Genomic DNA, 121,896 nt, shown 5'->3' with positions numbered 1-121,896 from the left:
AGTAGTCTTTATAGTTGTTCAGTTTTTATAAGCCTACACACACACACACACACACACACACACTCAGTCTCTCTCTGTCTCTGTCTCTCTCACACACATGTTCCAAAATTAATTCCTATGTTATTACTATATTAATGTTATTTTTCATGAATTCTTTAAAACATTTAATGTTAATGTTCTATTGTGTTGATATTAAAGATAATTTGATTGTTGTTTCACTTTGCAGTTCGAGCGGCCCATTTTAGCTGATCAGGTGGCCCATTTTACCTGAACACTGCACATCTCAAAAATGGGGGACAGCTGATGTTTCAACAGCTGTAGAGTCTTAACAATAATATTTTATTACATAAATTCAACACAAAAATATTAAAAAGAGTCATTATTAATCATAGGAACACAATCAAATGTCATACATACATTGTTTTTTCTTAGTTTCCCAAGTGATTAACCAAAAAGTGGACCAATTTAGCTGATATCACCTATTTAACAGTCATTCCATATATTTGAGGTTCATTCAATATATTCGGACTTTCACTCCATTTATTTGGGCTTTCATTCCATATATTCAGACATTCATTCCATGTATTCAAGGTTAATTCCATATATTCAGACAGTCATTCCAATATGTGACCGGATGGATGATTTCCCCTCCCCCACTATATGGCACTGTGCCAGACTCCCCAACACTTTAATTGAGAGGTGGCGCTGTGCATCCCTAGAAATACAGGTAGCTGGCTGCCCCCCTCTTCCTTTCACTTCCTCCTTGAGCCAACATCCAGGTTGGTGTGGCGGAGAAAATTGTTTGGCGTGGCCAAAAGTGTGGCGCACGAGCCTCCCCACGCCTGAGCGCACCAGTGTCATTGTCGGGCAGCGGAGCGGAGCATTGTTTGGCGTGGCCAAGATATCGCATCTTGGAGCGTCGGCATCCCCAATTAAAGGTATGGACCGGTGGCATTTTCCCTGCATTTGTGCAGCTGAGAGTGTGATAGTTACACCTGTTCACTCCTTTGATTGTGCCCTGGCGTGGCTGCAGGTCAGGGGAGTGAATGACTCCATGCGGGCTTTTGTTGGGCGCAGCTTGGTTTCCATGAGGTAGGCTGCTCGTGTCCTGTCCGGTAATTTTTGCTCGCTGCACTGAGTTGCAGGCAAATTGTAACATTTCTCTCTGTTCTGCTGTACAACGTTGAGCAGTGAGGTTTTGCTGCTCTTACCTGCTGTCTGCAAGGCTTCACCTGTGTTCTCTGGTATGTATTATATGATGTAATAGGCTACTAATCATAATTGGCTGTAAACGTGAAGTATTTTTTGTCCTGTGAGCCTTTATTTTTAGGCTGCGCTCCGGTGTGCGGCCCATCTCCGGCTGCCACTCTTTGGGACAGACTGCTGTTTTGGCTCTCTCTCTCTTTTCCTGCAGATACTCTTTCTTCAGAGTAATGTTTGGCTTTCTTTTTGGCTCGCCTGTTTAACACAGACACTGTTTATTGTACAAATATTGTTTCATTTCTTTTCTTTTTTTTCTGAGGTGGATTAGTTCTGTGGCTGCAGTTCATTTGGTTAGTTTTTATTTTGTCTCAGTTATCTACAATTACAGTTTTTCTCAGTTGCTTTAGTGCATTTCTCTGATCAGAATTTAAATTCTCATAACTGTTAGTTCAACCTCCACAACATTTAGTCATTTGTGCACATCATAATAGCAGTTTCTCATTCCTTCCAACAAATTGCAAATGCTTTTCAATCAATCAATCAATTTTATTTATAAAGCCCAATATCACAAATCACAATTTGCCTCACAGGGCTTTACAGCATACGACATCCCTCTGTCCTTATGACCCTCGCAGCGGATAAGGAAAAACTCCCCCCTTTTGGACATGCATCAATTGCTTTTATACAATTCTCTGCTGTTTTATAACATTACTGTAAGCACTACGTCACATTACAGTACATCTGCAAAGACACATCAGACGGAATTGCATAATAGAAAACAGCAATTTTTGAGATTGGTTAAGTGAGCACAGCATTAATATCCCCTTCGGCCAATAAGAGTTCATAACAGTTTTTGCAGTCTGCTCTATTGCTTATGTAAAAATAATCTTATTATTGTCAGGAAACAGCTGCACAGTAGAATAATTTAAATTGAGTGCATCTCAAAGGGGATGTTGGAGTATCCAAAAGCATAGCTTAATCCGCAGTCCTTTATTACTGCTTTATTCCTTCTTAATAATTCTCAGAAAGGTGAAGGGGTGGGCATACAGTCCAGTAGAGAGGATGTGTGTGACTTATGTAGGTAATTATCAAACTGTTTTGTATGTAGGTTAGTGAATGTGATTCCTTTGATGGTCTCAGTCCGCTTAGTGAGCAGGGACCCAGCTGAAACCCTGATCTCACTCCAGTGATGCACTATCTGCTGAGCCTCCTCTCTTCTCTTAGTAATGTCTGACTGCATGTGCTTGACTCTTAAGTGCATGCACATAAGCTGTGCTCCAATACAAGACATCCTTCCATGAAAAATACATCATCATCAATGATTAATACAACAAAAGTTTATGTTTCCCCTGACAAGGACTACCAGTGGATGATGACACTTGGCTGTCAGGAGAAAAAGGGTATGTAGCTTGACAGTGTTGTATACCTTGAAAACTTAATAGGGAAGTGACTGGGGTAGATGGGCATTGCATGTTATTCTGCAACGCTGTCAAAGTCAAAGTCGAAGTATCTTTATTGTCCCTATCAGGGAAATTGGTTTGCAGCCAGGAAAATACAGAAAACATACAACATACAAAACACTGATGGACAACATCACATAACATGACATAATGGGCAGATTCTAGAAGGCTTAAAAATAAGAATAAATGAAAATTAATAGCAATATAATCAGCATCAAAGTGCAATGTGCTAATGCAAAATGCAGATTTCAGCAGCCTGAACAATCTGTGCAAATAGACATATAATCACATAAACAATGTACAGACTATCTGCTATTCAACAATTGAATGGCTGAAGGGACGAAGGAAACCTTAAATCTCTTTGTCCTAAGAACAGGCACCTTCCACCAACGGCATGAAGGCAACACTACAAATTCAGAAAGAAGGGGGTGATTTACACACTCGAAAAAGCCTTCCTGACCACTTGCCTAATAAACAGGTCAGTAAGCTGGGCTTGCCTCCTCCCTGAAACCTCACTGGCCACTTTGATCAGGCTACCAACCCTGTTTTTATTTGCCACAGTCAGGTTTCCATACCAAGCAACAATGCAGAACAAAAAAACAGATTCAATAAAACTTCTATAAAAGAGGGTCAGGAAATATAGCTGTTGCTGGACTTTTTTTTGTTGTGGGGGGAACATGGGAATCAAAGGACAGATTATTATCCACAACTACTCCCAGGTATTTCCAGCTGTCCACCAGCTCAATATTTGCACCTTTAATGCTGGTTAGTACTGTCGTCCCTGGAATTACACCCATACTCCCCAAATCTGCACCTTATGAGTAACTGAATGTCATTGTATAACATTTTTAACTGTCCATTAGAATGACACACTCAGTGCTTTTGGTACAGAAAATACTTGGTTAGGATCAGGGAATAATTATGGTTTGGGTTTAAATGATTGGTGAAAGTTAGAGAAACATCCTAGATGAAAGGAAAATTCAAAATAAGATCTCTTCTTTGTCCAGCCTTTTTCTAAGAAACAAAACTGAGCTCAATATAATATCAATAACAGATTTTGATCATTTTCTTATGCTTCTTAAATTCACTGGTAATGCTTAACAATAAGGCACACAAAAAAAGGATAGTTACTATGGAACTAATGAGGAACAAATGAGGAACCATTACTCTGTATGGGCTTGCTACATAGCATACCGACTGTGGTCAGTTCTTGAGTAACTCTCAATCAAATGTCAATACATCAGCTAATCATTAGTTAATTAATAATTGATTAGGAATGATTAAGGGAAATGACGAGGAACAAATGAGAAACTAATTACTAGTTAATGGTAATTTCTTAAGTAACTCCAAATTAAATATCATACAGCTTTTAATAATTTGTTATTAATTTGTTAATTGATAATGGTGAGAGAACTAATGAGGAACCAATGAGTTACTACTAGTTTAATGGTCAGTCCTTGGTAACAACCAATCAAATGTGTGCCTTGCCCTGCTGCTTTCACCACCAGGCCCTGCTGCATCCACCATGGCTGGTCGCAGTAGACGTGCAAACAGAGCAACTCTGAATGATGATCCTGAGTATGTGACAATGGACACGCTGAAGGAATTACTAGACCAGCAGAAGAGCTTTTATGAAGATCTGTTGAAGAGGCAGGAGACTGCATTTCGCAGTTTCACTCAAATAGTCCTGGATTGAACAAACAAAAGAGTGGGACTCAGTGTTGGGTGAGTTGCAAGAACTCAAAGTGAGTCTGAACTACTCTCAGAATGATGATGATGATCTAAAGAATCGTCTCAAGGCCCAACAGAGAGAGTGTAAGACCACATCCAATGAAGTTGATGAACTGAAATCAGGACAAACTGCAAATAGATATCATGAGCAGATTAATTACCTCGAGAATCAATGTAGAAGGAATAATCTTGTGATTGATGGACTTGGACTGGACACAGCTGATGAAACCTGGCCTGAAACTGAGTCTAAAGTGCAAGAACTGTTCACCACTAAACTCAAGTTGGTTGACCCTGTGGAAATTGAAAGAGCTCACAGGAATGGAAAGTTCAGAGGTGACGGTGAAAGGCCAAGATCAGTGGTGATCAAGCTGTTGCGTTTTAAAGACAAACAGCTCATTATGGCTAAGGCAAGAGCAAACCTGAAGAACACCTCAATTAACATCAATGAGGACTTTTCTGAATGAGTGAGAAAGAGAAGAGCTGAACTGCTACCTGCATTGAAGGAGGCAAGAGCAAAAGGTGATTATGCCATAATCAACTATGACAGACTAATCGTGAGACCAAGAAGCAGTGATGGAGTGGAAAGAAGACTCAATTAAGGATTTTTAAGTGTGTGGGATCTCAGGGTTGATATTTACTATGTGAAGGCATGGTGATGAACTTACCAAAAAAGGGGTTAAGAATAGCTCATATTAATATTAGGAGTTTAAAAAATAAAGTCCATGAAATTTCTAGTTTGGTTAATAGTGAAAATATCAATGTACTTGCTGTCTCAGACATGCATTTAGACCAATCAATAACAGACACGGGGGTAGCCATACCAGACTATAATATTTTTAGAAATGATAGGAATATTTTTGTGGGAGGTGTAGCAATATACATACAAAGCCATATTCCCACTAAGGTTAGATCAGACCTGATTGTTCCTAGTATTGAGGCTTTTTGGCTGGAGGTTCATCTTACATGACTTTACATGTAGACAAAGACGTAGGAAAAGAAAAAACGTAATTCCTTGGATCAATATAAATATCCTAAATTTAATGAAAAAACGAGATATGGCTTTAAAGATTGCTCTTAAATCCAAATTAAGCACTGACAGATGTACTTTTACCATGCTTCGTAATAAGGTAGTCAAAGAGCTTAGGACATCAAAGGCAAACTTTTTTTGAACATAATAGAAAAAGCAGGAGGTAATACAAAAAATGTTTGGAACCAACTAAGAAAACTAATGGGGCAAAATTTTAATAATACTAAATCAATTGAAATGTATGCTAATGGAACACTCTTGAGCAACCCAGCTGAAGTAGCAGTTGCTCTCAATCACCATTTCATTGATTCAGTAGATGACATGATCAAGTACTTGTCCCCTGAGCACATTATTTCCAGCCAAGTCAGACATACTGAACCAGCTTTCAACCTAGAAACTATTACAGAGTCAGATGTCATGAGAGTGTTTCGATCTCTTAGGTCCTCCAGAGCCAAAGATGTCTTTGGTATGAACACAGTTATGCTCAAAGAGCTCTCTGCATCTCTAGCATGTCCTATTACACAAATTGTAAACCTTTCAATTGACCAGGAAATATTCCCAGATGTGTGGAAACTAGCTGCAGTGTCTCCCATATTTAAAGGTGGCGATCAACAATCCATCTGCAACTATAGACCTATAAGTGGTTTCCAAAGTGGCTGAAAAACTTGTTGCTGAACAAATTATAAATCATTTAAATACCAGTTCCTACCCATTGCCTCCAAATCAATTCGGCTTTGTACTAATCATTCCACTGAAACAGTTAATTGTTATTTCATTGAAAAAATTAAGTCAATGCTAGATAAAGGTGGAGTGGTTGGTGCCGTCTTTCTAGATTTGAAGAAGGCCTTTGATACCATCAATCATGGCGTACTTCTTGGTAAACTCTCTAACTTTTCCTTAGGCACCACCAACTGGATACAGTCATATTTAACAAATAGGTATCAATTTGTTCGAATAAAGAAGCATCAGTCAGATGCTATTTCCTTGGCTGCAGGTGTTCCCCAGAGATCCATTTTGGGTCCACTGTTACTTTCATTATATGTGAATGATTTGCCAACTGTTTGCCCTAATTCTAACACCATAATGTATGCAGACGACACAGTAATTTTTATGCATGGTAGCAGCGCAGCCCAAGTCGCTGATCAATTAACCAAATCAATGCAACACATCACAGTATGGTTAAAGCAAAACTACCTTCAGCTGAATGTCTCTGAAACAGTGTGTATGTTTTTTAGTAAAACTAAATCTCACTGTGCAGAGCCTGATGTGGTTGTACAAGGGGAGAGACTACGTGTTGTTTCAGATTTTAAATACCTTGGTGTGTTCATAGATAATAAGCTCACTTTTAAAGAACATATCAAAAAGGTTACCAATTGCATTAAATTCAACTTGGCAAATTTTAGACAAGTCCGCAGTTGCATATCAACAAAGGCTGCACTAATGTACATGCACGCAATGATCTTCTCCGGCATAACATATTGTCTCACAACCTGGTCTCAAGCTAGCAACACTACTCTCAAACCACTACTTTCTCTATATAAAAAAACTCTCAAAGTGCTGGACAGGAAATCCAACAACTATCATCACTGCCATATTTTATTGAAATACAAGTTGCTACACTGGGAAAACCTGATTAAGTATTCACACTCCTGTCTTATGTACAAAATCATACATGGACTTGCTCCACCTGTATTGAGCCAGTTTATAAAAATGGCATCAACATCCACACGGAGTGCAGCTAGAGGAGTCTGTGTTGTCCCGTTTAGAAAAAGTGCTTTTAGCCAGTCTGCATTTTCAATCAGGGCTGCTCGTGAGTGGAACTTCATCCCAACTCACATTAGAAATTTATCAAATTATGCTTCTTTTAAACGTTTTTTAAAAAAGTGGTTGATTAGTGGTCAAAGCTGTCAACATTAAATTTTAGTGCTTAAATTTTCTCCATGTTTGCTGCTCTGCCTGCCGCTGCTTTTTGATGCCATCTGTCATGTCATGTTGTTTGTCAGTTTACTAATTGTCTTGCATCATTGTTGCTTTTTGAGCATGGCTTTTTAATGTGTTTATTCTCTATGTCCTGCTTGCTTGTGAGGTTGCTTTTTGTGCATGGCTTTTTATAATGTGTTTATTCTCTATGTCCTGCTTGCTTGTGAGGTTGCTTTTTGTGCATGGCTTTTTATAATGTGCTTATTGTCCTTGTCCTGCTTGCTTGTGGCCTGTTAGTTTGTTATTGTGTTATGTGTAATCAATTGTTGATGTTGGTGCTGCTACTCAGTGTTGTTTTTTGTTAGTTGCAACTGTCCGCTGTTTGAGCTGAGTCTCTGTTAGCATGCATGTGTATGTATGAATTTTTGCATTGTTCTCTGTATTTTAATCTTTATTCAGATTTAGTCTTCTTATTCTTTAATGTATTATTTGTATGCTTATAACTAAATCTTTTATATTCTTTTAGGGTGACTATTCAACATCAGTCCAGGGACAGCAGATGTAAAATAGCCTTTTGGCTAATTCTGGCATGTTTACATTTAAAAAAAAAAAAAAAAAAAAAAAAAAGTTTTATTAATGTGCATTGTCCCTGATCACTAAACCTTAAAATAAATAAAATAAATTAAAAAAATTTAGTTGGTTGTGTCTATAGACCCCTGAGTGCAAATGTACAATATATAGACGAATTGTGCTCTGTGCTAATGAAGGTATACTAGTAAAGAAATGTATGTTCTGGGGGACTTCAATGTAGATTGGCTGTCAGATTCATGCCCACTGAGGAAGAAGTTAAACGACACTGCGCTTATCTGTAAGTTAACTCAAATGGTGAACAAAGCAACAAGAGTTTATTGTAATTATGCTGGGCAAACATCTGCAACTTGTATTGACCATATATGTATGAACAACAGTGAAATGTGCTCTAAAGCAGTGTCCCTTCTTGCGGGGTTTAGTGATCATAATATAGTGGCCATTGTAAGAAAAACTAAAACTCCCAAAGCTGGGCCTAAAGTACTCTATAAGAGGTCATACAAAATGTTTTGTCAAAAAGATTTTTGCTAGAGATATTGGGAATATTGATTGGAACCAACTGCTGGCTGTGAATGAGGCTGAAAAAGCCCTCAAGTTATTTACTGAGTTAATTATACTGTGGCCAATCAACATGTACCATTACAAAAATTCACATTAAGATCTGATAAAGCATCATGGATTGATGATGAACTTAGGGAGAGTATGCGTAAAAGAGACAAGCTGAAAAAAGGGGCAATTGACTTTAGGGGTACTGAAAAGTGGCAAAAGTACTGTGAAATAAGGAATAGGGTCACACAGCTAAATAGAAAAAAAAGCATATTATCAAAATAAAATTTAGGAGAGAAAGGCTGATGATAACAAACTTTGGAAAACATTAAGTGAAATAATGGGTAGAGTCAAGAACAGGGCCCAATCCCAATTCCTATCTTAACCCTCAATCTTAATCCTCAGTCTCAAAAATCCGCGCTCCCGCGAAGTGCTAGTGCTGTCCCAATTCTCAGACTGTTGAGTTGAAGGTCAAGAATAAGGGCTGTATGGCCCTCACTTTTAAGATTTTCCAGGACCACCCTTGGCAGTAGGTGCTATCCCAGAATCCTTTGCGTATCATCCGCCGAGCTCAGCCGAACCCAGCCGAGTACAGACGATTCAGTCAATGCAAGATGGCGGCGACAAGCATGAGGAAGCGGAGTTATCAATGTGAGTATTTTCCTCGTTAATAGTTGTTTTAAAATTATGATAACCATTGCATTATCTTAGTTTAACGTCATTTTATGGACTATAGACCTCTTTGTAGCGTAACACACATATTTTTGGTCGCGGGCGACGGCTTGCTTGCCCCACCGCACATAACACCGGTTCTCTGATAACCGAGTATGCTGTCATTCAGTTACAAAAGTCTTTTCTCAGTGATAATGTAGTTGTTAAGTTGTTTTAATATACGTGAAATGTTTGCATTGACATTTTTGTAAGATGACCGGACGGTGTCACCTCCTGTAGCCGTACAGTCTGACTGCAGCTGGTAACGTTACAGCTGCAGGTTAACGTTAGTGATCGTATTATGTGGTGACTTTCCGCTGAATAAGTTATGTCGGTTGTTGTGGTACAGGTTTTTTGGTTGAATATCAACTTATAACCCAAAGAGTGAAACGTTAACTTGGATGAAAGTCACCAGATAACACTTGTGTGACTGTGTAAACAGCCTCACCAGTTCTGCTGGATGTTGACTACAGTATTCATTGTGATAATACTTGCAATACTGCATGAAACTAAACTAATAACTTAACGAATATCTGACAGGTAGCCCAAAAAAGTAAAAAATAAAAGAAAGTAATGTTGTTATCTCTGTTCCATTTCAGGGCCACCAGACAAAACACAAGCCCTGATCATTTCAGGGCCACCAATGAAGACAAGTTTACAAAAAGCAAGCAGGCTCCAAAAAAAACTATGGGAGTGAGTAATTTGTAACTTGTGAACTGTTCATATTCATAACATAATTCTCAGTCACAATGGCAACTGTTCCCCTAATGATCAAGTATTCTGTTTCAATATGAAATCAGCACAGCTGCAGATGGCATTGTCGAAGATTGTTGTTTGGTAACTGTACATTTGTTTTGCTGCCCCTATACTGTCACTTTTTGGAAAGATTTTGTCGAGTATATTCGTTGCAACATTTATGTTCTATTTTCACTACTGTACAAAGATGTGCTGTTTGGATTTTATGATGTCAGCATTTCAAAACAAAAACAACAATTCTATATCATTAATCTATCTATTATCTTAGTGAAATTCCATATTCATAAGAGAAAATTTTGTAACAGAAAACCCTTGTTCAAAATTTTTATCAATGAAATGCAGCAATACTTAGAAACCATTCAGTACTCCACAAACTCCAAAGCTATAAAGACTCTGAAAATATGTAAACAATTTAATTGTTTGAGCTGCTGAACTTTTTTATTCATTTATTTGTTTATTTTATTTCTTTTTCTTTTCTCTTAACCCTGGCATATTTGTTCTGTTCATGTCTGTCACTGCTTGTTTTGTACAAGAATTGAAATAAAGTGTTGGAAAAAAAAAACTCATCACGTCTTTTTATCGACGGCTCCTGATGACCTATATTTCTTCTTCTTTGAACTGACAGACTGGACGGAGTTTTGGCATATTGCTGCCCCTGACAGTCTTAAGACGTATTTGCCTTTGAGGGGTGTCCCATTTTAAAGTCACAAGATAGCCCTTAACACTTGGGGCTCTAGTTTTGCAGACCGGGCGCAGCGGGGGCGCAGCGCACCTGTGCTTAGCCAACTGGTTGTGGCCAGGTGGATTTTGTAAGTTTGGCACACCGTGCGCCCTGGCGCAGCTAATCCTCTTTCCCACCTCCGTCCCTCCTACCAGCGCAAGTCGGAAAGAGGGAGGAGAGAAGGTGTGGAGTGGGTTTTACACACATCACACCAATCAAATGAGTCCCTCTCCTCGCCCTTAAATGCGCCACACGAAGGTTTTAATGAGAGTTTACTCAATTCGCCATGGCAGAAGAGAGCAGCAGCGTCAGACGGCCAAACTTCTCCCAGGAGGAAACTTATGTTTTGGTCCGGGAGGTCTGCTCGCAGTGTCCGAATATACGGAACTGTGAGCAGACCTCCACGGGCTGATGATCCAAAGGTAGCCTGGGAGGAGGTCACCACAATTGTAAATCAACGTTGTGTTTCTCTCGTGCGCGCGTGCTCTCTCTTTCTCTCTCACAGTCTCACTCTGTTTCTTTTCTTTTGACTTTTCTAAGATGACAGATGCTGAATATATACTCCCTATCTGATGCTGTGGCTATTTGTGGTTGGCTGAGAGGGATGTGAACTCATTTCACAGTTGATATAGAGATACATTAATGTGCTGATTGCAGATAGTTGCATTGAATAGTGGTTTTGTGGGTATTTATTGCATTGTTAATGTGCCTGATATTCTGGATACCTGCCTGTGAGGTTTTGGTGACGTGTGCGCACTGTCCGCCGGTCAGCCAAACTTCGGCTTACACCTGCTGCACTCCCCCTGCGCTGACAGTAGACCTGGTTTCAGATGGCGAGCTTTTAGCACATCTTCGACGAAGCCTTTTGGCACGAAACTGTCACTGCGCCAAGCTGGATCTGTCGACACCTCCCCCTGCTGCGCTGCCACACCCATCTCAGCATACCTCGGCCTGCCAAACCACCAAACTGAGCGCGCCTCGGGTTACGCTGCTCGAAACTAGCTCTGCGCGTGGTTCGCCACCCTGCGCCACCTGCGCTGCGCCGGGAAACTAGAGCCCTTAGTTTTGAAGGCTAGTGAGATTGAGGGTTGAGCTTGAGAATTAAGATTGAGGGTTAAGATAGGAATTGGGATTGGGCCTAACACTCCTTCCTTCATTGAAGTAAATGGAATGTTCCTAACTAAAGCAAAGGACATTGCAAACCATTTTAGTAATCATTTTGCTGACAAGGTTGATAAGCTAAGGAATGAAATGGGCTCCCCTAGTGGTGGTTCCATGTCATCACAAATAATAGCTAACTCTATCATGAAAACCAAATCATGTGTTTTTGAGTTTCAACCTATGGGAGCTGAAGAGGTAGTAAAACTACTTGGAGACCTAAACATTGATAAGCCAGCTGGTATGGGTAATCTGGATGGGCAGTTACTTAAAATGGCAAAGTTTCTCAACTGTCAATAGCAGACCCATCAGCATTCTTCCTGTGTTGAGCAAACTAATGGATAAAGTTGTTCTTGAACAGATATTGCACTATTTTTCATTTAATGATTTAAATTCTTATTCTCGGCATGCGTATAAAGCAAATCACTCTATATGTACAGCCTTGACAGATATGACAGACAAATGGTTGTAATAAGATGATGTTTGGAGCTGTTTTACTTGATTTTAGTGCAGCGTTCGACATTGTAGAACATCAGTTATTATTAAATAAGCTAACTTTATATGGGTTCAGTACAAAAGCAATAAATTGGGTGAATAGTTATGTATCCAATAGAATGCAGTATGTATTTTTTAGTGGTAGTTTTTCTTCTCCTAAATATTTACAGTGTGGAGTGCCTTGGGCCATTACTCTACTCTATATTTACTAATGACTTGCCTTTTATTTTGAATAAAACTGTAGTGCTACTCTATTCACGGATGATACTACTATGTATTTTGCATCAACTAGCATAAATGAATTAAGGAATACACTTCAGTCTGAAATACAACTGGTAGAAGACTGGATTTCTGAAAACAGGCTTGTTTTGAATGTAAAAAAAACTAAGAGTATTCTGTTCAAAGCCAGACATGCCACTAACAGTGATAACCAGCTTTGCCTATCACTCAAAGGCTCAGACACTGAACAGGTTAAAGAAGCAATTTTGCTTGGGGCCACGCTCGATGGGCAGCTAACATGGAAGAAACACACTGATAATATTGTCAAGAAAATGGGCAATGGAATATCATGTATTAGAAGATGTTCCCCTTTTCTTAGCCCTGCCACTAGAGCTCTGGTGCAACAGACATTAGTTTTATCTCACCTTGATTACTGCTCACCAGTCTGGTCGGGTGCAGCCAAAAAAAAAAAAAAAATGTGAAAAACAAATTTACCACTGCACTTCTTTACATATTTTTTCATGTCTCAAAGCCTACTGTCAGGATTTTTAACAGTACATTAAATGCCATGCACAGTAGGTCAGCATTCATTGTGTGGCCTAGTAAAGAGCAGATCCAAATGAGTTTACCCATGTGTTTCAATAATAGTAGCTACAGAAAATGTACCTCCATAATAGATTGCTTTGAAATGTTCATTGAGAAAACTAAAAGCCTGAGAGCCCAAGCACAAACTTACTCACAGTATAAGCACCATAATACTGTTAAGTATCTGATATCTGTAACTCCACAGGGAGTCATCTCATTCGTGCCTAGAGGGTGGGGGGTTGAACAAGTGACAAGCATTTCACAGAAAACTGTGGCTACCTGGAAAATCTCTTACCTGGCGATGTGGTCCTAGCAGATCGAGGGTTCACCATAAGGGATGCTGTGGGTTTGTATAGTGCTCATGTGAAAATACCTGCCTTCACTAAAGGAAAACAGCAGCTGCACCCAACTGAACTTGAGGCTACTAGGGGACTAGCAGCTATAAGGATCCATGTTGAACGGGTCATCGGATGGTGTACTTGTTCCTCACAAGCCCGATGACCCGTTCAACATGGATCCTTATAGCTGTAAGGATCCATGTTGAACGGGCCATCGGGCTCGTGAGGAACAAGTACACCATCTTACAAAGCACCATCACCATCTCTCTCTGTCAGACTGCATGCAAGATGGTTACAGTTTGCTGTGCGCTGTGCAACATCTGCCCATCTGTTGTCCCCGCAGATTAATATTTCAGTAACATTGTGTACCCAGTAACACTGACAGTGTAAGACCCAATGTAAATATGTAATGTAGAATTTCTTTGCAATAAAAACAGGAGTCAATGAAATACGAAATATATCGTTCTTATTTTAATTCATTTTTTTTTAAAATTCATTTTATATAATCACAACAATCCAGGAACAAAAATTTACTATAGCTAATTCCAATGTGTAGATTCACGCTGTACATTTGGCTGCATTTCTTATTCAAATTATTAACAGGACGGTATGCATGTAGAAAACATGGGTGTCAAAATCAGAACTAGAAAAGCACTCAGACAGTGCAGACCTCTGCCAAGTAGGTGATATTCCCTCCCCCTCTGCATCAGATTTTGCAGCCTGCATCACAATTAGGTTATTTGCATCACTATCATTAGGTTATATATGCCTTCACCATGGAGACACTGTGGTGTATTTATTTTGTTTTTATTTTGTACCAACACAGAATATATTATGTTTTTTGTATTTTTCACTTTCTTTTTTTCCAACACAGAACATTAATTTCAACTTTAGAGTTACAACAATATTTAGCAAGTAGAACAAGACGTGCTTTCCGGCCACCAGATGGCTCTATTTTCACCGTCTTTAGAAATTGGAATTGCTGCTGAGACTGTCAGAAGATAGACTTTATTTATTATTTTATCCACTTTGCTTCAACCGATCACCACCAAAAGTTTATCATCTGTTCCCTTGAAAGCGACCAAACATAAATTAAAGTCAGCAATTTTCAGCATGACAACAGAAATTAAGGGTCTGATGACCAAACTGAAAATACCGTGACTGGTGCAAGGTCCTAGTGACCTGGGCCTATATGTAGAACATAATAAAAGGTCAAACAAACGTAAATAAAAGGTCGTAAGACCGGAAAAAAATTAAGGTCATAAGCCCAACTTAAATAAAATGATGACAGTAAAATTCAATTCAATTCAATTCAATTCAATTTTATTTATAAAGCCCAATATCACAAATCACAATTTGCCTCACAGGGCTTTACAGCATACGACATCCCTCTGTCCTTAAGACCCTCACAGCGGATAAGGAAAAACTCCCCCCAAAAAAACCCCTTTAACGGGGAAAAAAAACGCTAGAAACCTCAGGAAGAGCAGCTGAGGAGGGATCCCTCTTCCAGGACGGACAGACGTGCAATAGATGTCGTACAGAACAGATCAGCATAATAAATTAACAGTAATCCATGTGACAAAATAAGGTCGGCGACCAAATAGAAATTTAAGTCAGCATTGACAAACAGAAATTATGGTCTGATGACCGAACAGAAAATACTGTGTATGAGCATGAGGTCCTGTAGACCTTGGGTGCACAGCCTGGGGTCCTAAGGACCATGTGTAGAACAAAACAAAAGGTCAGTGAAGACCAACTGAAATAAAAGGTCATAGACCGAACAGAACCTAAGGTCATAAGATCAACTTAAATAAAATGGTGAAAGTAAAATAGATGATCTGAAAACGTGATAATTATTAAACAGTGCGAGGGTTGAGAAAACGGCCCAGAGCACCGCCAGGACGGAGCTGCCATTGCGAGGACCTCTTCAATCAGTGGCGTAGAAGAGAGCAAGCAGAGTGATCGAGACCCAGCCGTCATGACCACGATGTGCCTGCATCCAGTCCCACACCACTAAGGACGGCTTCATCAGCAGGTCATGGATTGTCAAATTCTTGAGTTTATTGCTTGATGCTGACCAAAATATTCTGACCTTATCTTTTTATTACTGTATTTAATTATTATTATTTATGCCTTCTTAAATATATCAATGGTAATGCATGCATTTACTATGTTCCTGTTTGCGTACGATTTGGTCATTAACGGGGGCTGACTGATTTGAAGTATGTATGAGTTATGTAGTGTTTCCTTTTTTTTGTGCAATAATGTTAGAATTTCTTTTATCATTGTTTACATGAATGCCTATTTCTTAATGTGCATGTTAATCAACCATTGTGGAGGGAGCCCAAGATGTGCCAATGGCTGCTTCTGTATTACTGTGCATACAATAAATGACAATGCAGCAGGCAGACGAAGGCAGGGTGACTCTGCAATAGAGCTCGCAAGACTTATTTTTGGGTAATATTGTAATAAATGTGGGTTTTCCCAATTTAGCAGGAAATACTGCTATGTCAGACCTTCAAATAAGCACAGTTGCAGAGAGGTAATATACAAAATAATCTTTATTAATTCATCACAATGTGAAACACACTTCCTAAAAAGTGAGGAAAGCTACAGGTAACTAGGGGGCAACCAGTCCCCCCAGGACAACAAAAGGTCCAATTAATTTAGGCGACTTCCGCACACAGACCAGTCAGGTATGCTTTCACCCTTTAAGAGTCCAGAAGTCAGGGTCCGGGGATACACCCAGCTCCTTTTCCCATTTTAAAATTGGTAAATGTATAGAACTGGTCTCTGACAGTAATTTATAAGTCTTAGAAAGGTTCTTTTTATTTCTCGGATAAAGCTTTGTAATATGTTTGGCAATTTCTGGTGGCTGCAAAGTATCCTGAGGCGCTGGAATTCTCTTCTTGATTGTTTTTATCAATTGTAAATATTGTAGAAAATTTCCATTTCTTATTTCAAAAGTTTGAAATAAGTTTGTGCATGTCCTAAGTATATTGTCTTGGAAAAGGTGGTGGAGATGAATTACCCCCTTCATCTCCCATGTGCTAAAATGGAGAGGTCTTTTATTAATTTCAAAATCCAGATTGGAGAGAGCAAGCAAGGTTCTATTTGAGAGTTTGTGATTTCTAGTGTTTTCCACCAGACAGACAAGGTGGAAGCAATCATTGGGTTCTTATAACAGTTATGACATCTGAGTGTAGTGGTGATAAACGGGAGGTCAGAGAGTTTTATGTTGTTGCAGTCCGCCTGTTCTAGTTCGAGCCAAGAGTTGTAATCTTCGTTAGGATATAACCATTTGGATAGCTATTGTAGCTGGTTAGCTAAATAGTAATGTGTAAAGTTAGGAACGTCCAATCTCCCTTCCAATTTGTTTTTCTGAAGGGTGCTTAGGCTAATTTTTGCTGTTTTGTTCTTTGAGTAGAATTTTATAATTGCAGAATCTAATGACAGGAACCATTCTGATGTGGGTTTGAATGGAATCATGGGAAAAAAAATAGTTAATTTGGGGTAGAATTTTCATTTTAACTGTGGCTATTCATCCCAGGAGGGAGATGGGAAGATTATTCCAGCGCTTCAGGTCACCACATTTCTTATCTAGCAGCAGGCTAAAGTTCAGGTGGACCAGGTCTGATAGTTTGAGTGAAATATTTATGCCAAGATATCTTATGTTGCACACAGGGAAAGAAAATTTTTGGTCTGCAGGATTCCAAGAGTTCTCCATTATTGGCAGTATTGTTAATTTGGACCAGTTGATGGAGTAGTCAGAAAGTCTAGAAAAAATTGTTATAAGATTAAATACTTCTTGTAAAGACGATTTCGGTTCTTGTAGATAAAGTAAAATGTTGTCGGCATATAGATTAATTTTGTGCTCTGAATTGGCGGAATGGATACCTATGATCTTGCTGTTCTGACGGACTGCCATAGCCAATGGTTTGATGAATATTGCAAACAGTAGAGGTAAGAGTGGGCACCCTTGTCTTGTTCCTCTCTGCAAAGTGAAACTTTGAGACGTGATCCCGTTGGTGGTGACTGTGGCCTTAGGGGAATTATATAAGGTTGATACCCACTGGATAAATGACTCTCCAAAGCCAAATCCACTCAGAGTGGCAAAGAGGAAGGACCAGTTGACCTTGTCGAAGGCTTTTTCTTCATCAAGTGACAAAATAATTGCTTTTGTTTTGCTGTGTTGTACTTTACTCATCAGATTAAGAACTCTTCTGACATTATTACTAGAGTGTCTGCCATTGATCATTGATCATTATGAATTATTGATGTGATTATCTTCTCCAGCCTAGAAGCGAGTGCCTTTGAGATGATTTTGATACCACTATTGATTAGTGATAGAGGACGGTAGCTAGAAGGAAGTGTGGGGTCTTTGTCTGGCTTTAGTAATAATTTGATTGCTGCTGTATTCATGTGAGGTCTTATACCTCCGTTCTTTTTGATCTCTGTCACTGTCCTGAAGAAAAGTGGTGCTAATATTGTCCAGAAATGTTTTATAAATTCGGCAGGAAAGCTGTCTGATCCTGGAGCCTTACCTGTTGACATTTTTTCTAATGCGCTCTCTAGGTCATTAATAGTCAGGGGAGCATCTAAGATGTTTCTGTGTTCAGTGGACAATTGAGGTAAATTTAGGTTATCGAGAAAAGCCTGAATATCTTCTGGGTTTGGATTGTTTACTGTTGAATATAAGTTATGGTAGAAAGTATAGAAAATCTGATTAATCTCCTGAGAAGATTGTGTGTAATTACCGGACGGCCCCTGGGTTGTTGGTATCAGAGATTTTTCTTTATTGCGTTGGAGCTGATTAGCCAAAAATTTTCCTGATTTTTTACTGTATTCAAAGTTATTATATCTTAGCTGCTGTATGATAAATTCAGTTTTCTTTGACAGAATATTGTCCATTTGCGATTTTGCACACTGTAATTGTCTCCATACTTGATCACTTGGATTGTTTGCATATTTCTGTGTTAGTTGTTTAAATTTTTCCTCAATGTTTTTTTCTGCTTGCAATTCCTGTTTCTTCTTGTAGGAGGAGTATGATATAATTTTTCCTCTGATTACTGCCTTCCCAGCTTCCCATATTAAAGATGGAGATAAATTTGGAGAGTCATTATCTTCAAGAAAGTTTGCCCACTCCCGTCTCATCATTTTGTGAAAGTCTGGGTCTTTAAGTAAAGAGATATTAAAGCGCCATGTTGGGGACCGTTTATGGATGGTTTTTATTTGCAGATTGAGTGATATTGGTGCATGGTCGCTGATAATAATTGGGTGTATTTCTGTGGTAATTTTTTGTGAGATGGAGTTATTTAAGAAAAAAAGTCAATTCTTGAAAATTAGTAATGCACCGGAGAGAAGAAAGTATATTCCCTCTTCGATGGGTATTTGAGTCTCCAGCCATCACCAAGCCCAAAATCATCCATAAATTCCTGTATTACCTATTGTGACTGCTTTGTGTGTACTGAGTTACTAGATCGGTCTAATGATGAATTTAGGACTGTGTTAAAGTCTCCTCCAATTATAGTTGTCGAGCTGTCTGATAGGTTAGATAGTAGAGAGAAGACTGTGTGAAAGAGGGCTGGATCATCATTATTGGGAGCATACAGATTAACGATTGTATATAATTTGTTAAAGATTGTTGCCTGAATAATGATGTAGCAGCATTCTGGCTCTGTTACCGTGCTGTTTAAAGTAAATGGTAGTCTCTTGTGGACCATGATAGAGTCACCTCTTTGTCTGCTGTTATAGCAGGATGAAAAAAATTGACTAAAATTTGGATCTTTAAGAGATTTTTCTTCTGACTTTAGTAAGTGGGTTTCTTGTAGGAGAAAAATATCTGTTTTCAATTTTGTGACAAAGTCCATCACTTTAATTTTTTTTTGCCTGTGAGCGAATGCCGTGTACATTCCAGGATACCAAGTTTAACTGTGACATTAACAAAGTGGGGGTTCTATCATACTGTATGTGGATATGGAGAATAATCTGTGTGTGTTTCTATGTGAGTTTCTATCTGCATGGATTTTGCATGAGTAGATGTAATTGTTAAGTGTATGTATTACAGTCGACCGATGTGTCATGGTGAAGCACCGCAGAGTTATGGAGCAGAGCATTAGAATATATACAAGCATGTTAAACAACCAGAAGCACCTGAGCCTTGTAGTATTCACAAACCTGAAAAACAAAAGGGGTTACATGGGGTGTATGTGTGTGTGAGGTGAGGGAGGGGGATTGAGTGAGAGGGAAAGGGGGAGGGAGAGGGGGAGGGAGGGAGACATGGAGGAGGGAAAAAAGAGAGAGGAGAAGAAAGGGGAGAATTCTGGGTGGAGTATGTGAAGTGTACATTCACAACTTTTTTTCTTTTTTCCTTTTCACTAGTTCAGTGTTGTGTTCATTATATATACATATATATCCATATATCCCCATGTACATACATATACATCTACATATACACATACATACATATATACCAGGGCCACACAATTAATTGCATTGCAATCGCAGGAATGCTTAATTATTTGTTGCAGGAGAAATGTGTCAAAATACCATTTTGAATTAAATATTAGATTAAATATTGTCATGCTGCAGAGATGTTGTGGGTTATATATTATATTCTGCAGACTTAAGAAGATGTCTCTGTTTTGCACAGATCCCCACAATAGTCACACCTTAGTCATTTTGATATGTTTTTCAAAGATAATGAAAATAATGATGTAAAAGTTGCCATTTGCCTTAATATTGCAGATCATATCACTATTGCAATATCAAACAAAGTAATCGCAATTAAATTTTTTTTTTTTCAAAATAGTGCAGCCCCAACATATATACATGCATACACACATCTTTTTTTTTTTTTTTTGTTTAATAATACAATTAAGCCATGATTCTACTTTGATTTGTGGTTTTAGTGGCACTTATCTCATTTAGAAGAGCCATGGGGTGGTGGTAGAGTGCCGGAACAGCTGCCCATTTATGTATAATTTATCGACCACAAGAGAGGTCCTTTTTCCCCTCTGCCTGTGCTCTTTTAGGATGGGATATAACACTTTCCGCCTCTCATTGATTTCCCTGGGGAATTGATCGTTCATACCAAACGAAGTGCCTTTCAGCTCTTGTCCTTTACTCTTGACAAGCATTTTCTGCTGATAATGTTCGAATTTGGCGATGATCGGACAAGGACGCTGACCTCCTCGTGGTCCGAGCCTGTGGACGCGGTGAAAGGTGATGTTGTTGACAGTCTCCGTTGGGATCTTGAGGGCCGTCACCATGAACTTTTTTACCTGGTTTTCTGGGTTGTCTGGTGTACTTTCCGGGATGCCAGAAATGATTAAATTGTCTCTCATGCTTCTGGACTGCACGTCGAGGACAGTTTCCTTCAGGAGTTTATTTTCCTTTTTGAGATCTATGTCTGAAGTGACCGTCGATAAGGTGGAGCGGAGTTCCGCGTTGTTTTTCTGCAGGTCGCTAATCTGCTGGTAAGTGAACTCCAAGCTTACCTTCAGGTCTTTAATCTCCTGGTGGAGCATACCGAGCACTTCTAGCTTCCTGTTGATGGATTCCAAGACGCTAAATTCGGAGGATAATAAGTGTTGTGTATCGGTAGCAGAGTTGGTCTTCTTCCTCTTATTGGGGTTGTCGGCAGGACCCTCCATGACGCACTCGTAGTAGTAGTGATCTATAAACTCTTCTAGGTCCTCCACTCTGGCTGATGGTGCAGGTTGGAGTTGTCACCCGTTAGAAAGTTATATTTGTTTTGTTCGAGATATATTCGGGAGGCTAGTTTGTTGATATCTCATCTAGCAGCTAGGCGCCGCCATGTTGAATCTCAAAATCTCACAGTGGTCTCGCGGTCTCACGCTGCCATCCTCCCTCCCTTAAGTATACTTAACTTGCCTGCTCGGCGAGACCCTCCCCCGGGGTCTGAGCTTGTGTCGCCGTCCAACTCCCTGGGGAAACAGCTTCATTGGACGGCGTGAACAGGATTCGGCCACAGCCAGTCAGTGTCACAGCAGGCAGCAACAGTGTACAAGGAGCGATAGCGGCTCCAGCACTCTAAACCCGGGATCTATCTAACTACAGGAGGCAGCAGACCAGTAACGAGGTGCTCCCACACGAATTGCAGCATGTCAGTGTCTTTTGTTTTCTCCTCTTCTCTCGTGCTCACCAATCAGTCACACCTGAATCAAATCAGTCACACCTGAATCAGTTCGAGTCATTAGGGAGTCCCGGCTGCTGACGTCACTAGCCAGTGCATCCACAGCTCATTCTCACCACACTTTCCCCCCTCTTGGAAAAAAGGGACTCGTCCTCGAGTCTCTACGGTGACATGTGATAGTCTCGAGACCAAACTGGTGGTCTCCGTTGGCGTCCTGGTCGTCCCTGCCCAACCAATGACGCTCCTGGAAGTTGATCTTCCTGTTGCCCTAGACAGGATACAATCGTATCTGAGGGAGGGGCCGATTCAGAAGTCAATGGGTCTCCCGATGGGGGCCGCTGTGTTCCTCTGGCATCCTCCAACGCAAGGTTCCGGTCTGTCTGACGAGTTGGTGGTGTCCTCACTTCTGCGGGGGCATCCTGGCTGGGATGACTATGGTGGATCCAACTGGTATCAAACTGAAACCCAGGGTGCTGACGTCGAGTGGGTTGAGTTGAATGGTTCCTCTGCTCACGTCCTCTGGGTGCCACAGCTGGATTTGATGGCACTGCCATAGAAGAAGTGAAAGGTTTGAGTTGATTAAAATGAACAATACTCTCCTGGCCCCCTTCTACTGGCACTAGCCTATAAAGCACATCTGTCACCCTGTCCATCACTTTAAAGGGACCTTTATACCGCCTCTGTAGTTTTGGACACACCCCACATTTCTTAGCTTTATTCTGAACCCAGACTAGTTCCCCCTCAGAATAATATTGGAAGTTAGCTCTGAAATCATAGGACCTTTTCTGTTGTTCTGAGACCTTGGCCTGGTGCCTTTTGACTGCCTCTACCACAGTGGATAATGTGTCCCTCAGCCTAGATACATACTCATCCACTGAGGTAAATGACTCCTGGTTATCCACTTTTAACATAATGTCTACAAGCAAGACAATTTCATGCCCAAACAACACTCTATATGGGGTGAAAGAGGTACTAGCATGGACACTGCTACGGTAGGCCAACATGACATAAGGTAAAAGCATATCCCAGTTCAACTGATTATCCTCCACAAAGAGAGACAGCATAGACAAAAGGGTACGATTAAAGCGCTCTATCAGCCCATCCGACTGTGGATGATAAGCTGATGTTCGGGATTTATGAATATGCAGAAGCCTACATAGTTCTTTGAACAAAGTTGCGACTTTGGACCGAGTGGATACTGCGTGGTGCTCCAAATTGACACACCCATTCTTCCGTCAGAATTTTAGCAATATTATATGCTTCCTGATTGGGCAGTGGAAAAGCCTCTGTCCACTTTGAAAAATAGTCACCCACAACCAGAATGTACTTGTTTTTTCCCGGGGTCTCCGGTAGAGGGCCCAGAATATCCAGTGCCACCCTTCCTAGCGCCGGAACAGCTAACCCCCCTGGCTACCTGTCTTCACCGCCGGCAGTTCTAAATCGCTGTGAACGGCACCCACCCTCCCGACAGAGTGCCGAGCCGCAGTAACGAGGTGCTCCCACACGAATTGCAGCATGTCAGTGTCTTTTGTTTTCTCCTCTTCTCTCGTGCTCACCAATCAGTCACACCTGAATCAAATCAGTCACACCTGAATCAAATCAGTCACACCTGAATCAGTTCGAGTCATTAGGGAGTCCCGTCGTCACTGACGTCACTAGCCAGTGTGTCCACAGCTCATTCTCACCACAATATAAAGTCAAGCATATGTGACAGGGTCAGTGTTGATGGGGGTTTTTATGCATGTTTTAATAATACTTTTCTGCATGTTTTAGTCTATTTATTTATTTATTGTGTTTAAGTTGTTGTGCTAGTTTTAATCAAGTTTTACGGGATTGTTTTTATTGTGTAGTGAATATTTTTGCATGCAGTGTTGTCTTTTCCCATCGTCCCTGAAAGCAACAGACACTGACCAAACCGCAAGCAGCAATCAGCGAATGAGCAACAGGTGCGGTGCGCAGAATGGTGAAAAGGGAGGAAAGAGGAAGCGGAGGGCAGAGAGCAGCGCAGAACGACCACGCGGAGCCAGGAAAAGACTACGTCGACCCGACGGAACACACAGCCGAGACGACAAAGACACCGGGGCCTGAAGCGCAGCAGCCTGTACCCGTTTGGCGAGAATACTCCAGCCTGGGTCGGTAGTGTGGCTACCGCCCAGGAAATCCGTGAGTATTTTTTTTTACCTTGTGTGTGGCGGGTACTGGAGGGCCGGCTGCGGGGCCAGGCAGGGGGTGTAATTTTGGGGCTGTTGTGTGTCCCACGGTACTGGCTCTGGTTTATTTACCTCCCCAGGGCGACCGGAGCAGCAGCGGAGGTGCTGCAGGGAGAGGACGGTCGGGAGCTGCAACAGTTCAGGGAGGAATGGGCTGCTGAGGACTCTGCGGCCGCTGGCGTCACCCGTGGCAAGTGACTCCACTGGAAGGGGCAACGATAAAGGACTGGCAGGGGGGTACTACAAAGGACTGGATGGACTTTTTTTAGACATCAGCTGTGCTCTTTTACCATCATGGTTTTATTGTAATAAATCCGTTAACATCTACCTTTGGTGTTGTTTTTTAACTCTGCTCACCCCTGATTGTAAGAACCTGTAGGCCTTTTAGAGTCCTAGGGCTCTGTAATTTCCTAGGTGGCGTTTTTTTAAATCCTTTTAACAGTTTTAATTGCCTTTTTAATTTTTTATTTTTGATGTCTTATTGGTAACTTAAAGGGTCAAACAGTAGATTCTATTTGACTCCTGGCCACGCAACACATAGAGAACTAACGAAGAAATTCCCCCTCCGATGCCGCGTGAGATACACAGGCCCTGGTGCAAGGGGATTAAGCGAGAAAAACAGGAAGATATGAAATAAAAGGAAAATGTCTTTTTTTTAAAAAAAAAATTGTTTATTGTTGTTGATGTTGTTGTTCATTTATTTATTTATTCATTCTTTTGAATTTACTTTTTTTTGAGCCTTGAAACGGCTCTCTTGCCATAAGGGGTCCAGATGCACCAGGGCTGTTGAGAGGCTGGAAGCAGAATGAAGCACTGGTTCGCAGTGGAGGCTGGCTGCATGTCGAGGCCTGTGGTGTGTGAAGGCCGGCTGTGTGTGCAGGTGTGCAGTGATGAGGACGCTGACAAGGCAGAGGCAGAGGCATATCCACAGACTGAAGCAAGGTGTGTGTGGAAAGTTTGGAATCGCACATCCACTTGTTACCATCAACAAGAGATAAAAAAAAAAAAAAAAGGTAAGGTGAGCGATTGCCAACATGAGGATTCTGACTAAAATGGTGGCTGGCAGCAGCAGATGAGAGAGCAGATTAAAATTTTGCAGTGGCATCCTGATTGGCAGAGAGAGATTGTGGCAAAGTTTGATTGGATACCTAGTAGAGTCAGCTGATTAGAGGAAGCAATGGGAGTGGGATAGAGAGAGTTGTGAATGGATGAGCACAAAGAAAGTCTTCCTGATTGAACTTACACTAAGCTTCATTAGAAAGAGACTGGCATTCACCCTTTGAGTTTTAGCTTCAGGTGGAAGCCAACAGACTGTAGCAGCTAACTACAAACTGAAATCAAGCACAGTGTCCTCCATAATTTCAGAGGTCTATAAAGCTTTGTGGAAAGCATTGCAGCCAGAGTTCCTTCTTTGCCCTTCGGTCACCGCATGGGAAGCTATTGCAGCTGATTTTTGCCAACTGTGGAACTTTCCAAACTGTGTCAGCTGCATAGATGGCTAACATATGAACATCAAGGCACTGCCGCATGCCAGGAGCGACTACTTTAATTACAAGGGTGCACACTCCATTATCCTGTTGGCTACCAGCGACGCCTGATATAGCTTTACCAAGGTAGGTGTTGGAGGATACGGACGAGAAAGTGATGATGGCATCTTGAGGGAGAGCAGATTTGGTTCTAAAAACTGAACCTGCCCCCACCAGCCAATCTTCCTGGAACAGGAAGCTTGTGAAAGCTGGTGTAACCCGGGTGCAAAATGCAGCCTGTTGCCTCATGATAAGTAGGTCATACTGTCACGTGACTTCTTGCCACCAATCAGTGCAGCATTTAGGCCTAGTCGGTGACAGGAAATAGCCTCCATGCTGTCAAGCCACGGTTGTGACAGAAGTTCGCTGCAGGTGGGTTTGGAGTTGCTAACTGTTTCTTCATTGATATATCGCTTTATACTTTGTGTGACAATCCTTAACTTCTAGGAGCCGCCTACTGCTTTACCGCTGTGTTTCCGTCGCAAGTGTGCCAGAGGTTGTCACTTAAAAGCAAACTGGTATGTGTTAAATTAAAGAATGACAGGTGGACTCAAAAATGCAGACAACCGCAGAGCTCAGTTCAAAAAGGTTTATTTGCTCCACCAATAGAATAATACTAATAGTCCAGAGTGGGTTTCGAACCCAGGTCTTCTGCATGCAAGGCAACAACACTGCTGTTGGACTATGCAACACTGCTGTTGGACTATGAGGACAGGTAGTACTCACTGGCAGGTACCACACATAACAAGGACCAGGGAGAGGATGAAGCTGGACTGAGGCAGGGTTGGGGAAAATCCAGGATTGGGTGTCAGAGGAGAGGAGCAAAGCAGGCTGAGGAGGATGCAGCTTGAGGCTGGACTGCAGTGGGCAAAGGCAGCAGCAGGCGAGGCAGGTCAGCAGCTGAAGTTCTGGAGATGTAAACTGGAAACCAAGGAGATCAGAGTCAGGAGCAAGGTAAACGGCCACGGGAACTGCCCATTGGTTCGACAGCCCATTGGTTCGACATCCCATTGTTCCGACCATATTAAACTCATTGTTCCGAAGTCCGTTCCGAAATCATCATGATGCCCTGTGGTTAAGGTCTGGTTAGGTTTAGGCACAAAAAACACTTGGTTAGGGTCAGGAAAAGATCATGGTGTGGGAATTGAAAGGGGCACAACCATGTTTTACGCCAATTAATATCGACTAATTGTGAATTCCAGAAGAACTTTCCTCTGGGGGAGATCTTATTATAGCTATGAAGTGCATTCCTAACATGCTTATTGGTAAATTTTCTATCGAGTATATCAATCCCTCTAATCGTGAGAGAAGGTGTCTGAACCTCAATCTTTTGATAAGTTAAGTAAGTGACACTTCATTAACCCAAGCATGAGGAATGGCCTTTACAACAGAAGCAAATTCTTTGAATTTGACTGGTGTTAAAACTGGTGACCCAGGAGAGAATGGACTCAAACGCACGACTCAAGAGGCAGTTCAGGTAAGTAAAAAGTCTTTACTGGACAAGATAGGTTGAGGTACACACAGGGAGATCAGTAGAGGCAAAAGTATCCAAAAAGGGACAAGGCAGAGGCAGAGTCAAAAAACAGGCTAAGTCCAAAAAACCAACAAAGAGGCACAGGGAATCAAAAAGCTGGAACGTCGACACACAAAGAGCTAAGGCGAACTGGCACAGGGAGAAAACAAGGCACACACTAAATACTGTGGTGAGGGGAAGGATAACAAGGCACAGGTGAGACTAATCAGAGCGGGACAGACAATCAGACACAGGCGAAGCCATCAAAAGGGAGGGAAAACACACAGGGGCAGGAAGTGAAGTCATCTGAAATGAGAAGAGATGTGAGTTTCAAAGTAAAACAGGAAACAACATAACTGAATAAAAACAACCTAAGAAACCTGAGCTGTGACGGTACCCCCCCTCTAGGGACGGCACCAGACGTCCCAGGCAGGCCAGGATGGCGACAATAGAAGTCCTGAATGAGCTCAGGGTCCATAATGTTGCTGGCAGAAACCCACGATCTCTCTTCAGGCCCATAGCCCTCCCAGTCAACCAGGTATTGGTGCCCACGGCCACGGCGACGAACTGCCAGAAGGTGCTTGATGGTGTACACAGGCCCACCGTCAATGAACTGGGGGGGTGGTGGGGGTCTGGAGGCAGGGACCAAAGAGCTCTCCTTCGCAGGTTTAAGGCGGGCCACATGGAACGTAGGGTGGATCCTCATGGACCTGGGAAGCTGAATACGCACTGTCACAGGATTAACCACCTTGGAAACAGGAAAGGGACCCACAAACCTAGGAGCCAGCTTACGTGATTCCACATGCAATGGCAGGTCCTGAGTAGACAACCACACCCTTTGTCCAGGCCGATAGGAAGGAGCAGGAGCCCGTCGACGATCTGCCATCCTCTTGCAACGTGCCGAACTCCTCAGAAGCATCTAGCGAGCACCATTCCACACTCGGCGACAACGGCGGATGAGGGCTTGGGCTGAAGGAACACTGACCTCTGTCTCTACCTCAGGGAACAATGGAGGTTGGTACCCGTATGCGCACTGGAAAGGAGAGAGACCAGAGGCAGAGCAAGGCAACGTGTTGTGAGCATACTCAACCCAGATAAGGTGCTTGCTCCAAGAGGCTGGGTTCTGGGAGACAAGACAGCGTAATCCTGTTTCCAGCTCCTGGTTGAGCCTTTCAGTCTGGCCGTTGGACTGAGGATGATAGCCGGAGGAGAGACTGACAGTGGCCCCAAGCAAGGAGCAAAAAGCCTTCCAAAATCGAGACACAAACTGGGGACCTCGGTCAGACACCACATCCCTGGGAAAACCATGAAGGCGGAACACATGGAACATCATCACCTCCACTGTTTCCTTGGCAGAGGGTAACTTGGGCAGAGGAATAAAGTGAGCCATCTTGGACAATCTGTCAACAACTGTGAGGATGGTGGTGTTACCTTCTGAGAGAGGTAGACCCGTAACAAAATCCAGGGAGATGTCAGACCAGGGACGGTGAGGCACTGGCAGTGGATGTAGGAGACCAGGAGGGGGGCGTCGTGAGATCTTGTTTCTGGCACACACTGGACAGGCTGCCACATATTCCCCCACCTCTTTCTCCATGGACAGCCACCAGAAATGTTGCTTAATGATGAAGACAGTCCGCTGGACTCCAGGATGGCAAGAAATGCGGGAGGTGTGAGCCCAGTGGATGACCTGGGAGCGGAGAGAGACAGGCACAAACAACCGGTTCGGGGGGCACCCATCCGGCACTTCAACAAGAGAAATGGCCTCCCTGATCCTCCTCTCAACCCCCCATGTAACAGCCCCAACCACACAGGAAGGAGGCAGGATATGGGAAGGAGACTTGGAAACAGAGTCAGGGTCAAACAGACGAGACAGGGCATCAGGCTTAACATTTTTAGATCCAGGCCGATAGGACAGAGTAAACTTGAAACGATTAAAGAAAAGGGCCCACCTGGTTTGTCTGGCATTGAGCCGCTTGGCAGTCCTGATGTACTCCAAGTTCTTATGATCAGTCCACACCATGGGAGCTCCGCCCCCTCTAGCCAGTGACGCCACTTCTCCAATGCCACTTTGACAGCCAGCAGTTCTCTGTCCCCTACATCATAGTTCCTCCCTGCTAAGGTGAGTTTCCTTGACAGGAAAGCACAGGGATGGAGCTTGTTATCCTTTGGCGAGTGCTGAGAGAGGACCGCCCCGATGCCCACATCAGAAGCATCCACTTCCACCACAAACTGCCGATGTGGGTCAGGTAGAGTGAGGACTGGTGCAGACGTGAAGCTCTCCTTTAGCTTTTGGAAGGCCAAATCTGCCTGGGGAGACCACTGAAACTTGACATGAGGGGAGGTTAAATCATGCAGAGGAGCAGCCACAGTGCTAAAGTTCCTGATGAAACATCTATAAAAGTTAGCAAACCCCAGAAAGCGCTGTACTAGCTTACAGCTAGTTGGTGTGGGCCACTCAGCCACAGCACTGACCTTAATGGGGTCCATCTGAATGTTGTTAGCAGAGACAACAAAACCAAGGAAGGAGACTGTGGGAACATGAAACTCACATTTCTCTGCTTTGACGAAGAGTTGTTGATCGAGAAGATGCTGCAGGACCTGGCGAACATGCTGGATGTGGGTCTGCTCTTCCGGGGAGAAGATGAGAATGTCATCCAAGTAGACAAAAACAAACTGGTTGAGCATGTCCCGAAGGACATCATTCACTAGGGCTTGGAAGACAGCTGGAGCATTAGTGAGACCAAATGGCATAACAAGGTACTCGTAATGACCACTGGGAGTGTTGAATGCTGTTTTCCACTCGTCCCCCTCCCTTATCCTCACCAGGTGATAAGCATTTCTAAGATCCAATTTGGTGAAGATCTTAGCATCTTTCAACAGTTCAAAGGCAGAGGAAATGAGAGGGAGTGGGTACCTGTTCTTAATGGTGATGTCATTCAAACCTCTGTAGTCAATACAGGGACAAAGAGTTGTCTTTTTTCTCCACAAAGAAAAAACCTGCCCCTGCTGGAGAAGAAGATGGTCGGATGATCCCAGCAGCAAGGGAGGAGTCGATGTACTTCTGCATGGCCTCCCTCTCAGGGACAGAGAGAGAGAGTACAACCGACCTTTCGGAGGTGATGTACCAGGGAGAAGGTCAATGCAGCAGTCATAGGGCCGGTGTGGAGGCAGGGAGGTGGCACGAGCCTTGTTGAAGACTTCCTTGAGGTCGAGGTAACAGGAGGGGACGCAGGACAGGTCTGAAAACTCTGAATCAGATGTAGGAGTAGGAGACGACTCAGGAACCTCTGGAGACCCAAAACCCTCAGGGGATGGTGGAACTGGAGAATCCGAAAACTCAGGAGGAGAGACAGATGAGCAGCAGGTTAGTAAGCATCCCTTATCCCAGCCCAATACCTCACCAGTGGACCAGTTCATGTGTGGATTGTGTTCAATAAGCCAGGGTAGACCCAGGATGAGAGGATGTAGAGGAGAGTCAAAGACGTGGAAACAAAGGAACTCAGAATGATTACCAGCAATGATGAGCTGAACTGGTTGCGTGCGATGAGTGACTCTGCACAACAGGCGGCCATCCAGAGCACTGGCTTCCAAGGGCTTGGGGAGGGAACTTTCTTGAGTCCGAGAGTCTTGGCTAATCTCCAGTCCATAAAACTCTCATCCGCCCCAGAATCCACCAGCACAGGATGAGGGAGCGACAGAGAAGGGGTGATGAACTGGGCCTGAGTGAGAGGTCAGGAGGAAAATTTAGAGGAAGTTGTTTGGCTCACCAGCGCCCTCTTTTTCACTGGCGAGCCTTGTCTTTTAATGGACATGAAAACAGGAAATGACCCAGCTGAGAGCAGTAGATGCAGCGACCCTCCCGCAGACGGCACTCTCGTTCCTCTGGAGTGAGTCTGGTTCTTCCGACCTGCATGGGCTCCTCCAGTGCAGCAGGGGGGGCTGAAGAGTTGGCTGGAGTAGCCCCAGGAGGAGATCGCCATTGAGGTGACTGAAATCGGTGCCTGGAATTGGGCCTGACAGCTCCCGACCTCGTCCTCCTTGTTTCTTCTAAAATGTCTTTTGCTGTCAATTCAGTATCTTAGGTTCGGCTGGCAGATACTCAGAAAAACACTGGAGATAGGCAGAATCTGGTGCAATCGAGTTTATTGTGTTCACAGGCAACAACACAGACAAACTCACGAGTCAGCCTCCGGAGGACGACTGAAAAACTGCTCTCAGTGCTCTGGCTTATATGCTGGTGGAGGTCAAGGAAATCTCCACCCATTTCTGTAGCCCTTCCCATTTCGACACGTTTTTACTGGTAGCAGACTTTTGCCTTTATTCCTGCTCAAACTGGAATCTGCCACCAGTATTTCCGGGGCCGCCCTCACTCTATTTTTTAAAAACCCATGTGATCTGTGGGGACTCACATGCTATAGTCCCTCGTGCTCTTATTTTTAGAAAAACATGTGATCCCTGGTGACTCACATGCTACAGCTCCTCGTGACACAATCATTTGAATGTATGTGTGACCTTTATATAAACTCCTAAGTGCATTAAGCAGTACAATCAAGTGAGTGTGCTATCTTCTTCACACAGCACGTGGTAACTTGTATGAGTGTCACTATAAGTTCACAACATCATGTGAGTGTAGGTTAATGCATTATATCATTACACAGCGCGATAGGTTATGTGTGTCAATAAGAGTGTGAACTCTTAGTGACATCTCAGCTGTGAACTGTTATATTGCATATTACACATGAATGCAGGATTAGTTTTTTGCAAACATCTACACACTAACATAGTTATATAGCTATTTGTATCTCATCCAACTTATATGGTCTAATATCTGATGAGGGTTTTGACTTTTACACTACATTCCCCCCTTTGGGGCTCCATAGTCCCACACGACACCTTTTAAATCACAGAAGAAGGGGTGAAAATATATATATCCCCCCTTTGGGACTATATAGTCCCATAACATTAGCTTAAGATTTGTTAGCACCACACATAATGTCATTTTCCAGTGATTATATCCGTAAATCAGTAGTAGATATCACACATATATCACACATAAGTCACAGAGAGTGAGCGCTAGCTTGATAATGTCATCTTTGTGGCATAAGGGTGTAGAATGACATTCATATACAGTGATTGTGACTACAGTCAGTGCTAACATGTGCTACAAAGGATACCTGATAGTTTTCACATATGGTGGTTACAGTTTGGCAAGATTTATAGCTACTGTGGTTGTTAACATTGTCCCTTTACAGTCCCTCGAACCCGTAGGCTGGCATTCGCAAACGACAGTAGTTTGCCAGCTGACTCTTTAGTGCGTCGACCTCTTCTTGTGTGGCCTCATAAGCATTAAGCTGCTGCTGTAAGGCATCCCTGGCCTGAGTCAGTTCGCAGACTTGGCCACGCAGCTCCAGCACCTGCTGCTCGAGTCGATGCAATTGCGCCCTGTGCATCTTCTTGTTCTCTCCCTTCCTGATTGCGTAGGTACCATGACGGACTCTGCGAAGCCTCTTTCGCAGGTTGAGGGGAAGACTGCGCACCAGCCGGCGATAAGCCAACGCGGGAACAAGATGAAGCTGGTTACGCAGCTCGGCTGTTAGTCTCAGATGTTGGGCTGTCACTGGTGCTCCATCTGGCAGACATCGGAGGCTGATTTCTACTGCGTCTGGATCCACATTGTACTCCCTCTCTAGGAGGGTGCGGGTTGTCGGTGTTAGCTCGTGCACACTCAGGTGACCCGTATTTCGAGGTGGTGGGCTTGCCCGACGTGGCTTAACAGGTGGTGGGGTAGTTGGTGAATAGCTATATGAATAATCAGCACTGTCCTCTGTTGTGGCGGATGAGGCAGGGGAGCATGCTGCCAACAAGTCCTTATGATCATCGGGTTGAGGGGGTCCATCTTGGGGTGGTGCTTGTGAGGTGGAGGTTGCCTGGGGCTGTACTGGGTCCGGTGACTGGTACGGGGGGGGGGGGGGTAACGCAGGCCTGGAGTGGCAATAGTCCAATCTGGAGTAAGAACAGGCCAATCTACTCCTTGCCCTGGACCCATCTGGGTTAGACCTCCCTGACTGGAGGTATTGGCAATTGGGTTGAGTGATTCTGGGCAGGTTCCCGTATAGCTGGGGCCTGCAACTGGTTCTGGGTTAGGGCGGGACAGTAGAATTCAAATAAACACAAGAAGTTTGTGCTCTAATAAAAAAAAAATAAAAAAAGGGATCAGCACTCAGTGAATAATCCTCCTAAGCCCTACGATAAGCTATTATGGCAAGGTTTAACTATACAGACCCGTGAGCAGTGATAACTAACATGTCTTTGGGGTCATCGGGTGGGAACCTCCTTTCACCGGTGTTTCGTCTAGTTAGTCCCACGACACCTCCAGGAGGCTAGACAGTGATCTCTGGCGTCCCAGAGACACTCCCCTAATGCCAGGTCTCACTGCTCCCCACACTAACTGAACAACCTCCTTTACCTTACCTATACTACCACAGAGGAGGTAGACCCAGGTAGACCCAGGGAAGGAAGCCTTGTTAGGCTATCACACTCCCCCGCCGGGTTAGGCTGTACAGTCTACCTCCCCAGGACGAGCCCTCACAACAATGACACCTCCAGGAGGCTGGACAGTGATCTCAGCCCAAACAGCACTGCCACCTTCAACCAAGCCCAGGCTCCGTTTATGTGAGCTCCAGGCAGAAGCAATGCTGATACTACCTTTACTAGCACATTCACCATACTCTATTTCACATGCTACATAGCATAACTACAATGTAAGCTAAAGTTAAAGGAGATAAATGAACTCACAGGATCAGCAAACACACTCACTTTGCAGCATGGTCTCAAACAAAATGGATTCAAATAGGCCACTCCCACACTTAAATAACCTTCCTCTTCCTGGATTTCCTTCTTACTTACACATGGCTTTCTCAGCCCAAACAGCACTGCCATCTTCAACCAAACCCAGGCTCCATACATGCGAGCTCCAGGCAGAAGCAATGCTGATACTAGCTTTCCTGTCACATTCACCATACTCTATTTCACACACTACATAGCATAACTACAATATAAGCTAAAGTTAAAGGAGCTAACTGGACTTACAGGATCAGCAAGCACACTCACCTTGCCGCATGGCCTCAAACAAAATGGATTCCAATAGGCCACTCCCATACTTCCTCTTCCTGGATTTCTCCTGACAGGAAGTGGATCTCTCCACCTGATCTCAAGGAGTTATGTGCCCTGCTTAGTAGTTCCCCCTGCTGGCCCCCAGCTGACATTATTTCTTCTGTAATAGATAAACTGGCTGCATTTAATTGCTTCATCTGACATTTCCCTCACTGTCTTCCTCAAATTCAGTCCCCGCACTCCGAGTTCCCCCAGGAGTGAGACAGTTGATCTTGCTATGAATCCCCTACACCCCACTTCCACTGGACAAATCCTAGTCTTCCATCCTCGCTGCTCAGCTTCTGCTCCTAAGTCTGCATATCTAAGCTTTTTTCTTTCATAGGCTTCTTCCACTGAGTCTGAGTCAAGGAACTGTCAGCTCAATGAAATAAACTATCTGTTGACTCACTGACCACAACACTAAGTCAGGCCTCTGCCTGGTACAGACTATTTCCTGAGGAACAACAAGCTTTCCCCCTAAATCTACTTGCATTTCCCAATCACAAGCACCTTCTAGGCGGCCACACCCTTGCCTCCTCACTAACTTATCCCTTCTGTATTTCTCTCCCTCACGGACAAACTGAATTACTAAGCCCCTATCCTTAACACCTTCTGAATTCACCTGTCTTCGTTTCCCTTCGATGCCTGCAGCTAAACATTTCAACACCTGATTATGTCGCCATGTATATCGGCCTTGTGACAAGCTAACTTTACAGGCTGACAAAATATGCTTTAAAGTTGCGGTACGTGAACACAATGGGCATGATGGGTCCTCATTTACCCACAGTTTTAGGTTCTGGGGGGTTGGTAACACATCGTATGTAGCCCCTACCAGGAATCTAATACGATTCTCCTCCATACTCCACAGGTCCCTCCAACTAAGCTTCCTCTTCTCTACACTTTCCCAATTCAACCACTGTCCCTGTTTAGCCTGGGCCACTACCTTTGCACCCCTTACTATCTCTTCCTGTCTGCGTATCTGTTCTACAACCAGCTTTCTTATAGCGGATAGCGGATCAGGTTGGTCGATGGAGGGTGGTTCAGTGTCTGGATCGCTGGCTGTGGGGTGTGGAGTTGATTGTAGAGCTCATCCAGTGGCAACTCTGGGGGATGGGCTGGCGGTGGAAGGCCGGTCCCGGGGTAGGTTTGAGGGTGAGGGGGTCTCATCGCACGTGGTCCCTGCTGCTGGTACCAGAACACAGACTGGTCTCCCTGGTTCTGCTGGTCTGGATGTGGTGTTCTCCAAGGCCCAGCCATGTTCTGCTTTATCTTAGAGGACATTTTAGTGCATTCTTCCTATAATAGTTTTTACTCTTCCCTAGTTACTCTTAGGTTTACGCTACACATAAGCCATGCAAGAAGGATTAGTATGTTAGTGATTATGAAGCTTAAGTATTTGTGAGCAATAGTATTGGTCTGGTGACAGCAAAGGTACCAGGGTCTTATGCAATTTCGTCATACACTTCCTCTGCTGACTTAGTTCTCTGACCATATTGAGCAGTTCCCAATGCTCTGTCTTGTAGCATCATCTCATACTGGTTTCTACATTTTCCGCCTGAGCCCTGCTCTTGTTTTTTAATAAGCTGTCCTTGGGAACCAGTCATGTCTTCATAAGATTCAGCGCCAGTGGACCGCGGCCCTTGGTCTATTACGACAAATTGTCCTGTAACACTTGTCATTGTTCGCTTGATTACAATCCGCACCAGGGGAAGAACACAGCAGGCTATCATGAGAAGGGCCAACACAACAATTCCCAATAACATTCCCATCATTTTTAATATTTTCTCAGGGGATAATGTTGATAACCAGTCCCACATTGAGGGGATCCTGGTGTTCCAGTTTGAGTGTTGTACATGCTGATCTCGTAGGGTGCGCATGCCTTCCAAAGCTTTGGTCAAATTGCCACCCTCCCCCGTGTGCATTTGAATGACAGTACAACAATGTTCCCCTATTATGTTACAGACGCCTTGATCATGGGCTAGCAGGGTCTCAATGACAAGTCTGTTCTGTACCGTCATTAGGGATGTGGCATGTAATTGCTCGTTCACTCCTTCAAGGGCCCTTATGGTCCAATTCACAAATCTTTGTTGGTTATGCCACAAATAGTTTAACCAACGGCTATTGCGGGCTATATATTGAGCGTTCACTACAGTTCCCCAAATTGGCCATGAGCCCAATACCCTGCCTGTCTCTATCCATTCATCTGCTATAGCCTGTTGGTCCCTAGGGACTCCTTGTGGTATCTGGTCCCATGTAATGTATACACTAGCATCCTCCTCCCAGGAACGTCCCTGAGGTTCAGATGACCTACGGCGTCTCGCTGGGGTGCTGTTAGTTAAACTGAGTATCGTAATTGGTCCTGTTAACATTGCTGGGGCGCAGAGTCCCGTCCAATTGGCTGGCAGCACTGCTTTTACCTGAAGGTCATTTTCACATATCCAAAATACAGTACAGGCCAAAAGTTTGGACACACCTTCTCATTCAATGCGTTTTCTTTATTTTCATGACTATTTACATTGTAGATTCTCACTGAAGGCATCAGAACTATGAATGAACACATGTGGAGTTATGTACTTAACAAAAAAAGGTGAAATAACTGAAAACATGTTTTATATTCTAGTTTCTTCAAAATAGCCACCCTTTGCTCTGATTACTGCTTTGCACACTCTTGACATTCTCTCGATGAGCTTCAAGAGGTAGTCACCTGAAATGGTTTTCCAACAGTCTTGAAGGAGTTCCCAGAGGTGTTTAGCACTTGTTGGCCCCTTTGCCTTCACTCTGCGGTCCAGCTCACCCCAAACCATCTCGATTGGGTTCAGGTCCGGTGACTGTGGAGGCCAGGTCATCTGCCGCAGCACTCCATCACTCTCCTTCTTGGTCAAATAGCCCTTACACAGCCTGGAGGTGTGTTTGGGGTCATTGTCCTGTTGAAAAATAAATGATGGTCCAACTAAACGCAAACCGGATGGGATGGCATGTCGCTGCAGGATGCTGTGGTAGCCATGCTGGTTCAGTGTGCCTTCAATTTTGAATAAATCTCCAACAGTGTCACCAGCAAAACACCCCCACACCATCACACCTCCTCCTCCATGCTTCACAGTGGGAAGCAGGCATGTGGAATCCATCCGTTCACCTTTTCTGCGTCTCACAAAGACACGGCGGTTGGAACCAAAGATCTCAAATTTGGACTCATCAGACCAAAGCACAGATTTCCACTGGTCTAATGTCCATTCCTTGTGTTTCTTGGCCCAAACAAATCTCTTCTGCTTGTTGCCTCTCCTCAGCAGTGGTTTCCTAGCAGCTATTTGACCATGAAGGCCTGATTGGCGCAGTCTTCTCTTAACAGTTGTTCTAGAGATGGGTCTGCTGCTAGAACTCTGTGTGGCATTCATCTGGTCTCTGATCTGAGCTGCTGTTAACTTGCGATTTCTGAGGCTGGTGACTCGGATGAACTTATCCTCAGAAGCAGAGGTGACTCTTGGTCTTCCTTTCCTGGGTCAGTCCTCATGTGTGCCAGTTTCGTTGTAGCGCTTGATGGTTTTTGCGACTCCACTTGGGGACACATTTAAAGTTTTTGCAATTTTCCAGACTGACTGACCTTCATTTCTTAAAGTAATGATGGCCACTCGTTTTTCTTTAGTTAGCTGATTGGTTCTTGCCATAATATGAATTTTAACAGTTGTCCAATAGGGCTGTCGGCTGTGTATTAACCTGACTTCTGCACAACACAACTGATGGTCCCAACCCCATTGATAAAGCAAGAAATTTCACTAATTAACCCTGATAAGGCACACCTGTGAAGTGGAAACCATTTCAGGTGACTACCTCTTGAAGCTCATGGAGAGAATGCCAAGAGTGTGCAAAGCAGTAATCAGAGCAAAGGGTGGCTATTTTGAAGAAACTAGAATATAAAACATGTTTTCAGTTATTTCACCTTTTTTTGTTAAGTACATAACTCCACATGTGTTCATTCATAGTTTTGATGCCTTCAGTGAGAATCTACAATGTAAATAGTCATGAAAATAAAGAAAACGCATTGAATGAGAAGGTGTGTCCAAACTTTTGGCCTGTACTGTATGTCCGCTAACGGAGTGGTACCATTGGTCAAGTTTAGTACCCAAATCCAGGTGGTATCATTATAATTTTGGCCTAGAACTATAGAATCATCACCCCCGTTGACCACCTGGTGGCATTGGATTTTGGCTTCCTGGGTTGTATTACATACCTTCTGTGCCTCTGAGAGCTGCAGTGTACCTGCTGACGAGGACACATTTCCTCTGATCTTTTCATACCTACATTGAATCAGCCTCTCCGCCTCCCGGGACGTGTTAGTGTGGGTGGCATTGCTCAGCCAATGTTCTATCTTGTTTCCTCGTGCTACGCAAAATGGGAATATGAGGTCTGGTGTCAAATGTACTACTGGAGGTACCTGGAATTCTTGTTGGAACTGATCAGAGGCATTTTTAAGATTTTCTGGACAGATTGCCGTTTTGTTGGTCCATCTCTCTCTACCCGCTGCCATCCACATGACACATGCAGCAAAACACTTATCCTGCTTCCAGCAATTATCTATGTCAGGGAGAGGCCTCACTCTAGGTAGGCCCCTCCTTCTGTGGCATGCTACACACGTAATATTGGTTACCTGTTTAGCAGAGTATTCCAGCCATTGATAGAAGGCATTGGACTTCCAAGTGGAGGTTCTTACTAATTCCACCCGTTGCACTGGCACATCTCTTGGCTTCCTTGGGGATCTGGGGCCTAATTGAAGCCATTGTCGTGCCACTTTTAGGGATATAGTGAACACTACTTCCATATTAGTACAACCTCTCATACTACACCAAACTCTTGCTGTCACCATTCCATCCACGCTACAGCGCAATCCTGTGGATCGTCCATGCAGTCTAAGGTCTCCTGGGCCCTCCACCAATACATCATCGTAAGCATGTGATTTATAGTAGGTTAGTCGTATTGTTTCCCTGTAAGGTAGCTTTCCCTGTTTTGCAGCCAAAGCTCCTAGCGCCAGCAAGCACTCGCCTTTCTCTTTCTGGTCTCCTTTACCCTGTGCTGCTCCCTCACTCTGGTGTACTCTCGTTGCGATGAGCAATAGGGTTAGTATTATTACAGCTACTGTGCCTACTTTAGCTCCTCGTTGCATGCTAACTGAACCCTTAAGTCTGCCGGGGGGCTGGTCCCTCTCCGGGGTCTGAGTCTCTTGTGTCTGTGTCTCTTGAGTTTGAGTCTGAGTCTGAGCTTGAGCTTGAACTTGAGTCTGAGTCTGAGCTTGAGTTTGACCTCTCTGGGTCTCTAGCTTCACCTGTTTCTGGGCTAAGGCTTTCCTCTCTTTCTTCTCCTTCTGTCTCTGCTCCCACTCCCTCCGATCCTTCTGTCTCTGTTGCCACCTCTCTCTCTGCACTTGTCCCCTCATGATTTGTCCTATCACTAGCAGGTGATGACTCATGAGACTGAGGTTGGCTGTCAGTCCCGGGGGATGAGGAGCCTCCCTCTGAAGAGCTCTCTGCTCCTGTTGATACCCTCTCTGGTAAGGACCCACTGCTCTCACTCTGGGCTGAACCGCTGCTGTCACTCTGGGCTCTCTGTGCCCTGCGCCTCTGTGCCACGCGCGTAGACCTTCTTGTCCCCTGTTCCTGTGGGGAGGCGTCGCCATCCCCTTCTGGTTGGTCCCTTATTGCCCTTGGGGCGGCTTCGCCGTCCCCTTGTGGCTCTGGAGTTACTGCTCTCTGTCTGGCTCTAGGTCGGGGAACAGGTGGTCTCTCTGGGGTGTTAGCTCTGCAGCAGTGGTTAAGATGGAACCAAACGTCCTTACCTTCGACTTTCAAGGCAGTTGGTGTGGCTAATATGACCTTGTATGGACCTTCCCTTCGCGGTTGGTCCCACTTTCTTTTGAACACCTTGACGTACACCTGTTCTCCTGGCCGTATTCTCTGGAGGTCTGCAGGGATGTTGATCCCTCTGTCCTCTGTGGCTCCTTTCACCTGCTGGAACACAGCCCTGTGGATACGAGTTAGACTTCGTAAGTATTCAAACATTTCACCTTGCAACTGTTCCAGGGACGGTCCCTCATGGGGACCTCTTAAGTATGGTAGCGGCATGGGCCGGCCCGTAAGCATTTCATGCGGTGTTAGATGCGTGACTCGGCTGGCCTGTGAGCGCATAGACATTAGTGCAAGTGGTAAAGCATCCACCCAGTTAAGCTTATTTCTGCTGTCTGCCACTATCTTGGCTATTTTTGTTGCCATGATGCCATTTGCCCTTTCTACCGCTCCCTGCGATTGGGGATGGTAAACGCAGCCAAATTTTTGTTTGATTCCCAATTGCTTTAGTGTCTCTTGTATGACAATGGACACAAAGTGGCTGCCGTTGTCTGATGATATGGTGTCTGGCATTCCAAATCTCGGGAAAACTTCCTGACACAAAAATTTTGCGACTGTTTTGTGATCTGATTTTGCAGTGGCTTTTGCCTCCACCCACCTACTATATCTACATATGACCACTAAAACGTATCTCAGTCCCCTTACTCTTGACTGTGGTCCCATGTCTATATAGTCCATCATGAGGTGTCTGAATGGTCCGTCTGGAGGTGGTATATGTGCCAATGGGGCCGAAAAAACTTTCCTGATGTTGTATTCTGCGCAAACGTCACATTCATTTAGTACTCTGTCCACCGTGGCTGCCATGAATGGCGACCACCATACTGCTTGCAGTTTCCTTAGGCTCTCCCCCCTTGCGCAATGGTCACTACCATGCGCCCAAATTATTGCATGTCTTAGTAGTAAAGTTGGTAGTACAAAGCGGCCATGGGCATCCAGCCAAACTCCATGCAATGGACCCCGTATTGGGCCCGTTTGCGTATTCTTAATAGCTCCCCTTTTTACCCATAAGCATTTCTCAGCCTCTTCTACTCTATCTTGAGCAGCTATAAGGGAGGGCAAGGATGTGAGAGGTTCGCAATCTTGTATGGTTAATATGGGCGCCATTACTGCCCCTATTGCTGCTTGTTTGGCTGCCTCATCTGCAAGATTATTGCGTGTAGCTATCAGTGTGTTGGTCTTTTGGTGGGCTGGACATTTAATGACAGCTAGGGCTGTGGGAAGCGACATGGCTTCTAACAGATCGAGGATGGCAGCTCCATGAGTTACAGGGGTGCCATCAGCTCTGCGAAATCCCCTTTGTTTCCAAATGTTCGCGTAAACATGGCACACGCCATAGGCATACGCAGAGTCCGTGTAGATGTTTAGCGATTTTCCTGCAGCTAATTTACATGCTTCTGTCAACGCTTTTATCTCTGCGAGTTGGGCTGAGCAGGGCTGAGCAAGCTTACGTGCCTGTAGTGTGGCGAAGGTTTGGTCGTCATTTTTGAGCTGAATAATCCCGTAGCCTGCATGGCTACCAGTGGCGTCACGAAAACATGAGCCATCCATGAACAATGTGAGGTCGGCTGGAATTGGCTGATTATGCAGGTCCTCTCTAGCCCGCATAAACTTGTCTGTATCGTGAATGCAGTCATGTGGAGTACCTTCTGTTGGCAAAATCAGTTTAGTGGTGGGGTTAATGACGGTGCAGCGCTGAATATTGAGTTCAGGGGCTGACAGGATTACCTCATAGCCCGTGCGTCTGGCTTGTGTCAAGACGAATCGTGGACTAGTCAGTAGTGCATGAATTTGGTGGGAAGTATACAGCGTCACAGGATGTCCCATGGTCAGCGATTAAGCTTTCTGGAAGGCAAAGACAGCGGCTGCCAGCCCCTGATAGCAGGGTGGCAGGCCAGCCTCGATGTTGTCCAGTTTAGTACTATAATATGCCAATGGCTGTTTACCTGTGGGTGTGTCTTGCATCAGGACGGCACAGGCAAAGCCTGATTTTTCTGCAACATAGAGATGAAAAGGTTTAGCATAGTTTGGCGTCCCTAAAGCGGGAGCGGACTGCATGTCTATTTTCAGGGCTTGGAACGCACCTTCCGCTTCCTCTGTCCATGTTAACTGTGCTGTGTTATTTGTTTGTCCTGCTGCTCTTATCAGAGCCCTGAGGGGAGCAGTTTTTATAGCATAGTCACAGATCCAAGGTCTGCTGTAGCCTGTCATGCCCAGAAAAGATAACATCTGGCCCACCGTTTGCGGTTGAGGGGCCTTAATCACTGCCTCTAACTGGGATGGTGCAATACACCTTTTGTCCCCACGGAGTCTTCTCCCTAAGTACTCTACTGACTGTTGGCAGAACTGTAGTTTGGTTTTACTGACTTTGTGTCCGCCTTTTGCTAAGGCCGTGAGCACTGCAATAGAGTCTTTTTCACATTGTTCTTTTGTAGAACTGCAAATGAGCAGATCATCTACATATTGCAATACTGTGCTTTGCACGTTCAAACTGGCGAGGTCTTGTGTCAACACACGATTAAAGATGGATGGGGAATCCAAATACCCTTGAGCCAACCTGGTATAGGTATATTGTTGATTCTCATACGTAAAGGCGAACAAATACTGAGAATCTGGATGTAGTGGTACGCTGAAGAAAGCTGAACACAAATCAATGACTGTGTACCACTGGCTATCTGGTGGGATGTTGGAAAGCAACGTGTGTGGGTCTGGCACAAGTGGTACTTCTCCGTCTACTACCGCGTTAACAGCTCGCAGATCATGGACTAAACGGTAGTCTGGTGAATTTGGTTTCTTGATGGGAAAAATGGGTGTGTTACAGGGACTTCTAGTTTTTACCAAAACTCCTGCTTCAATCAAGCCTTGGATTGTTGGTCTGATACCGTCAACTGCATGCTGTTTGAGAAGGTACTGTTGCTGATATGGTAAGTTAACGTGTGGTTTTAGCTTAATGTGAACTGGTTGCGCTGATTTTATCAACCCTACATCAGTGCTGTCCATAACTGAGATGGAACTTTGCTTAACATCTCCTCATGTTCTGCGGTGACTGCCATTTGTGTGGGTGTGCCTCCATCTACTACCACTTTATCTGCTAAAACCTCATCACCTACTTTGACTGAGATCCTGATGAACTGCTTATCTTTAGATATGTGAATGTACCTGTTGTTTGTGGGCACCCACTCTTGCACCTGCAGGGCACGCCTGACCATAGGACCGAGATGATGAGACTCATAATCTTTGGCCACTAAAAGCGTGATGTGCGGCGTAGACTTTGGTACTTGAAACCATCCAGATAATTCTTCCGGTAGGCGGACAGCCGCTGCCACGCCCTCCGGTCCCAAAAACATGTCTTCACTGGTGATGAGATATGGTTTTTTATTGATCCCTGCATCCCAACACTCCTGGTCATCTACATGAGTCTGATCTCTGTCATACATGAGCGTGCAATGCAGCGGCAAAGTGGGGGTATGTGTGGTGTCATAGTGCATGCGAATCCACCTCTCCTACTCAGTCCATTTCTGTTTAAGGTGTGAGTCTTCTGGTGTCAGCTGAAGCCAGTAGGCCAGGGCTTGTTGTTTGTCTATGGTACCTTGGGGTAGTTGTGACATCATGCTTTGTGGGGGTTCATCTGGGAAGTCCAGGTACAGTCCATCTTGGGTACACATGATTTTTGCTTTAAATGGGCATAGAATGTCTCTTCCTAGCAAGTTTACTGGGGTATGGGCTGAGTATAGCAAAGGTGCACATATGACTTTGCCTGCAATGAGCATTGGAACGGGCTCCGTTAGCGGTATGATCTGTGATTTCCCAGAGAAGCCTATGGTCTTTATGGATGACTTAGAGAGGGGGAACCCGGAGCCTTCTTTTCCAATGCATGAGTATGTGGCTCCTGTGTCAACCATAAACGGATATTCACGGTCATGGATGACAACAGGTACAATGGGTTCCTCATGTGACTGTAGCGATATAGCTGGTAACATTAGTTCCTCCTCAGGCTCCTCTGGGCACCCCTGCCAGGGTTGTGGCTGTTCCATGCTGGGCCAGTTCTGTGCTGGACCTTCCCATGGGTTGCTAGGACATTGGGCCCGTATATGGCCTGGTTGACCACACCCCCAGCATTGATTGTCAGGAGGAGCTGGGTTAGCTGCTGGATAGCCTGCTCCTACGTTTGGTGGGCCTGGTGGCTGGTTGGGTGCATCCTGGAAGACATGGTGGTTCCCTGGTATGTAATTTCTGCCTCCTTTCCATCCTCCCCTGAAGTTTGTAGACTGAGCATTTCCTCCAGGTCCCCCACGGCCCCGCCCTCTGGGGGTTCGCTGATTGCCACCTCCTCTTGGTATTTGCTGGTAGTAATAATGGTGATGTGTGGCGTTGGTAGGGGTGTCTTTCCCTGTTGCGTTGGGGTCAGTGGGGGGTGGCTGCAGAGGTGCTTGGGGCTGGATGGTTGGAGGAGCTGCTTGGGTCGCTGCCACCACGGGAGCTTGGATTTTAGATTTCTCTTTTTCCTTTCTGACCAGCTTGCTCAGTTCTCCCAGCTGCAGCTGGGTCAATTTGTTGACTAGTTGTTTGTCTTCTTCATCCTTTTTCTTTCTGTCTTTTCTGTAGAGCTCAACATGCTGGACGATGTGTTCTGAGAACAGTGGCCAGTCCATTTTCATTAGTCCCACCACATCTTCCAAACGTTGCTGTACACTCTCTGGCATGGCCTTCTTAACCATCATTTTGAATAGGCTTTGAGTGGTTTTATTGGCATTCCATGCTTCTCCTGTTTCTTCTTTCCATTTCTTTTGGAAGGTGTGTAGGAACTTAGAGGGACATTTGTCCTCTCCCAGCGTTTCCCCTTCCAACTTGGATGGGTCTCTCTTTGCCGGGTAGTGTTTTCTCAATTGGCGCCACACCTTGGAGCGGTAATGCCCAAAGTCCACATCGTCGCTGTAATTGTTTCCAATTGCCGCTCCCACATTGGCTTCTGTGAATATTTCCTGGGTGGTTTGCTTCCCAGCCACATAGGTGAGCAAAGCTTTAACATCTCCCAAGGCTAGCTGTATTCCAGCTGTTGTTTCTTCTAGAGCCATTATCCATTTATCTGCGCCATCGGTGAGTGCCGGTAGGCGCTCAGCCAGGCCTATCATGTCCATGAAAGGCCAGGGCTCGTACTGCCTTTGTCCATTAGGTTGTGTTATAAGGGGACACATGGTGGTTCTGTTACCTTCCTCATCATACAGATATATGAGATCCTCAGTCTCTCCGAGGACTTTTCCTCCTCTCAGTCTCATGCCTCCTTGACTTTGAGCTCTGTTGTCTGTTGGTGGTCGTCTGTTGGTGTTCCGCACCACTTTGGGCTGTGTTTTGTTCGATTTCATTGTACCTTGGAGAGTCAAGGTGATGTGCTCTGTGGTGGGGCTAGCTTGAGGCTCCTCTGGCTCCTGCTGGAGACCCTCTTCTTTTAACTGCTGTTCTTGTATTGTCTCCAATAGTTGACTCATTTGCTGCAATCTGCCTTCTGTTCTCCGGCTGATCCCTTCCAGCTCTTTGAGCAGCTCCTGTCCTCAGGTGTTGATCAGTGACGCACCTCTGGGAGTGTGTTCTTGGAGATGGTGATCACTTTCATTGTGTGGCTCTCTTTCCGTCGGTGGGTCTGGATATGGTGGTGGGCTAATGGTAGCTGGCCTCTGGCGATCTTCTTCCTCGCGCATCTGGCAGTTCTTTACCTCCCATTCCAACATCTGTTGCCAGTGCTCGTACCCAAAGGTACTCATAGGCCTGGGTTTCAATTCCTCAATCTTTCCTTTTTTCTTACGCAATTCTATTGTAGGGGAGCCAGATCTCTCTGTGGGGAGGCTCGAACAACTTTTATGGTGAGCTTTGCTCCCGTTTTTCACCTGCTTCTGTCTCCCTCTGTCTTTGCGCCCCGCAGTTGGTACTTGCCCTTTAGTGGAGTGAGAACCTTCATCACTGGCGCTGTCTGTCGTCTCTCTAGCAGTAGTTTCGGTGCAGTCACTGCTCCTTCTACTACGATGTTTGTATATCATTGGAGGCTGTCCAGTTTCACTCTCAGTGAACTCTCCATCCTCCTCGTCACTTGTTGACCCATCAGTGCTCTCCGTTTCTGAGGACAGTTCTGTTTCCAGTTTTAACTTTTTCCTCGGCCCCTGTAGTCCTCTCCTATTGGGTTTCTTGTCATCATTTTTTGTCAGGGTCACTGTGAATCTCCCTTCTAATTGGCCCTCCATTTCCGTAACTTTGGAGCCTCTTAGTGCGTACTGTCCCATTGCTGGCTGTGTTTGCTCCTGTGGGTATGGGGTGGTGGCGGTATGGGTGGGGGTGGTGCTGTGGGCGTTACTTCTTCCTGTATCTGGTGTTCTTTGTCTCTTTCCTCCAGCTGCACCATTATTCTTGTTCCAGTTTGTCTGAACCATCCTAGCACTTCTCTTTCTTTGGCTCTCTTGTTTTTTAGTTTGTAGCTTGCCTTGGTGTCTCGAGCTTCAATATGTCTTAATTCTGATTCTACTTCATCACAGCATGCCAAATTGAAGGTACCATCCATAGGCCAGCGATTCTTCCCGGAGGTTCTTTTGTGCCATTTGGCCACACAGCGCTGAATGCGCTTGGCTCGACTTGGGTGTTGTTTTATTACCATTTCTATCGGGGTCAGAACCCCTTCTTTCATTTTTCCTTGGTTGGCTCCCATGAAGCCTTGTTTTACTGCACTAGCTTTTGGGATTTCTGGCTGTTCGTCTGTTTCTGTTGTGCGTATTAACACCACTATCTTCCCTACTGTTATGGCAGTTTTGTATTTCTTTTCTCTATAAGGGTTGTACTCTAAGTCACAGGACCCGTCTTCTTGGGGTTTCCGTTTACTTAGACACCCAAATTTACCTGTTTCCCACTCAACTTTTCTGGGCACGATGACAATTTGCAGCCGCGGGTTGTTTATTTCCCCTCCTGCTGGGCTTTAAAATTTAGTGATTTGCCAGAGTTTTTGTTGGATTTCTTGTTCGTCTTGCCAATGCTCAGCCCCTTCACTATCTATGTAGCTTCGTTCTAACCAAAAGTGTGTGTGCACCCCGCTATATTCTGCAGGGCCCTCTGTTAGACAGTGTTCTTCTCCCCAGATTTCGTCCTCAATGATTTCCCCTTCTTCCATCTATTTTAGGTGCAGCTGTGAATTATGTTTGCCCTCACCTTTTGACTATTAGTAGTAACTCTATGTGTTTGCCCTATTAATTTCCCTTTAACACAATATTGCAACCGTGCAGCCTGTTTAGTTGGTTTATTCGACAACTTAATTAGATCTCTGTTGCCAACACTTTTCTACATCCACAATTTTACAATTTCCTCTATAGCTTACTATATTTACAACACTATGTTGATGACATGCACAACGACGTCAAGGATTATGTTTATACTATTTTACAGATTACAGTTTTTACACTTAGATCGATCAGTTAATTTTTTCTTTTTCTTTTTCCTTTTCCTTAGCTACCTGCCCATTCTACCTGTTTTCTGAGGTAGTTCCCCTGCCCTCTTGGCTAAGAGGTCTCCCCTAAACAGCGGTATCCACAGGAGCTTTTTAACTTCACTTTTTTTAGCTTTCTGCCCGTTCAGTCCCATTTTGTCTACGGTGACCTCCCCTCCTTCTTGGCTGGGAGGTCACTTTCCTCAAAACAGCGGTATCCACAGAAGCTTTTTAGGCCTTTATTCACTTATTCTTTACAGCAAACCGCCCATGCAGTCCTGATGTCTCCCCTAGACACACCCTCCTTTTATAGGCTTAAAGGTGTACTAGGCAAGCCAACAGTGGTATCCGCGGATTTGCTTAGCATTCCGCCCGCGCAAACCTGCCGGCTGGCTTCAACACACCTGCCCCTACAGGCTAAAGGGAGTGTTGGCAAGTTTCGGCAGTGGTAACCACGTATATGCTTTTGAGTATCTCTGACTCTTTTCTTCTCTTATTGTGCACTTTTGTCTCTTTAAATACTTTAAATACTCTTACTACCTTATTGCCTGTACCTCATTAGTTATTATTCATCCAACACACACATTCACTCTTTCCGCTCCACGATCACACCTTATTGCAGCAGAGTTACCCGTCTCCAGTGATGTTAGTTGCTTTTTTCGTGATATCTCTTTAATCAGTACATTATATAACTAGGTTCTTTAGGAGAGGAATTTGTCAAATACCTTTGACCTGGGCGGCTCCCAGCACTGCATCCCAGACACACCCGGTTTTAAACAGAAAAAGGCTCTGCTTACCTTATTTGGTGGCGCCACCTGTGTGTCTGACGTACAGCCCAGTGCTCCCGATCTCTGGCTTCGACCTTCCTTGCCTCCTGGCTGGCTGCGCCACTTGAGGTGACTGAAATCGGTGCCTGGAATTGGGCCTGACAGCTCCCGACCTCGTCCTCCTTGTTTCTTCTAAAATGTCTTTTGCTGTCAATTCAGTATCTTAGGTTCGGCTGGCAGATACTCAGAAAAACACTGGAGATAGGCAGAATCTGGTGCAATCGAGTTTATTGTGTTCACAGGCAACAACACAGACAAACTCACGAGTCAGCCTCCGGAGGACGACTGAAAAACTGCTCTCAGCGCTCTGGCTTATATGCTGGGGGAGGTCGAGGAGATCTCCACCCATTTCTGTAGCCCTTCCCATTTCGACCCATTTTTACTGGTAGCAGACTTTTGCCTTTATTCCTGCTCAAGCTGGAATCTGCCACCAGTATTTCCGGGGCCGCCCTCACTCTATTTTTTAAAAACCCATGTGATCTGTGGGGACTCACATGCTATAGTCCCTCGTGCTCTTATTTTTAGAAAAACATGTGATCCCTGGTGACTCACATGCTACAACTCCTCGTGACACAATCATTTGAATGTATGTGTGACCTTTATATAAACTCCTAAGTGCATTAAGCAGTACAATCAAGTGAGTGTGCTATCTTCTTCACACAGCACATGGTAACTTGTATGAGTGTCACTATAAGTTCACAACATCATGTGAGTGTAGGTTAATGCATTATATCATTACACAGCGTGATAGGTTATGTGTGTCAATAAGAGTTCACAGCTGAGATGTCACTAAGAGTTCACACTGTTATATTGCATATTACACATGAATGCAGGATTAGTTTTTTTGCAAACATCTACACACTAACATAGTTATATAGCTATTTGTATCTCATCCAACTTATATGGTCTAATATCTGATGAGGGTTTTGACTTTTACACTACACCATGAAGAATGATTGCGAGACTGCTGCCCCATCTGGAAGGGAAGAGAAACTGCATTTCTGGACCTCTCCTTTTCTCTTTTTATCAGGTGAGTGTCAATACGGATAGCAAGTGCTATTACGGACTCCAAATCACCTGGCAACTCAAGGGGGGCCAACTGGTCCTTTATCGGGTCAGCCAACCCATGGAGGAAGGTGTCAAGCTGGGAGGCAGCATTCCAGCCGCTGTCTGCTGCCAGGGTGCGAAACTCAACGGCGCAGTCCATGACTCGTCGCTTGCCTTGGCGAAGACCCACCAGTGCTCGTGCAGCCTCTCGACCAGGGGTGGTGTGGTCAAAATCTTGCTCAGTGTTTCCGTGAACAGGCTCAGGGAGTTGCAAACAGGGGAATCTCTAGCCCACTCTGCTGTGGCCCAGGCTTCAGCTCTGCCTGAAAGGTGAGTGATGATAAATGCCACCTTTGAACGGTCAGAGGGAAACGAGGATGCCTGCAGCTCAAAATGAAGCCCACACTGGACCAGGAAGGATCGGCAGTTACTAGAATCTCCAGAGAAACGCTCAGGCTTGGCTAGGTGAGGGGAAAAAGCAGGTGCAGGAGCCAGAGCCAGTGGAGGAGGCGGCTGTGGAGCAGATACAGGAGCTGAGGCAGGCGTAGGAGCAGGAGGAGAAGGGATGAGAGACTCAATGCGGCTCATCAGGTGTTGAAGCTGGTTGCTCAGGTGGCTCACTTGATTGCTGATGGAGGCCTGGAAATTCTCATGGCGCTCGTTAAGCTCTCTTACTCCTATACCCACGGCAGTGAGCTGCTCCTCATGATGGTGGATCTGCTCTCCTTGAGCATGAATGGCAGCATGCACAGGATCAGAGTCGGCTGAGTCCATGGTTTGGCCAGTTCGTACTGTTAAAACTGGTGAACCAGGAGAGAATGGACTCAAACGCATGACTCAAGAGGCAGTTCAGGTAAGTAAAAAGTCTTTACTGGACAAAATAGGTTGAGGTACACACAGGGAGATCAGTAGAGGCAAAAGTATCCAAAAAGGGACAAGGCAGAGGCAGAGTCAAAAAACAGGCTAAGTCCAAAAAACCAACAAAGAGGCACAGGGAATCAAAAAGCTGGAACGTCGACACACAAGGCGCTAAGGCGAACTGGCACAGAGAGAAAACAAGGCACACACTAAATACTGTGGTGAGGGGAAGGATAACAAGGCACAGGTGAGACTAGTCAGGGCGGGACAGACAATCAGACACAGGTGAAGCCATCAAAAGGGAGGGAAAACACACAGGGGCAGGAAGTCAAGTCATCTGAAATGAGAAGAGATGTGAGTTTCAAAGTAAAACAGGAAACAACATAACTGAATAAAAACAACCTAAGAAACCTGAGCTGTGACAACTGGAAAGGATTTTGTTTTTAAGAAATTTTCATAACTATAAAGATTGCCATTATCTTCAAATAAATCCACAACAAAAATTGTACCCCTTTCAATCCAGCCTTCTTTATATAAAGTCTTGTTTTTGACAGTAATATTGCCATTGTTCCAAATTATTTCCTTATGAGGAGAGAAGTTGTGCACATAACACAATTTCCATGCCAATAAGGCCTGCTGATAAAACTTTTAAAGTTTAACTGGTAATTTGGCGACAGTAAAATTGCAACTTAGTAAAAATTTTAAGCCACCTACCATTTTAAATAAATTGTGTAGAATAAAATACCACAGTGACGTCGGTTGCTCCAAACATTTCTTAAGCCATTTGATTTTAAAAGTGGAATTTAAATGAAAAAAATTCAGAAGTTCCAACCCACCTTCTGCTCTCTCTAAACTAAGGATGTCTTTTTTGAGATGGTGGTGTTTGTTTTTCCAAACAAAATGTACAAACAAACTATTGATATCTTTACAGAGAGAATCATTTACAAAAAGTGATAAAGCAGGATAAACAAACCTTAACACACCTTCAGCTTTTGACAGTAACACTCCACTCCAAAAATGGAAAGGTCCCTTTGCAACCACATATTAAAGATGGATTTCACCTTTTTGATTTTAGGGGGAAGGTTTAATTGCTGTCTCTGGGTGAGGTTTTTTGTAATGTGAATCCCTAAATATTTAACACATTGCGTGACAGGAATATTAAACATAAATTGTTCATCAGTCTCATAGAGACATAATATTTCAGATTTGTTGATGTTAAGTTTAAGGCCTGAAGCATCTGAAAATTCCTGAGTAGTCTGTAGTGCAGCTTGTATTTGTGATTTATTCTTAAGAAATAAAACCGTGTCGTCCGCTAGCTGAGAAATCTTTATCTCTCTTTCAAAGATTGTTAAACCATGAATGTTGGAATTCTGTGAAGTGTTCACAAATTAAAGTTCAGCAACAATTAGAAATAGAAACAAGAAATAGGGCAACCTTGACATACGCCTCTTGATACAGAAAACCTTTTAGACATTGTGGGATATTTAATGAAGATATTAACAACACAAATGAATTCATGACATCATGGTTCTGGCTAACAGTGGATATAATGCCCGTTGTTCACATTAGCTTTATTATGATTCAAACGGTGTGTCTGTGTTTCGGTTTAACTGGTGACCGTGTTAACTGGTGACTGGTGGTCATTTTAGCAGCGCATTAGCCATATGCTGGCACTACGCTGCCTTACGTTAACTTTACTGAATTATATTTACAATGACAATAACATGAGCATTAATGCTACAAAGAGTCAGTTATACTTATTTTCAGCTGTGCACACAAGAAGATGTTCAAATTGTAACGCTAACGTAACCAATTTGCTAACGTGGGAGACACAGATGGCGACAAACTTGACGTTGTAACTACAACCAGTTCCAGCCCAGAGGGGTCTAATTTGCAAATGGTTTACACCGGCTTGGTGGATGGACTCTGCTACTGCTACAAGATAAATGCCACATACGAACGCTATTGTCAGTGTTTTTATTGCCGTTACTTTCGTGTTGCAAACTTTGTTTATGAGGTTTGTTTTTCCTTTATTCATTGATTATGTTGTAGTGGCAATTAGGGATGGGCAGTGTCGTAGTCACGGCGGCTTGCCAGGCAGGGGTCTCGTAGTCACAGGGGCTCACCAGGCGGGGGGTCTCATAGTCACGGCGCCCACCGGACCTATGCCAGGCAAAAAAAATCATAAAACGACGGAGGCTCTCATCGCTCTCCAAAGCCTTGGCGGCTTCCCTTGAGGCCTCTGAAAACACTACGCCATTGAAAGACGGAGGTTTTGCTGAAAACTGAAGCCTGTAACCTCTGGCTGGCAACGGTTGTAAACACTGTTGGGAATAGAATGATTTTATGTGTTTTACTATAAGTTGTGTTTCACTATATAAGTTTTAGATGTGTGAACAATGAGAATACTGAGATGATTTCAGCTGATCTGAATGTGTTTGCTTTGCAGAAGTGGAGAAGTACAGGAGAGGAAGAGACATGAAGTCTGAGGAGCACATACTGCAATGCTTAGATAATTAGTTTCATATATGGTAAAAAGAATAAAAAGTGATGTACAGATAGTAAGGTACAGCACGTGTAGGGAGTTGTGTTGTTCTCTTGTCTTTCAAAACAGGAACCACGCCCCCACCGTCAGCGGGAAGGAGTCAGATTAACACGAGGCAGGGGCGTGGTGTGGCAAAGGAGGAAGTGGAACCGCCAATGAGAAGAGGACATCGCCTCACGTGCACAATGACTCATGTGACGCTTAAATACACTGGGTCAGGAAGAGATAGTTAGTCAGACTTCGTGAACTGGCATACTTTGTTGCTTGTCAGGGAAAGAAGTTGAGACCCAGAGCTCTGTAATTTTATTCCTTTACTGCTTAATAAACTACATTAACTGAGACCGAATATCTTCTCCTATTGCTTCATTAAAGAACACGCAGGACTGAGCTCACACATAGCACACTGGAGAGTAGGACGAGCCTCGGGTCCAACAACACCCAGGGGTGAACTGCGCATGCGCGCCATTCTTCCTCTTTGGTCTGGGGGGTTGAAGCTCAAAACTGGGGCAGCTGCGCTCTCATGCGGCGACACTCTGCACTGCACTCTTTTGTTTTCTCTCTCTTGAAATACTCGCTTATCAATTAATCGATAATTGATTGTTAATTTTTTTGATGATTGAAAAATGAATTTTGATTGTTTGCCCATCCCTAGTGGCAATACTTGTTTAAACTGTAACAAGCTAACTCTGAACATTAACTAAGCTCAAACTATATTATCCACATAATGCTTTAGTACTAGTATATGTTTTAAATGATGTCTCTCTCAGTTGTTACTGTAAGGTGGGAAAACAGGATAATTCTGAGAATATAATACTGAGGACAATTAGATTTTGGTTTGTCTGTTAGCTGACCAGCATTAGTTAATGATACTTTTGATTAAAACTAGATTTTATGTTCTTAATTTAACTTCCGCTTAATTTCCCTCTTGGAATCGGAATTGTTGTGACTATCAGCAACAGGGTAACTTAAAGCTGATCACTCACTGCTTTGATATACAACGTCAGTCGAGGAAAACACCAGAAACTAGTTGTCTGACTTAAATTGCCAGTTCTACATGATATGTGCTAGATTCCAAATTTAAACAACACATACAATAGGGTGAAGAAAATGTGACGATATTTAGTTATATTTTATTTTCAGATGGACAGACATGTATTGTCCCTAAGCAAAACACACACAAAGAGACCTTAAGAGAACACTACAACAAATTTGTGATGACAACAGCAGTAATTTGCCTGTCAATGCTAATGATCGGACTGGAGAAAGAGTGACGGGGAACATTTGTAGTGAAAATGCAGTAGTGCAGGAGGACAATGCAACAGATATCGACATGGGCACCAACATTTCTGACCATGATGTGAACACTTTTGACCATGTGGATGCAGACATTTATGACCTTCCTCAGTGTATTAGCTCAGACTTGTCTGAATCTGATGATGAAGGTGTTGAGCCATGTAGTCTTAAAGACCGTATGTGTAGTTGGGCCCTAACCTTTGGAATTTCACTTGTTGCTCTTACAGCACTTTTAAGTATACTGAGATTTTACCACCCTGACTTACTAAAAGACGCACGAACTATCCTAAAGACTAACACAGTACGCTATTCAGAACAAGGTTGGAGGGCAGTATCACTGTTTTGGCATATTGTCCTCCATCAAAAGGACATTGTCTCAGATCACTGACTCACTTGCTGATTGTTTCACCTTGAAGTTGCAGATAAATATTGATGGGTTACCCCTGTTTAAGAGCTCAAGCATCCAACTTTGGCCTATTTTAGGACTGTTGGTCAGTGTTCCAATGAAAGAACCTGTCATTATTGCTTTATTTTGTGGGCCCAACAAACCACGATCTGCTGATGAATTTTTAAAGGATTTTGTTGTTGAGCTACAGGAACTGGAAAAGGGCTTCGACTTTAATGGAAAACGTCTTTTTCTGAATGTTGACTCAGTAATATGTGATGCACCTGCAAAAGCATTTGTAAAGAAGATAAAGCCACATAATGGGTATTACGGTTGTGACAAATGTGTGCAACGAGGACTATATCTGAACAGACGGATGACTTTTCATTAACTGATAGCACATTAAGGACTAATGAATCTTTTGCTCAGCAGGTTTATGAGGATCATCAAAATGGCCCAAATCCTTTTCCTGGTTAAATTGTTGGCATGGTGTCACAATTTCCAATGGACTATATGCATTTGGTTTGTTTGGGTGTGATCAGAAAGTTGTTGCTAATGTGGCTCAGAGGTCCTCTCAATGTTAGGTTATCTGCAAATGTTGTTAATCAAATGTCTGATTGTATGAAAGAGCTGCGACTTTATATTCCTGTGGAATTTGCACGGAAACCATGATCATTTAGAGAAATAGACCGATGGAAGGCCACTGAATTTAGGCTATTTCTATTGTATATTGGCCCTGTCCTTCTGTCTTCATTTTTGCCAAATAATATGTACAACAACTTCATGTTGCTGTCCACTGCCATTGCTATTTTAATCAACGCGGACCTCTCATTGTCCTACTGTCAATATTCTCAGACACTACTTAAAACTTTTGCACCACATTTTGGTGTGATATATGGCAAAGATGCTATTGTGTACAATGTGCATGGTTTAGTTCATCTTCCAATGGATGTACAGCAGTGTGGTTGTCTGGACTGCATTTCTGCATTTCCCTATGAAAACTACCTCCAAAAGATAAAGAGACTTGTAAGAAAACCAGATCGCCCTTTTGCTCAGATTATTCTAAGACTGTCAGAACAAACTTCTTTTGGGGCTTCTTATATAGCACTTTTCATACATTAAAAATGCAGCACAAAGTGCTTCACAGAATAGAAACATACAACAAAAATATTACATACATATTGAAAACCCGCCCCTCCCACCCCCACATATAAACACACACACACACACACACACACACACACACACACACACACTCACACACATATGGTCAATATAGTCAATAACATGCCTGGGCACTGAGGAACCAGGTGAGGAAAGGACCACCTATGGGGAGCTCATCCACACTGAGAGGTGTCACAGCCTACGGCCATAGGGAGCGCCGCCACAGAGACCACCCTGACCCAGGTAGACTGGGGTGGACTCCACACATGGTGCAGAGCCCCCCAGTCCTCCGGACCTGAGGGATCTCCAAGACGACGTCCCCGCGGGCAGACTGGCCACACCTCTCAGCGTGGAGGCTCCCCGTGAGGAAACACTGGAGCTAAAAACTAAAAGACTAAAAGGCAATATGATAAGATAAAACAAGTATGAGATAAAATAATAATAAATAAATGAAGATTTAGAAACTTAATAATAATAAAATGCATAAAGATTTAAAAATAAATAATTTAAAAGCATTAGAAATTAAAATAACATATAATAGAAGAATTAAAAGAGTAAAAGAGATCAGTTAAAAGCCAAACTAAAAAGGTGAGTCTTCAGCCTCCTTTTAAAAACATCAACAGTCTCTGCAGTGCTGATGCTCTCCGGCAGACAGTTCCACAAGTGAGGGCCATAATGGCTGAATGCAGCCTCCGCGTGGGTTGTGGTTCTAACTTTTGGAACAGTTAAAAGGCCAGTGCCGGAGGACCTCAGGATCCGTGAGGGTTGATATGATAAAAGCAGGTCAGATAAATAAGATTGCCCAAGACCGTTAAGACATTTAAAAACTAATAAAAGAACCTTCAAACTGATCCTGAAACACACGGGGAGCCAATGCAGTGATCTTAAAACCGGTGTCATGTGCGCCCGCCCTCTGGTCTTCTTTAGCACTCGTGCGGCTGAGTTTTGGAGTAGCTGCAGGATAGAGATGGTCTTTTTGGGAAGACCAGACAGCAGGGCATTACAGTAATCTAAACGACAAGAGATAAAAGCATGCGTCAGCACCTCCGTGTTACCCTGATAGAGAAACGGGCGGACTCTGGCTATATTCTTAAGATGATAAAAACCTATCTTTGTTACATTTTGTATGTGTGGAATAAAACTAAGCTCAGAGTCAAAAATGACGCCCAGGTTCTTTGTCACATTGTGAAGGTTTAAAATCTTGTAGTTTTGGTAAAAGTTTCTCTCTCTTGCCTTCAGGACCAATAATTAAAACCTCTGTTTTGTCCTGGTTGAGCTATAGGAAATTCACTGCCATCCATGACTTGATATCTAGATGACTGTATTGTTTATGTGTATTGTTTAATCGTCACAAACTAGTAGAGAATTATATATTTGTGTTGATTATTCTTTCAATTCACCAGTCTCTCCTTTCTTTTAAACCCCATACCAAAATGCCAAATTCCACCTTCACACAGGTCGTCTCTGAGCCCCATTCAGTCTCCTCATCGATCACCACAATTTGTGGAGATCGATGCCCAGTGTCATCTTCTCATCATCGGTCATCGTCTCGCCCAGTCTCATCTCCTCATCGGTCATCTCCTCATCGGTCATCGTCACGCCCAGTGTCATCTCCTCATCATCGGTCATCGTCTCGCCCAGTGTCTTCTCCTCATCATCGGTCATCGCCTCGTCCAGTCTCATCTCCTCATCAGTCATCGTCATACCCAGTGTCGTCTCCTCTTCATCGGTCATCGTCATGCCCAGTGTCATCTCCTCATCATCAGTCATCATCACGCCCAGTGTCATCTCCTCATCATCGGTCATCGCCTCGCCCAGTCTCATCTCCTCATCGGTCAACAACACACCAAGTGTCATCTCCTCATCGGTCATCAGCAGGCTCCATGCCATCTCCTCATTGGTCATTGCCATCATGCCAAGAACCATCTTCTCAGCCCTCCTCATTCTCTGCACCCCACTCACAGTCATCCCTGTGGTCTCAAGACACTCCTGAACTCTTCAGGCCATCTTTGAGAGTGGGGCGATCAGGAATAGACCAGATACCTTGCTCTGGTAAGTTTCCACGACTGTACTTCCTAACTGCACATCAGCTTTAATGTTTTTGTAATAATGATCATTACTTGTCAACTGTCAGTTGCAGATCTAGCATTCCTCTTTAGATAATGTTGTGTTTGTGTGGGACAATAAACAAGTAACCTAGGCAGATAGCCTTTGTAGATAAACATATACTTGCCATCATAGCCATGCTTATTGCCTAAAATATTGTTTGATAAACACACATGACCCAAAACCAAATACAGATGCTTCTCCACAAATACATGCTTCTCATGATCAACCTTTGGTTTTTAATCACTGGCATATCATTTAGTCCTCAAGTAATGTGTAACCCTAAAGACACAGCATTTATGTGATGATACTCTTTTCTCTCACTCTCTCTCAGCTGCTGAACTTCACATCCTTAAACTGCTTGAACACATGAAGCACCAGCTAACACAACTGATTGCAATGGTCAACTTGATTCCTAGGAGGATGGTTGATGAATGTCCAACTGAAGTACCTGAGGGCATTCAGTTTCCCTTTGGCTCACTGGAGGAGGTGGAACACTTCGAGGGGTGGCTGAAAGAACCACGCAATTCCTCGCAGAAAAAGAACTTGGTATGAACTGAGTTGTCCTAACATTTTAACAACCAGATGTTTAACACTATGATTATCCTTCTCTTCACTCTTGATGTGAATGCTGACTAGCATCTTCTGCAGAATCTGCACTTTGAAAACATTTTATTTCACATACTTTAAAGAGTAACTGAGTAGATAAACTTCCAAACCATTTCATCAGCAGAAAACCAGTGTATATATGCATGTAATAGTGTTTTTGACTCGTCCAAATCTAGAAAGTGCAAAGATCTAGTTTAGTGCAAAGTATTTAAAATCTGCACATGATGCTAAAAATGTGCTTAGCAACTGCCCTTTACCGGTAGACAGGGTGACTGCCACCATATAAAACTGTTATCATTAGTCTCTTACCATTTTTCACACAATTGTCACAATTTTGCCTACGTAGCAATTCTTGGGATGCTGACTTACTCTGACGTTTCATCAGTTTATGATGTGACATAAAGCTTCTGACTTACAGTGTGTTGTTTGAGGGATACTTTTTCATGCCTGTTCCTTTTTTCAGTATATTTTCACTCTATCATACAAAGCAAATGCTGAATGCTCATTCCTCTTTTATTCATACTGTAGATTGATGTCCAGCTATTTTTGATAGATTTGATATTTGATTGCCCCCACCACCCAGTCTCTCTAAACTTTCAAGTCATTATAATGGCTACAATGACAGGAAATGTAATTTCTTTGTCTTAATTTTTAATTTCCACTAGATTTCTGCCCAGGGTTCCATTGGGGGACAGGACACGAAGCATGTTACCTGGAACATCCTGTCACACATTTTTTGTGATAGTGTGGCCAAGAAAATCTGTTGGAGCAAATGGAAAGATGGCATTTAGAAAGATGGCAGTGAGGGCAATACTTGCACGTGAGTACAGAATCCAAAACATGTCACTACTGTCAATTTGTGGAAAAAAAGTTACAATGTTTTCTTAGAAACTGCTTTACATGCCTTTTGGAACATAGGCGGATGTTACAGTATGTAGGAATAAAAAATCCCTTTTTCATAAAAGGAGGGGGGGGGGGGGGGGGGGCTGACAGATGCCCTTAACGATTCATAATAAATCCTATTTTTGTCACGCTACATGATGGAACTGCATTGAGGAAGAGGAGAATAAAAATAAAACAACTGTCGCAGGTAAAAAAAAATGCGTGTCACTGCTCGCCTGCCTTTCTGTCTCCCACGGTCCGTCACTCTACTGTCTCCGCTCTGATACTCGCTCTCCCCCGGTCAGCCTGTACTACAATGCAGGCTTTCTTTAGGTGAGCTGGCTTCACAGAGCCTAACAGCGCCCATCCAGGATAACCAGTACTACAAAGCTGGTTATCAACTCGCTCTGTCATCTCTGTGTTTTCCAGCAATGAGTGCGTTCATGTGAAAGAGGCGGAGTTGTTAATTAGGAGCGACATCATCATCATGAACTCATCCTCATATGAGATGAAACGGTAGCCTATCTGTAAAAAACTTCTGTTTCAGTGACAGCAAAACAGTTATTTTCAACTAAGTAACAACAGCCTGTAATCATAGGCTACAACAGAATAAAATAAGACAGATAAAACAGATAAAAAAATCCTTGTCAATAATTTTGTGAACATCAGCTTGTCTGATTGTAACAGATGTAGAGACTAGAAATAATTTATAAATATTAAAAGTAGGCTAAGGCACATTTAAGAATTATTATGACTTAAGTACAGAGTATTTTTCACTATTTAGTTTGATGACAGTGTAGGGGAAATACCTCTTTGAGAATATTTGCACTCGTAATAAATTTTGGGGCACCACCCTCCTAACGAGGAAAGCGACTAATCAAATTAATAACTCCATAAATCACTTATTAATTCGTCAGCACGCTTATCAGTAATGAATCAATCTCAATATCTGGGTTATGAATTCCCTATACAGTGATCTCAGCTCCTGTCCAAAAGATATATACACAGACAACGACTTGGCGATAAATGAAGATTTATTTAAACTAAATAGGTAACAACTGAATAAATGAATAGCAAATGATGATTATATGACAACACAAAATTAACAGTATATAAATGGAATGAAATGAGAAGCAACACTCGTGTGAGTTACTTAGTTTGGCGATAGTGGGAGAGTACATTAAAATAGCCTATATTATATAACAAACCAGAGCCACGCAGAGGGCAAAGGCCATTCTGGCAAACCCGCTCCATCCTCTTCATGCAGAGTTTCAGCTTCTCCCGTCTAAGAGAAGGTACACTTTCACTTGCAAGGCCAAATCAAATCGGTACCTTAAATCCTTTGTCCCAACAGCCATTCATTTTTTAAACAAGCTGTAGGCAAGCTTGATGGGAATGATGCACCCTTGAATTGTGCTGACTTTGTGTATTTACATGTATTTATTTGTATTGTGTCTGGGGTATCTGGATGTATGCATTCTCTGCAATGTGAGATATTGTAAGATTGTGTGTTTTAACTTCTGTTGCAAACCAAATTGCCCTTAGGGGACAATAAAGATTTTCAAATCAAATCAAATCAAATCATGATCAATCGTGACCCGACCTCCAGGGAAGCCCTCTCGCCTCTCCCTGCAGTTAGGGACCGTTCTCCAAGGTACCGCTGCTTCTCTTCTCAGTTTCTTTTCTGAAGTACACAGTAAACTCCATAGTTTTGAAAGAAAATAGTGTGGGTGTTCACAGGTGCAAAGTGCATTCTGGGTGGGTCATGAGCGACCGGAGCGAAATTGGAGCAAGTGATAAGGCTCCGCTCCACCTTTAAAAAAAATATAGCCGCTCCTCGCTCAACACAAAATCCTTCCGCTCCCCGCTCCACTCACATGCTCTGACCACTGTGGCTGGCAGCCGGTTCCGATGAATCTGGAGCGAAGAGGTTGGTCGGCAGGTGCTGATCTACTTCGTTCTGGTTACTCGCTTATAATAAAGGTGATAACAACATTGCTGGCCGTTCGAAATTGCTGTCAAAGTTATTATTACGCGCAAAAATGTTGAAAACACTGGAGATAAAAGAAAACTGGATCGACAAAATTTAAAAGTTCAAAACAACTTTGCTCGTGAGCACAAAGAGTTAAAAGTGTAATAAAGGAAATTACGCACGACAAGAAGGTAAAATACGAATAAGCACGGCAGAACTCACAGTATGAATAATAGGGAATAACTAACAAAAGACACAGGGCGAAAAAGGAAAGAGGAAAAAAGGGACCAAGCGGAAAAAAGGAAACAGGGGACCAAGCGGAAAAAGGGGAAACAGAAAAAGGGCCGCGCCGTGCCGAGCGCACAGGTATTTGACTGGCCAAAAAGTGGGCGGATTTGATCAGGGAGGCTTCTCTCATGATGAAACATATACCACCATGGGATATATTCAGAGGAAACTTTAATGCTTTCCTGATACGAGGTCGTTACGCGCAAGGGATGCATGCTCTTCCCACTTTGGTCAACATTGATTCTTAACATCTGATCAAACATACATATTAATATCAGATCAAAATACACTTATTATGCCGTGGTATCAGCTAGCCTACGTCAAATACACACACTCTAGATTAACTCAGTGACAATATATAATGAAAAACAAAATGAAGGAGCACGTATTCATGCAACAAGTTGATTAATAATCCCTTATTATATCTTCATTCAAAATATATAAAGTTGACTTCCTTGCGGTAACTCTTCTTAACTCCGCCACAAGATGGCAGTATGGCTACATGTTAGAGAGTTGAAACTAAAATTGAATTCTCCAACTTATCAATCTTTTGTTTTAATAGGGTTAAAGCAAAGTATCATTCAGATAAAAATATGATTGCGTACAAGTCAGGACATGGCAAATGGCCAACAAAGAGGAGCAAAAAAGAACAATCTCACTTCCAACATACATTTCAATTTTATCACACAGAAGCATTTGTTCAGTGAGGGGTAGTGTGGCAGAGTGTAAAATCATCCACACTGTCAGCTGTCACTCTAAGGATAAAATAAAGTTTACACCATTAAAATGCAGCCAAAATCATCATTAGGATATGTGTTTAGTGTGGTTATAAACCATCTCTCTGTTTGAAACTGTTTTAAAACCAGAGTGGAAATAGAAAACTTGGAACAATAAATATTAATACTGACCTATTAACATATAGCCTATATTGCTTTTGTTTGTTTTTTTTAACACTGTCACTTTGTTAAGCAAAGTGGGGACTTTTGCTCATGACATTCTCTGGCCTTTTTAGCTTGGTTAATGCATATTTTAGATATTTAGCTTACTGTGGCCAAAATTGTTTACAGAAACATGAAGTTCTTCATATATCTAGCCTCCTAAATTTGCTCTCGAAGAGCACCAGATTGATGTATTTTAACTTTAAAGCCTCAGTGTGTAAAAATGGTGAGTAACAGTGACATCAGCGGTCAAATTCTAGATTGCAGCGCTCACTCGTGCTCACTCGCTCACCCCTCCCGTCGGGTAAGTGACGGTGGTCTCGTAGGACAGAAAGCCTTGCGCAGACAGAGATGGCATCATCCACGGGTTTTTCAAGTTTTTCAGGAGTAGGCCTATCTAGCGATGAGGTGAATATTTATTTAGGAATCTAAACCATGTTACGAAATTGTAGCGACCCTGCAGTAAATGTTCTGTTATAATGTCAATGTTCTGTGAGTTAATGGCATGTTTGGGATTGAATGAGTATAGGTAGGGGGGCAGGGTGTGAGTGTGACGGGGATGAGAACTGTGTGAGTGCGCGTGCTGGTGTGTGTATGAGCGAGCTGGAGGAGAGAGCAGAAGTGCACTGTTGGAGTTACAGCTAAGTTCTTGTTTGTTGGTTGTTTTGGCATAGTTACGGCCAACAGTAACAAAAACAGTAACAGGCATTTCGCTGACGTGCTGACGTATTGCGGTAAGCGAGTTGTGTTATTTCCGGTGTTTCTGTGACAGCGTCTCTGTACTGCTCTAGTGAATTCTACTAGCCTGCTTTTTGCTTTTTCACTTCAGTTGCTTTAACATCTACTTCAAGTCTTAACCCACACTAGTTCTATTTAAGCACTTATAGCTCTCCTCCTTTTTACGACTTCCCTGCTAATCTCTGAGCTGTTGTTTGCACGTTACTAGCCTTGGTAGCTACATTAGCTTTACAGTTAGCAATGGCTTCTCCCTCTGCTCTTTCTTGCTCGGTGTGCCAAATGTTTAGCTATGCCTCTGCCTCCTTTAGCGACAGTGGTAACTGTAACAAGTGTAGCTTATTTGCTGCGTTGGAGGCGAGGCTTAGTGAATTAGAAGCGCGGCTCCGCACCATGGAAAATCATTCAGTAGCTGCGGTAGTTAGCCAGTCCCCTGTAGCCGGTACGGAGGATAAAACTCTGGTTATTGGCAGCTCTATTCTGAGGAACATGAAGTTAGCAACACCAGCGGCCATAGTCAAATGTATCCCTGGGGCCAGAGCAGGCAACATTGAATCAAATTTAAAACTGCTGGCTAAACATAGATTCAGTAAGATTGTTATTCACGTAGGCGGCAATGACACCCGGTTACGCCAATCGGAGGTCACTAAAATTAATATTGCCTCGATGTGTGAATATGCAAAAATTTTTAAATCCAAAATTAAACAAAGAGGACTTGTGCATAACAACCTCATAAAAATTAAAACCTCTTCTGTGACAGAAAGACAAAACAGGAGAATTAAATGCGGACTATTAAATATCAGGTCTCTATCGTCTAAAGCAGTGTCAGTAAACAAATTAATTTCAGATAATCATATTGATTTACTCAGTCTCACCGAAACCTGGCTGTGTCCAGATGAATATGTTAGTCTAAATGAATCCACTCCTCCCAGTCATAATAATACCCACATTCCTCGAGGCAGCGGCCGAGGAGGGGGAGTTGCAGCCATTTTTAACTCTAGTCTGTTAATCAGCCCTAAATCTAAACTAGATTATAATTCATTTGAAAGCCTCGTTCTTAGTCTTTTACATCCGACCTGGAAAACCTCGCAGCCACTTTTATTTGTTATAGTGTACCATGCTCCTGGCCCATATTCTGAATTTGTTTCTGAGTTTTTATCCAGTTTAGTTTTTAAATCAGATAAAGTTATTATTGTAGGCGATTTTAACATTCATGTCGACGTTGATAATGACTCCCTGGCTACTGCGTTTATCTCATTATTAGACTCCATTGGCTTCAGTCAGGCTGTACATGAACCCACTCACTGTTTTAACCATACCCTCGATCTAGTTCTGATGTATGGATTGAAATTGATAACCTAACAGTCTTTCCACAGAATCCCTTGCTATCGGATCATTATTTGATTACTTTTGATTTCTTTTTACTCGATTACACGCCACTCAGCAACAGTTACTATACTAGATGTTTATCAGATAGTGCTGTTGCAAAATTTAAGGAAATGATTAGTCCGTCATTTAATTCAATACCAAGTCCTTCAGTAACAGAGGTTTCCCGTGCTGACTTTAACCTCTCCCGAATTGATCATCTTGTCGATAGTGCCGTAGGCTCGCTGCAAACAACACTCGACTTTGTGGCTCCTCTTAAAAAGAAGTTAACAAAGCAAAGAAAGTTCGCTCCTTGGTATAACCCTCAAACCCGTAAGTTAAAACAAATATTGCGAAAATTTGAAAGGAATTGGCGATTAACCAAACTGGAAGAATCTCGTTTAATCTGGGCAAACGTCTAAGAGGGGCCTCCGCAATGCCAGAGCAAACTATTACTCAGCATTAATAGAAGAAAACAAGAATAACCCCAGGTTTCTTTTCAGCACTGTAGCCAGGCTGACTGAGAGTCAAAGCTCTATTGAGCCTTGTATTCCTTTAGCCCTTAGCAATAATGATTTTATGAGCTTTTTTAATGACAAAATTCCAACTATTAGAGGCAAAATTCATGACCTCCTGTCCTCAGATAGTACCTATCTAACCTCAAACACAGCTGTAAGACCTAATATATATTTAGATTGCTTCTCTCTGATTTCTCTTCAAGAACTGACCGCAGTGATTTCTTCATCTAAATCATCAACGTGTCTCTTAGACCCCATCCCAACTAGGCTACTTAAGGAGGTCTTACCTTTAGTTAACACTCATATATTAGATATGATCAATGTATCCTTATTAACAGGCTATGTACCACAGTCTTTTAAGGTAGCTGTAATTAAATCTCTCCTAAAAAAGTCCACCCTGGATCCAGAGGTGTTAGCCAACTATAGACCAATATCTAATCTTCCCTTTCTTTCAAAGATCCTGGAGAAAGTAGTCACAGTCCAGCTGTGTGATTTTCTCCATGATAATAATTTATTTGAGGAATTTCAGTCAGGATTTAGATTGCATCATAGCACTGAGACAGCACTAGTTAAAATTACAAATGACCTTCTGATTGCTTCAGACAAAGGACTCGTCTCTGTACTTGTTTTATTAGATCTTAGTGCGGCTTTTAACACAATTGACCATCAAATTCTACTACAGAGACTGGAACACTTAATTGGCCTTAAAGGTTCTGCACTAAGCTGGTTTAAATCTTATTTATCTGATCGTTTTCAGTTTGTTGACGTTCATAATGAGTCATCCTTACGTACTAAAGTTTGTTTTGGAGTTCCGCAAGGTTCTGTGCTCGGACCAATCCTATTTACTCTATATATGCTTCCTTTAGGTAACATCATTAGAAATCGCTCTGTAAATTTCCATTGTTATGCGGATGATACACAGTTGTATTTATCTATGAAGCCAGAAGAAAGTAATCAATTAACTAAACTTCATAATTGTCTTAAAGACATAAAAACCTGGATGAGCACCAATTTCCTGATGTTAAATTCAGACAAAACTGAAGTTATTGTTCTTGGCCCCAAACAACTCAGAGACTCTTTATCTGATGACATAGTTTCTCTAGATGGCATTGCTCTGGCCTCTAACACTAAGAAACCTCGGAGTAACATCTGATCAAGATTTGTCTTTTAATTCTCATTTAAAACAAACCTCACGGACTGCATTTTTTCATCTGCGTAATATTGCCAAAATTAGGCCTATCCTGATCCGAAAAGATGCAGAAAAATTGGTCCACGCTTTTGTTACCTCTAGGCTGGATTACTGTAACTCTCTATTATCTGGTAGCTCTAGTAAGTCCTTAAAAACTCTCCAGCTAATTCAGAATGCAGCAGCACGTGTAGTAACAGCAACTAAGAAACGTGATCATATTTCTCCTGTTTTAGCTTCTCTGCACTGGCTCCCTGTAAAATCCAGAATTGAATTTAAAATCCTACTGTTAACTTATAAAGTTCTAAATGGTCAAGCTCCATGATATCTTAGAGAGCTCATAGTGCCATATTATCCCACCAGAACTCTGTGCTCTGAGAATGCAGGGTTACTCGTGGTCCCTAAAGTCTCCAAAAGTAGATCAGGAGCCTGAGCCTTCAGCTATCAGGCTCCTCTCCTGTGGAATCATCTTCCTGTTGCGGTCCAGGAGGCAGACACTGTCTCCACATTTAAGACTAGACTTAAGACTTTCCTCTTTGATAAAGCTTATAGTTAGGGCTGACTCAGGCTTGCCTTGTACCAGCCCCTAGTTAGGCTGACTTAGGCCTAGTCTGCCGGAGGACCCCCTATAATACACCGGGCAACTTCTCTCCTTCTCCCTCTCTTTTGTGTCCTGTTACTGCATCTTGCTAACTCGGCCATTCTGGATGTCACTAACTCGGCTTCTTCTCCAGAGCCTTTGTGCTCCACTGTCTCTCAGGTTAACTCGTATTGCAGCGGTGCCTGGATAGTGTGACGTGTGTGGTTGTGCTGCTGCCGTGGTCCTGCCAGATGCCTCCTGCTGCTGCTGTTATCATTAGTCATACTTCTACTGTTATTATACACATATGATTATTGTCACACATGTATACTATCAGATGTTAATATATTATTATTAATTATAATATTATTACTTTCATTAATGTTGTAAGCTACTGCCATTACGTCTATCTTGCATCTCTCTCTGTCTCTCTCTGTCTCGCTCTCTCTCTGTCTCATTGTGTCATACTGTTTACTGTTAATTTATTATGTTGATCTGTTCTGTACGACATCTATTGCTCATCTGTCCGTTCTGGAAGAGGGATCCTTCCTCAGTTGCTCTTCCTGAGGTTTCTACAGTTGTTTTTCCCCGTTACAGCGTTTTTTTGGGGGAGTTTTTCCTTATCCGCTGTGAGGGTCCAAAGGACAGAGGGATGTCGTATGCTGTAAAGCCCTGTGAGGGAAATTGTGATCTGTGATATTGGGCTTTATAAATAAAATTGATTGATTGATTGAACAGTAACCTGTACTGTTCAGTAATAAACGGTGGTTTGCCAAATAACTGCGTCATCCTTTCCACACGTCCTGGCGGGCGCTACAATATGTTATAGCTTACCAGTGAGATATAGGTTATCTGTGAGATATAACGTTATGTTAGGAGTGTTTTATTTCTAATTGTTTGCAAACATTAGCACAGTAATGCTAAAATAACACGTTTTATGTGATAGTCACGGCACAGTGCAGCAAATATAGGTTGGTACGATTATAATATATGCGTTTCCAGAGTGTTCTTCCACAGGAGTTTTTCCACCTGGAATAAGCAACGCCTATATTCACTCGCGTTTTGTCCCATCCTCGCTTATGTAATCTTTTTCTTTTATTTCGTGGCATGGTTTCCCTCTTACGGGTAAAACATATGTGTGGTCCTCCATTTAAAGTGCAACAGAATCATAAAAGTACAAAGCAGGTTCACGCAGAAGCGCCCCCAGATTGAGCTTCCCCTTCTCGCATGCGCCCGCGCGTGCAGCCTGTTGTAGTCGCTCCTGCTTGTTTTCTCGGTTTTCTTACTTTTTTGCTTTATTAAGTTTGGTATTTGTGCTGGCTTTTTGTGATTGTAATTTTGGAACTGCGCCCTCTCAAAACATGCTGATTGAGAGAGTTGTACTCGTTTTCCTCACCCTGGAATTACTTATTTCATTCGGACCCGGCACCATTGCGCAACAACTTCATGGCCGCATTATTTACTCCAGAGATCAGCTGATCGCGCTGAGGCCAGCCAGCTTGGCGGCCGGAACATCAGAGATACCAGCTGAACTGTGGAGGAAAACACACAGAGGATGCAGGGGAGGAAGTAAACAGCGGCGGAAAAAAGCAGGGTTGAGACAACGGAGGCTTATGGAGAAGAGAAGATATAAGCCGTGTCTCCCCTCTCTCATTATGGGCAACGTGAGGTCACTGGCAAATAAGATGGACGAGCTGACAGCGGTCGCCAAAAGTCAGGAGTACCGGGAATGTAGTCTTATGTGCTTCACTGAGACATGGCTTCACCAGGACTTTCCCGACACCAACGTCTCCATCAGCGGCTTTCAGACTGTTCGGGCCGACCAGGACTGCATCTTTAGCGGTAAGCGCAAAGGAGGGGGGCTTGCTGTTCTAGTAAATAACCGCTGGTGCAGTCCTGACCATATTTCCATTAAGGAACGTATCTGTTGGCCGGACATTGAACTGTTTGCTGTTGGACTCAGGCCGTATTATTTGCCCAGGGAGTTTTCACATGCAATTATTGTAACTGTTTACATCCCCCCCTCTGCCAACCCGACGTCGGCATGTGACGTCATTCACTCCGCCATAGCCCGCCTGCAGACTAAACACCCGAGTGCCTTCATAGCTATCTCCGGTGACTTCAACCATGTCACCATTGGTAACAACATTGCCCACATTCACACAGTATGTGAGCTGTCCTACCAGAGAGGAGAGGACACTGGACTTGCTGTATGCAAACGCCAAAGATGCATACAGCTGCTCCCCCCTCCCCCCTCTGGGTAGGTCAGACCACAACCTAGTGCACCTCAACCCCTGCTATGTACCACTAGTCAAGAGCCAGCCTGCGACCATGAGGACAGTGAAGAGATGGTCGGAGGAGACTTATGAGACACTGCAGGGCTGTTTTGGGGTGACAGACTGGCAGGCACTCTATGAGCCACATGGGGAGGACATCGACGGGCTCACAGAATGCATCACGGACTACATCAGTTTCTGTGTGGACTCCACTGTCCCAGCCAGGACTGTCCATTGTTATCCAAATAACAAACCATGGGTAACAAAGGACATCAAAGCCATCCTCAATGCAAAGAAGAGGGCCTTCAGAGCTGGTAACAGGGAGGAGGTGAGAACAATACAGGGGGAGCTGAAGATGAAGATCAGGGAGGCTAAGGAGAGATACAGGAGGAAGCTGGAGAGGAAACTCCAGCAGAACAACATGAGAGAGGTCTGGAGTGGAATGAGGACCATCACTGGCTTCAGGACCAACAACCACAGAGGAGTTGAAGGCAGCATGGACAGGGCCAATGAACTGAATCTGTTTTTTAACAGATTCGACACTGCTGCCTCCCCCCCCCCCCACCCCCACTCCGACTCTTCTGCTGTCTGTCTTGGTCAACCATCTCCCACTCTGCCCTCCTCCCCCACTCCTCCCTCTCACACCTCAACACCCTCCTGCTTGACCCCTCCTCCTCCTCCTCCTCCTCACACCTCATCCCCCCGTGGTCAGACTGACTGCTCTCTCCATCATGAGGACTACATCCCTCCCCCACGTGTCGTCACCTCCACAATGTGCTTCACTGCTGACCATGTAGGAAGACAGCTGATGAGACTCCTCTCAAATAAGGCTGCAGGCCCTGATGGTGTCAGCCCCAGGGTGCTCAAAGCCTGTGCCCCCCAGCTATGTGGAGTACTTCAGCATGTCTTCAACATGAGCCTGAGTCTCCAGAGGGTCCCCTTGCTGTGGAAGACATCCTGCCTCGTTCCTGTGCCAGACGTCATGTCCCAGTGGCTCCAAGGACTACAGACCCGTGGCATTGACCTCCCACATCATGAAGACCCTGGAGAGACTCATCTTGGAGCAGCTCATGAGTCAAGCCACTTTTGGACCCCCTCCAGTTCGCCTATCAGCCCCGACTTGGAGTTGAGGACGCCATCATCTACCTGCTCAACCGTGTCTACGCCCATTTGGATAAGCCGGCTAGCACTGTGAGGGTCATGTTTTTTGACTTCTCTAGTGCATTCAACACCATCCGTCCAGCTCTACTGGGTGACAAGCTGACAGCAATGCAGATGGATCCCCCCCTGGTGTCCTGGATTGTAGACTACTTGACTGGCAGACCACAGTATGTGTGCTTGCAATGCTGTGTGTCAGACAGAGTGGTCAGCAATACTGGGGCCCCGCAGGGGACTGTCCTCTCTCCCTTCCTCTTCACCCTCTACACCACGGACTTCAGCTATTGCACTGAGACCTGCCATCTTCAGAAGTTTTCTGATGACTCTGCTATAGTTGGATGTACAGTCAGGTCCATAATTATTTGGACAATGATACAGTTGTTATCATTTTGGCTCTGTACACCACCACAATGGGTTTTAAATGAAACAATGAATACCTGCTTAAAGTGCAGACTCTCAGCTTTCATTTAAGACTTTTTTCAAAAATGTAGAATGAACCGTGTAGGAATGACAACCATTTCTTCACACAGTCCCCCGACTTTAAGGGCTCATAAGTATTTGGACAAACTAACATAATCATCAATTAAACAGTCAGTTTTAATACTTGGTTGCAAATCCTTTACAGTCAATGACTGCCTGAAGTGTTGGACACATAGGCATCATCAGATGCTGGGTTTCTTCCCTGGTGATGCTCTGCCAGCCCTTTACTGCAGCTGTCTGCACTTCCTGCTTGTGTTTTGGGTGTTTTGCCCTCAGTTTTGGCTTCAGCAAGAGAAACGCATGCTCAGTTGGATTCAGGTCAGATGATATGACTTGGCCATTGCAGAACATTCCACTTCTTTGCCTTAAAAATGTCTTTGGTTTCTTTTGCAATATGCTTCAGGTCAATGTCCAACTGCACTGTGAAGCATCGTCCAATGAGTTTTGAAGCATTTAATTGAATCTGAGCAGATAATGGTGCCCCAAACACTTCAGCTTTCATCCTGCTGCTCTTGTAAGCAAGACAAGACTTCACTAGAATAAATACAGAGGGTTTATCACAAGATGCAAACCATTGGTTAGCCTTAAAAATGGAAGGCCAGATTAGAGTTTGTCAAAAACCATCTAAAAAGCCTGTACAGTTGTGGAACAGCATACTATGGACAGATAAAACAAAGATCAACTACCAGAATGATGGGAAGACAAGAGAAGGAAGAAGGGAAGGAACTGCTCATGATCCAAAGCACACCACCTCATCAGTGAAGCATGGTAGAGGTACTGTTATGTCATGGCCATGTATGGCTGCCAGTGGAACTGGTTCTCTTGTATTTATTGATGATATAACTGCTGACAAGAGCAGCAGGATGAAAGCTGAAGTGTTTGGGGCACCATTATCTGCTCAGATTCAACCAAATGCTTCAAAACTCATTGGACGATGCTTCACAGTGCAGTTGGACAATGACCTGAAGCATACTGCAAAAGCAACCAAAGACATTTTTAAGGCAAAGAAGTGGAATGTTCTGCAATGGCCAAGTCATATCATCTGACCTGAATCCAACTGAGCATGCGTTTCTCTTGCTGAAGCCAAAACTGAGGGCAAAACACCCAAAACACAAGCAGGAAGTGCAGACGGCTGCAGTAAAGGGCTGGCAGAGCATCACCAGGGAAGAAACCCAGCATCTGATGATGCCTATGTGTCCAACACTTCAGGCAGTCATTGACTGTAAAGGATTTACAACCAAGTATTAAAACTGACTGTTTAATTGATGACTATGTTAGTGTGTCCAAATACTTATGAGCCCTTAAAGTCGGGGGACTGTGTGAAGAAATGGTTGTCATTCCTACACGGTTCATACTACATTTTTGAAAAAAGCCTTAAATGAAAGCTGAGAGTCTGCACTTTAAGCAGGTATTCATTGTTTCATTTAAAACCCATTGTGGTGGTGTACAGAGCCAAAATGATAACAACTGTATCATTGTCCAAATAATTATGGACCTGACTGTATCACCAAGGGTGATGAGGATGAGTATAGGGCTGTTGTGGATAACTTTGTCACATGGTGTGAGCAGAACCATCTGCAGCTCAACGTGGCAAAGACAAAGGAACTGGCTGTGGATCTGAGGAGGACCAAGACACCGGTGACCCCTGTTTCCATCCAAGGGGTCAGTGTGGACATTGTAGAGGACTATAAGTACCTGGGGGTACACACTGACAGTAAACTGGACTGGGTTAAGAACATTAACGCTCTCTACAGGAAGGGCCAGAGCCGTCTCTATTTTCTGAGGCGACTGAGGTCCTTCAACATCTGCCGGACTATGCTGAGGATTTTCTATGAGTCTGTGGTGGCCAGTGCTATCCTCTATGCTGTTGTGTGCTGGGGCAGCAGGCTGAGGGTGGCGGACGAAAACAGACTCAACAAACTGATCCGCAAGGCCAGTGACGTTGTGGGAACGGAGTGTGACTCTCTGATGGTGGTGTCAGAGAGGAGGATGCTGTCTAAGCTACGAACTATCTTGGACAATGTCTCACACCCACTCCACCATGTGCTGGTCAGGCATAAGAGTACTTTCAGTGGGAGACTCATATCACCAAGATGTACCACTGAGCGCCACAGGAAATCATTCCTGCCTGTGGCCATCAAACTGTACAACTCCTCCCTCTGAGTGGCCCTGAGACTTTTTCACACACTGCAATAATTTAATTTAACTTGTGCAATAACCCCATTCACCCTGACTGTTTATATTCTGTTTGTGTAAATTTTGTTTACAATATATACAGTACAGACCAAAAGTTTGGACACACCTTCTCATTCAATGCGTTTTCTTTATTTTCATGACTATTTACATTGTAGATTCTCACTGAAGGCATCAAAACTATGAATGAACACATATGGAGTTATGTACTTAACAAAAAAAGGTGAAATAACTGAAAACACATTTTATATTCTAGTTTCTTCAAAATAGCCACCCTTTGCTCTGATTACTGCTTTGCACACTCTTGGCATTCTCTCGATGAGCTTCAAGAGGTAGTCACCTGAAATGGTTTTCCAACAGTCTTGAAAGAGTTCCCAGAGGTGTTTAGCACTTGTTGGCCCCTTTGCCTTCACTCTGCGGTCCAGCTCACCCCAAACCATCTCAATTGGGTTCAGGTCCGGTGACTGTGGAGGCCAGGTCATCTGCCGCAGCACTCCATCACTCTCCTTCTTGGTCAAATAGCCCTTACGCAGCCTGGAGGTGTGTTTGGGGTCATTGTCCTGTTGAAAAATAAATGATCGTCCAACTAAACGCAAACCGGATGGGATGGCATGTCGCTGCAGGATGCTGTGGTAGCCATGCTGGTTCAGTGTGCCTTCAATTTTCAATAAATCCCCAACAGTGTCACCAGCAAAACACCCCCACACCATCACACCTCCTCCTCCATGCTTCACAGTGGGAACCAGGCATGTGGAATCCATCCGTTCACCTTTTCTGCGTCTCACAAAGACACGGCGGTTGGAACCAAAGATCTCAAATTTGAACTCATCAGACCAAAGCACAGATTTCCACTGGTCTAATGTCCATTCCTTGTGTTTCTTGGCCCAAACAAATCTCTTCTGCTTGTTGCCTCTCCTTAGCAGTGGTTTCCTAGCAGCTATTTGACCATGAAGGCCTGATTGGCGCAGTCTCCTCTTAACAGTTGTTCTAGAGATGGGTCTGCTGCTAGAACTCTGTGTGGCATTCATCTGGTCTCTGATCTGAGCTGCTGTTAACTTGCCATTTCTGAGGCTGGTGACTCGGATGAACTTATCCTCAGAAGCAGAGGTGACTCTTGGTCTTCCTTTCCTGGGTCGGTCCTCATGTGTGCCAGTTTCGTTGTAGCGCTTGATGGTTTTTGCGAATCCACTTGGGGACACATTTAAAGTTTTTGCAATTTTCCGGACTGACTGACCTTCATTTCTTAAAGTAATGATGGCCACTCGTTTTTCTTTAGTTAGCTGATTGGTTCTTGCCATAATATGAATTTTAACAGTTGTCCAATAGGGCTGTCGGTTGTGTATTAACCTGACTTCTGCACAACACAACTGATGGTCCCAACCCCATTGATAAAGCAAGAAATTCCACTAATTAACCCTGATAAGGCACACCTGTGAAGTGGAAACCATTTCAGGTGACTACCTCTTGAAGCTCATGGAGAGAATGCCAAGAGTGTGCAAAGCAGTAATCAGAGCAAAGGGTGGCTATTTTGAAGAAACTAGAATATAAAACATGTTTTCAGTTATTTCACCTTTTTTTGTTAAGTACATAACTCCACATTTGTTCATTCATAGTTTTGATGCCTTCAGTGAGAATCTACAATGTAAATAGTCATGAAAATAAAGAAAACGCATTGAATGAGAAGGTGTGTCCAAACTTTTGGCCTGTACTGTATATATATATAGATATTTATTTACGTTTATGTTTGTTAATAATTCCTGTTTATTTAACTATATATTTGTTAATACTATTGTTTAAATTTCTTATATTTTCATGTATCTTTCCTGTCTTGCAAGGAGCACCTGTAACATAAATAATTTCCCCTCGGGGATCAATAAAGTATTTCTGATTCTGATTCTGATTCTCTATCTCTCTGTCTTCTCATGCCCCCCGAACCCCCCTAGAAGTTCAGAGGCTCTCTCTTTTTTTCACCATACCTGTGTTTGCATCACTGAGTTTAGTGCCCTGAACATTTTCAGATATGAAGCAGAATTGCCTTGTGGTTTCCATGGCGGCCATTTTACTTTCAGCCATAGCTGAATTTTGTATTGCATCTTACACCTGAACCAAACTTAACAGAAAGGGAGATGACTGCCTCAATTTTTTGATGGTCAAGAATTACAGTGATACCAAACACAACATCATAACATGTTCAGATGAATAGTTCATTGTGAGTTCAGTGAAGTAAGAGGGGGTTCAAAAAACATAGGTAAGACTTTGTCATATCATGTCTGTCTGATGAATGTTGTGTATAGTTTTCAAAAGTGATTGTCATATTAATTATTCTTCTACTTTCTACAATCACAAGTTATTTATTAAAAGGATTAAGTCTTAAAAATTAAGTAATGTACAGTTTCAAAAACCTATGTTTAATAACTCAACATGCATGCAGCAGACATGATTTGACAAAATTACACCTTCATTCGCAAATCCTCTGATTTCCACAGGCAACAGGTGAGGTTGAGGACGGGGAAGGATTAACTAATGATCACACTTTTTTTAATGACCAGAGAGCTATCTATAATTTTTACAACTGTAGTGTCATCACAAACGGATTTATTTATTTAGATTTCAGTGCTTCCGCAATAACCACAGGATATCAGGAGAGGTGCATTGGTATGTCTGTAGTATGTAGCATACATGACAAAAGCAGACACCAGAAAGTATTAAATCACATCAAACAAGTTTAAAATGAATCCAAAATAGAAAAACAGGAATGTTATAGATGAGTTTCATCAGGAGGGCAGAAGCACCAAAACCTGTCCATACAGTTTTGTTTTTTTTCCCTTTGGCCACAGACTTTAGAAAAGCTGTGTTTAGTCATTTAAAGATTAACATGTATTCAGCAAAGTAATTTTTGCAAATATCATGAAACATGTAACAAAACTAAAAGCTGCAAACTTGACAGAGAAACTCCTCAAAGGAAAAAAAAAATCAACTAGTTTCTGAAATATCCTGTTGTAGCTCCAAATTAACCAAGACAATTTCTGTTTCATGCAGAGAGGATGCACATTGTTTGTGCTGCACAACATCTGGTAGGTATTTGACATGAGTATATCACTATATATGTATGAATAATACACTAAAAGAAAAGCCTTTCCAATCCTATATTACACACTGACATTATCTGATTCCCCTTTAACATAACTAAATTCATCATTAACTATTCCTTTTTCTGTGTTATCATGTTTGGTTCGGGAGGTATGATGTAAAATGCATAATACAATTATGGTTGAAAGTAAAATGGCTGCCACAGCAACCACAAAGCAATTCTGCAATTGCTACATATCTGAAAATGACAATGGCTCCAAACTATACAGTTGTATCAGTTGTATACAGTTTCATGCTTTCATAAAAGTCAACAATTCACCTCAAATTAAGCAATATCACACGAGAGGGAGTGATGTTGTACTGTATATCGTCACGGCTGTGATTCCGTCGTATAGAGTGCCGAAGACAATTACAGCCGTGACGATATACAGTACAACGTCACGACCTTGAGTGTGATATTGCTTTTATACAACAGTTCAACCGCTTAAACAGCAATGCTGAGTAAGGAAATGTTAACAAAAGGTGATGAAATAAATTATTTAAGTAGCTCCGCGAAAAAAAAACAGTTCCCCCAGTCTGTTGCCAGACAATGCAGCACACACGCCAGGAACTCACAAGCTACTTTGTATTTACATTGATCTGCAACTGTGTAACTTCGTCCAGATGTTGGCACGGCCGGATTCAGCTTCCACTCTCTCCCATCCTCATCAGTACCTCATCAGATGATCATTGATAATTCCTGAGCGTGTTCGCTTCATTTTTGCTCCTCTCCAGTTTGTCGAGGTCGGCTGATGTTACACGAACACACCTGGAGGTCTGCACAGAAGAGTCCTGGCTTTCCTTTTCCTCGTCCTCTCCTGATGACCACTCATAATTTAATTCAAATGTAATTTTGGGGAAAATATCCATCTTCTTGGTGTAATGCTATAGTGTCAGTTTGCGTCAATGTAGCGAGTGTGACAGCTGGTTAATTAACGGTTGTATTTATATTTATAACACCTGTGAGCGGAGTGATTTTACTGTTACATGTCCCAGTGATGTTATACTCTATATCAGCACTCACGGAATGCCTCTCGTCCAATCAAATTACTCGGTCGGAATTAACTGTTGTATAATTTTACATATAGCATCTGGAGTAAACATTGTCGTCCACTTGCATTGCTTAAATTAATTTGCTGTGAATGTTGTTTGTATAGGTGCTGTACGCAAATGTCATGCAAAGCAAAGCATCGCAAAGCAAGCGACAGACATGGACATCAACAAACATGTTACCAGATGGTTCAACTTAGCGTCTGACCGAGGAGGTGGTCGTCGGGACCGGGAGTGCAGGTAACACTAGATGCAACTTCTAATTTAAACAAATTATCGTATTGTATCATGGCTTATGGTTGTCACGTAAGGGATAATGTATAGTGAGCTGATGATTACTGGAAAAATAAATCCTGACAGGGGGATGGAACCCCGACACGCAGCGGAGGGGTGACCCCTGAAGGGAGTTATTTTTCCAGTAATCACCGGCTCACTATACATTATCCCACTTATTACACGGCTAATTATCAGTGAAATAAATAATTTGAGAAAGAACATTGATTAATTATACGATTTTTATTGATTTATAAATTAAATCATGAGGAGGAAAAAAACCTGAACTAATCTGCAGCCGCAATGGGATGAAAAAAAGTTTCTATAAGGCTACTGTGGCTTTATCAGAGCTATCCGCTAGATCTACTGTGACAGGATCCTGCTCCAATTTGCCCGATCTGAGGTGGATGGGGCCCAGTAGCTCCTCAGACTGCTCTCACATCTGTGCCAAGTCACAGACTTTCAAGACAGAGGCGCTGTCCCTAGCAACGGTCTGAGCTACATAGCAACGGTCATTATACAGAAATATCAGACCTCTAAATGCAGCGACTGACCAATCAGAATACAACATTTAATAGAGCCGGGTAATAATGCCTTGTAATGCACAGAATATTGCATGATGTCCGTCACAGTTTGAGTTTTCTGGTATTTTAGTTACAGTAAATAGCCACAACTAGGGCTTAATTGAATTTTTAACCTCAATTATGATCAATAAACGATTACCTCCACCTTTGATGAACAATTATGTATTTTCACAGTTTCTTTTGTTTTGTATTTTACACTGCTCTCACACGATATTTTGTGATATTTTCGCAAAAGTATCTTTAGGAAGTGAAAATAATGATGTTTGAAGGTGTGACGCTGTGGTTAATGTCTAGTTTAGGCACAAAACCCACTCGATTAGAACTATGAAAAGATCATGGTTTGGGTTAAAATGATCACTGGAGACAAGTTTTCAAATTCCTTAAAGATATGCAACCTTTACTGCCATGGCAATAGTGAACACCACGATTAATTGACATGAGCAAGATTAAGTCGATTAGAGTTTCTAAATGTCAGTTTCGATTATTTTTCGATTAATTGCCCAGCCATAGCCGCAACTGAGTTTTTTTGTTTGTTTTTAATCAATAAATTATTTGTAATTACAAATATTTTTCTTCCCTAGGTCTGCGGATCAGAACAAGAGGCTACTCGATGACCTGTGAAACCCATGATCTCTCTCATATGGCCAGTGTACTCAAGTACTCAAGTGTTTAACCCTGTTTGCAAGTTAATGTCTCAGTATTTGTTCCAATCTACAACATATGCAGGGGGAAACATTTTCCATATTGTTCTGGAACTGTTAATGTTCAGTATACAGTATTGTGTTTACATTTTGTTTTGTTTCAAATTTCTTGTTTCACAGAAAATAATCTTGATGAAAAAAGACATTTCAATCTTTGAAAAAAAAACTGTGTTCTACATCAGAATTGTCTGTGACAACTTCCTTTCCACATCTCAGACTTTTAAGAGCATGGAAATGTTTTGTGTGGAGATGGGTTCTATTTGATTTGTAAGTAATTGTTTTATTGTCTATTTTGTAACCATCTGAGAATCCTCAGAAGGCTCCTAACTAGCAAGAAGTCCTAACTTAAATGTGATTTAATGATTTAAAAGTGATCTTGTTATGAGATTGCTCTGAGAGGTTTCTAAAATCACTTCAGGAGTCTTTGCTACAAGTTTTGAAGGCAAGTATGTAGTTTTCTGAGGATTCTTGGATTCGTGAATACAGGCTGCACTGCAAAAACTCTGCAAAAATTTGTCTGTCCATCTGTGGAGAAAGTTACTTTTAGGTGATTAATCTTATTTTAAATGTAAGATTTTTTTTGTCTAGAAATGAGACATTTGGAATAGAAATAAGACAAAGATTTGTGAGAGCAGAATCAAACGAAAGGTATAACCTGCACCACTTGAATTTTCATGTTTACAGTTTAAAATTGAATACTTAACGTTACTATGGCAGCATTGTATTTTTCAGATATGCTGTTTACAGGTTTTAGCATGGTTTTATACAATTTAATGCTAATCGTTAGTGTGTGCAATGTCATGGTGCACCCTGTTTTAAATAAATGTCACTTTAAGGAAAAGTATTGTCATTATTGCTTTTAATAGATAGAAAACCTTATTTTGCCATTTAGACACATTAAAGTATGATACCTTGAAAAGAATGACCCTCATTTTCAAAACTGAAAACAGTTTTGATACAAATCTGGACCACATCTGGTCCAGAGCTGGTCAGGATGTAATTTTTGGGTGACGCATGTGTGCCATATTTGGGCCGTATATTAACTTGGTTTTTGTTGCTCTGGACCAGTTCTGGCCCAAAGTTGTTGCAGATCTGGGAAATGAAACCATACCACATCAGGCCCATTGTTCAAAAAGACACTGGACCGGATCCGTTTTACCAATTCGGACCGAATTTTGTGGCACATCTGGCCCATGTCCGGTCCAGTTATATTTTGCTATCTGGGAAGGTGGGTTTTAAGGCGTTTTTTAAAACTCTCAACAGAGGTGGTTTTTTACTGTGGTAGAAAGTTTGTTCCACAATTTGGGGCCACCACAGAGAAGGCATGGTCACCTTTGGTTTTCAAATTAGTCCTGTGGACAGTAAGAAGCCCTGCATGGGATGATCTAAGGGGTCTCACAGGTGTGTGAGGACTAAGCAGATCACTAATATAGCTGGGAGCCAGGCCATGCAGAGCCTTGTAGGTAATAAAAAGTATTTCAAAATCAATTTTAAATTTAACGGGTAACCAGTGCAGAGTGGCCAGGATGGGAGTTATGTGAGAGCAACATGAAGACTTGGTGAGAACCCTTGCAGCAGCATTTTGCACTACCTGTAATCGGTTCAGACAAGTTTGGGAGAAGCAAGTAAATAAGGAATTACAGTAATCCAGACAGGTAGAAATAAATGCGTGAATAAGTTTTTCCATGTCATGGGATAAAAGAACTGGGCGAAGTTTCCTGATGTTATGGGCCATCCATGATTGTATAGCAGATAGGCAGTCTTTCAGAACAGTGAGATTGTTTTGGTGGTTGGGCTTAAAGGAGATAGAAAAGATTAACTCACAGAATCAGCAAACACACTCACCTTGCAGCATGGTCTCAAACAAAAGGGATTCAAATAGGCCACTCCCACACTTAAATAATCTTCTTCTTCCTGGATTTTCTCCTGAGAGGACTGATTGGTAGATCTCTCCACCTGATCTCAAGGAGTTATGTACCCTGCTTAATAGGTTCCCCTGCTGGCCCCCAACTGACATTATTCCTCCTCATCCAAATCCACTGACTAGATCTAGCTGCTTCATCTGACATTTCCTTCACTATCTTCCTCAAACTCTGTCCCCGCACTCTGAGTTCACCCAGGAGCGAGATAGCTGATCTTGCTATGAATCCCCTACACCCCTAGAACTAGAACTAAGGTTACAATATCATAACCTCCAATATCGCCACATAATGCATGAGCTAGTATTTTCGTAAACTGAAAGTTCAATTCCACCCCGTAAAGATGAGGGTGCTCTCACTGCCAAGTCTAAATTCTCTCTCTTGTTTGGAATGACAATAAACATGACATTTTGTAATTCAAATTAATAGACTCTTGAAAGTTATTTCATTATAGCAGAGGTATAGCTTTCATTAAATCAGTTTATTATTTTTATTATTACTGTTATCATTATTATTATTATTAGTTCAAACTAGCATACCATTTGGTAAAAGGCCCCATCAGCTCTTTAAATGGCTTATTTATGATCCATTACAAAAATACTTCCACAGGTTTAGTAACAGATCAGACCATTAATTATTATAAAGCTCAGGAACCTGAAGATGGTAATACAAAGTGCTTTGTCCAAAAATCATATTATTCAAATAAACATGAGAAGTTTGTGCTCTAGAGAGAGGATCAGCACTCAGTGAATAACCTCCTCAGCCCTATGATAAGCTATTATGGCAAGGCTTAACTATACAGACCAGTGAGCAGTGATAACTAACATGTCTTTGGGGTCATCGGGTGGGAACCTCCTTTCAGCAGTGTTTCGTCTAGTTGGTCCCACGACACCTCCAGGAGGCTAGACAGTGATCTCTGGCGAGACACTCCCCTAATGCCAGGTCTCACTGCTCCCCGCACCAACCCAATAACCTCCTTTACCTTACTTACACATGGCTTTCTCAGCCCAAACAGCACTGCCACCTTCAACCAAAACCAGGCTCCGTACATGCAAGCTCCAGGTAGAAGCAGTGCTGATACTACCTTTCCTAGCACATTCACCATACTCTATTTCACACGCTACATAGCATAACTACAATATATGCTAACGTTAAAGGAACTAAATAAACTTATAGGATCAGCAAACACACTCACCTTGCAGCATGGTCTCAAACAAAAGGGATTCAAATAGGCCACTCCCACACTTAAATAAACTATCCGTTGACTCACTGACCACAACACTATGTCAGGCCTCTGCTTGGTACAAACTATTTCCTGGGGAACAACAAGCTTTCCCCCTAAATCTACTTGCATTTCCCAATCACAAGCACCTTCTAGGTGGCCACACCCTTGCCTCCTTACTAACTTATCCCTTCGGTATTTCTCTCCCTCACAGACAAACTGAATTGCTAAACTCCTATTCTTAACACCTTCTCAATTCACCTGTCTTCATTTCCCTTCGATGCCTGCAGCTAAACATTTCAACACCTGGTAATGTCACCATGTATATCGGCCTTGTGACAAGCTAACTTTACAGCCTGACAAAATATGCTTTAAGGTTGCGGTACCTGAACACAGTAGGCATGATGGGTCCTCATTTACCCACAGTTTTAGGTTCTGGGGGGTTGGTAGCACATTGTATGTAGCCCCTACTAAGCTTCCTCTTCTCTATACTTTCCCAATTCAACCACTGTCCCTGTTTAACCTGGGCTACTACCTTTGCACCCCTTAATATCTCCTCCTGTCTACGTATCTGTTCCACGACCAGCTTTCTTTTATATATATATTAACACTAATCTTGTACTGATGCATATTACTTATTCAGTCACTTCAGGCTAGTCTATTCAGATTCTAACAAGCCTGTAAATTGGTGTTTTGTTGGTGCACCATGGCAGGCATTGTTTAACACCTTGCTGTTTGTTCTGCAGAACAAAGTCTATGACTTTAATGGCCCCAAATATGGTTAAAACCTGTATTATATTTTTTATCAAAAAACATCAGGGATGCTTGTCTTATTCCATCACTATATGCCATATGCCAGGCGGCAGTAGCTCAGTCCATAGGGACTTGGGTTGGGAACCGGAGGGTCGCCGTTCGAGTCCCTGTCCGGACCAAATATGGAGCGTGGACTGGTGGCTGGAGAGGTGCCAGTTCACCTCCTGGGCACTGCCGAGGTGCCCTTGAGCAAGGCACTGAACCCCACAACTGCTTGGGACGCCTTACCAAGGCAGCTCCCTCACTCTGACATCTCTCCACTTTGTGCATGTATAGGTCCTGTTTGTGCATGTGTGTGTCTTTCGGACCTGTGTGTTAATGACAAAAAGAGTGAAAAAATTGAATTTCCCCTCAGGGGGATTAATAAGGTATATATATATATATATATATATATATATATATATATATATATATATAAAGTATAGTATACTATGTAACTGAGATAAGTAATTTTGAGTTAATTTACAGGAGGATAGAACATAACGATTGCCATGTTTGGTGGCTTGCTTAAAGTTTTGACAATTCAAAAGCCTAAATGTTTGCAATTGAGCTCAGGAGAAGGTTCTATTTATCTGTCATTGGTAATGTTACGCTACTTGACTGTAAATAAATAGTTATATGTATGCATGTAGCAATTGTTTGTTTTAGCCTATTGTTAGTGGAATATTAATGCATACATTTTTTAAAAATTCTGTGCACGCGTGGGGCGTCAGTAGCGTAGTGGATAGTGCCGGCGCCTGATGTACAGAGGCACTGCCTTGCTGCAGTGGCCAAGGGTTTGAATCCGGCTCACGCCCCTTTGCTGCATGTCAGTCCCCACTCTCTCTCTGTCTCCCCATTTCACTCACTGTCTTGTCATTAAAGGCAAAAAGCCCACAAAAATAATCTAAAAAAAAAAAAAAAAAAAAAAAATCTGTGCACTGCATGGGCAGGCAGGATGGACCCAAATGCAGACACATAAGCAGGCAGATTCAGAAAAAAAATTCCAGGGAAAACAGACTTACAGGCAGATGAGAAGACAACCAGGCGGGCAGGTGAGAATAACCACCAGTGGCGAAAAAAAACACAGGGGAACCACAAGTTAAAATGAGCAGATGATCTGACAACAAACTGGTGACAATGGCAGGTTATACAGTACATTGACCAGGGCGATGAAGTAACTGAGAACAGGTGTGTGAGAGGAGGGGAAAGCCAGGTGATTACAGATGGAAAACAGGTGAGCATTAGGGGTAAGAAAGAAAGTCCACAGACTGGTGGCTGGATGGAAAATGGCAGGTCTTGAGAATGATAGAGACAAACAAGATCAGGGAGCAGGGGCTGGAGACAGGGGCAGAGGAGCACACTATGTCACATAAAGCCACCTTTTGACATCCTTTTGCCACTCCACCCCAGCTAAAAATTCGAATTTTCAAAAAACCCTGTCTATGATGAGTGAAATGTGCAATGTTTTTTTTAATTCACAGTTTTTCATTTGTACAAGACAGACATAGAAGACATAAAACACAGTGAGAATGTTTTCATCAGAAAAGTGCAAGCATTGGTTGTATGTACAAATACTAAACAATGACCTGTGTTTACATTTTTCAAAAACTTGCACTGTGAATAAGTTCACTTTAAAATAACAGTAAAGAGCTGGCAGCACAGACACCAGCAATATACCGTAATTTTTCAGTATTCATACTGTGAAGTGATGTTATAACCTTTCTACAACATTCAGTAAAATACTGGCAGCACAGATGCCAGCAATATTTCTGTGATTAGTTGGATTTACACTAACATTCTGTTAGGGTGTTACTTTAGTTTTAAAGCTGCAAGCAGCGTTGGGCGGGACCTCGAACTCACGCCATTTTGGCCTCCAGCTCACGTTAAAGACAAAAGTTTTAGACAATTTTAGACCTCTCTCCACTCTCGCTCACAGCTGACAATTTCTCCACATTTGCTCATGTTACTTTCAGAGGCACTACCTCACTTCCTGTTGGATTTAGGTCAGGGGTGTCAACATGTGATTTGTAGGTCTTGATGAGTCGAACAAGCCAGTTTTGGTTTGATCTTTCTACGACATTCCTATGGGCCGCAGTGGCCATTTGCGCACCAATGGGGCCCCATATTATGCAGTAGGTGCCTTTTTTCCTTTTCGCCGCTGCCCTTCAAACAGTCCATCCATGAGTCCATCACTGAGAGGGAGAGACAAGCTGTGTCAGACCAGGCAGATGGAGATGGGTTTAAAATGTCTCGAACTCCTCCCTTGAATTCCCAAACCATGGGTCCAATCATCAATCTGAGCATGCCAGCCGAGAGATACACTCGTCCCGAATGCAGCCATATAGATTTGTGGAGTCAAAAATGCGATCTTGGTCGCACGTTTAAGATGTCTAGCTCACAGCTGACAATTTCTCCACATTTGCTCATGTTATTTTCAGAGGCACAAGCTCACTTCCTGATGGATTTAGGTCAGGGGTGTCAGTGCGTGATTTGCAGGTCTTGATGAGACGAACAAGCCAGTTTTGGTTTGATCTTTCTAAGACATTCCTATGGGCAGCAGTGGCCATTTTAGTGTGTCTAGGTGGCGTGACGATCGTCAGGAGGTTTTGTGGCACGTCACCTGAAAAAGCCCATAAAAACCAAACTGTTAATGACAAAGTTATTCAGAGGATCTGTTCTGCAGGAGTTGGCCTGTCGTGTGCGTGTTTGAAGCTGATACGATAAACGGTGTAGGAGGAAATATTTTTTGAAAAAGAGAATTTGTGAAAAACGACATCTTACTTTGAAAGGGCAAACAGCTCACTTCCTGTTGGATTCAGGTCAGGGCTGTCAACATGTGATTTGTAGGTCTTGATGAGACGAACAAGCCAGTTTTGGTTTGATCTTTCCATTTCCATTTCCATTTCCATTCCATTCGTACGGGCCACAGTGGCCATTTGCGCACCAATGGGGCCCCATGCATGCAGTAGGTGCCTTTTTTTCCTTTTCGCCCCTGCCTTTCAAACATCCTGAGTCTGTCACTGAGAGGGAGAGAAAAGCTGTGAGAGCAGGCAGATGGAGATGGCTTTACAATGTCTCGAACTCCTCCCTTCTATTCCCAAACCATGGGTCCAATCGTCAATCTGGTGGCAAGTTTCAGATGTGTTGGCCCTCATCTTTTCTTTCGAAGATCGTCAGAAGGTTTTGTGTCACATCACATTTAAGAGCCTATAAAATCCAAACCGTTCGATTAATGACAAAGTTATACAGACGTTCTGTTCAGCAGGGGTTGAGCTGTCATGTGTGCGAGTTTGAAGCCGATACGATAAACGGTATAGGAGAAGATATTTTTTGAAAAAGAGGATTTTTGAGGCAAAATCCTACTTTGAAAGAGCAAATAGCTCTCTTCCTGTTTGATTTAGGTCAGGGGTGTCAGTGCGTGATATGTAGCTCTTGATGAGACGAACAAGCCAGTTTTGGTTTCATTTTTCTATGACATTCCTACGGGCAACAGCGGCCATTTTAGTGTGTCTTGGTGGCGCTAGAGAGCCCATTTTGGCACTTTGGGGGTTTATTTTTTCATTTTATCAATTTTTTTCGCCAGTCCTTACGTGCGTGCCAATTTTGGTGAGTTTTTCAGCATGTTTAGGGGGTCAAATTCAGGTTCAAGGAGACGGCGGGAGAAAGGAGAAGGAAAAATAAACGCACCAAAAACAACAGTGACTTCGTCCTTTGGCTGAGGTCCCTAATTATAATGAAAACAGGACAAGAACAACCGGATGATAGCACACACGTCATGTAAGACGACCAGGGATGATTGGTGTGGACCATCATGTAGTCTATCATGTCTGTCGGCCAAGTCACGTCACGATTTTATGACTCCACAATCGCGTAATCACGCTAAAGTGCCCTTCTGGTTAGCAAAACACACTAAACTGCCTTCTTGGGTGGAAAAAACACACTAAACTGCCCTCTTGGCTGGTTAAAACATGATAAACTGCCCTCTTGGGTGGTAAAAACGCATGCTTAAGTGCCCTCCTGGTTGCCAAAACGCAACTGCTCTCTTGGGTGGAAAAACACACTAAACTCCAGAAGACTGTTAGGACCAAGAAATACTATGAAACATTACTGTTGCAATGACTTTTATGTTGGACCCTTTTTTGATCTATATTGAGCCAGAACTATCTTTCACAGAACCAGTTTGGATTATCTGGTGCTAATATGGTGTTAAAATGCAGTAGAATACTGGAAATGGCATCTACTTAATTGAAAATGTTCTGGGGGAGGACCCCCAGACCCCCCCCAGGTATTTATTTCCTTCATACATCCATGTCTCTGTGTGTTCTTCACAGTCCAACGTTGAATCTACACAGTTCTCGTGGATGCTGATCCTAACTACAAACTAACTTGAGTAGTCTGTCTAGTTAGTCTGTTTAAAGGCTATATAATTTGCCATTTGTATAACATATAAACATGTCTAAAATGCCCTCGAAAACACGTGGAACTTAGTACCCTCTACAGTGGCAAGAACGCGCTGTATGTACCCTTTTTTCTTTTCGCCCCTGCCCTTCAAAAAGTCTGTGCACGCCACTGCTGTGCATCATGACAGCTGGCTGTTACCTTTGCTAATGCTGTATTTTCTGTGGTGAGAATGATGTTTTTGCCCACCTGTGCTTTGCATGCTTGTTTACGACACTGGTTTCTCCTATTTTCCACAGTTTGAATTTTACTACTGTCTTATATTTAAAACCGCAATTGTCAGAGAACTACAGGCTTTGATATATATATATATACTATACATCCAAAATTGATAGCCTTATATGGATGGCACAGAGATAAAGTCTGGCTTGGACGGCAAAGTGGAGAGAGCCAGCGTGATTATGCTGTTTGAATAGCAGAAAGACTGCCTCTTCTCCTTCTCTTCTCTTGGCAGCTCATGAGCAGATTCATTACTGCAACCCCGAGGCGACTGGTAAACAATTCAGGGAGTCCAGGGAGCTCCTCACAGCCTCTTCACACTGGCCACACTCAACACAAACTGAAACCTATAAATGGACAGATATGCTCAGCTGTAAACATCAACTTCGGCTCAACAGTGGCAAACATAAACACTGATTGGAACACAATCTTCTCATTTACACAAGGTCTATAAAAGCTAAGTCAGAGAGCATCCCCTCCACAGAAAACTGGTGCAAGAGGCTACTATATAGAAGCTGGCGTATGAGTACATGAAGGCAGGACATGCTCAGGAGTAAGTCTTCCTGAAAATAACATTGACCTAACGTACAGGCTAGATGTTAAAGCCAAGCCATGAACACATAGGAATGCAGCCATTTAATTTTCCAGCACAGAGCTGGTTTCAGCACACTATGTTAAAGGGTCAGTTCGCACTAATTTCAATTGTATTTAGCCATGAATATAGGTCTGATTTGATTTATACAGGTTTTGAGATTTCAGTGGAAGTGAATGAAATTCGGTTTGTGGTGACAATATTTAGGATAAAAAACAATGCACTCGGAAGAACGTAGATCTCTGCCAGGTTACCAAGAGCCTGCCTGGGCTGATAACCATTATTTTAATGCTGCAGATGCTCAATTTCAGTGAAAAAGCTCTGATAAACCCATTGTGGCACCAAACAGCAGCAGACACAGGTAGAGACTACCTGGTACACATTTAGCAGCTACAGATGCGTTTTTTCAGGAGCAGGTGAAGACCAAACCAGAGCTTAAAGAGAGTGAACACACTTCCTGTCGTGCTGCTCTGCAGGTGACACGGATACATGCATGTACTGCTGTTTGTTGTTTGCTTGGTTTTTGTGAATAATCGATGTGCCCTGTGTGCAATCCTTGTGATCAGGACGTAAGACTATACGATGACGTGTGTTAGGGGTTTTTGCTGCTGGTGACACTGCTCTTTTGCCAACTTTTTTTCACCTACAAAATTTTTTGACAAAATTGGCCGTAAATTCAAGGGTTTTGGGCCACAAATTCAAGGGTTTTTCACCACCAGATCCTGGAGGGATTGAATATGAAACTCACAAAGACTTCTCTACATGTGGTAGATGAACTGGTAAAAGCTAATGAACTGAATGTTTTTAATAAACTCTTTGACAGTTATGATTTCTCTGCTGAATGTGGCATGGTGTTTGATGGTATTAATACTGATGATGCTGAGAGGGCTATACATCGACCACAAATGTGTCAAGAGGGTCCTTGAACAAGTCATTTTTAACAAGGCCACAGGTCCAGATGGAATCTCTGCTTTTTATTAAAAACTTAAATAGGTAACAATAACACTGCCGTGTGCGTTTTGTGCAACAAAACAACCCCCCCAAGTTTCATGTTTCAGGCTCAGAAAAATTTTTGACTTTAAGCCCTGCACCCAGGAATTTGGGAAGTGTTAAGAAATAATTAGCAACATTCCTACACGAATCATACAGTGACAAAACACCTTAGATATGGGAGGTGGGGGGGTGCTGGTTCTGAAAGTGTTTTTCCTCATTCTGTATCCCATTTTAATTTTGTCTTTAAACAATATCCTCCATGTTATTTAACATAGAAACCAAGGACTGTCCCAGACATTGTAACCACACTATAGTTTTATCTTAAAACTAATTTTAATTATTTCAACTCTGTTTCTAAGAAAAAAAATCATGGTTTGTCCTTCAGTTTGGCAGACATGCCAAAACACAATACCTATGAGCCTCAGCTGCTATTGCTATGAAGCCAGTCAGAGGTTTGAATCAAAGTGGTAAAGCTGAAAACACACCAGCACCATTGCTCAGTTCCTCCAGGATCTTGCAGCAAAAAAAACCTTGAATTTTCCAGCCAATGCAATAAAAAATGTGCCATTTTTATGTGATTTTTTGCCGGAAATTGCAGCAAATTACAAAAATTGTGACTAATGACAAAAGGAAAAAAAAAAAAAGTGATTTTCTTTTTTAAATTACTACCTCCAAATGTTTTTTATAGCTCTCTTCTTTAGTTTTATTTAATTAGTTTCCAAACATGGACTCCAATAATGTTGCAAAAAATTCTAAGTGACTATTGTAGCTCTCAAACCAGACCCTGTGACTGTAAAACAACATGTAAGCTACATCTTCTGTAAACATAACATTTTAATACATTCAACACATATTGTGCGCATGTAAACAGTGCAAATTCTTATGTCAATATGGAGCGTTTCTCCATACTGCAATGCCATTAGTGCATTTGATGACACATCTAATGAGATTTCAAATGACGTCGCATGCGGGACCGCGGGACTTTTGAAAAATTCCACATCCACAACTCCTGCCTCCCTCCAAAGTCACATCCCCCTCCTCCTAAAACTCCACCTCCCTCCAACGGCCTACTCGCCCCTCCTCCATTACGTCCTCATTACATCTATGATAGACATAGGTGTTGGCAAGGTAACGTTAGATATACGGAAGAGGAGAGCGAGTGTAACGTTACAACCAAGACAGTCAAACACAACCCCGGAGTTTTAAAACTCAACTGGAGTCAGTGATGACTGATGAGTTTTAGAATAAGGTTACAGTGCTAATGTTAGATAGTAGCGTTAATGTTGCTAGTAAGTGGAAACGCACAAGGAAGATAACGTAATGTTTCAGAGGCTATGCTACAGAAGGCTAATTAGCCATTAGCAACTAGATACTGTGTTGTCATATATAACGTTATGAACTGAACTGAACTTATTTGTCATTTTTATGCACAGCACAAAAACTAAATGACATTTTGCATACCCCAAGCAAAAAGAAACAAATCATTTAAAAACAATTTGTGCAACATATAAGAAAGAACATATAGTGCAATAGTAAGATGAAAAGGGTCGACATTTCACAGTCAAAAACTCCACATCCTGAGAGCAGAACTGGGAGATCCTCCTCACATCACAGTACCATGAATTGTTTGTTTTTATATCCACAAGCGTTCCTGTTACTAGTTTATATCCATAAGCGTCCTTGTTACTAGTTTATATCCACAAGCAACCCTGTTACTAGCCTGCCTACTAGTCGGAGGCTGATTGTTGTGCACCGCATCATGTGACGCATGTCAAGTACTAGCCCTGGCACACACTGGACACATTGAGCTGCAGCTCATCAACTCTGCATTAGCTTAAATCATGCATAGACAGTCACTCATTAAACTTGATTGCTTAGCTCATTTCTCGACCTTAATGACAAGTCTCTCCTCATCCATTCTTTGTGACACACAAGACACAGCAACAGCTACAGAGTTCTTTTCATACATCAATGGTGACAAGAGGAGTTGAGCTGCCATAGGAGCAGAGACAAAATGCTGCTACAGGAGCTGGTATGTACAAGCAGAGAGCGAGTGGGGGAAAATGCATCTAATTCCGGAGGCAGCAGGGCTGGAAATAGGACAGTGGCGTAAAGTGCTATGGCACGGCCTCTCCAGGAGCAGGAGTATCCAGTTCAAAGATTCATCTACACTGAGGGCTTTGTTCATGTTTTTTACTAAGCTAAGGTCTCATTCTTGTTCAAATGCACCTCAGTGTGTATGAAAGTGAATGCATCACCGTGCATACAGCCAAACAAGATTCTGATTGTCTTCATTTCAGTTGTAGGCTCATTCTGTTTGTGACACATTTAGTTCAATGCAAAAGTAGCCTATACACATACTATTAACAGCTCAGCAGCATATTATTGAAGACACAGTTGTGACTTTTTTGTGGCTTTCTCAGTATTTAATCCATTTAAATGAGACAGTAATATAATGTTAAATATAGCACTCTCATCAGCAATGAGGAGAGCTCATTGCAAAAAGCTACTGATTTCTAATTTGTTTGCTTAGTACTTACATTTATATCAGTTTTTAATAATTTGGTGGAATACACATGACACATTGCTCAACAAGGCCCCTAAATCAAATAACAAAATGTGATTTGTCCATCAGCATTGCCAGGTGTACGATAATTAACGTATTTGTACGATAATTTGGCCCTCTGTACGATGTACGATCAATGATCCCAAAAAAGGCCAAATGTACGATAATTTGACCATTTCATGAATGTGTGGTTGTAATCAGAATGCTGGAGGTTTTTTGTGAGCCCTGAAGGCATCTGTTCCCATGTGACATGTTTCCAGCCAATCGCAGTGAGATACGGGTGACGTTTGTCTTTGAACAATGAGCACGATTGGCTGAATGGTCAGCTGTACCCGCCCCACGAGGCGCTAGGACCCGTCAGGAAGTCGAGCGAGAATGAGATTCAAAACAGAAGAAGAAGAAGAGGAAAAACAGAGGCAAGGAAAATGGAAGAAAGTAAACCAAAAAAGTAAACACTAGAGTGACTATATTTGCCTATAGCGCATCAGTAGGATTATTATTTTGGTTATGACGGATGTACGATAATTTCCCTCAAAATACGATAATTTTGAGTCTCTGGTACGATAATCCTGCATTTCCCACCTGGCAACGCTGTTGTCCATGCCCTTTTGTTGAGACTATGCCTCACCGAGGGGAACCATTGTTGGGATCTAAGCCTTAAGCCTCGTAACAGATCTCCAATTAAAGTATTAAAATGGCTATAGAAAATAATTAATAATAATAATTATAAATTATGTGAAATAATGTGACTTAATTTACATTAAATCACCTCGTGGGGCACCATTTTCGTCAAAGGAAAAATTATAGCCAGTTAATGTCTCATAAAGTTCACTAAACTATCGATTTGGAATTTTGATTTATAATAAAATGAATAACTATAACCAACATTAATAGTAAAGCCTGAAGGATTTCGGAGTTCTTGACATAACGTAGGTTGACTATTCATTAACTCTTGTGCAATATCAAACAGACAGCAGGTATGATTCCAAATATATTCATTCACGAATAAAGCAAAGCAACAAAACACACAAATTCTAACTATATACAAGTAGGCCTGTCACAGTAACAAATTTTGCTGGGTGATTAATTGCATCAGAAATTACTGTGATAAGCGATAATATTGCATAATACTGTGCTTTTAAGACAATAGATTTTTATCATTGTTGTAATTTTGCTGTTTTTAGACCATTTTTTAAACTTATATAATGATAATAAAGGCATATTGATGCAAGTACACCCTTTTAAAGAGAAATAAACATGCAAAAAAGAAAGTTTAAATATCCGAAATAACACGTGGTGCTGGCAACAGAAAACTACAAGATGGCCGAATCAAAGATAGCTTCAGATCGGGGGAGGTTTGTCTGACCGTTTGGTCAGGACGAAGACACAGGGAAAGAATGGGAACTTTGAGTTGCCTCTTTGGGTGTAGCTCTGTTGAAAGCCAATTTGTGAGTGAGTATATATGTGTGAGATATGTATTGCAAAGGGTCTGGGTTAGTACAGATCAATGTTTAGTTGCATGCAAGACTCTGTCTGTGAAAAGCATTAGCAAACTAACATTACTTAGTTTTGGTGAAGCCAACTAACCAATAACCTTACTGCAGACAATCACAACAATAACGCAATTAACAGCATTATATCACAATTGACAAAGTTAAACAGTCATGCTTAGCCTGTAGAGCTGTGATAATGCTATGCCCATGTGTTACATTACCAATTCTTGAACGGATCAGGGGAAGAGTTGCTTTGTGATGTGTTGCTTTTATTAGCTGGCAGAGGAAGGTTGGAAAGAGCTGTGGTTCCAGGTGCAGTCTTTGCTGTGTCCTTGTTCTGAAGGTACAGATCCGAGGAAGCCTGTTGCTTGGGGTCCTTGCAGAGTTAGACGTTGGGGTGCTAACTCAACTTGGTTCTCCTTGTTGCTGGAAAGTTAGTTGCAAACCTTGTATTTGGCACACTAACCTCTCTGGTCTCCAGGTTAGTCTCCTGCTGTTGCATGTAGAGGAGAGAACAGGGGAAAGGTGTAGCAGGTCCTCCTGCTTACGTCCCAACTCGATGGTGGTCCAGGAGAAAGGGCAAGATTCTAGGAGCAACTGCCCCCTTTAATGTTTCAGGGGCAAGAGTGTCTGAGCCACTTAGAGGCTCAGGAGAAAGGGAGGCAGAGAGATCAGAACTTTTCCTAAAGTTTGCTTGGTGACATCACAGAGTCACATGTCACTGTGAAAGACCAACCTGATCTCACAGAAATACGTGGAATGACCTCGACCTCTTAACACTGCATTCCGTGATGGCAGCACGTAATGGGTTGAAATTACGTGCCGGTACCATGGAAACAATGCCAATGTAAAGTCAATTAGGATCGTTTTTCGTGATGGACACACGGATTCCCTGATTCAACAACGTCACGTCAACCTCGTTTTCCTCAATGATATCTTTAACATTCCTGTATACACACAAAAACATGGACGTGTCCTTGATAACTCAACAATATGAGGCCATAAAATAATGTCAAGGCCATAAAATAAATTAAATGTATTTTGGCAGCTTTTGATAGCGTAGGGCTTTAAGAACACTGTGCTGTGGACGGATGGGGCGCATTCCACTACTGTTTTGTAGCTACTGTCTGCCGTGTGTGGGCTTCATTCCATTTTAGATTGCCGTCCATCTGCCGTAACCGAATCCAAACGGCACTAATAAATAAATAAATAAATAAGAAGAAAAAAATAAGGCTTAGCACGGAAGAACCAGAGAGGAAACACCATCACACGGAGGGAGGCAGCCACCGCGGCAACCCGACCACCCTCCACTCCACCAGGGAGAGTGGACCCCAAGCCAGCGCCACAGAACCAGCGGTTGAACCTTGACCTCAGTGCATGTTTGAGGGCTTATAACTCAGCAACAAAAGGGGGTACAGACATGGGACCAACTGTTATAGAGAGCTCTTGACCTCAACTATCATGTGAGTGTAGTCAACAACTGGGGGTGCTGTCAGATATGGGTAAAATATGGTTAAAATTAATTTTCACCCATTTAGAAATTAGATATTTAAAATCTGATTACACAAGTGTGTTTAACATCCCCTTAAAATCCACAGTGTACTCTCAATTCAGTATTTACAACTTCCAAATTTAGGAAAAACACTTATATTTTTTAAAAACTACTATTCCCTGGGACCGCGCCATGCAGTTTGATACATATCAGCAACATAGTTGTAGTTTTTCTGATTTGCAAAGTAAGGTTCTAAATAGGGTTGTAAAAAGATATATCTACCCAATATATCTAATATCTAGTAAAGCCGAACTAGTTATTACACTGCACCTAGATGAACTATGTTAAGAAAAAGTAAATATGTCGGCTAATTTTTGATATTTTTGCTAATACGCTAGAAACAGCGTTTTTAGGAAGGTAGGTTTTTTGCGGCTTGTTGTAAAATAGAGTCGTAAAAAGATACATCTACTGAATATATCAAATGTCTAGTAAAGCCGAACTAGTAATGACACTGCACCTAGATGAACTATGTTAAGAAAAAGTAAGGATGATGGTTAATTTCAGATAATTTAGCTAGTACTGTAGAAACAGCGTTTTTGGGACTGAATATTTGAATAGGCCTATATCAAATATCTAGTACAGCCGAACTATCATGTTATTATTATTATTATTATTGGTGGGAAATTATAACAGAGGAATATATTTGCCATTTTGATATCAAGAACACTTTCATGTTTTTGTGTGCATACAGGACGTTGTTGAATCAGGGAATCCGTGTGGACACCATGACAATGGATCCTAATTGACTTTACATTGGCATTGTTTCCGTGGTACCGGCACGTAATTTCAGCCCATTACGTGCTGCCACCACGGAATGTGGTGTTAAGAGGTCGTGGTCATTTCACGTATTTCTGTGAGATCAGGTTGGAAAGTACTGTCCAATCAAGTTTGATGACTGGTCTCTCACTTAGGTGTGACAGTGAGGCCTCCTGTGGAGATGGCTGTCTTTGTGGAAGAACAAAGAGCATGCAGTCTCTGCCACCATTTCAAATGGCAAGGAACAGAGAAGAAAAGCCTTAACATGTCCAGTTTAGATTTTAACAAATGACAAATCGTCTGTGGTCCAGTGAATCCCAACACTTTTAAACTACACAAGCCTGTTATGATGTGACGCCTCTATCAACAGGAGGATATCTGTCTGACATGTCACAAATAACTGGTGAATAATATATCTGTTTTATGATGTGACAATGCTACAGTTACGTTTTGATTAGGCACAAATTCACTGCACAAAAACTTAAGGGAACATTTAATGGTCACAGCATACCACCCAGTCAGTTAAATAGATATCAATCTGTCCTTTTAGTAAGCACAAGTGATTGTGAATCAGTTTCACCTGCTTTGGTGCAAATGAAAGTAACAACAGGTGCAATGGAGAGGCAATAGCAAGACAACCCCTCAAAAGGGAATGGTTTTACATGTGGTGGCCATAGAAAATTGCTCTCTCCTTATCCTTCCTGACAGATTCTTCTCTAGTTTTGTGTTCTGCTAGTGTCACTACTGGTAGCATGAGGTGGTACCTGCAGCCTGATCAGGTTGCACACGTAGTCAATCGATCAATCAATCAATCAATCAATCAATCAATCAATCAATCAATCAATTTTATTTATAAAGCCCAATATCACAAATCACAATTTGCCTCACAGGGCTTTACAGCATATGACATCCCTCTGTCCTTAGGACCCTCACAGCGGATAAGGAAAAACTCCACCCAAAAAACCCTTTAATGGGGGAAAAAAAGGTAGAAACTTCAGGCAGAGCAACTGAGGAGGGATCCCTCTTCCAGGACGGACAGATGTGCAATAGATGTCGTACAGAACAGATCAACACAATACATTAACAGTAATCCGTATGACACAATGAGACAGAAAGGGAGACAGAGACAGAGAGAGATGCAGGACAGATGGTAATGACAGTAGCTTACAACAGCCATAATGAAAGTAATAATATAATTAATATTACAGGCTATTTGGTACAATATGTTGAAAGTATATATTAATATCTGATAGTATACATATGTGACAATAATCATATGTGTATAACAACAGTAGAAGTATGACTAGTGATAACAGCAGCAGCAGGAGGCATCTGGCAGGACCATGGTGGCAGCACAACCACACACGTCACACTATCCAGGCACCGCTACGATATAAGTTAACCTGTGAGACAGTGGAGCACAAAGGCTCTGGAGAAGAAGCCGAGTTAGTGACATGCAGTACGGCTGAGTTAGCAAGATGCAGTAACAGGACATGAGAGAGAGAGAGAGAGAGAGAGAGAAGGAGAGAAGGTGTTCGGTGTATTATAGGAGGCCCCCCGGCAGACTAGGCCTAAGTCAGCCTAACTAGGGGCTGGTACAAGGCAAGCCTGAGCCGGCCCTAACTATAAGCTTTATCAAAGACTTAAGTCTAAAGTCTAGTCTTAAATGCTCTTGTCCGGGGACCACCACAAGACTATCCAGTTTCATACCCTGCAGTCCTGACAATTACCTCTCATCCTCAGATACTCCTGGCTCCGCCGCCACAACCCCCACTTAGACTAGTGCACAGGGGCTATATTGGGGAGGAGCACATCCTGCCACTAGGTCTGCCTGAAGCAAGCATCCTGCCTCAGTCTCCTCCAGCCTCCACCCCGGACCTGGCTGGGGTACCTCCTGAGTACCACGACTTCAGAGAGGTCTTCAACAAGCCCAAGGCCACTTCCCTACCCCCTCATCGCCCCTACAACTGTGCCATAGATCTGCAGCCCGGCATCACACCTCCTAAAGGGCGCCTGTAATCCCTGTCAGTTCCTGAGAGAAAGGCGATGGAGGACTACATTTCGGACTCTCTGGTCTCAGGTATCATCCGTCCGTCTTCGTCATCAGCTGGGACAGGATTCTTCTTCGCGGTAAAGGACAAGATGTTGAGATCCTGCATTGACTACAGAGGCAAGATGGCGCCCCCAGTGCGGACGCCTATTACAGCAGCTCCTGCTCACTGCTGAGCTTTTTTCAATTTCTTTTCATTTAACTTTCTTACTTGGAGTTTTTTTCAGTTTAGTTAGTTAGCACTTATGTTGTGTTTTGGTATGGAGAAGAAGACCGATCATAGCGGTCTTTCTCCTATTTTTCTCCAGACATGATCGTGTGCAGGGACCCGGCGTCCAGCCGTTGCTCCATTGTTTACACCTGGGACCAGCTGTTAGACCATGGTGCGGCACAGGGAGTGGCACGATATTCCCCGCGAGCTGCGGAGAAGGAGACGGAGTGCAGTGCTAATACTAGGGGAGACAGTACAAACCCGTCCTCCTGTCCGTCATTATGGGGAAAGTAAGATCACTCCTCAACAAGATGGACAAGCTGTCGGCACTGACTTGCCATCAGAGGGAGTACCGGCAGAGCAGCATGCTGGTGTTTACAGAGACATAACTGAACTCGGAAGTACTGGACACGTTAGTTAGCACTTATGTTTGTTTTGGTACGGAGACGAAGACCGCTTTCTTCATAGCGGTCTATCTCCTATTTTTCTCCGGACATAATCGTGTGCAGGGACCCGGTGTCCAGCCATTGCTCCATTGTTTACACCCGGGACCAGCTGTTACACCGCGGTGCGGCCCGGGGAGAGGCACGATATTCCCCACAAGCTGCAGAGAAGGAGACGGAGTGCAGCGCCAATACAAACCCGTCCTCCTGTCCATCATTATGGGGAACGTGAGATCATTCCTCAACAAGATGGACAAGCTGTCGGTGCTGACTTGCCATCAGAGGGAGTACCGGCAGAGCAGCATGCTGGAGTTTACAGAGACATGGCTGAACGCGGAAGTACTGGACATGATCGCCACGCTGGATGGATTCCAGCTCATCCGACACATCAGGACAGCAGACAGCGGTACGAGGAAAGAAGAATGGTTGGCTGTGTTTGTGAATGATAGATGGTGTAACTCTGGGCACATCATTATCAAGGAACAGCATTGCTGCATGGACATTGAGCTGCTGGCTGTTGGCATGAGACCATATTATCTACCCAGGGAGTTTTCTCATGTCATTATGGTAGCAATGTTTGCCAACACCAAGGAGGCATACCACTCATCCCCCCTGCCCCCCCTGGGAAAAGTTGATCACAACCTGGTTCTTCTTCTACCTGTCTACAAACCTCTGGTTCAGGGGGAACCAGCAACCACCCACACTGTGAAGAGGTGGTCTGATGAGGCCGAGGAGGCCCTGAGGGACTGCTTCGAGACCACTATGTGGGAGGTACTCAGCGATTCACATGGGGAGGACATTGACAGTCTGACATCATGTATTACAGACTATATAAACTTCTGTGTGGAAAGCACTGTACCCACCAGGACTGTACGCTGCTTCTCCAACACCAAACCCTGGATTACTCCAGATATAAAAGCTCTCCTGAAGGGGAAGCGGAGAGTTTTTAACTCTGGAACCAAGGAGGAGCTGAAGGCCGAGCAGGAGCTACAGAGAAACATCAGGCGGGAAAAGGAAGGATATAAAAAGAAGATGGAGGAACAGCTGCAGCAGAGCAACGTCAATGGAATCTGAAAACCATCTCAGGACACAAACAACCAGACTCCCAGGCCAGAGGTGACCAGAACTGGGTGAATGATCTGAATGTGCTCTTCAATAGATCTGATCAGTCTGCCCTTCCCCCGGCCCAGACATCGCTGCTGCAAACCCCCACATCCTCACCTTCACTACCTGTCAGGTGAGAGATCAGCTGAGGAGGATTAAGATTAGGAAGACTGCGGCATCAGCTCCAGGCTCCTAAAGTCCTGCGCAGACCAACTGTGTGGGAGAGTAGAAATGATATTCAGCCTGAGCCTGAGGCTGGGTAAAGTAACACAGCTGTGGAAGACATCCTGCATGGTACTTGTGCCCAAGACTCCGCACCCCAAGGACTTCAGCAGCTTCAGACTGGTGGTATTAACATCGCACCTCATAAAGACTCTGGAGAGGCTGGTCCTGTCTCATCTCTGCCCCGCAGTAGGCCCTTCAATGGACCCACGGCAGTTTGCCTACCAGCCTGGCATTGGGGTGGACACTGCCGCCATCTTCCTCCTGCATACAGCTCTTTATCACCTGGAGAAGCCCAGAAGCTCTGTGAGAATCATGTTCTTTGACTTCTCCAGTGCTTTCAACACCATACAGCCTGCGCTTCTGAGGGACAAACTGGAGCACATAGGAGTGGCTTATCACCTCACTTCCTGGATCCTGGACTACCTCAAGGACCAGCCGCAGTATGTCAAGACCCAGGATTGTGTATCGGACTTGGTTGTCTGCAGTACGGGGGCTCTGCAGGGGACGGTGCTGGCGCCGTTCCTCTTCACCTTCTACACTGCAGACTTTTCATACGACACCCTCACCTGTCATCTGCATAAGTTCTCTGACGACTCTGCCATAGTCGGCCTCATCACAGATGGAGACGACAGGGAGTACAGAGAACTGAACCATTTATCAACCGTGCGTAAGCACAGATGTGTGCGTAATGAGTACATAGGAACATTCCCACGCATAGTATGGAATTTATCAACTTGCACTTGTGCTTAGGAACGTGTGTAAATTTAAGCACAGCTTTGACCATGCTTATGCACAGAATCTAGTGGTAGAATACTGAAATGACAAGTTTGAAAGTGTGTTTTCAGTGCGTGAGGGAAAATAATCACAACATAGGTCATCAATTATTTCATTTTATTTTGCATTTGCGACAGACATGCAGCAATCTCTTTCAGTGACTCGTTCATTTGCAGTAAGATATTTGCAATGTTGGTAAGTTGATCCTTCATTTCATTTATGGACTTGGTTGTGTCTTGGTGCGGAGGAGCTGGGGGAGTTGGAGGAACATGAGCCCATGACGCACCGAGCGTCATGGGCTCATGTTCCTCCAACTCCCCCAGCTCCTCCGCCCCCTCTGCAGCCTCCGGCTCCTGAGTGCAGGCGGGACTGGCTTGAGTTTCTGCATTATTGAAGAAACATTTCACATTATTGTCACATTTATTCTTACTTTCACAAATTAAACTGTATCCAATTCTTACACCTAAATAAATGTTTATCACCTCAGCCCAGCTTTTTCTTTTACCTGCAGTGTGACTGGTCGATGGTCCAGCTGGTTCTGTTGGGAGAGCTTCTGTATCTCCACCCTGAATAATTCCAATTAATGCTGTGTTGCCGGTGATGCTGGCAATACTGGTATCCATATCCGGTGTCCGCATGTTTGATGAATACGGATTTTTTTGTACTTACACACATTCTAAATTTAACTTGTAAGATAGAATCTAGAACCTTTTCTAAGCAAGGTTGATAAATGAGGCCCCAGGACTTTGTGGAATGGTGCCTGAGGAACCACCTTAAGATCAACGTGGGGAAAACAAAAGAGCTGGTGGTGTATTTCCGCAGGTGCAGACTCCTCCCCCCCAACACCGGTGAACATCCAGGGAAAGGACATTGACATGGTAACATCTTATAAGTACCTGGGTGTTCTTCTGAACAATAAACTGTACTGGACTGGTCATATTATAGCACTATACAGGAAAGACCAGAGCAGACTCTACCTGCTGAGGCGGCTCAGGTCTTTTGGAGTGCAGGGGGCGCTCTTGAAGACCTTCTTAGACACTGTGGTGGCATCAGCCATCTTTTACAGAGTGGTCTGCTGGGGCAGCAGCATCTTGGCTGTAGATAGGAAGAGACTGGACAAGCTGTTCAAGATGGCCAGCTCTGTCCTGGGATGCTCTCTGGACACTGTGCAGGTGGTGGGAGAAAGAAGGATAACAGCCAAGCTGTCATCTCTGAGGACTAACGACTCCTGCCCCCTGCAGGAGGAGATAAAAGCTCTGGAGAGCTCCTTCAGCCATAGACATAGACAATCGCAGGTCCTTCCTGCCTGCTACTGTTAGACTACATAACCAGCGCTGCTCACAATAAACTGAACCATGGTCACTTTATGGACACTATGGACACTTTATAGACACCATCCACTGCTCATTATTATTATCATTATTATTATTATTTATTGCCATTTCTTGTATTTTCGTTTTTGTTTTTTTTTGCATGCCTACCTTTTAAGTTTATAAGTTAAAGTTAAAGTTTAAGTTTTGAAATTTTTAATCTAACACTTTCTCCTTGACCATGACCACTACCCCCTGCCACTCATCTCCACCTCCTTCAAGCTGGTTCAAGGGGCCACCATCTTCACCAAGCTCAACCTACGCAACGCCTACCACCTGGTCTGCATCCTTGAAGGGGGACAAATGGAAGACGGCTTTCAACACCCCGACCGGTCACTACGAGTATCTTATGAAGCCCTCCAGGCAGCTCCCGCCGTCTTCCAGGCTGCGAGACATGCTTAACCACATTGTGTTCGTCTACCTGGATGACATCCTCATCTTCTCCAAGTCCTGAGAGGAGCATGTCCACCACGTCCAGTCTGCCCTCCAGCGCCTCCTCGAGAACTCTCTGTTCGTCAAGGCCAAGAAGTGCAAGTTCCATGCCCCCTCTGTCTTCTTCCTGGGTTACACTGTGGCACAAGGCAGCATGCAAATGGACCCAGCAAAGGTTTCTGCAGTCACCTCCTGGCCTGCTCCTGAGAACTGCAAGCAACTCCAGTGTTTCCTCAACTTTGCCAACTTTTATCAGCCCTACATCAGTGCATGCAGTAGTGCAGCAGTGCATCGGTGCATGGTCTGTCAGAATCCTTCGTCCTGGTCCCAGCTTCTCATGTAGTAGAGTACAACCACAACACCCAGTTCTGCCTCAAGACTCTCACCCTTTCACTGTGTTCATGGGTTTCAACCACCACTTTTCCCGGCCCAGGAGAAGGAGGCTCCATGCCCCTCTGTTCAAGCCTTCATCAGCCACTGCTGCAGGACCTGGTCCCAAGCCCGGGCAGCCCTCTTAAGCTCCACCAACGGCTACTCAGCCTCTGCCAACCAATGCTGCTCCCAAGCTCCCGCCTACCAGGTCAGCCAGCGGGTCTGGCTTTCCACCAAGGATCTGCCTCTTCGGGTGGAATCTAAGAAGTTGGCCCCCAGTTTCATTATCCCCTTTTCATGCACATCCATCCCGCATTCTACGTCTCCAGGGTCAAGCTGGCCTGGGAGAGTCCTCTGGTACCTGCTGCAGCACCGCCTCCACCTCCTCAACTCATTGATGGGGGTCCTACCTACACTGTCCGCCATTTGCTCAGATCTTGTCGCCGTGGAAGGGGCCTCCAGTATCTAGTGGACTGGTAGAGGTACGGTCTGGAACAGAGGTCCTGGGTCCCTGCTCTCCATATCCTGGACCCCCAGCTCATTGAAGACATCCACTGACAGCACCTCAGTCAACCATCCTGGTCCACCTCGGGGTCTGGGGTCTCCAGTCAGAAGCCTCCCCAAGTTCCTCCTCCTGAGACCTACAATGAGGAGTCTTCCTCTGCGGATGAGGATGAGTTGGGTCAGTCTGTGATTTCAATTTTTTAGTTTGATTTTCTGTGTGATTTTGAATCAAGCCCTCAGTGGATTGATGACCAACATTATGTCATTTTGTTTGTAAAGATTTTCAACTTGAATAATTCATTCATCAAGATCTGACGTGGGATTTTACTGCTCCCATAATTTTTTGAGCTGTGTATGACTTGATTAGGTTAATGTTTACACAGTCTTAATTCGAAATACTCAAATATGGCAGCATGGTCACTGGTCCTTCGCTTGAAACCATGATGCTCTCTGTAACCCTCTAACGCCAGCTTTGGATGCTCAGGGTTGGCGTGTTCTGCTCGTTACATGCACTGTGTCATTGTGAATTAGATCTGTTTATGCACAAACCTGACCATTACACTATAAATGAGAGTTTATGATATTATCAATCTCAAAACACAATTTATTTTGCATTTTTTGTTTTTTGTTTTTACACTACAGCTGACACTTCAACTGATATCGTCTTTCACTTCATGCACCTGAAGTGAATTACCCTTTTTCCAGGATTTAATTCATTAATTACTGCTCCAATTACTCAACATATTAAGACACTCAAACTGTTTCAAGTGCTACTGCAAAATTTCTGCAGCAAGCTTGTGCATATTTTATTCAGAAGATGATGCAAATTTCGCAAACTACTGGACTACTCAGCTCCATATTTTGTGTGCGCATTTATGACTCTATGCTCAGTGTCCTCTCGTTGTTGCGGTCATTCATTGTTTTATTGACTGTTTAATGCTGTCATTAATTGCTCACTCCTCTGGTAGTGGGTAAGTTTTCCTGAAACTGGCTCAGCTGAAAATAACAAGTCTTACCTAGTCTGTTGCAGGCCACATTTTGGCCTTCATGGTGGTTTAAAAACTGACATCCTCAGAGAAGTTGGTCTCATTTTGAACTGGAGCATCTGTAGATTAATGGTTGCCTGTTTTAATAGTGTTTATTGTTGTTATTTCCTGCTTTGTTGTGCTGTAGCCTACACAAAAAGTTGATACTAGCAATGTGCTGGGATGCATTGGACCACAGATGATTTGTCATTTGTACATCAATCAATCAATCAATTTTATATATATATTTTAATATCACAAATCACAATTTGCCTCACAGGGCTTTACAGCATACAACATCCCTCTGTCCTTTGGACCCTCACAGCGAATAAGGAAAAACTCCCCAAAAAAAAACCTTTAACAGGGGAAAAAAAAAAAATGGTAGAAACCTCAGGAAGAGCAACTGAGGAGGGATCCCTCTTCCAGGACGGACAGGCGTGCAATAGATGTCGTACAGAACAGATCAGCATAATAAATTAACAGTAATCCGTATGACACAGTGAGACAGAAAGAGAGACAGAGAGAGAGAGAGACAGAGAGAGATGCAGGACAGACGGTAATGACAGTAGCTTACAACAACATTAATGAAAGTAGTAGTATTATAGTTATAGTTCTGGCTACTGTGGTACAAAATGTTGAAAATATATATTAATATCTGGCAGTATACATGTGTGACAATAATCATATGTGTATAACAACAGTAGAAGTATGACTAATGACTGATGATGGCAGCAGCAGCAGGAGGCATCTGGCAGGACCACGGCAGCAGCACAACCACACACATCACGCTATCCAGGCACCGCTGCGATATGAGTTAATCTGAGAGACAGTGGAGCACAAAGGCTCCGGAGAAGAAGCCGAGTTAGTGACATCCAGAATGGCCGAGATAGCAAGATGCAGTAATAGGATACGAGAGAGAGAGAGAAGGTGCCCGGTGTATTATAGGGGGGTCCTCCGGCAGACTAGGCCTAAGTCAGCCTAACTAGGGGCTGGTACAGGGCAAGCCTGAGCCAGCCCTAACTATAAGCTTTATCAAAAAGGAAAGTCTTAAGTCTAGTCTTAAATGTGGAGACGGTGTCTGCCTCCCGGACCGCAACAGGACGATGATTCCACAGCAGAGGAGCCTAATAGCTGAAGGCTCTGGCTCCTGATCTACTTTTGGAGACTTTAGGGACCACGAGCAACCCTGCGTTCTCAGAGCTCAGTGTTCTGGTGGGATAATAAGGCACTATGGGCTCTCTAAGATATGACGGAGCCTGACCATTTAGAGCTTTATAAGTTAACAGTAGGATTTTAAATTCAATTCTGGATTTTACAGGGAGCCAGTGCAGAGAAGCTAAAACAGGAGAAATATGATCACGTTTCTTAGTTCCTGTTAGTACACGTGCTGCTGCATTCTGAATTAGCTGGAGAGTTTTTAAGGACTTACTAGAGCTACCTGATAATAGAGAGTTACAGTGATCCAGCCTAGAGGTAACAAAAGCGTGGACCAATTTTTCTGCATCTTTTTGGGTCAGGATAGGCCTAATTTTGGCAATATTACGCAGATGAAAAAATGCAGTCCGTGAGGTTTGTTTTAAATGAGAATTAAAAGACAAATCTTGATCAAATGTTACTCCGAGGTTTCTTACAGTAGTGCTAGAGGCCAGAGCAATGCCATCTAGAGAAACTATGTCATCAGATAAAGAGTCTCTGAGTTGTTTGGGGCCAAGAACAATAACTTCAGTTTTGTCTGAATTTAACATCAGGAAATTGGAGCTCATCCAGGTTTTTAGGTCTTTAAGGCAGTTATGGAGTTTAGTTAATTGATTACTTTCTTCTGGCTTCATCGATAAATACAACTGTGTATCATCCGCATAACAATGGAAATTTATAGAGTGATTTCTAATAATGTTACCTAAAGGAAGCATATATAGAGTAAATAGGATTGGTCCAAGCACAGAACTCCAAAACAAATTTTAGTACGTAAGGATGATTCATTATGAACGTCAACAAACTGAAAACGATCAGATAAATAAGATTTAAACCAGCTTAGTGCAGAACCTTTTAGGCCAATTAAGTGATCCAGTCTCTGCAGTAGAATTTGATGGTCAATAGTGTCAAACGCTGCACTAAGATCTAATAAAACAAGTACAGAGATGAGTCCTTTGTCTGAAGCAATCAGAAGGTCATTTGTAATCTTAACTAGTGCTGTCTCAGTGCTATGATGGACTCTAAATCCTGACTGAAATACCTCAAATAAATTATTATCATGGAGAAAATCACACAGCTGGTCTGCGACTACTTTCTCAAGGATCTTTGACAGAAAGGGAAGATTAGATATTGGTCTATAGTTGGCTAACACCTCTGGATCCAGGGTGGGCTTTTTTATTGGAGGTTTAATTACAGCTACCTTAAAAGACTGTGGTACATAGCCTGTTAATAAGGATATATTGATCATATCTAATATATGAGTGTTAACTAAAGGTAAGACCTCCTTAAGTAGCCTAGTTGGGGGGGGTCTAAGAGACACGTTGATGATTTAGATGAAGAAATCACTGCGGTTCTGAATTCTTGAAGAGAAATTGGGGAGAAGCAATCTAAATATATATTAGGTCTTACAGCTGTGTTTGAGGTTAGATAGGTACTATCTGAGGGCAGGAGGTCATGAATTTTGCCTCTAATAGTTAGAATTTTGTCATTAAAAAAGCTCATAAAATCATTACTGCTAAGGGCTAAAGGAATACAAGGCTCAATAGAGCTTTGACTCTCAGTCAGCCTGGCTACAGTGCTGAAAAGAAACCTGGGGTTATTCTTGTTTTCTTCTATTAATGCTGAGTAATAGTTTGCTCTGGCATTGCGGAGGCCCCTCTTATACGTTTTGAGACTGTCTGCCCAGATTAAACGAGATTCTTCCAGTTTGGTTAATCGCCAATTCCTTTCAAATTTTCGCGATATTTGTTTTAACTTACGGGTTTGAGAGTTATACCAAGGAGCGAACTTTCTTTGCTTTGTTAACTTCATACATAAATAAACTGGACATGCGAATGCTTTTCCTCTTGGTCTTGCTGATATAGTGGCCGAGACCACATGTTCTCTGTTCATCAAACAAAGGACAGCTATTTGGCATTTGTCTCCACAGGATGCCTCACTATCACACCTACATGACATAGACACAATTTTCAAACTTGATTGGGCACTACTGACACAATCACATGTGACTCTGTGATGTCACCAAGCAGACTTAAAGAGATACTTCTACTTCAACTGGGATAGGACATAGGCGGGACGACCTGCTATGCCCTTCCTGCATTTTCCCACCTCTACATGCTCACAACAGGAGCTGCAGCATTGCTCTCAATGTGGCCTGCTTGCAGCAGACACAGAACCTGAAGACCAGAGACATTACTGTGCCATAAACAGGTTTGCAACTAACTTTCAATTTACATCCAACAACAAAGAGACCCAAGCTGAGTTAGCACCCAGACTTCTAACTCTACAAGGATATCTAGAGACCAGTGTCCTTAAATCTGCACAGCAATTTGAATTTGCAATGCCACTTGCTAAAAGCAACTGTACTAGATGTTTATCCGATAGTGCTGTAGCAAAATTCAAGGAAATGATTCCATCGATATTAAATTTAATTCCATGTCCCACTGTAACAGAGTTTTCCTGTTCTGACTTTAAACTCTTCCAAACTGATTATCTTGTTGATAGTACTGCAGGCTCACCGCAAACAACACTCAAATCTGTACCACCTCCTCAACAGAAGTTAATGAAACAAAGAACATTAGCTCTGTGGTACAACTACCAAAACCCAAGATTAAAACAAATATTGCGAAAATTTTAAAGGAACTGGCATTTAACCAAGCTTAGCCAGCTTCAGTCTGGGAAGACGGTCTTAAAATGTATAGGAGGGCCCTCCACAAGAGAGCAAACTATTACTCAGTATTAATTGATGAAAGTAAGAACAACCCCAGGTTTCTTTTCAGCACTGTAGCCAGGCTGACAGAGAGATATAGTTCTATTGAGCCTTGTATTCCTTTAGCCCTTAGCAGTAATAACTTAATGAGCTTTATTAATGGCCAAATTCTAACTATTAGAGGCAAAATTCATGACCTCAAACGGAACCAATCTGCCCTCAAACACAGCTGTAAGACCTAATATATATTTAGATAGCTTCTCCCCGATTTCTTTTCAACAATTGACCTCAATGATTTCTTCATCTAAATCATCAATGTGTCTCTTAGACCCCATCCCAACTAGGCTATTTAAGGAAGTCTTATCCTTAGTTAACACTTACATATTAGACATGATTAATATATCTTTATTAAGAGGCTATGTACCACAGTCTTTTAAGGTAGCTGTAATTAAACCACTTCTAAAAAAGACCACCCTGTATCCAGAAGTGTTAAGGTTATGACACACCAGACCGACATCAAAGAACTAGCGGCAACGAAAGCCAACTGTTGCGTCGTCTACGTCGCCTCACGTCGCCTCACGTCGCCCTGTGTCAGTTGCATTTGAACACACTACAAAGACTACATCCGATGGCCAAGTAGCACATACGTTCTGTGCCTGCGTGAGAGGAAATAACAAAAAGGGGAAACCGGAAGTCCGAGGAATGCATGAGATAAACAAAGTCGCGGAGTGAGAGAGTGGTACATCCTGTCAGCCGAGGGGTTTCCTATCTGTGCAGCCGAGCACCGCAGCACCTCCACTGACTATTACGTCCAGACAGTCCCGGTGTTTCCTCCGCAGGCTCCATTTCACTCAGCTTCACTCTGCTGTCCGACAAACCTGCTGCTTCTTCCCACTTTAACCTGAATAACAAACTGGGGCTCAGTGATCCGGTTGGATCCAAACGGAAAGCCGGGGCTAGCTGGGAGGCTAACTGGCTGTGCTTCCCTCTGGTCATGCTGCAGCTATTCAGGTTAAAGTGGGAAGAAGCAGCGGGTCTGTTGGGCAGCTGAGTGAAGTGGAGCCTGAAGAGGAAGCACCGGTTAGCCCCGGTTTCACTACAGGCAGATTCACTTGCTACAGGGGCGAGGAAATAAAACAGAACAGCCAATCAGAGTGATCTCTCTCACCAACAAGCTCCGCCACCGATTCAACATGCTCAATGAGCAGAAAAGCTGCCGCTGCCGACGCCGAAGTGCCGACGGTGCAGGACACACCGCAAAAACTTGGGCGACAGACGCTCACCAATGGCCCGACTTTGACCGACGGCCAACCGTCAGCTTGGTGTGTCAGGGTCTTTAGCCAACTATAGACCAATTTCCAGAGGTGGAAAGAGTACTGAAAATTTGTACTCAAGTACAACTACTGTTACATTGCTTAAATTGTACTCAATTACAAGTAAAAGTACTGGTGTTCAAAAAATACTTAAGTAAAAGTACAAAGTACTCTTCTCAAAAACTACTCAGAGTACTAATTACTTTTAACCGATGGATGTTTTATTGCGTTGTCAATAGCAGGCACTCGATTCAATTCACCTGTATAAAATATCAAAAACAGCTCACCATATACAGTGAAATTACTGCAATGATATGACTATTATGAGGCAAGAGTGTAAACACATGGCACACACATGAACACATGGGGCTCACTGACTCCACAAAAGTCACAGCTTTCCAGTCAGCCCCAATTTATCCAACTGTAATACTGTTTAAGGACCCCAATATGCAGGAATAATAAAATAGAATAGGCAAAATTACATAAATACCGCACGCAAAATAACTGTGTGGGTTTTGCACAAAACTGCAAGGGATTAGAGTGAAGTGGATGTGTCTGTAAAGGGATAAAGCTTATCATATGAAAACATTTTCATTCAGGTATCTTGAAGTAAGAGAACAAGGGACCCCTTGCTCATGCCCTGTTTTCCATGCTAAACGTTAGCCTAAATTTGGAGCACTATTTACCCCCCTTACCGACAAGCTAACATGACATGGTTAATTTTCATGGTTAATGTTTCATATAACATAGTGTAAAGCACAAAATATAGGCCTGCCTAATGTAGGCCTGTGAGACTAAAATGACCACAGATTTAATTTATTGTAATGACGGTGGTTGTCCAAATATTAAGCTAAAACATTTCTAAGAATTGTAGTTTAATTATGCATGCACACACGCGCACACGTTAGCTAGCTCCGTCTTATTTTAATATCAGGCAAACCAGTGGCAGTGACAATTTCTTTGCAGACTTATCTTAGCCAAACTAATAACCAGTGCTTAATATGTAAAATTAGAAATAGGGGAACACTTTGGGCCTCTGAGAGAGCAGTGTTCCCCCACTCCCAAAAGCACCCAAGCCGCCTCACTGCGTGACTCCAAATGGAACGGTTGTGACATCTAGTGTTGTCGCAGTACTAAAATTGGGACCCATAGTACGATACCAGTTAAAGTATCACTGAGTAGTATCACGATACCACAGCGAAAATGAGGCAGATGTGCCTTTTGTCATTTATAAAAAGATATATCATTGATGTATTATAGAAAAGTGATTTATCTTTTTATAAATGAGGCAGATGTGCCTTTTGTCATTTATAAAAAGATAAATCACTTTTCTATAATACATCAATGATATTTCAATGGAATGAATTACTTCCTGACTTATTCATACTTCAAAAACAGCATCAATAAGTGATTAACATAGGTGGGGATCAAAATAAAATAAATAAATAAAATAAAAATCAACGAGCCACCCTCCTCCCTTGACAAGTAAAGAACAGTCCCTAAAGTGCGGTGAGGTTTGTGGACCGTTGAGAGAGAAATGTGAACGGATTGTTTCTCCTCTGACACACCACATAGGCTACCTGTGTGCCTCGGTTGTCCAGGTACTACTGGGCAGTCATGACGCCAACGAAAGAGGAAATTACTGGACCTGGAGTCGGACTTCTCTGTCGCCGGTGTCCTGACCGGTAAGCCGTTATGTTGCGGGGCGGAGCTCACGGGATTTGCGCGGAGCGCATGGACACTCACCCTTGGCTTCTTTGTCTCCAAATCTTTAGTCCATAAATTAGTCTCTACTCCGCTGTGTAGGTATGTTACCGCCAGACACCTGTGCCTGCTGCAGCGGAGTTGTCCTTTCCTTACATCATAGATTAATTGGCGCGGTCGCGATCGGACAGCCTTATTGGCTACAAAGATGCAGATGAAAGGTTTGAATATTAATTCAAATTGTGGGCGTACTCAGTAGCGACTTATGATGTTAAAAGTAGCGAAGTAGATTACATGGTGTAAATTGTACTCAAGTATGAGTAAAATTACACACTTGAAAAAAATACTCATAAAAGTACAAGTACCCAAAAAATCTACTTAATTACAGTAACGTGAGTATTTGTAATTCGTTACTTCCACCCCTGCCAATTTCTAATATTCCCTTTCTTTCAAAGATCCTTGAGAAAGTAGTTGCAGACCAGCTGTGTGACTTTCTCCGTGATGATAATTTATTTGAGGAATTTCAGTCAGGATTTAGAGTGCATCATAGCACTGAGACAGCACTAGTTAAAATTACAAATGATCTTCTGATTGCTTCAGACAAAGGACTTGTTTCTGTACTTGTTTTATTAGATCTTAGTGCAGCATTCAACACAATTGACCATCAAATTCTGCTGCAGAGACTGGAACATTTAATTGGCCTTAAGGGTTCTACACTAAGCTGGTTTAAATCTTATTACCTGATCATTTTCAGTTCATTCATGTTCATGATGAATCATCTCTATGTACTAAAGTTTGTTTTGGAGTTCCACAAGGCTCTGTGCTCAAACTAATTCTGTTAACTTTATATATGCTTCCCTGAGGTAACATCATTAGAAATCACTCTGTAAATTCCCATTGCTATGCAGATGATACACAATTTTATTTATCGATAAAGCCAGAAGAAATGGATCAATTAACTAAACTTCAAAAATGCCTTAAAGATGTAAAATCCTGGATGAGCTCCAATTTCCTGATGTTAAATTCAGACAAAACTGAAGTTATTGTTCTTTGCCCCAAAGATCCCAGAAATAATTCTATGTCTGATGATATAGTTTCTCTGGATGGCATTGCTCTGGCCTCTAGCACTACCGTAAGAAACCTCGGAGTAATATTTGACCAAGATTTGTCTTTTAACTCCCATTTAAAAGAATCAAAAAAGGCTCCCGCACACTGTGTCACTCTCTTATTTTCATTTTATTTAAGCACCGTTTCGGTTGCTGTGATCGCATTTCAGGCAGCATCACAACATTTCATATATATATATATATGAATGCAATTAACCAATCAGAGGACTGGAGGGCTCAACATTTCTGATGAGCATCACCTGTCAGAGAACAGAGAATCATTAATAAACAGCCACATCACTATGGAGTTACATCAGTCTCAATATTAATAAATGGCACACAGAAGGATTCACAAATACATGTTAAGATTTATATATAAATGACTCTCTCCACACAAATATTTTCAATGCACACACGTATATTTGGCATTTTATATAAATGTAAAAAAAATCCACAAATAACCAAAAAAGTTTCACAAATGTATTTCTGATGCACACACAAATATTTATTGTTTTAAATATATGCAATAAAAATCCACAAATATATGTATTTTTATATATTTTATTTATTTATATATTGTATTTAAAAAGTATTTGCAATTTTCATCAAAACATATGTGGATGTTGATACATTCATATACAAATGCTTTTATTTTGTGAACCTCCATGCATTTGTGTGTGAATCTTTTTGAGACTCCCCTGACGTGACCCGATCCACAAATGCATTTTTTCTACCAAGGGGATATAGGTAGCCAATCAGATGTCTCCTTCCTCTTCAGCCAATCACATGAGCATCCCGCCACCACCCCCACGTGGGGTATGTTTTAACGTCGTAGCGTCAGAAGGTGGCAGTAATGCACTACTACATTGTTTGCCGACCGCCAAATTAATAAGGAAGAGAAGAAGAAGAAGGTCAAGAGCGTATGGTCAAGAGCAAGCCCCAACCTCCAGGGGAGACGAGTGAGACCAATGCGGAAGTAACAAAAACTGCAGTTCACTGACTGTCCACTTGAGGCTGGCTCCGGAAGTGAGTCAATTCCCATAGACTCCCATGTTAAAATGCCCAACTTTAGAGCAGAAATAAACATGTTTACAGCCTGGTACAAAAAATGGTTTTGGTCTCTATAGTTAATTTCCCATTTCATGACGACTGTGATGTATTATAGAAAATGTTATTAAGGTTTGAAATTGAGCATAATTAAGGGCGTGGTGACAGGTCGCACCATCACGGGTAGCTAACTAGCATGCTAACTAGCCGCTGGCTCTGCTGTGCGGAGCTCGGCGGAGCTGAGCTCAGACTCGGCCGTCTGCTCGGCGTCATCTCAGCCAATTCGTGCCCATGTTCAAGGCATTGAACCTGTCCTCTCAGCCGTGTTTGTGCCTTTTGGATATTTTTTCAGGCAAATATTGGAGTAATATGGCTTGCTGTTCGATTAATTATACCAACAGACCGTCCAAGAAGTCTGTGCTCCAGGTTTTTCGGTAAGTGAAATTCGGAAATTCTAGTATTATTTTATTTATGTTTATATGTTAGCACTAATTAGCGGGTATCGGTGTCTGCGGTTACTACGGTCACCACCTAGATTGTCAGCAGCGTGTATCGGTGTCTGCGGTCACCACCTAGCTTGTCAGCTTATTATTATATTATTAAGCCTTTATTTAATACATGTAAAATCACGTTGATACCGGAGGTCTCATTTTCAAGTGCGACCTGTATCACAGCAGCAACATCCACATCAAGTTACAGAGCCACAGACAATACAACACAAGCTTAGCTCGTTAACTAGCTAACCAGCCAGCTAACGGTTAGTCTTCGAGCAAGACGCCAGTCCGGGATGCATCGAAGTCAGAGCCTGACAGAGAAGTGTTAGGATTTAGGCATTTAGGGAGAGAATATTTTGAAAAAAAGGCATCTGTGTGAGGTTTGAAAATAAAGGTCCACCACGTTAGTTAGCTAACTGCAATGTTAACGTTGTCATATGAGCAGTGTAACATTAACGTAACATTAAGGCTATACTTGTGTAACGTTATGTAAATTAAAAAGTGGCAAACTGTGTGAAATTACAATAAGGTGTGTAACGTGATTAAAAAAACTAATGTGACATTTGACTGTCACATATAAAATATTAAGAAGACTAGTGTATGATATAAGCCTGTAGGCGTGTAGTTACACAACAAAAGATATAGAATATGGAATATGACAGAATATGGGGACTGTGATGGCCACCACCTTTTTGTTTTGCTAAAATAAATTGATTATGATCAGTTGAACATTGAAGTAATTTAAGTTGTATTGTTCGCATGTAAAGGTGTCTGTGAAGTAGGTAGCTAACACATATATTACTTTTAATATCTATTTGTCTGTGTAAAGTTTTCCTCTAGGTGACCCAGAGAGACTGGACCAGTGGACACTCAACACGAGGAGACAGAACTGGACTCCAAACAAGACTTCCCATCTGTGCAGTGAACACTTTGAGAGTCATCACTTCAGCACTGACTCCAGGATAAAGACACCTTTTTTTATACAGTACCTCACAAAGAGTCAAGAAACTTATTAGTTTAAAATGATGAATTATTGTCCATAATACATTTAATTGCATTACATAAATTACTAATTGTCATACATTACTAAGTACTCGATTAGGGCACAGCTTGCTCTGTACTATTACTGATAAGGTGAAATTACTGACACACCAGTGCAGTTTAGTGTTCCCATGATGCAAAAGGCCAAATGAAGATTTTATCAATCAAGGAACATGACATGTCTTTACCGACATTTTAGTGCCGTTTATGCAAAGACCCTTTATCAAAGTGAGAATTACTACCTTTTTCCCCACACACAGTCTGTGAAGAACCAATGGAAAAAATATTCTCATAATGAGACAGCCGAACATAGCATGATTCCACAGTGGCAGTGAGCTTCGAGAACAGTTCAGTTTCCTTTTGATAGCAACAATTATTTTAATGTGGATGAATTGCATATTGTACATTCATACTCTTGATAGTACAGTTAAATTTAAAATCACATTCAAATATAAAGTCGAATATCTACAGAACTTAAACACAAAACTATTTTATGAATGACAGCCACTTACTCAGCAATAAGATCATTTTGGTGGTGAGTGGGCTTTTAACCAAGACAGACTGTTGTCAATGTTTTCTACCTGTGTTTTTATCTTTCTCTCATGTAGGACACTTGAGGAAAGTTACAACGCCTCGACTAATGTGATATTTACTCCACAGTAAAGAGGTTGTTTCACAAGAAATTAAGATTTTGCAAATTATGACACTGGGTCCTAATCCATAGGTTTTATAATTACTGTTATAAATCTTTTCATTTATTTCATATGTACTTTTTGTAACCTTTTAATAGTGATGATTTCATGAATGCAATCTTTGACTTAATTTTGTTAAACTGTTTGTGTAATGGTTATAACTTTTGCTATATAACATGGATCAGACAAAATTTACTTGAGAGTAAAAGCAAATTTTCTGAAAGCTGTCTTTCATCAGTTTCCTGTGATGATTGGAAATATAGTGGTGATTTAAACCATTAACAAAATATAATTGTTATTAATGGCATCTTAATGTTTTCATTTATGTCTTAACATTTACCCAAGTTTGCATTTGTCTTAGCAGAATGTAAAAAAAAAAAAATGAAAAGCTGATGTTATGTGCTGGTTTTGTTTGGACATTTCTTTAAGACAAATGAAGAAAATTCACTGAGAAACTATTCTCCTTTTGTGAAAAACAAGGAAATATCTGCACACTGAATAGTTTTAAGTCCCGTAGGAGGTATTATTTATTTGTGACGTTGTGACATATGAGAAGGTTCTGTGGGTATTGCTCGGTATTGAGGCTTATATAGTGAGGCTAAAAAAAACAACACATAATTGGCTGATTATGTTTCTGTTTGCCTCACTATAAAAACGTCATAATACCTTTGCCTGAGGAAGACCCTCTCAGAGTTGGTAACATAGCGAACAAGTGATACCTCCTTGGGGGCTTCAAAACTATTGTGTCCAGCTAATTCTTTGTTTTTCACTTTGAGCCCTTTTATCCAGTCACATTCTTCTGTGTTAAAACTAGACTTCTAACAGAGCAGCAAACAAAGGGTACTGTCCAAAATCTTCTCAGGCTCTGCTGCTGGGTGTAAGGTGCTTAGTTATCTTCAAGTACAAAGTTAAAATAATCAGGCCCACACAGAAATGGACTGCTTAATTTTTTGTCAGTGACAATGTTAAACATTAATGCTTAATGTTTTATCTGTAGTGTATGATTTGTTTGCCCTTTCAATTGACAGTCAGATTTGATTGTGAAATACAACATTCAGTCAGTAATAAAGACAAAAGGAGTGCAAATATAAATAGAATTTATTGACATTTTAAACAAGTTATAGATGAATATCAAAAACTCAACATTAGCCTTGACAGCCTGGGCTATGTTCAGGCCCAACAAAATGTGTCCTAAAGGCCAAATTCAAAAGCAGTGACACTGCCAACAGTAAGCAGTTCACTGCGTTTGGAGGTGGTCTTTAAGACAATTAACTAATTTACTTAAAAACATATCATTTCTAACTGTAAACACATTTCCTGGCCTTAACAATCTTTGCTGGATTGCCACCAGCCTCCCACCTGCACCTTTGGGCCAATGAAGAAAATATTATCTTAATGCCAGGATGCTGGATGTGAAGCTGGTGCAGGTCCTCCTTCATCATGCTGACCAGCTTGACACTGCTGACCTTCCTCATGTCACTGCCGCCACAGTGGATGATGAGGACATCTGGTGCTGCTCTTCCTCGCAGGGAGTGGGAAAAGAAGGAGAAAAGGCCTCCCCACTGCAGTCCACCCCAGCCAAACCAGCAGACACAGACGCCCGGCAGTAGGCATTCAGAGGGTGACTCCCAAGGTCTCTGCAGCTCTCTGGACACCACGCCAGACATAGCTGTCACCAATGCTCCACACTGTGCATATGAAAGTAAAATGAGTGTAATAAAAAATTAGCGTTATATATTTAAAAAAAAGGGATCGCTAAGATAAGAGTGTTTCCCAAATGCCTTCTTCACACCCTTCTTAGGAGCTGCACTCTTAAGGAGAACTCCAGCAATTTTTGACATAAAGCTGTACAGCTCTAGGTCACGGAGTACTACAATAGGAAAAGACCCGAGAAAATTATGTGCAGACAGGACGGAGCTCTCCTGCTACGTATCTGCTCAACAGCGCAAGTAATGGGGGCAAATTTTTTAAACCGCGACTTTGGCCTCTATTGTGCTCAAAATATCACCAGAAATGCTTTGCAACATCCACCAGTTCCTTATCTCACAACGCCGAGTGTAAATAACTCTGTTCATATGAGAGTGTGTGTTTTGTCTCCTACCTGTGTTACGCTTGCACCATGGGTAGATATTACTAGTTGACTGATGAGCTCTATGCTGTTCAGGCTCGTTAGTATCATATGCAGGATTGCCGTGCAAATGTTGTCAAATTGGCATTAATATGGATAAAACTACCCATTTCCACTCTCCATAATCCTATTTTTTCTCCAAAATCCACGTTTTCCTCACGTTTTTGTCTTCATTGATATGGAAACACTTCTGAGCTCATCAGTCAACTAGTAATGTCTACCCAGGGAGCAAACGTGAACAAGACACACACCACAGCACCTCTCTCATATGAATGGAGTTATTCACACTCAGTGTTGTGTGATAAGAACTGGTGGATGTTACAAAGCATTTCTGGTGATATTTTGAGTACAATGGAGGTCAAAGTCGCGGTGTAAAACTTTTGCCCCCATTACTTGCGCTGTTGAGCAGATACGTAGCAGGAGAGCTCCGTCCTGTCTGCACATAATTTTCTCGGGTCTTTTCCTACTGTAGTACTCCGTGACCTAGAGCTGTACAGCTTTATGTTGAAAATGGCTGGAGTTCTCCTTTAAGATCGCTCTTTAAGAAGCTCTTAATAGCTCTGTCCAATCATTGCAGATGCAGAACCTATGTGACGTGGTGTCAGCACGTCACTTGTGCCACAGCTTTGAGCACACATAAGACATATAGATTCAAGATTCAAAGTGTTTATTGTCATATGCACAGTAAGGACACACGTTTCCCTGCAAAATGAAATTCTTTCTTTGCTGTCACCAATTAATGCTAAATAATATAAATCTGACATATAAAATAGATCAAAATATATATGATGTGCACTGTTTAAATATCTCCTTGCTTAGTGCTTAGTGTAATATTAATTTGTCTGGATAGTGGGCGTTTGGTCACTAAGAAGACTCTTCAGAGTTGGTCAGCTCAAAGACTTCCTGCTTAGTGAAAGAGCTTCTTAGGCTAAGAGCGTGTTTGGGAAACGTATTCTTCTTTCACGGGAGGCTTAAGAGCGACCTAAAGAGGTTCTTAGCGCTAAAATCTTCTTAACTGCTTTTGGGAAACACGGCCATTATGTTGACATCGTGCAATGACACAAGATATCGTTACATTTTGGATATTTGGATGGATATGTTGCCTTTTCATGATTTTAAAGGCTACATTACAGAAAAGTGAAGTTATTTTCTTACTTCAAACTGTTCAATAATTTGCCTTTACATACTTTGTCATTATATCATCCACATAACTGTTGATTATACAAAATCTCATTGTCTTAATATTTTGTGAAAGCACCAATAAAAATCATCCATACTATATTGTTGCAATATCAATATCAAGGCATTACATAAAAAATATTGTGATATTTGATTTTGTCTGTATTGCCTAGCTCTACATTGAGCATTATGCAATGCTGCAAACAATACAATAGATTACCTCATTGTGATTGCAGTGGTCTGGAAGACTGATCAATCGCTTCCCAAGGCCAGCATGAGAAAGTTCCAGCTCTTCTGAGCCCTTAGGTGTGAGCTGACTGGGTCCCGAGAGTGCGTAGACGTTAAAGTCTGTCCTTTTCACCACACAGTTGGCAGGGGTGGTGAAACGTTTTTTCCCTCTTGGTGGATCAAAGCGGAACATACTTGGGAACTGCCGAATGTGAGAGTGAGAAAAACAATATGTGAGGAAAACCAGATAGTCTACATTAATATTGGTGAATTGCAAAAATGTATGGCTTTAGTTGATAGTTTTGCTTTCAATAATTGAAAGTATAAATAAAGAAGCATAAAATACAGTGACTCTGTTCAGTACCATTACAGCCACAGTGCTTGCAGTATTCCAGACACCAATATTCAATGCATCAGAAAATATTTATTACTGTTCATAAATGTCACTTAGATACAATACCTGGCAATTAGCTTTACCTACATACTATACCAAATCTTTGTTGGACTGACAGATTAATCTTTTCTGAAGGTTAAAAAGAGCCCAGCGGTTGTACAGAACAACTAAGGTTTGAATTGCAGCAGATAAGGACATAGAAAAGACTATGGAAACATATTGAAAAATCCTTTGCTTCAGAGTTCATACAACACAAGCAAGAATTTAGTCAGGCAAGAACACACCATCCATTTGATTTTGTAGTGGCAAATGTATAAACACTGTAGTGAATTAAATACATCACCTTTTCATGGCCTGGCTAACCCTACCATCGGTAGGCCCGGGTACAATCTGGGTGCTACCTCCTGCCCCGGCAGTTGCATTCACTGCCCTGACTGGTGCAGTAGGCCTGGGTACAGTTTGGGTGCTACCTCCTGACAAGTGCATCCCTGCTCGGTTCCGCACTGCCCCCTGCAGCCCTCCCTGACAGCTCCTGGGTCAATAACTCCACAAAGGCCCGTGCTGCTACCTCAATTTGTGATGATAATGCCTGTAAAACAGTTATCTTATTTTCACCAACTTTGAATTCATCACAACTTGGCTTAAGGTCTTAACACAATGAACAACACAACAACGCTACTACTCGCCTGCAAATATTGTATTACTGTATAGAGGTGGACGTTATTGAGCTACCCAGTATATAAAAGTGAATCCATATTGATGAAGTACAGAAACATGCTCTCATGTGTTTGTTAGTGACACAATCAAACAATAGTCTATAATATATTGTAGTAAGATAACACTGCTTAACGAGTACATTTTGCTGCACACAGTTAAATACTTTTATTGAAGTAACAGTTTGAATTCAATAGTAAATTAGTCGGCACTTCTACTTTTACTGAAGTAAAAGATCTGTTTACTTCTTCCACCATGGTCTGAGTGCTGCACAGTGTGATAAACCCTGGTTATTTCAGCTGCTGCTACCTTTATCTGTCTGGCTATCATCTTTGAGTATCAGTAAAAATGCAACCATAGAGTCACACGTATTATGTCGCGACTAGCTACATATCGTATTCTCAGCTGACTCACACTTTACCGCCGGTGAGCGGAGCTAAACGACAGTGAGGGGTTCACCAGCACTTGACCGAAATGTAAACAGACTGGTATCAGATACAGCCCCGCGATGACAACCTTAACCACTGTCTTCGCAGCCACTGAATAAAAGCCAGAATTAAGAAAAGCGTCTGTCTTGCAGTGGTTTGACTTTTCATTATGTGGGATGAGGGAAAGGTGCTAAAAATGCTGTGCAGTCCCGCTCAAAGCAGGACATCTGGACACCCTGGTCGAAACCAGCAGCTATTACAGACATGAGACCATACAAGCCTTAGCTAATTGCTCGAAAAAATATATTGATGTGCGAATAAATTGCATGGGGAGAGGGGGTGTCGCTGTGCTTTAACGTAACGTTACGCTTTAACATGTATCTTACTCTTACGTTAGCGTTAGTTACACGGTGCAATTATACCAACTAAGCAAGTTTCAGATAATTTGCTAACTAACTGGGCTACTACACACTTTAGGAATACCAATCACTAATAATTCAATAAAGAGTCATGATTTACAACAAATGGATACACTTACCGCCATGCTGCAATTTACACCTCTTGACCATACGCTCTTGACCTTCTTCTTCTTCTCTTCCTTATTAATTTGGCGGTCGGCAAACAATGTAGTAGTGCATTACTGCCACCTTCTGACGCTACGACGTTAAAACATACCCCACGTGGGGGTGGTGGCGGGACGTTCATGTGATTGGCTGAAGAGGAAGGAGACATCTGATTGGCTACCTATATCCTCTTGGTAGAAAAAATGCATTTGTGGATCGGGTCACGTCAGGGGAGTCTCAAAAAGATTCACACACAAATGCGCGGAGGTTCACAAAATAAAAGCATTTGTATATGAATGTATCAACATCCACATATGTTTTGATGAAAATTGCAAATACTTTTTAAATACAATATATATAAATAAATAAAATACATAAAAATACATATATTTGTGGATTTTTATTGCATATATTTAAAACAATAAATATTTGTGTGTGCATCAGAAATACATTTGTGAAACTTTTTTGGTTATATGTGTGTGCATTGAAAATATTTGTGTGGAGAGAGTCATTTATATATAAATCTTAACATGTATTTGTGAATCCTTCTGTGTGCATTTATTAATATTGAGACTGTTGTAACTCCATACATCACAGTGTCTTGACTTACATTATATGAAAGCATTTTTTAAAAAAAAAACATAGTGTCAAATGACAAAAAGTAGAGATATACAAATAAGGGCATTAGTGCCAATTTTCTAAGTTTTTATAAAAACATTAATAGTTTAAAGTACAAAAATATGTTTACTAAAGACTGTTGGCAGTAGAATAAATAGCAAATATACACATACTTATCCACCTTATTTTTCACGGAAACACGGAGGCAAAACAGAACGCAGCCAGCTTCCGTTTTTTTGTGCGACACTTCCAGTCCAGCACTCTCACCACTGTGTAAATGGGAATCCCCTTGTTGTTTATGTTGGGAATAGAATGATTTTATGTGTTTTACTATAAGTTGTGTTTCACTATATAAGTTTTAGATGTGTGAACAATGAGAATACTGAGATGATTTCAGCTGATCTGAATGTGTTTGCTTTGCAGAAGTGGAGAAGTACAGGAGAGGAAGAGACATGAAGTCTGAGGAGCACATACCGCAATGCTTAGATAATTAGTTTCATATATGGTAAAAAGAATAGAAAGTGATGTACAGATAATAAGGTACAGCAGGTGTAGGGAGTTGTGTTGTTCTCTTGTCTTTCAAAACAGGAACCACGCCCCCACCGCCAGCGGGAAGGAGTCAGATTAACACGAGGCAGGGGCGTGGTGTGGTGAAGGAGGAAGTGGAACTGCCAATGCGAAGAGGACTGAGCTCACGCATAGCACACTGGAGAGTAGGATGAGCCCCTAGTCCATCATCTACCTTGCTGAGTTTAGCTATATATG

At 42.7% G+C, this 121,896-nt stretch overlaps 1 protein-coding gene across 2 annotated transcripts; it reads left to right on the top strand.

The window, feature by feature from the left end:
• Positions 1 to 733: 733 nt before the first annotated feature.
• On the top strand, positions 734 to 79,347 carry LOC144467459 (uncharacterized). 2 transcript variants are annotated; one of them, XM_078176103.1, is made up of 6 exons: positions 734 to 938; positions 56,941 to 57,535; positions 57,924 to 58,138; positions 58,864 to 59,018; positions 77,056 to 77,188; positions 78,387 to 79,347. In XM_078176103.1, exon 2 carries the CDS (start codon positions 56,997 to 56,999, stop codon positions 57,474 to 57,476), a length of 480 nt encoding a protein of 159 aa, XP_078032229.1. In that variant the 5' UTR covers positions 734 to 938; positions 56,941 to 56,996; the 3' UTR covers positions 57,477 to 57,535; positions 57,924 to 58,138; positions 58,864 to 59,018; positions 77,056 to 77,188; positions 78,387 to 79,347. The 2 variants fall into 2 exon arrangements, with proteins under 2 accessions (XP_078032229.1, XP_078032230.1); XM_078176104.1 differs by lacking the exons at positions 734 to 938; positions 58,864 to 59,018; positions 77,056 to 77,188; positions 78,387 to 79,347 and having other exon boundaries at positions 49,276 to 57,535; positions 58,009 to 58,021.
• The last annotated feature ends 42,549 nt before the right edge of the window (positions 79,348 to 121,896 follow it).

The sequence above is a fragment of the Epinephelus lanceolatus genome, chromosome 16 (genome assembly GCF_041903045.1).
Source record: "Epinephelus lanceolatus isolate andai-2023 chromosome 16, ASM4190304v1, whole genome shotgun sequence".
NCBI lineage: Eukaryota > Metazoa > Chordata > Actinopteri > Perciformes > Serranidae > Epinephelus > Epinephelus lanceolatus.
The sequence above is the reverse complement of the archived record's forward strand: the minus strand, read 5'-3'. Positions and strand labels throughout refer to the sequence as shown.

What these genes read in the sequence shown, in the direction of transcription:
- LOC144467459 (XM_078176103.1), top strand. Translation starts at nt 56,997, where the DNA reads ATGCCCAGTGTCATCTTCTCATCATCGGTCATCGTCTCGCCCAGTCTC.